At 37.3% G+C, this 124805-nt stretch overlaps 4 protein-coding genes and 1 long non-coding RNA gene across 6 annotated transcripts; 3 read left to right on the top strand and 2 right to left on the bottom strand.

The window, feature by feature from the left end:
- The first annotated feature begins 4730 nt into the window (after positions 1–4730).
- LOC134797367 (trypsin-1-like) lies at positions 4731–14648 on the top strand. The gene is made up of 6 exons (XM_063769589.1): positions 4731–5042; positions 5454–5631; positions 5846–5962; positions 10180–10346; positions 13709–13860; positions 14442–14648. Exons 1-6 carry the CDS (start codon positions 4982–4984, stop codon positions 14646–14648), a joined length of 882 nt encoding a protein of 293 aa, XP_063625659.1. The 5' UTR covers positions 4731–4981.
- Positions 14649–14831: 183 nt separating this feature from the next.
- LOC134797742 (SET domain-containing protein SmydA-8) lies at positions 14832–60044 on the bottom strand. 2 transcript variants are annotated; one of them, XM_063770100.1, is made up of 6 exons: positions 59963–60044; positions 56166–56205; positions 51819–52003; positions 17020–17145; positions 16561–16683; positions 14832–16028 (listed from the first exon to the last, which is right to left on the bottom strand). In XM_063770100.1, exons 2-6 carry the CDS (start codon positions 56199–56201, stop codon positions 14936–14938), a joined length of 1563 nt encoding a protein of 520 aa, XP_063626170.1. In that variant the 5' UTR covers positions 56202–56205; positions 59963–60044; the 3' UTR covers positions 14832–14935. The 2 variants fall into 2 exon arrangements, with proteins under 2 accessions (XP_063626170.1, XP_063626168.1); XM_063770098.1 differs by lacking the exons at positions 56166–56205; positions 59963–60044 and adding an exon at positions 55830–56023.
- Positions 36242–38439, top strand: LOC134797801 (uncharacterized). Its single transcript, XR_010145108.1, has 3 exons — positions 36242–36416; positions 36765–36862; positions 38151–38439. It is a non-coding gene; the product is annotated as an uncharacterized LOC134797801 (long non-coding RNA).
- A 1884-nt stretch (positions 60045–61928) lies between the features above and the next one.
- On the top strand, positions 61929–65117 carry LOC134797717 (SET domain-containing protein SmydA-8-like). Its single transcript, XM_063770067.1, has 3 exons — positions 61929–63336; positions 63652–63836; positions 64929–65117. Exons 1-3 carry the CDS (start codon positions 62037–62039, stop codon positions 65088–65090), a joined length of 1647 nt encoding a protein of 548 aa, XP_063626137.1. The 5' UTR covers positions 61929–62036; the 3' UTR covers positions 65091–65117.
- Positions 65118–65396: 279 nt separating this feature from the next.
- Positions 65397–70391, bottom strand: LOC134797281 (red-sensitive opsin). Its single transcript, XM_063769509.1, has 7 exons — positions 70267–70391; positions 69611–69914; positions 68754–68932; positions 68046–68168; positions 67546–67734; positions 65916–66089; positions 65397–65609 (listed from the first exon to the last, which is right to left on the bottom strand). The coding sequence occupies exons 1-7, from the start codon at positions 70366–70368 to the stop codon at positions 65397–65399; spliced, it is 1284 nt and encodes a 427-aa protein (XP_063625579.1). The 5' UTR covers positions 70369–70391.
- Positions 70392–124805: the final 54414 nt, after the last annotated feature.

Below are 124805 nucleotides of genomic sequence, written 5' to 3'. Positions count from 1 at the left end.
GCTGTTGGACTGCAAAGCGCACTAATGCATCAATCCTAACCCAGCTTCTAGTGAAAATTCGTCTGTCCGCCATATGCAAACAAAGCATCCTCTTTATAAATTTGGGACACACAGTGCGCAGAGGCGACAAAAGTCTGGGAAAACTGATTGTGGTTGGAAACATGGAAACACCGATGGCAGGAGATCACGCGGTCGTTCACCAATAAGATGGACCGATCGAGTTAAAGACTCGTCATCCTCTGCTTTCTACACGATTTTCAAAGACGCGTTGGACAGAAACCGGTGGAGACAGATCATCCGCTCCAGATGCAACCCTGATACTGACCACGACCACGACCCTCAGACATGAGGGACCAGAGAGAGAGAACTACAACTGTAGTAAATGACGTGGAAGTTAGGTGCAAAAGCATCATTATAATCATTTAATGCTTGTAACATAAGATATTCTTTAGGGGCATACCAGAAAATGTTCTGATAGAGCTTACAAGCCTATGTTTCGCATGATAGCGTTTGATAATTCAACTTTCAATTCAACGGTATAATATAGATTTCATTAGGATAGTTACTTTTAATGTGTTTTTGTAGAACAAAGAGTTTACTACCATTACTGCTACTACTTAATACCGAGAGTAACAGACGGCCTCAACGAAAGCCACGTGTTAGACACAAGAACATCAAAGGCCACACGTGGACCACGTGGTTAATGGAATGCTACTGTCTATACAAGGCTTAACATTACACAAACAAGCAAAAAACACCTTAAGTGCAACTCAAACTTTATTCAAAACTGTACTTTATTGTATCAGTACAAGGTGTGTAATCGAATGGGTTTTGAGATGAACATAAGTTAGTTTCTCGTCTAATTTTCTCCTTATCAAAATGATAATAATGTAGGGCAAGTTTAATTGTGTATTAGATTAGTCCATATTAGAGGGAAAGGTGTCTTTGATGTTCTAGATGTAATGGGTCCGATAATTACTGTCCGAGCCTCAGTAACCTAGTCACCCAGTCGTATCTAGACTACATTGTAATTTAAGAGTTTACGGCCCAATTTCAACAACGCTTATAAGATGTCACACAATTACGATACCGATATGTCATTGTCAAAAGTGACGTTTTTGGTTGAAGAAATGTCCCTTTTGATACTGACAGTACAGTATCGTGTCGGTGTGAAATCTTATTAGCATTGGTCGAATTGGGCCGTTGCTTATTAATTTACGAGCAGTGTGATTATAATAAAATATATAAAGATTTTTTTTTATGTGGCTCCATCAAAGCAGCTACGCGAAAATGATCCTCGGGATCAGGAAAGTTTCCACGACTTTTCAATGTATGACCACTGGTATTTTCAGATTTAACTGATTTGCAAGACCGAAGTGATCCCATAAGTATTCCGCGAACAGTTTCCGCGGAACGCTTTGAATTATTATGGTGTTCCTAGTATTCAAACCAAAATTGATCGTAAGAGGCTGTTGATCCCTTATTTAATTTCTCTCTCTGGATACTACCTTGAAAAACCTTTGTGTGCCATTTTACGTAAAGAAACTACTTACTACTTATTTATTCCTTGTTATACGAGTACTACCTAAACAAAAAAGCTGGCATCTATAAATAAATGTACAAAGGCCATGTCTGTTTGTCGGCCAAGTGCATCGTAAGTAGGGCAAGTGCATACACGATGCACTGACTTAGTATTCTGCATTTCAAAAAAGCCGCAAGTGCAATACATACGCCCACGGAGTCAAAAATGTGATTTATTCGGTTAAGTATTAGACTCATTTTTAGATGTATTGCAACATGCAGATAAGTCGTTTTTAATAAGTATGCTGTATTATCGGATAATTGTACTTGATAACGATGGGATGACCTTTGATCTACCTTCCGACAATTAGATTTTTTTAATTCATGCCTTCGTATTAAACTAAGGTTAGGTATATACAGTCAGCGTCATTAGTAAAGGACGAAACAATCAGACAGAATCTGTCACCTTGAAACTAATTTTCAAAAAATATATATACAGTGGTACTACTAAACTAAATCAATAGCTAGCTTAAATCTAAAATAGGCCCTTGAGGCATTGTACCAAGGATGCTGGCGGCATTTCCTCGCTGTATCGCAATGCTGATACGTTGTGCGAGGTAGCCGCCAGCTCTTCGGTCACCAGTTACGTCAACCAGACGCTTCGCGATTTCTGCGAACAACTTATGCCCCCATGGACCTAGAGTTTCAACTCCAAATGGTACAAAATGGTACTCTCTACCGAGGCTCTTATATTTGTTACGTTTTAGAATTTCGGCGCTTTCCGCCGCTCCGCCCGCTTTTACAGTAGTCCGTTGGAGGTGGGACGGTGCCAGTGTGTCTACGCAGGTAGCATGAGAATGACTGAAGTTCGCATTCAAAAGATATATTTTTTTATAAGACTGTTAGAAAATGATTGATACTTTTGTAGTATTTTCTGGTTGCCCTGAAAACCAGCGCCATGGCTAAGTATCTTAGCCATCGGCAAATGCTGAGTGGCATCCATTTTGGTGTTAGAATATACATATTAGACTAAGATGTATTTGTAGGTTAAGTTTTATTTTGACACCAAATAAACTTTTTGTATTTTATTCTATTCTATTCTAGTCTAATCCACTACTTACTGGAAAAAAATCATTTATTTACATACAAGATATATACAGTGGTACTACTAAACGAAATTAATAACTAGCTTAAATCTAAAATAGGCCCTTGAGGCATTGTACCAAGCTCTTATATTTATTACGTTTTAAAATTTCGGCGCTTTCCACTACTTTTGATTCTGGCTTCATAAGAACTTACACGAATTTTCAGCTGATTATGTAATTGTAATTGTAATCATCGCTCTCGGGATTTTAAGCTAAGTTGAACTGCGGCAGGTTTGATGAATTACTTTTCAAAAGTCATTTGAACTTTTAGTAAGTGATCTCGTTATACCATCATTCGCAGAGCGTTTTGAGTCATATCATAACCAAATCGTAGATATTTGCTGAGAGCGACGAATGGATTTACCTGAGTTTGAAGTTAAGCAACACACTTTTGGATGAGACTAGCCCAGGACCGGGGTAACACCTCTTGTTTTTACCACCTCTGTTTTTACCATGGTGCAATAAATGATTGATTGATTGATTGATTGAATGAAGTGGTGTACACGAAGAGAGGTCTATGCTCAGCACTGGGCGATTAAAGGCTAAAATAATGATGATGACAATCTTTGATAGAAAACGCCGATCGAAACTTAAGAAGAAGAAGAAGAATATGAAGATTGTGAGTCGTTCGTGTGGACATCATTGCTTTTGTACTTTCTACCGGAAAGACGCCTGTTTTCCCGAACATTTTTCACCCTGCTGAAGAATTTAATATTAGTTCATTTTCGTACTTTGTCTCAGTGACATTAGTATAAGGTGACGACTTTGTACGGAATGTCATCATCATCATAACTTAAGAGCTTTGCTCTTGTCGGTGGAGTAATCCCCAATTTTCTTTCTTGTGCCAGTCTTTTAATTTCCTCATACGACGCATTATTTTTTATTTGGCTGAGATAAGTAATTCTAGGTCTCCCTTCTTCTCTTGTCTTTTCAATCCTGCCTTCCAGGATGTTTAGGAAAAAGTTATCATGCCGTATAAGGTTTCCTAACATCATGCCTCTCCTATTTCTTATTGTATTTAACAAGCATCGCTTTTCTCCTATCATACTCAGGACCTCTTCATTCGTCTTCCTTTCAGTCCAGCTAATCCTCTCCATCCTCCGCCAACACCACATTTCGAAAGTCTCCAACCTCTTTCTACCTTGTTGTCTCAACAAAATGGTACGGAAATTGAATTCTTTTACTGTACATTCAACAGACGCGTAGGAATAGTCTTCTCCACTTATTGCAGTTTTCAACTTGACTAGGCCCCCTGGTCTGTTTAGACAAGAGATATTCCTTTACCTCATACCTAACACCATTTCTTTAATCATAAACTCCAACTTTATGAATTCAGTGCCTAGATATCGATATCACACATTAGTCAGATGCATGCATGGCATTGCATGGGTCTATTTATATATGTATGACACTTAGTTCCGCGAGGCGTTATCACGAGGTTACAGCGAACCTGACAATGAATTTGTTTTAGTGATGCGGGTCGATATCGATACTTGTTTATCGATATACTATGCAATTTAATGGCTGTTCGATTAGTTTAGGTTCTTCTTCTTCTTTTCTTGTCGAGGTTCCTTTTTTATTAGTTTAGGTTTAGTTGCGTTTATATTTAAGTTTATTGCTAGTTTTTTTTTAGTTTTTAAGTATTTCTAATGATTGTGTTTTTTATTGTGTATAAAAAATTATGAGTATTATTTAATGGCTCTGATTCTTCTTTTATGAATACTGAATATAGGTATTATCAGTTAAGCTTGGAAAATGATGACAGAAATATTGAGTTCACTTCACCAATCGGGTCTAAAAAGTTTGATTGTGGTCCAATGTAACTGCATAGATCGAATTTATGTTTAATTATTTGTATTCTCATGAAAATGCAAATTTTATTGGAATATTAATTTTCCGGCTGTATTTTGTCCGTCGTGTTGTTATGTATGAATTATCTACAATTCTTACCTTCATGTTATAAATACAAACATGCTTCATTTATAGGGTATAAAATAGTAAATTTTATCAAATGGTAATAGCACCTCGAGCGCCGGCCCGCAGGCCGTTTTCCCACCGTTATCTCGATAGAACTATCGATGTATATTTTTCCGCATCACTAGGATGAGATATAGGGGTCAGGCCTTCGAACAAGCAAAGGAGGGGCCTTTCAGTACAAATCACAGGACTTTAAATAATCATATGAATATAATTTAAATTTAGTAAGCGCACACGCTTTGACACGCGCGTGCGCTGATTGTTTTATTTATTTTTGTTTTTATTTAGTTTTAGTTTATTTATCTATTTATTTTAAGTGTTAGTTTTTGTTGGTGACAATGATTCGGTTAATAGTGTTTGTTATATTTGTGTTGGATTTTGGCCATTGCTTTTTGAATTGTGAGTTATATATTATTTTAAATTAAAAAACTTCAAATATTGTGATAAATCAATATATTTTTTTCATCATTAAAATTTTGAGTGAATGCGTAGGTACTTGAAAGCTTTTAACAGATTAGTTTGTGTAGGTACACTATTTCCTAAAAAAAATACCCCTCTTTGACTTGACGTTCTTATACACACAATTTACTGAAATTCAATATACAATGACATATACATAGAACAATTCCTTATAAACAAAATATCATAAATATAAACTGTTTAAAGACCCATAATGTGTGATAAAGACGCCATTAGTTTACACAACCATTGCCAAGATATCGAAGTAATTAACAAAAACCTTTACCAATAACCTCTTTTCCTAATTGGTACAAATCCAAAACAATTTTTTTAAGTGGCTAATTTCCGCAGTGGCCGACGTAGAGTGCGGGGTCGATACGGCCCGCCGTGGCCGCATCGTTGGGGGCACGGATAGTTTGCCGGCCGAATTCCCGTGGGCGGCCAGCCTTTGGAGGCAGGGGGCGCATCAGTGCGGCGCTACTGTGCTTAGCGACCGATGGTTGCTGACTGCTGGGCATTGTGTTTGCAGGTAAATAATAAGAATAACGCGAATCAAAGTAAGACCCAAAGGTTCAAGACCTAGGAGTGCGGGTTCGTAAAAACTAGTGCCTACGTCAATTGTTGGGATAAGTTATCAAGCGGACCCCAGGCTCCCATGAGCCGTGGCAAAATGCCAGGATAACGCGAGGAAGAAGAAGGAGTCTTTAGAGACAAAAATAAATCTTGTACTTTCTTGATTTCAGTGTATTCCACGAGTTCTATAAATCCAAACAACTGTCGGTGGTCGTCGGCTACACGGACATAACCAGCAACGAAGACAACATGGCGCTCTCCCGGATACTGCCGCATCCTGAATACAGGTAAGTATTACATTGATAGAGACACTTAGGGTAACATTCCATTTCTGACCGCAGCTGCACTTCTACTATGAACGCGTCGGTGTTAATGTCAATTTCCATAGTAAAATAAATGGTAGTGCTGCTGTCGTTGGAAATGGACTGTCAACTTTAGACGGGCCGAGCCGTCCGACATGTCATTTTCTATGACGGCTGATCACGTGGTGCTTTCCATAGAAAACCAAGCGCCGGTAGCTCCGGCCCGGCCCCAGCTCGGTCTAGCGTGAGTCATCCTTAACGCAATATTATTCAATTGAAGATTAACCCGTGGCCTTAGTATCACACGTGTGATACTAACTTGGTTTGGGTCGTAGCGACTCAGTATCACACATGTGTTACTACAGATCAATATTGGGTCAAATTGCTTTGCATCAATTTGTTGTATGTTTGACGTTCGACGGGTTAATATAAAAGCGATCGGAACCTGGGTTAAATTTGCCGAAACTAAGTGATTACTCACGCTAGAACGGTGCGGGTTCTGACCGAAACGTCCGACACTTCGTTTTCTATAGAAAGCATCACTTGATCATCAACGATCACGTCACGCGTCATAGAAAACGAAGTCTACGCCTCGACCCGGATCCGGACCGTTCTATTGAGAGACATTCTTAAAACGGGAGGAAAAGAAGGGCCTAACACATTGCCTTGAGGTAAGCAGTACCTAAACCAGCCGAAACGATTACTGATATGCTGCTAAAAATTTAATTAGTAGTGTGATTATTTATATCAAACTATAGTAAATTTATACAAAAGCAATGGTTAGGTGCAAAAAAATACGACAAAACACTAAAATTGCCTCATTTAGAGATTGCAATATAACTAAGATCCATACAGAAGTTACTTATGCATGACTATGAGATATGCATAAGTAGGTAATAATACAATACAATACAAATACTCTTTATTGCACACCTCATTACAGAAAACAATACAAATAATACAGTAAGTAATATACTTGGTCAAGCAGATCTTGTCAGTAGAAAAAGGTGGCAAATTTGAAAAATGTAGGCGCGACGGGATATCGTCCCATAGAAAATTTGAATTTCGCGCCTTTTTTTACTGACAAGATTTGCTTGACCAGCTATAATATACCTGACTTTAACTTTCCAACCCAATGCCTATTCTATAACCTCGTCTACCTGCTCGATTCGAACTTTAAGATACGTCAATTAATAGATCTAGAAACGATAATATCCATATTATGGTTTTTTTTTAATTATGAATGGGCTTACTCATGGCCACAGACTAGCCGAGGCGTAGACGTGGCCTACGATGGAGCGAGCTCGCCCAGAAGGTGCCTGTTCACTCTTGATTTGAAGGTTGCCGGGTTATAAGAACACGGAAATATAAACGTCAAAGAAACGTCACATTTGACACTGACATATCCAATCCATATCGTTTCTAGATCTAGTAACCGACGTATCTTAAAGTTCAAATCGGGTCGTACTTAATTGAACTCAAAGAAACACCAAAATAATCACGCCTTTGTACAATCAGCATGATATAAATTTGGAGGAACTTTTGATTCAGGTTTCAGGTTCAAACTTGCCTAAGGAAATAATTGAAACGGTGAGGGAATCGCAAGATTAATTGTACATTTTCTATAACAATTGGAAATTTGATCAATCGATTGCTTTGTGATAGATTCAGCCATTACGTAAGTATACCTATTGTTTGGAAATATAATCATTTATTAAATACCTTAGTAAGTATATAAACTGTAGTTAATCGTAATGAAACTTAAACTTCGCGTAAGAAGGAATAATGCGAATCAAATAAATTCACACACTAGGCTAGATGAAAAGTTTTTAATGGTACCTATCAGTCGTGGCCCGATTCGAACTTTAAGACACGTCAAATAATAGATATGGATTAAATATGTCAGTGTCAAATGTGACGTTTTTTTTCAAACAAAAACGTCACTTTTGACACTGACACATCTAATCCAGGATATCGTTTCTAGAACTATTAATTGACGTATCTTAAAGTTCGAATCGAGCAGTCGATCCGGTTTGTTTTGAGGTTCAAAAGCTTATATGTGACCAATTGCATTACAAACCAAAACAATACAAAACAAAGCAATACAAAAGTCAAAATTGACAGTTAAAGTCTGATATGTTCGTACTCTACGCAAGAAACGCCGCTTACTAAAGAGAACGGTGATTGTGACGTCAAAAACGAAATAGGGAGTATTACTGCAATCAACTGCAATGTACTGCCGCCAAAGTGCAGCACTATTAGCTCCTGTAGTAAACCATAGAGTAATACTATGAAGTATTTGAACAAATTATTTAATTTGTTCAAATACTTCATAGTATTACTCTAATATACTAAGATAATTTTATCTTAGTATATGACATTTATTTCAGTTTATAACCATAGAGTAACTTATACATACTGTGCCTTAAACTATTTTTTGACAAGTTTTCACAGACAATAAAATATGACATTGATGCATCAAGGCGGTTTGTTAACAAGAGCCTATCGGGAAACGCGAAAATCGACATTTAGTTATCTGCCTCTTTATCGCTCGAATATGCAAGAGTGATAGAGAGGTTAGATAACGAAATTTCGATTTTCTTGTTTCGCGGTAGACCCCCAGATTGTGACGGATACCAGATCATAAAAATACCAGTAGCAGGACAATTCGAACATGCACCTGACATCTAACCGATATAAAACTGATATTGGATTCATATCAGTTAGCTGTCATTCGCGCCTTGCTCGCATTACTTTCTCGGACAAGTCTGAGTGAAATGAACAGAATTGAATGACAGCCTAACGCAGCGTACTAGGTAGGCGAACAACACGCGAACGCGATGCGAAGCGATGCGGCGCGGGGTGAATCAATCCTTTGATACCTATAGAAGTGTCCTACGTGTGCGATCTCTTTGCGAACGCGAACGCCTTGGGCCCGCCGCGCCGCGCCGCGTCGCGCCGCGTCGCATTCGCGAGTTGTTCGATTACGTAAGACGCAGCGTAATATATGATTCTAATACATCATCATCTCCCTCGCGTTTGCCAGGGCCACGGCTCACGGGAGCCGGGGATCAACAAATAGACAAAACAAATACAATGTTTTATACATTGTATTAAAAATTTAAAATGTCCCACAAACTCAATCGAACCCTTCTACTGCGCTGTTGTCAGATTTTAATGGATTGATCTTTTGTCGCAGACAAAGAAAAGCCACGAAGACATAAAACAACCGTTTGGCAAATGTTTTATTTTTAAAGAATGCGATTTCTGCTTTGTCCTTTGACTTTGTGAAGGTTTAGTGTTTTTATTTCCTAATATTTTAGAGTATTTAATCAGGAGCCCGATTCAGATAACAGTTTGATAAAGTTTTTGATCTTGTTTTGATACTAACTTGAAAATATTCACGCTGATTGAAATGAAGTAAAGTCCGGCCCGATTCGAACTTTAAGATACGTCAAATAATACGACTAGATACGATTTGGATTAGATGTCAGTGTCAAAAATGACGTTTTTGTTTGAAGAAACGTCACTTTTGACACTGACATATGTAATCAAGATCCAGATCGTATCTAGTCGAAATATTTGACGTATCTTAAAGTTGGAATCGGGCCGGTCGTCCGTTAAGGGGCCCACTGATTAACAGCCCGCAGCCCGCCGGACGGTATCGGCCTGTCAGTTGTTCGGAATTGTCAAAATTTAGTTCTAACTGACAGGCCGATACCGTCCGGTGGACTGATAATCAGTGGGCCCCTTAAGCCGCCAGCCGCACAAATCACCAAGACGATTGGCCAAGTCGTATCAAAACTTTAACAATTTGGAATCTATCTCCTGGATTAGGTGACGCGACGGAATTAAACCATCTATTAGTTAATGAATAATAAATTATTGAGATTAAGTAAGTATATAAAAAACTGAAACTTACTTAAAATTAAGCCCTAAGATTATTTCGAAAACATTCATTGCTACAGTTGAAACATAGGTACGAAAACTAAGTCTTTGGTAGAGATGTTTATTATACCTACTTAATGAAATGATTTATGAGCATAGTCTGTGCGTTAGCCTCTTCTTCTTTTTCTATTTAAGAGGTATCATCTTGTCGGTGGAGTATTTTCTATTTCTCCCTCTCGTATGTCATATCCTTGACCTTTTGTGCCTGTGCCTTAGCCCATCATTTTAAATTTATGGCCCACCTTTAATTTCAGATGCAACGGAAAATCTAACGATGTTGCGCTCCTCAAAACAATCCAGCAGCTTCAATGGTCCAGTGATTTAAGGCCCGCCTGTCTTCCACAGCCCGAGGCCCAGGACTTCAGCGGCGCTGTAGCTACCGTTGCTGGTTGGGGGTTCACTAATGAGGATAGAGGGAAAGGTAAATATAACGGTAGTTACAGTAAGTTTAGAAAAATAAGGCCCGCCTACCTTCCACAGCCGGAGGCCCCAGACTTCAGCGGTGCTGTAGCTACCGTAGCTGGTTGGGGATTCACTGACGAAGATAGACGCAAAGGTCAATATAATAGCAGTGACAGTAATTCAGAAAAATAAGGCCCGCCTACCTTCCAAAGCCAGAAGGTTAGGATTTTAGCAGTGCTGTTGCTACGGTTGTTGATTGGTGATTCACTATAACGAAGATGACGCAAAGGTCAATATAACAGCAGTTACAGAAGTTCAGAAGATTATGACCACTGTGCGCCTGGGAGGCTTGACGTCACGACTTTTCTTTTGCAAAAGATGATACTAATTTTAAGTGGCAGTCTATAAAACACATTTCTGGAACAAATTTGCGAACGATATAAAATAAAGAGTCTTTTAGATATTTGCTATTTAGTAAAGGCCCAAGATCAAAGAAAAATCTTTTATTTCATAAATTGTACTTTATGACTAAATATCTTCTCTTCAAATATTATTAGCGGGGGAATTCGAACATTAAGTATCTGTTTATTGATATTAGTCGTAGCGAGCGCTGGTGAAATCGCTGGTAGCCTATTATTATTGGGGTGTTATGGGCCTTTGAGTGCCGCATCGACCAAGCATTGATCTATTGTGACGGCCCTTTACTAATTACATATGTATAAATAACAAACCCAAACACAATTAGGTTGCGTTGTTTCATCACAGAGTTCCTGCTGCCACCACCTGCCTCCATCATCAGATTAGCTCAATGGTACCATAATATTGCATTGTCACCCAACTTACCTAGATGTAAGTATGTGAAGTTTCAGCTTAATCGATTAATTGGAAGTGGGTTTAATCTAGCTTGCAAAATTTGACGCGAACAAACATTCCAAGTAATAACGAAGTATGTCTCTTGTATCTCCATAAAACCTGTTGCTTTTACCGATATTTATTTGATTGTAAAGAGTAAAGTTGTGTGCGGCATAAAACTTCTACTTCACTTCATTTCACGCTGTCGGTTCCACAGAAAGATATTGGGTGTTCGCGCTCCGATGAGCATTTGTTTATTTACTCATACGTCACTATCTCGGGATAGTGATATGAGCACTTGTAGATGTCGTTCGCAGCGTTCAGGCCACTTTAGACCCATGTTTAGATTTCCGGTTGGACTTCAAAGTGGCGAAATTCAGTCCACTTCAAACGTATACTGATGTCATAATGATATCTAATACCTTTAAGCGAACAAATATTATTTATTTATACAGGGTGATTCAGGAAACGTGAGCAGGACTAACACTGCGCATATCGTTAATTATAAGCAACTGTTTCGTATCAGTATTAGTGAGGTTAACGTTAATTTTCTAGTCGTGTTGAAAAAAAAAATATTATTTTTTTTACGACATGCATGGTCACCCTAAAATTAGAATACTAAACTACCGATATTCTGTGTCAAATTGAATGTTATTACTGTCATCACGGTCTGGTTACTTTTGAAAACTCGTATCTCACTCAAGTTTGACATTTTATTTTCTTCGTAATCAAAATGCCATTACGGTTAAAGAGGTTTTATGTTGATTAATTAGGTCCTGTAGGGTGACCATGATTGTTGAGAATTAAATTTGCCCTCACCAAAAAGTAAAAAAATAGAAAAAAGTGTTGTTGTTTCTCTTAAATACGACGGTGATCGATCAATTATCAGTTACCGAGTGTGCAGGATTAGTCGTGCTCACGTCTCATGAATCATCCTGTATATGTATTTCGGGGATTTCGGTAACGGCTCTAACGATTTCGATGAAATTTGCTATATGGGGGTTTTCGGGGGAGAAAAATGGATTTAGCTAGGTCTTATCTCTGGGAAGACGCTCATTTTTGAGTTTTTATATGTTTTCCTAGGAAAGCTCGGTCTTCCAGATATATATTATCTAAGTGATGTTATTTAGTTAGGTATCGTTCATTTCGCTCGTATTTGTACGTACATGTATTGGCGCGAGACACACGATAACTAAATGACATCATTTAAATATAATTTTGATGTCAGCGTACGTTCTAATTCGCCTGATCGTCTCGAGAAGATTTTTAGCCATTCTTTAGTCAACCTCCGGGTAACCACGATCGATTTTTTTGTAAAGTCCAGCTATTACTTTACCGAAAGCATTTAGCCAATAATGTCATGCTCTACGAGCACACTTTTGAGCTACCTAATCTTAGGTAGCAAAAAGAGGTATTGGCACAGGCACTAGAATTAACAAAATTGATTGCAAAAACTAGACCTCATTGGGATTAGTCTGGTGTCAATGTTTTCTTATCCAAAAAATGACTTTCATGATACTCAGCATGAATTTTCCGTAAAACAACTTATTGACCAAGCATAATATGTATAATTTTGCTGTCTACTTTTTTGGGAACTTGTCAAAATGGTGAAGCCATGGGGGTTCACCAGATCTACAGCTAACTTACATTACTAGTAGAAATAATAACAACATAGGTATTATTATGTGATAATATGTGTAACATGAATAATTACTGTAGGAGGCAAATATGCATTTCATCACCAAGCCACACTAATTGGTTCATTCAATTATTATTTCAATATCCATTAAAGTACTAATTGAGAAACAATTTCGACTAGTTAGACTCCCAAAGTGAAAATTAAATACATTAACCTACAATATACCTTCAAGCTTGGGAATAGAGTTTAATTTTAGACTGTAGCAAAGTACATATAAGATGATTTGAAAGTAACCGTTACTTGCCTTTGGATTAATTTGATAGACTTGGTAATTGTGTAATCTATTGTCTTATAGTACGCCGTAACATGTGTGTCTATTAAACAGGAAGAACCCTGGCTCGTATATCAATAAGTTTATCAGAAGTAAGTTTATTATCTCTCTCTTTACGCTCTCATAGCAAGCTAAAACAGAAATTGGGACTAAGCTTAAAGACCATTTAATTACCTACAGGAACAATTATTAAAGAACTTTGCATATGCGATACGGACCTATGCACCAAATTACTACATCAATACTAGGAAAGACAGTGATAACCTGGAAAAGTTGGTTAGACGCAAGAGCCAAATGCGATGGTCAGACAAAATTCGCTCATCTCGTAATCTAACGTTCTCGGACGCCGTATATTCGGCGACAGACAGAAAGAGGTGGCCACGACCTTCGGTGATGAGGAAACCGATGCAAGTTTGGAGGACCAAAACTCCTCCCGAGTTTTGGTCCTCCAAATCACTAGCTATAGGAATAGACACAAGAAAGCCATCCATATAAGTATATCCCATAACAAAATATTGTTATTTACCTATATAATATAAGGAAACATTGTTATTTTCAGGTTCTCGTCCAAACATCCTCCAAAAGACCGACGTAATAGTGGTCACAAATGAAGAATGCAACCAGTGGTACCAGAGCCAAGGAAAGAAAGTCAACGTCATCGCAAGCCAGATGTGCGCGGGCTATGAGGACGGAGGCCGGGATTCTTGCTGGGTAAATACATTTCTAAGAGTAATTATATGATAGAATTAACGACTCCAATTCACTTCGATTCAATCTTCCCCTAATCCGCATTGGGCTAGCTTGGGAACATTGTTAAATTTAAAACTTTTTTGCAATCAGAGAACACATTTCACTAGTTTCATCATTCATTTTCTGTATCTCGACCACTTTTTATGCCAACACTAACATGCTGGATGAATGCCATATAGGCAAAAGAATGTTAGGGATGAATGTTGATGGACGGAGAGCGTATGGTAGACCCAAAAAACGATGGATGGATTGTGTGAAAGAGGATATGAGAAAGAAAGGAGTGAGTGCTGAGGAGACGAAAGACAGAGGAGAATGGAAGAGAAAAACATGTTGTGCCGACCCCACATAACGTGGGATAAGGGCAGGGGAAAGAAGAAGAAGACTAACATGCTGTTAACATGCTGTTTATAGCATGCTCAGCCAAAACTTAACTAGCAGTAGAACTTATTTAATAGTGGCGTGGACGAATGACATGACTTTTTCTGTTTAAAATATCTGTTGCTCCGGTTTATTAAAAATATATTAACGTCATACTTCTACAGGCGGACAGTGGCGGCCCACTAATGATCAAAGACCAAACCCATGCCATGGTAGTAGGCGTGGTCTCAACTGGCAGTGGCTGCGCGCGCGCCAAGATGCCCGGGATCTACACCAGGGTGTCGAGATACACTGACTGGATCGTAAATAGCATCGATAGTGATAAGGGAAGGAGTGGGTTTAGCTGGTTCAGGAATTTAAGGAAGAAGTGACTAAAATTTAAAGTTAAATACAGTAAGTCTTTTAATATGCTGATATAAAAGGAAGTGAGAATGCTACTTGCATTTTTAAAGTTGAAAAATTTTGACCATAAATGGTCGTAATCGATGAAAGAAAAATAGTTTAGCAAAAATTAGAAACATTTTTTTTATTATAGCTTATGATAACAAAATGTAGATATAAGAAAATGTGAACAAAGAAACAACTGTGATATTTAATGATAAGGTAACAAACTATTATAAAAATATTACTAATAAAAACAAAAAACCAATAAACAAAATCAAACGGTAATCTTCTTTTTCTTACAATACTTATCAAAATCCGTTTTGCTTTCAGTAATAACAGCAAATAACTTTTTTCCGGCTATTTCTTCCATGTCATCTTTCAATGAGTCTAATGCTGCGTTAATAGCAGCTTTAGCTTGTGAAATAAGTGGTTTCAAATCGTCCAGAGGTTTTCCTTCGCCGTTGGCTTTCTTGACAATCATAACTAAGGCAGAATGTAATTCATGTTGCAAGACAGCCATGTACAAACTCAGTCTAGCGTTACCTGGATCTAGTTTCTTCGTAATATCAATAAGATCCTTGCACATTTTGATTTTCCTATTCAAAATTTCATCTGAAGTGTAACCCGCTTGTCGACCATACAGCTGTAATAAGGAGTGCTTTATAGAATACAAGTGATAGTGATTTGGATGCAGAAACATGGACAATCTGCAAAGCAAATCTTCCAACATCTGTATTGTTCCTCCCATCATTTCTACAGCCTCTATTTCTTCAGCCATTTGTGATATTAACATAAGAACTTGTGATCCATTTACTTTTACTGAACATTTATTACAAGCCCAATCAGTTTCATCATCTAACGGGTCTTCAGGCAAATGTATTCCGTCGCAGATACTATCTCCATCTCCTAGACATTTCATAGCACTGATGTATGTTCCAAGTTCAGTTGGATCAGCACATCTTTCACATCGACAGGCAAAATATTTGGTATCCTTCAAATGCTGTCTCCTTGCTTGTGTTCCCCATAAAGCATGGCTGTACATTGTTGTTATATGATTCCCTTTCAACACTGGAACTACGACTTTGACAGTGATTTTAAAGAAATCATTCCTATCTTTAGTCCCGTGGCTAAAGGTATGTTTTGTGTTTGGTATACAACTATGTTCCATGATACAAGTGTTAGTGTATAGTGCAAGTAGCTCAGTACCCTCCAGCAGACGGATTTCAAGTGCATTAGTGTCAATAATGCCACAGAATACGTGAAGGTGTTCTGCTGACATCTCTGGAAAATATTTCTTCTTCGTCTCCTCGTCAAGCTTATTGATGAAGTTGTTCATGAGGTATTCTACGATGAACTCGTTGGCTTCACTGAAATAAATAAAGATATTTGTAATTATTTAACGACTTACAACAACGTGTGTTGGAAGTAAACAATATTTATATAAATATTCCAATGTTTTAATCACATTAACTCCAATAACACCATTATTTCGTCCACTACAGTTTTAAGGATGACTCACGTTAGACCGGACCGTGTCCGGGCCGGAGCTTCCGGTGCATTGTTTTATATGAAAAGCATCACGTGATCGCCTGTCATGTCATAGAAAAGTAAGCGCCGGAAGCTCCGGGCCGGGCACGGCCCGTTCTAACGTAAGTCATCCTTTAAACATATGGTATTCTGTATTTGTAATACCTAGTTGAATAATAAAATCCCACACAGTAAAATTTTCACCGTTAAGGAAGTGGTATTTAATATTGCTTTTAATTTTCTTAAGGGGCCCACTGATTAACAGTCCGCCGGACGGTATCGGCCTGTCAGTTGTTCGGAACTGTCAAAATTTTGTTCTAACTAACAGGCCGATACCGTCCGACGGACTGTTAATCAGTGTTAGAGACTCACTCGTAAGCTTCTGTTCCCGGAGAGCGGCACTCCATATGTGACTGCATTTCTGCCAGCTTCTTCCACAGTTCGGGTGCAGTCGACTGCAGCAACGCGCATCGTAGAGGCAGAAGAGCGTCATGCCTGGAAAATATGTAACAATGACTCAGACTGGTATTTTAGATAAGTCTTAAACAATTCTCTTTGTCTTAAACATAATGGACCAATGATCTCGGGAAGGTTGAAGACTACCCTGGATAAGGACGGCTGCAAGTATTCCTAAGTGCAGTTGTCCTAATCTCATTTAGATCACCTTTAAATCATTGGGGAGAACTATTATGTCTAGCAAAGATGCTTTGATACAGCGAGCTGCAAAAGTTCATATGCACTTCATGAATTAACTCCATTAAAAAGGTGAGTATGCACTTTTGCAGCTCTGTATACAGTGTCCAGCACAGTTTAGCAATTAAGCTGTCTTACCTATAATAGTCAGGCATATTGTCAAGTACACATTCGGGCCGCGAGCTAAGTATGACGCACTCAGCTCCGTGGTGTCTTGGGTCTGTCAGTCCTGGACAGTTTCCACTGCACACTGGCCAGCCACATCTGGAAAGGGACAACAAGTTTAAACCTCTGTACACCAGGAACGTCTAAACTCGTAACTAGTTTTCGCATCACCCTATCATCATCATCTTCCACCAGTCGAGTAACAGTCGCATTCGTAAAAACTAGTGCCTACATCAAATCATGGGACTAGTTGTCAAGCGGACCCCAGGCTCCCATGAGCCGTGGCAAAATGCCGGGATAACGTGAGGAAGAAGAATAAAGAAATATATTTAGGGTTCTTAGTTTTATTGTATTCATAGATTTATTTAGTTCATAAGTTATTTATTTGTCTTTTTATTGTCTTATTAGAAATGAAGAAATAGTAGGTATGTAATGAGCAAAAGAAACGGAAGATACCTGGAGCAAATTGCAAGTTGACAAGTAGTCAAGCTACACGCATGGGGCCAACTAAATGGATTGACACATTTCCTTCAAAGAAAAAAACTCCTTCGCAGTGATCAGGCGAAGCATACTGAAATGTACCAATGTGACGCACCGGACTCGGTCCAAAAGGCGACACTAAAAGGGTCAGGCGCAGCCCGATGTACGTGGCGCGCTGTACGCGGTCCAAAGCCGGGCGCCTTCGGCGCCCTCATATTAAAAGAGTCGGGCGTAGCCCGACGTACGAGGCGCGCTGTACTCGGTCCAAAGCCGGCCCGTAAATATTTAGGACGCTACGAAGAACAGACTACATATAGGCCCGGATTTAGAGACCTAGGGCCCCTAGGCACTTGGTATGGCACTTAAAATTTAGGGAGAGCCCCCTTCCCATCTCAAAACCATTGCTAGGTTGCCTGGGCCCCTAGGCCCGGGCCTTGTGGGCCTAGGGGGAAATCCAGCCCTGACTACATAAAACGTCAATATACCTACACAGACTGCTAAAATTATTAAAATCCTAAGCTTTGTCTTAGCCATAATAGAATAAAAGTTGTTTTCTTCTTTTAGGGCCAGAAAGTAATTGACGTTCAATTTTTCGATCTGTATTATTACTTTGAAATCATTTCAAAAACAAAACAAAGCTTCCTAGAAACAAAAACCGGCCAAGTGCGAGTCGAACTCGCGCACGAAGGGTTCCGTACCATTTCGCAAAAAACGGCAAAAAAATCACGTTTGTTGTATGGGAGCCCCACTTAAATATTTATTATATTGTGTTTTTAGTATTGGTTGTTATAGCGGCAACAGAAATACATCATCTGTGAAAATTTCAATTGCCTAGCTATCACGGTTCATGAGATACAGCCTGGTGACAGACAGACAGACGGACGGACAGACAGACAGACAGACGGACAGACGGACGAACAGACGGACAGACGGACAGCGGAGTCTTAGTAATAGGGTCCCGTTTTTACCCTTTGGGTACGGCACCCTAAAAATGATTAATAATTCAAAACAGCGAATCCTACGCAAAATGGAATTTGTTATGTAAAATTGCTAAATCCAATTATTTAAACTTCTCTTGCAATAATCCGACTTGAAAGATTTGAAAAATAAATTGTTTTAAGCATTCCAATGTTTAGAAACAAAAGATGAACAAGGATTACTTGGAGTTTACATAGTACCTAAGCACGGCTAATACGTGCTTTTCAAGTTAGTAAATAAAGCTTAAGTTATATGTAAGTGGTAGGTTAGCTCAGAAATTAGCTGTAGAATTTTGTATAGCCTTAAGGGGCCCACTGATTAACAGTCCGCCAGACGGTATCGGCCTGTCAGTTAGAACAAAATTTTGACAGTACCGAACAACTGACAGGCCGATACCGTGCGGCGGACTGTTAATCAGTGGGCCCCTTTAGAGCGTTTTCACATTGTCCGATCCGACAATGTCGGGCCGAGAAGGCACGGGGTGTACTGGGGCTCGCCGTCCCTTCTTCAGCGGTATACTACCACAAATATTATGCCTATACATATACGCATACTAACAAAAATTATCGCTCCGACAATACATTAATTATTTTTATTTTTAATTACACCTGTACATTATTTAATGTTTTGTGCAATAAAGTTTAAATAAATAAATATATAATATACAAGTAGTCGCATATTGACAAACTAGTAGGCACAGGTGAACTGTATTAGACAATTTGGTCCTCAAAAGCACTAGGTACCTACTAAAAGTTCAAGAGTTTTCACTTAGAAAACCTTATAAAAATTCGTCGCTCAAAAAATGTGTACATTAAATAAAATTGCAGTCGACCAGCACTTGACCTGGACGTTATTGCACCGACTTAGTAAGAGCCAGCGAGTCGAATGCTCAAGCCATCCAATATAAATAGGTAAATTATAAATGCCAAAAATTGTGATTTTGCTGAATATCGAAGTAAACAATAAGACAATAACTGAGAAACACAGAGGGCCTACCGCCAAGCACGTTCGACATGTTGCCTCCCTGTCACACTTACGTATGAATTTACAAGTGGAACAGAGAAGCAACACGACGAGCGGGTTTCGCGGTAGGCCCTCTGAACACAGACAATAAGCACGTCCACGATAAGCATTCAGCGATATACGCCCAGACGGCCCGATTCGAACTTTAAGATTACGAACGAACGAACATTTCTTAAAAAAAAACTGGCCAAGTGCTAGTCGGACTCGCACACGAAGGGTTCCGTACCATTATCTATAAAAACGCTCACCCATCCAAATACTGACCCCGCCCGACGTTGCTTAACTTCGGTCAAAAATCACGTTTGTTGTATGGGAGCCCCACTTTAATCTTTATTTTATTCTATTTGTAGTATTTATTGTTATAGCGGCAACAGAAATACATCATCTGTGAAAATTTCAGCTGTCTAGCTATCACAGATCACGAGATATAGCCTGGTGACAGACGGACGGACGGACGGACGGACGGACGGACAGCGGAGTCTTAGTAATAGGGTCCCGTTTTACCCTTTGGGTACGGAACCCTAAACACGACACTTTTTGACACTGACACATCTAATCCATATCATTTCTAGATCTATTGATTGACGTATCTTCAAGTTCGATTCGGGCAGTCAGTGTTTCCTCTTGGAAAATATTTCACCGATTTAAACAGCCGATCGGACTAGTACGCCCGAACCTATAACATTAAGTAGGTAATACTACTGTGTCTCGCCAAGCAATGGTAACTTTACCGCCTAGCTGTTGAGTGTTGGGCTGGGTGCCCATTAACCTCCACTAGACTGCTTTATGATAAAGTTTGTAGCGACTGTAGCGACGTTTTTTTAGCTTGTGGCTTTTAGATACCTACGAATGAGTCTAGGAGTTTTAATCACAGAATTAGGGCACGTCACGTTCTTATTTTATGTTAGGTTAGTCACAAAAGATAAGCACGTAGGACTATATTTAATTACACCAACGGGTCTACCGCGATATAATTTCATTGTTTTTACCTTAAGAGCCAACGGGAGTGGTCATTTCTCCATACAAACGTACTCCTCGTTTTCCTCCGTGGTTTTTGAAGCTAGAGCAATGATTTTTTCAACACAGGTTAATGTTGTCAATAAATATCTGTGTCGGACCGTTTTGCTTTTTTTGATATTTTTGTTTTTTAAGGCGCTAGAGCCCTTCAAAAATGGCCAAAATGGCCTAATTGACTGTGCCGCAATGAGAGGCGTGGCATTCAAAACTGATATCAATTAGCCAAAAAAGCAAAACGGTCCGACACAGATAATTTCATAATCATTTAGATTTCCAAATTTGGTTACGATTGGTTAAGTTTTGGAGGAGGAAACAGAGGAGTACGAAACCTCGATTTTTGAGATTATTACGCAGGATTTTTCGCCTTGTCCTTATCGCACTAATTTAAGTTGCCGCTTCCGTTAGCGAGACGGGTATATTTACCTAAAATATTTAAAACTCAGCTCCTGTTTCGTCTTAAATTTCGACGTTTCAGCTGAGTTACGGAAAGACTACACACACTGCGTCCGAGTCTGGTTACAAATTATTGTTATAATAAAGTGTAGGTACATAGTTAATACATAATAATAACTAATATACAACGTACACAAAACATATAATGAACGAATCTGAAAACCCTTGTCAACCTCGATTTAATCTGTACGTTCATTGTTTTCTAACACAATATAATGAAGTAACGAAATCTTATTAATTTCGCTCGTCTGACCTTCATGAATGATTATTATTCGAAGTATTATTTACTTATTTCATGTTTATCATAAACAAGAGTTGATTGACACCAGCATTGACAATGTCTGCATAGTTTTATATTCAATTTATTATTCAGATAACTTCGTTTGCATTGAAATGCGATATTAATATTTCCTTGGAATCCTCTCCAGACGGAGGATTAGAATTAAAATTATGTACCTATAACTGGCAACCCATCTCGGCTTCGCAGTCTTCGCACAAACCTTAATACAAATAAAAACGGGACCCTATTATTAAGACTCCACTGTCTGTCTGTCTGTCTGTCTGTCTGTCACCACAGTCACCAGGCTGTATCTAATTTCTGTTGCCGCTATAAAACAAATACACTGAGAAAAATTTGCTACTTATGAAGCTAAAAATTGTAAGTAGCTTGCAATTTGCTACTTACTACGGGTGCAGCATACTTAATACAGCTGCCGCATACTGCTTAATGGTGCAAGCTACTTACGCGTTTAGGAGATACACAATGTTGCGTACGGGCATTGCAATATTGTACGTATAATGTCAGCGCCTACGTAATAAGTATGTTATACCCGTACAATACGTAGTTGTTTAAGGAACTTGAATGTAAGTAGCTGCCACCATTACCCATACATATTCGGGTACATCATCCAGTTCAACCTCCTACTTATAAGTAGCTTATACCTTTATAATAAGTAGTTTTCAACTGAACATGAACATAAGTAGAAAACATCTTTATTCATACATGTGTTGGTTATCATATAGAGTTGTTTAAACGTACACCTCCTACTTATTTAAAGGCTTTACTTACACGATATCCGTATCTTTACGAATACGTAGGCGAGTTACGAGAGTTGTAATACAAATACGACCTACTATACAGTCCCATGATGAGTAAATATGCCGATTCATTATACGTGTGCGGTCTACTGTTATACATGTAGCAGCTACGTATCTTACGTAGCCCATGCCAGTACGTAAGGACCCAGTCACCTGACGCTAGCACGCAAGCTACGTAAAATACGTAGACAGTGCCATGATGAGTAAATATACCGATTCATTATACGTGTGCGGTCTACTGTTATACATGTAGCAGCTACGTATGTTACGTAGCCCATGCCATTACATAAGGACCCAGTCACCTGATGCTAGCACGCAAGCTACGTAATATACGTAGACAGAGCCATGATGAGTACATATGCCGATTCATTATACGTGTGCGGTCTACTGTTATACATGTAGCAGCTACGTATGTTACGTAGCCCGTGCCAGTACGTAAGGACCCAGTCACCTGATGCTAGCACGCAAGCTAAGTAAAATACGTAGACAGTGCCATGATGAGTAAATATGCATATTCATTATACGTGTGCAGTCTACTGTTATACATGTAGCAGCTACGTATCTTACGTAGCCCATGCCAGTACGTAAGGACCCAGTCACCTGATTCTAGCACGCAAGCTACGTAAAATACGTAGACAGTGCCATGATGACTAAATATGCATATTCATTACACGTGTGCGGTCTACTGTTATACATGTAGCAGCTACGTATGTTACGTAGCCCATGCCATTACATAAGGACCCAGTCACCTGATGCTAGCACGCAAGCTACGTAATATACGTAGACAGAGCCATGATGAGTACATATGCCGATTCATTATACGTGTGCGGTCTACTGTTATACATGTAGCAGCTACGTATGTTACGTAGCCCATGCCAGTACGTAAGGACCCAGTCACCTGATGCTAGCACGCAAGCTAAGTAAAATACGTAGACAGTGCCATGATGAGTGAATATGCCGATTCATTATACGTGTGCAGTCTACTGTTATACATGTAGCAGCTACGTATCTTACGTAGTTCATGCCAGTACGTAAGGACCCAGTCACCTGATGCTAGCACGCAAGCTACGTAAAATACGTAGACAGTGCCATGATTAGTAAATATGCATATTCATTATACGTGTGCAGTCTACTGTTATACATGTAGCAGCTACTTATCTTACGTAGCTCATGCCAGTACGTAAGGACCCAGTCACCTGATGCAAGCACGCAAGCTACGTAAAATACGTAGACAGTGCCATGATGAGTAAATATGCCGATTCATTATACGTGTGCGGTCTACTGTTAAACATGTAGCAGCTACGTATGTTACGTAGCCCATGCCATTACATAAGGACCCAGTCACCGGATGCTAGCACGCAAGCTACGTAATATACGTAGACAGAGCCATGATGAGTAAATATGCCAATTCATTATACGTGTGCGGTCTACTGTTATACATGTAGCAGCTACGTATGTTACGTAGCCCATGCCAGTACGTAAGGACCCAGTCACCTGATGCTAGCACGAAAGCTACGTAAAATACGTAGACAGTGCCATGATGAGTAAATATGCCGATTCATTATACGTGTGCGGTCTACTGTTAAACATGTAGCAGCTACGTATGTTACGTAGCCCATGCCATTACATAAGGACCCAGTCACCGGATGCTAGCACGCAAGCTACGTAATATACGTAGACAGAGCCATGATGAGTAAATATGCCAATTCATTATACGTGTGCGGTCTACTGTTATACATGTAGCAGCTACGTATGTTACGTAGCCCATGCCAGTACGTAAGGACCCAGTCACCTGATGCTAGCACGCAAGCTAAGTAAAATACGTAGACAGTGCAATGATGAGTAAATATGCATATTCATTATACGTGTGCAGTCTACTGTTATACATGTAGCAGCTACGTATCTTACGTAGCTCATGCCAGTACGTAAGGACCCAGTCACCTGATGCTAGCACGCAAGCTACATAAAATACGTAGACAGTGTCATAATGAGTGAATATGCCGATTCATTATACGTGTGCGGTCTACTGTTATACATGTAGCAGCTACGTATCTTACGTAGCCCATGCCAGTATGTAAGGACCCAGTCACCTAATGCTAGCACGCAAGCTACGTAAAATACGTAGACAGTGCCATGATGAGTAAATATGCATATTCATTATACGTGTGCAGTCTACTGTTATACATGTAGCAGCTACGTATCTTACGTAGCTCATGCCAGTACGTAAGGACCCAGTCACCTGATGCTAGCACGCAAGCTACGTAAAATACGTAGACAGTGCCATGATGAGTGAATATCCCGATTCATTATACGTGTGCGGTCTACTGTTATACATGTAGCAGTTACGTACCTTACGTAGCCCATGCCAGTACGTAAGGACCCAGTCACCTGATGCTAGCACGCAAGCTACGTATAATACGTAGACAGTGCCATGATTAGTAAATATGCATATTCATTATACGTCTGCGGTCTACTGTTATACATGTAGCAGCTGCGTATCTTATGTAGCCCATGCCAGTACGTAAGGACCCAGTCACCTGATGCTAGCACGCAACCTACGTAAAATACGTAGACAGTGCCATGATGAGTAAATATGCATATTCATTATACGTGTGCAGTCTACTGTTATACATGTAGCAGCTACGTATCTTACGTAGCTCATGCCAGTACGTAAGGACCCAGTCACCTGATGCTAGCACGCAAGCTACGTAAAATACGTAGACAGTGCCATGATGAGTGAATATGTCGATTCATTATACGTGTGCGGTCTACTGTTATACATGTAGCAGCTACGTATCTTACGTACCCCATGCCAGTACGTAAAGACCCAGTCACCTGATGCTAGCACGCAAGCTACGTAATATACGTAGACAGAGCCATGATGAGTACATATGCCGATTCATTATACGTGTGCGGTCTACTGTTATACATGTAGCAGCTACGTATGTTACGTAGCTCATGCCAGTACGTAAGGACCCAGTCACCTGATGCAAGCACGCAAGCTACGTAAAATACGTAGACAGTGCCATGATGAGTAAATATGCCGATTCATTATACGTGTGCGGTCTACTGTTAAACATGTAGCAGCTACGTGTCTTACGTAGCCCATGCCAGTACGTAAGGACCCAGTCACCTGATGCTAGCACGCAAGCTACGTAAAATACGTAAACAGTGCCATGATGAGTAAATATGCATATTCATTATACGTGTGCGGTCTACTGTTATACATGTAGCAGCTACGTATGTTACGTAGCCCATGCCAGTACGTAAGGACCCAGTCACCTGATGCTAGCACGAAAGCTACGTAAAATACGTAGACAGTGCCATGATGAGTGAATATGCCGAGTCATTATACGTGTGCGGTCTACTGTTATACATGTAGCAGCTACGTATGTTACGTAGCCCATGCCAGTATGTAAGGACCCAGTCACCTGATGCTAGCACGCAAGCTACGTAAAATACGTAGACAGTGCCATGATGAGTGAATATGCCGATTCACTATACGTGTGCGGTCTACTGTTATACATGTAGCAGCTACCTATCTTACGTAGCCCATGCCAGTACGTAAGGACCTAGATACCTGACCCCAGCACGCAAATTACGTAAAATACGTAGACAGTGCCATGATGAGTAAATATACCGATTCATTATACGTGTGAGGTCTACTGTCATACATGTAGCAGCTACGTATCTTACGTAGCTCATGCCAGTATGTAAGGACCCAGTCACCTGACGCCAGCACGCAAGTTACGTAAAATACGTAGACAGTGCCATGATGAGTAAATATACCGATTCATTATACGTGTGAGGTCTACTGTCATACATGTAGCAGCTACGTATCTTACGTAGCTCATGCCAGTATGTAAGGACCCAGTCACCTGATGCTAGCACGCAAGCTACGTAAAATACGTAGACAGTGCCATGATGAGTGAATATGCCGATTCATTATACGTGTGCGGTCTACTGTTATACATGTAGCAGCTACCTATCTTACGTAGCCCATGCCAGTACGTAAGAACCTAGACACCTGACGCCAGCACGCAAGTTACGTAAAATACGTAGACAGTGCCATGATGAGTAAATATACCGATTCATTATAAGTGTGCGGTCTACTGTTATACATGTAGCAGCTTCGTATGTTACGTAGCCCATGCCAGTACGTAAGGACCCAGTCACCTGATGCTAGCACGCAAGCTACGTAAAATACGTAGACAGTGCCATGATGAGTAAATATGCATATTCATTATACGTGTGCAGTCTACTGTTATACATGTAGCAGCTACTTATCTTACGTAGCTCATGCCAGTACGTAAGGACCCAGTCACCTGATGCTAGCACGCAAGCTACGTATAAGACGTAGACAGTGCCATGATTAGTAAATATGCATATTCATTATACGTCTGCGGTCTACTGTTATACATGTAGCAGCTGCGTATCTTTTGTAGCCCATGCCAGTACGTAAGGACCCAGTCACCTGACGCTAGCACGCAAGCTAAGTATAATACGTAGACAGTGCCATGATTAGTAAATATGCATATTCATTATACGTGTGCAGTCTACTGTTATACATGTAGCAGCTACGTCTCTTACGTAGCCCATACTAGCACGTAAGGAGCCAGTCACCTGATGCTAGTACGCAAGCTACGTAAAATACTTAGACAGTGCCATGATGAGTAAATGGGTATCGTCTTGGGTCGTCCCATTAGGTTTTTGCCAAGTTCTTAAATTAGTCCTATTCTGCTTTCGTCACCCATTCTACATTCGTCACTTTTGTCGGTGGGCTTTCTCATCTTTGGTCATATTTGTTGTTTGCCTTTTTCTTATTCCGACCCATTCCGGTATTCTTCATTATCTTGTTTGGGCATGTTCGATGTTAGTCTATCTCGTATTTAGTCTCATTAATTATTCGTCATTTTTCTTCGACACGTTCGATATTGGTCCCATTCGGTTATTGACAAGTTCTTAATTTGTCTTATTCTGTATTCTGTCATATTCTTCATTCGTCACTTTCGCTGGTAGTTTTTGTCATCTTTGGCCATATTTGTTGATTGTCTTTTTCCCAGTGTGGTTATCAATTTCATCATCCCTTCCCTCCCGTGAGCGTCATAGAAGTCGCCCTGAAGAAGGTTGACAGCAGTTACCAAAGCTTTAATCAGTCTGAAACTATCTAAGTAGCCATACTACTGTGCCCTGGTCTAAGACCAGGCACGGCACGACGTAGTAAGCCCCGTGTCCCCGTTTTGGATTAATCTGCCCTACATTTGTATTGTTTAGGATACATTTAATTAATATTTAAGTATAAGGATTATTGTTTATGGAATCAAAACAAAAAACAAGACAAATAGTAAATGGGACGAATATCGAATGGGACGAATATCGAACGGGACGAATATTTAACGTGACAAATAGAGAATATGTCCAAATTTCAAAAGATCCTAAATAATAAAAATACGAAATTAGAATAAGACCAAAGACGATATTACGAATAACGAATGAGACTAAAAAAAGAAATTGACTAACATCGAACATGCCCAAAGAAGATGATGACGAATACCGGAATAAGCCGAAATAAGAAAAAGGCAAACAACCAAGTATAACCAAATATGAAAAAGACCACCGATGAACTTGACGAATGTAGAATGGGTGACGAAAGCAGAATGGGACTAATTTAAGAACTTGACAAAAAACTAATGGGACGACCCAAGAGTATACCAGTAAATGGGTCATTCCACCGTTTCGGGTGTTACACTTGAACTCATAAAATAAGGTTTTATTCGATATTGTAACAGGAACTAGGAGGTTAAACTATTGATTTATCTACTACTTTGATAATATTTTCTTTTCCTGAACACACATAATTTAAAGTATAAGAGCAATAACGAGAGACTCACTAAAAAGTAGCTGTTTCGGGTGTTACGCGAATTGGCCTATAACTTCTGACCATCAGTACCAAAATGCATAAATTAGCGAATTTTCTCAAGTAACCTCCAGTTTTATTTATGTCAAGTAATAATAGTCCTTATAGTCTACTGAAACACTAAAGTAACACTTAGTATCACTTTTTATTTAATTTTAATATAATAAATTACCTGTTTCGGGTGTTACTCATGGTTCGTTTCGGGTGTTACGAGTACGAAATTAAGACAGATTTATACGAAATCACGGCTCATTTTATTGAAAATATTGTCTTTTTAATAAATTCGATTAAAAACATATGTATTAAATGCTGAATTATTATAAAATACATTAGTCTTAACAACAAAAAGTGTTTCTCGTAGATATCATAATTATTTTTCTTTCAATGCGAATATTTCCGAAAATATTCCCTTAATCAAAAAATGGTTGACGGTGACACCTATTCATTTTGAGAAATCTATCCAACGACACCTCACATCACAGGATTAAAGGCGAAAATAAATAAAAAATATGTTGTACAGGAGCTACCCTAAAAAAATTTTTTTTTGTCATTTTTGTTTTACTACTTTGTCGCCATGATTGATTTATGTATCCATGCCCAATTTCAGCTTTCTAGCACTAACCACCACGGAGAAAAGCCGGGGACAGACAGGCGGACGTTTCGGGTGCTACACAACTTCAAACTTTAAAACATACGATTAAAGCAGACGCTAAAACAATAATTACTACACATTTTAATAGATTCACATCATAGCCTTTCTTTGGCAAAACATGTTTGGCTATAGTTAATTACGGGGAAAGTTACACATATTTTTGTCTCTTTTTCGTTTCGGGTGTTACTTTGAGACCACAGTCTAGAATACTCTTCTAAAAACCGATTAATCCATGCTTTTGATGCTAGCACGCAAGCTACGTAAAATACGTAGATAGTGCCATGATGAGTAAATATGCATATTCATTATACGTGTGCGGACTACTGTTATACATGTAACAGCTACGTATCTTACGTAGCCCATGCCAGTACGTAAGGACCAGTCACCTGACGCTAACACGCAAGCTACGTATAATACGTAGACAGTGCCATGATGAGTAAATATGCCGATTCATTATACGTGTGCGGTCTACTGTTATACATGTAGCAGCTACGTATCTTACGTAGCCCATGCCAGTACGTAAGGACCCAGTCACCTGATGCTAGCACGCAAGCTACGTAAAATACGTAGGCAGTGCCATGATGAGTAAATATGCATATTCATTATACGTGTGCGGTCTGCTGTTATACATGTAGCAGCTACGTATCTTACGTAGCCCATGCCAGTACGTAAGGACCAGTCACCTGACGCTAACACGCAAGCTACGTAAAATACGTAGACAGTGCCATGATGAGTGAATATGCCGATTCATTATACGTGTGCAGTCTACTGTTATACATGTAGCAGCTACGTATCTTACGTAGTTCATGCCAGTACGTAAGGACCCAGTCACCTGATGCTAGCACGCAAGCTACGTAAAATACGTAGACAGTGCCATGATGAGTGAATATGCCGATTCATTATACGTGTGCAGTCTACTGTTATACATGTAGCAGCTACGTATCTTACGTAGTTCATGCCAGTACGTAAGGACCCAGTCACCTGATGCTAGCACGCAAGCTACGTAAAATACGTAGACAGTGCCATGATGAGTGAATATGCCGATTCATTATACGTGTGCGGTCTACTGTTATACATGTAGCAGCTACGTATCTTACGTAGCCCATGCCAGTACGTAAGGACCCAGTCACCTGATGCTAGCACGCAAGCTACGTAAAATACGTAGACAGTGCCATGATTAGTAAATATGCATATTCATTATACGTGTGCAGTCTACTGTTATACATGTAGCAGCTACTTATCTTACGTAGCTCATGCCAGTACGTAAGGACCCAGTCACCTGATGCAAGCACGCAAGCTACGTAAAATACGTAGACAGTGCCATGATGAGTAAATATGCCGATTCATTATACGTGTGCGGTCTACTGTTATACATGTAGCAGCTACGTATCTTACGTAGCCCATGCCAGTACGTAAGGACCCAGTCACCTGATGCTAGCACGCAAGCTACATAAAATACGTAGGCAGTGCCATGATGAGTAAATATGCATATTAATTATACGTGTGCGGTCTGCTGTTATACATGTAGCAGCTACGTATCTTACGTAGCCCATGCCAGTACGTAAGGACCAGTCACCTGACGCTAACACGCAAGCTACGTATAATACGTAGACAGTGCCATAATGAGTAAATATGCCGATTCATTATACGTGTGCGGTCTACTGTTATACATGTAGCAGCTACGTATGTTACGTAGCCCATGCCAGTACGTAAGGACCCAATCACCTGATGCTAGCACGCAAGCTATACCCCCAAATATATACCCCAGGGGAGAATCTGCAGAGATTCTCCCCTGGGGTATATATTTGGGGGTATATAGACGAATCTTTAATTTTGTCTAGAGGCCGGAGTGGCATTCGCCAATATATTAAAGGTAAACGCCACAAATATGGCATCAAAATGTATGTGTTAGCCACTCCTGGTGGCCTTGTCCTCCAATCTCATATGTACAGAGGGAAAAATGATATTGAAATTGGAGGGCAAGGCCATACAGACAAGGTAGTGGCTAAACTTCTCCAGCCATATTTAGAAAAGGGCCGCCATATTTTCATGGACAATTTTTATAAGTGTCGGGCTCGCAAAATTTCTAATGGCAAAAAAAACTAATGTTACCGGAACGTTGCGATCTCGATGAAAAAATTGGGCAAAGGAGGCAGCATATATATTAGGTTCGATAAGAATGGGATTGGTGTTTGCAAGTGGAAAGACTATTTATGACTTAAATTCTATGTTTTTATCATCTAATGACTACAAAATCCTGCCTTTTTTGGTTGTGACGCCTGTGACTATATTTTTTGTCATTCGTGTACTTTAATAATGAAAATATACCAAATTTACTTCCTTTAAGGTAAAGGGCCCCTGTTTCGGCAGGTTAAGGCTCTTGAGAGTTTGTATATTTTTTTAAATATTACTAAGCATATCAATACCTTGAAAGCTTTTGAGTAAGTTATATTAGTTCTTTGTTTCGAATTTTTTCGTGGACCTCTTATTTGGCTCCCATTTCGTGATACAAATTTACGTCAGCTCCTAAGTTCGTGAATTCGTGTCCCCTGTTTCGGAATAAAGTATTCTTAGAGTAATTGGTGATAATTTGCTGATAATCATTTTAAATATTTAACGGTCTTACCTACTTACGAGTAATTGTAAGGTCAAATTAAAAGTAATATTTAAAAATAATGTTAAATTGAGAGCTAGCTTAAAGTTTTTTGTACTCGTCGACTTTAACCCTTGGGACGCCTAGTGCCATATCCGTACCAGTCCTGTCAACTGCCAGAGGGTCTTCAATTTTTGTACCCGTCAACTGCCTAGTCCCAGATCTGTACAAAGTGTCTCAACTGCCTTGTGCCTTATCAGTCACCAAATTTATTGTATTATATTTTTACAATTTTGAGATCTAAACACTTACAAATAGAGTTTTATATCATTTGCACAATAGCACTTTTTTTTTATCGCGGCAGTTGACGGGTGCACGTACGCGAGCCTATCCGGCATTTGAGGGGGATGGGACGGATCCGGCACTAGGCATCTGACGGGTACAAGTACGTTTGTCGGTTCGGCGTTCCAGGGGTTAACCCTTGGGACGCCTAGTGCCATATCCGTACCAGTCCTGTCAACTGCCGGAGGGTCTTCAATTTTTGTACCCGTCAACTGCCTAGTCCCAGATCTGTACAAAGTGTCTCAACTGCCTTGTGCCTTATCAGTCACCAAATTTATTGTATTATATTTTTAAAATTTTGAGATCTAAACACTTACAAATAGAGTTTTATATCATTTGCACAATAGCACTTTTTTTTTATCGCGGCAGTTGACGGGTGCACGTACGCGAGCCTATCCGGCATTTGAGGGGGATGGGACGGATCCGGCACTAGGCATCTGACGGGTACAAGTACGTTTGTCGGTTCGGCGTTCCAGGGGTTAATGGTTGAATTAAGACTTTGTAAACCATATGGGTACTTTAATACTTGATTAAAAGCCGAACTATATAAATTAAAAAAATTAAAAATATATAATAATAATAATTAAACTGAAACCGGTTCACGGGTATCTATTGATGTACCCGTGAATGGGTTCCAGCAGGCGTTCTACATGACATCAAATTTCTCCAAACGGCCTCTACGTGTTGGATCCATATCCCCACGCACGCCTTTGTAAATGACCGGGCTCGAAAGACCCGAGAGTTTTAAAACGGAGATACAAATAATAATTATTTACAAAAAAAATTTACTATCTTATACGTTAAATATAAACATAGACAAAAATAAATCAAATAAATTGAATTATAAATAAATTTGTGCTAGTAGTTAATATGAGAATATACGTGGAATATACCTTAAATTTTTTAACTCGGGTCACATTCAAACTCGTTTTATGAGAATGCTAGTGAAAAAAACGTATACCGAATTTCGCTCAAACGAAACTTGATGAAATACATTAATTGTTTTCTAATTTATTTTTTTAATTTTCTTTGATGTTATATTTAAAAACAAGCACTCATAATGTATCTAGAAAATCCTTGATTCGTTAGTGGCACGAAATAGGAGACACACGAAAAATAAAATGACCGCTATTTCGTGAGTCGATTTATTGCAATTTTAAGGTATTTCTAGGCATATATTCAGTCTTTTTTCTTATCAAATCAATTACTAAGGAACCCACAGAAACACTCCCAAAAACTTTTATTCGAATGGGTTTAGCTTTTCCTTCCTATAAGCTTAACAAGTGAGAGCACGCACCTTACGCCTAAAAAAAGTGCACGCATACAACACAGCTGTTCGCGGCCTTCTGACAGTTTCGACCGTCGTATTACTCTCAGTTTAATCACTAAAATATTGGTTATTATTTTATTGAAGAGATTAAATAATACAGATTTTTTCATATGTATAATTTGAATAAAAAATATTTGAATTCCTTATTATTTGCGCCACAAACAAAACTAACGAAACAACGTACTAACACGAACTTGGGGCCCTTTACCTTATTTATGAAATATTTGTATTGAATATTGTATCACGTCCAAGGTCATATTTTACTTTTACAGTATTTTGTGTGTTTTATTAAAAACGAAGACTTATACTCACATTCCCTAATACTGTACCTTTATTTTCGTAATTTTTTAATGACTTCATTGTAAATTTATCATTTTTTGTTGAAAATAACCGTAACCGATTCTAACCGATATTCGGTTACTTTTCGGGCATAACCGTAACCGAAACCGGTTATGAAGTTCGGCCGGTTATTGCATTCCCTACAGGGCAAGCTATGCTGGCGCCATCTGCTAAATACTTTGACCGGCCAACCCCATTTGTGGCGTTTTCCTTGGATATGACACCGTAGGATTGTGAACCCGTTAGTTTGTAATCTAACGTAGGTTAGGTTAGGTTAGATTGTAATCTCCCTACCGTCCGTTTATAATTTAACTAGCGATATTATAAACTGACGACTAACGAGTGTTTACAATTTTACGGTGACATATAATTATATTGCCTAATCCCACTGCGGCCTCTCGATAAAATCATGGATTCGTCAATCGATAAATTAATATTCTCCCAGGACTATACAATTCAGTCATTCTATGATTAAAATAACTAAACAATGAATCTAAATTGTCCTGTCCAAACCTTAACCATCTAAAGATAATTAAAAATCTGTTACGCGAAATATAAAATGTACGAACTATATCTTTCTATTTTCGCACCGTGAACCACGTTCGATGTGTTGCCTCCCTGTCACACTTACGTACGAATTTACAAGTGCGACAGACAGGCAATACGTCGAACGCGTTTTGCGGTTGGTCTTGGTGTAGGTACGTCAAGGTACGTATTTTTACGTAGCTGGCGTACTTAAATTAAGATGCGTTATTAGAAAGCGTGTCCTTGGCGAGTGTTGCCAACATAACGCATTTCACGTCAAATCTAGCGGATTAGAATAAATCGTATCCCACCCATGAGTCGTGGGATTGGGGATTGGAAAGCGCTCAGGCCCGGTGTATTTGCCTTTCTTTTGCTAGAATAATACGCAAGAGCGATAGAGAGGCAAATAGACGATCGAACGATAGAAATTGTTCGCGGTAGCCTACCCCCAGGTCGAGTCAAAGGGCCTACCGAGACCACACTAAAATCGAAATTTCGTTGTCTGCCTCTCTATCACTCTTAAAGAGGCAGATAACTAAATTTTTTAATTACCTATATAAAGTTTTAGCATTTTTTTAGCACATTTCAAAATTATCTAGCATATTTCTGGCATAATCTAGAATCTAGACATGTCTGGTGTTTTTTCAAATTCCGAGTTGGCAACACTGCCCACCCCACGGTCAAACCACTGATACCAGTCGCGAGAGAAAACAAACGAGCGTCGGCACGTTTTTGCTATGGCGGTGTATTAAAAATTGTTTAATTGTGAAAAGACTATCTGTGACGGTTCTGTGTCTGTGTATTAAGTGCCAGGAACCTCGGAACATTAAATTGAAGCATCAACAAGAGCGGGGGCTCTGCCCCTGACCACCTTTGGAGCCGGCTTCCATCCCATGACGAGGCGGTTAGCAACAGGTATCTACTCGTATTTGTTTGTGTACCTAGTTGATGATATGTAATTGCCTGAACATATATAGGTATGGGTTGGTGATAGGTAATTAAATTAAAATAATAGTTGTTAGCAGAATAATTATTTAATTTTGTTCTATACTAAAATCATTCATTTTCATTAAAGATGTTCGTCAAATCTATTATCCATTTAAAAGTTTAAATGGTAGGCTTGTCTGGGGAATAATGTGTCGCGGCCATTTTGACGTGAAATGTGGTTTGCAAATTTGCAAATGATTAAAAACCGGCCAAATGCGAGTCGGACTCGCGCACGGAGGGTTCCGCACCATCAAAAAAAAATAGAGCAAAAAAATCCCTTAAATATTTATTTTATTTTATTTTTAGTATTTGTTGTTATAGCGGCGACTGAGATACATCATTTGTGAAAATTTCAACTGTCTAGCTATCGCGGTTCATGAGATATAGCCTGGTGACAGACGGACGGACAGCGAAGTCTTAGTAACAGAGTCCCGTTTTTTACCCTTTGGGTACGGAACCCTAAAAAACTGACTGATTTAAGGCTTCGTCACACAGGCGCGTTTTCCGGGCGGGGCGTGAGCGTTTTGTATGTAAAAGCGGATGGATAGGAATCATTCTAGATTATATCTTCATAATTTTTCATACTTAAAAACACTGAATTAATAAAATTATACTAATGCAGCAGGTGCCCAAAATATAATAAGCAGACAGGTGGTTATCTACCTTGTTTGGTTGATACCTTGCTATTAACAATTAGCATAAACATTGTTAGAAATGATTAAATTGTAAAAAGTCTCAACTGAGCTGGCATCTTTCTTGTCACCATACACTTACTATAAGTATATATATTAGAAAGGGAATATACTATTAGAAAGGGAGTACTGCCATATCCTTAGCACCATCCCATAGGTGCCATTTTAGAAATGAAATTTAGCTTAGAGTCTATTCGGAAAGAGAAGAATAGTGAAACATATAAAAAATAACTACAAATGTATTTTATATGACTGAAACCATTTTTTTATTTTTTGTTACAATTTAAATTCTTTAAGTAATATTTTACAGGCGTTTAGAAATTTACAACATGAACTGGTCCATGGATGAGGGCCTAGACAACATGATCATCAGTGGAGCCCTGTACAGAGTGCCTATTGCTGTGGTGCGGGACCGGAAGCAGTTTGGCAGGATTGCAACCACTGCCAAACCTGTCATAACAATTTACAACTGTGTAGCTGTAGGGAATGTTCTATCAAAGATTTTGGTAATTTCTTTAATATCTTAATTCCCTTTTAAAAATCTTGTTAACAGTAAGTTAAAAATGTTGTTAACCGCACATTTTCAAGTGTCCTGTTAACCTCTGTATTCTTATATCCCTGATTCTTAATCCCTAAATAATATTAGAAATGCTAAAGAGGTACCTACTCTCAGTCTGTCTGTCTTCACGCTTAAACATCTGAATCAATTAGCATATTACACAAATGAAAAATGCCTTTACCAGGATTTGACCCAGGCTTTGTAGTTTGAAACATACCATCATCTGTGATATTTGCAGTGGAACAGCGGAGTCCTGGTCCACATGGGCTGGTCGGACGGGGAGCAGCTGCTGTGTGTGCAGGAGAGCGGAGATGTGCTCGTTTATGACATGTTTGGCGCCTACCAGAAGACATTCAATATGGGGCAAGAAATTAGGGACACTAAGGTACCTATCATATTCTACTTATACATAAGGATATATTTATGTGTGGGTGTGGGGTAAGTGTGGCTGGCCTTTACAACTTTAATTTGAATTAGATATTTCTATGAACAAAAAAAATAACTTAGCTAAACACACTGAATTTACCTAAATGGACTACTGTGTTTATGTAGAAATAACTATATAAAATAAAATGACTCGATTTTATTACTCTTTACTTAACTAAGAATGTACTAGAATGAATGGTACTTATATAATGCACAGTTATACTCGTATTATATGTGCCGATGCATTTTTCCTCCCCTACTCTACTACTATATTCCCTAATATATTGTTTATACTGTTTGTGAACAGGTCAGCAAAGCACAGCTGTTCTCAAATAGGACTGGCTCTAACACCAACCGCTGAGCAACATCTCCAAGCCCAAAGTCAGCCCGTACCAGATCTGCCACGTAAGTTGTTCAATTTGTTATATTTATTAAAATAAAAAGTGTAATATAACATTTCTTTTTATGTTCAACTTGTTTTTAGGGTACCCCAAAACAAAAGGAAACAACTAAACCCTTATAGGATAACTATATTGTCGGTCCGTCCGTCTGTCTGTCAACGTACAATTATCCTTATTACAATAATCCGTACTATGAATATTTTAAACATACTAGAAAGTTAAATGGTGGGGACTAGAGACAGGTTTATTCCTATACACAACTTGTTCTGTGCGTGGCTTCTCTTGTTTCTATGTATACCTGGCAGTACTGAAAGAGAATGAGCTAAGTATTTATTATTTATGACTGTGACTGTTTTTAGATTCAATTTGTTTACCCCAAAATCAAGCAAAGTTACTATCCGGTATCACAGAATAAGTAATAGTATTATCACACAGAACGGCCACGCACCGCCCCGCCCCGACTCTCATTACCTCGCCCCGCGACATGAATTTTTATCATTTTATTTGTTATGAAATGGAATTTCGATGTTTAATTATAGTAAGTCGGTTTGCTGCTGACGACACATATTGCTGATTTTTGACAGGAAGTACCACCCGGAAAATTTTGATGTTCTGGCAAATAGTAGACCAGTCGGTCATAACCTAGCCTAGAGGTAGCCATAAAAAAAAACAACAGGTTGCACTCCGGGAGTGCTGACAGAAGTGAAAACTCAATGACTAGTCCAAAATGTCTGCAGCACTATGTACTCGTATAATTGATCCATCCTCCTTTCTATTGAAAAACTTTAGTTACGAAATTGCTGGTCGCAGGTTGTTGGTGAGCTTGTTTAAAATTTGAAATTCAAATTTATAGCGTTAATTGTTTAAAATTCGAATAGAAATTGTAAAGTTACCTTGCAGACCTCGCATCTTAATATATTTGGTCATGATATTTTGAGTTTTATTCACCAGTACTAGAGTTCACTTTTATTAGCGATATCATCAAGATGTCGCTTTATTGAATTATGTCATTGAGTTTTTCTTTATTGATTTAAATGCCATCTAAATGAGTGGCCATCTAAACCTTACGGTCACATGATCGCCTTACGGTCACGTGATCGCCTTACGCTGTCTTGAGTTTATCATTTTTTCCCCACCTCAAAAAGTGCCCAGCGCCGCTACAGAAGTTTTCACTTCAAAAAAACAGTCTGTTTAACGCAAGGGCCGATTTACTATGGAAAGCCGACTATGGCCTTTATACGATTTTATGATCTTTTGTTACTTTTTAAAATAACCATTGCCAATTGTTTCAGATGACGACACAGAGACTGTAAGGAACGTTTGTCTTATGCTTCTGGCATATGTCATAAACGTATCGCCGGCTCGAAAACGGAAACGCGGGCTCTGAAGTTTTCTCGCGCGGAAATATGCGACGGATTTTTCAAGCAAGTGTCATCAGAAACACATGTCATTAGCTACATAATCGAGAAGAGAGAACAATACATGAAATAGAAGTGGACTATGCAGCCATTTGTTATTTTACTATTTTTTGTTACTATTCGTACACTCAGTATTTTTTTGTATTTGTCTATTATTCTTTTAGGAACATATGTACACCTTTAAAACATGTCTTAAATCAGAAATAATAGTAACACAATTTACAATTACAGAAGTAACAAGTGAATGTCATTATTGTTTTAGTCACTAGAGTCCCAGATCAGTCAACAGAGTGATCACTACCTGTGAGCGTCTATCAAATGGTGTTCTTATGTTGTAGAATCCCAATTGGATAAAAACCCACAGATCATTACATTCTTCGGGATAGCAAGCTCCGGTTGATTGGTATATTTTAAAGACACAGTCTATGGCAGTTACAAGTTTTTCGAAACGGTAAACAGTTTCGTTGACGACAACGTATGCAGCGTTTACATTCGAGATTAAAAAAATACCCAGTAGTTACCACTATCTTAGTTTGGTGGTAAAAGGTGGGGAAAAAAATCCCAGTAGTTACCACTGGTAACAACGTGGTGGTAACTAGTGGGAATAACCCTTGATCTTAAGCATAGTATTAATATAGTACTTTTGTTTGTAGGTATTAAAATAATGGTCAACAATAATCTGTCATAAAATGTTGTAAAATAATACAGTTTCAAACTGATTAGTTTATGTTAGTTTGTTTGTAATATTTCTATTGACATAAACATTGGAAACACTCAAATGCATATTTTTTTCTAATAGCTCACTTCAATTAGCATTCCTTTACCTAAAAAAATTGTATCGTACTTGAATAGGTTTGCTTAAATAGGTACTTAATATTTGTAAAGCTCCAAGTAATTATAAGTTAATGCGGTTTTTTACTTTATTAAATTGAAGAACCATGCAAAACTACGTTTACGTAATCTGCCATGTAATTCTCTAAGCAATGTCGTTCGTGAAATCCATACTTGCATTGATATTAAACCTAAAATTTGTTGTCAATGATGTTGATAGGAGAATGTCATGGCTGGACAGGTGCGATAATGGCTCATGATCAGTAAATAAAATGTCATCCTACGTATGTTGATAAGTCGGCCAGGTACCGTACCGTATAATATTTATTGTACTATTATCGTGTATCCTAATAGGTCTACATAGTAGCTTTGTATAATTATAATGGTATAGGGAGTATTACTGCAATGTTCTGCCGCCAGAGTGCAGCACTAGCACAAACTGTAAACCATATAAGAGTAGCTTATAATATACTATGCCGTAAACAGTTTTTAGACCAGTTTTCACAGATTATTTGTTACGAACAAATATGACATTGATGCATCGAGGAGGTTTGTTTACTGTTTGTTCTAGTGGCGCCCCCCACGCAGTTTTGCGTAATATTGCCTATTATACTTAATACTTACACTAGATAATATTTATGCTGGTCAGTTGTCGTACTGATTTGGGTTCTAGCCTCCCGAGTCCCGCTTGTAATTTTTGCAGTTTTGAATTTGGAACCTTGTAGGTACCTATTTTATTTTAATCTAAAATTCGATTTGGATTAAAGCCTTTATAAAGGCCTCAGGGACTCAGGAGGCTAGAGTCTGATGAGCGAAAAAAAATGAGTTTTGACATGACGATAGTATCAACCTTCAAGTTAGTTCCTTTACCTACCACGACTCATGTTTTTTCGCACAAACTCTTAATAATTGTGTTTTACGTATGTACATACACTGTGACAGGTACTGTACTAGCTCAGGCAAAGAATATAACGGTGCGGCCTATGTATGTATGTATCGACAGGTACTGTAATTGCTCAGGCAAAGTATATAATGGTGCGGCCTACGTATACTTAAACGTATGCCTGACAGGTAACTTACTGGCTCAGATCCAGTGTATAATAGAACATCCTACGTACGTAGCGTAGATATGCCGGTGAGGTACCGTACTGATTCTTGTCCAGTATATAATGGAATATCCCACGTATGTAGTACAGTTGTCATCAGATATATCTGAGCGGCCAGCGAGCTCACAAATATCTGAACATGCCTTTATTGTCAAGGTGTTACAGTGCGTGTTCAGACATTTTTGACCACCTCGTCCGCCCCGATATATCTGATGGCGACTGTACTACGTACGTGGGATATTTCATTATATACTGGACCAGAATCAGTACGGTACCTCACCGGCATATCAACGTACGTAGGATGTTCTATTACACACTGGATCTGAACCAGTAAGTTACCTGTCCGGCATACGTACATACGTAGGCCGCACCATTATATACTTTACCTGATCAAGTACGGTACCTGTCCGGCATACGTACATATGTAGGCCGCACCATTATATACTTTACCTGAACAAGTACGGTACCTGTCCGGCATACGTACATACGTAGACCGCACCATTATATACTTTACCTGATCAAGTACGGTACCTGTCCGGCATACGTACATATGTAGGCCGCACCATTATATACTTTACCTGATCAAGTACGGTACCTGTCCGGCATACGTACATACGTAGGCCGCACCATTATATACTTTACCTGATCAAGTACGGTACCTGTCCGGCATACGTACATATGTAGGCCGCACCATTATATACTTTACCTGAACAAGTACGGTACCTGTCCGGCATACGTACATACGTAGACCGCACCATTATATACTTTACCTGATCAAGTACGGTACCTGTCCGGCATACGTACATATGTAGGCCGCACCATTATATACTTTACCTGAACAAGTACGGTACCTGTCCGGCATACGCACATACGTAGACCGCACCATTATATACTTTACTTGATCAAGTACGATACCTGTCCGGCATACGTACATATGTAGACCGCACCATTATACACTTTACCTGATCAAGTACGATACCTGTCCGGCATACGTACATACATAGGCCGCACCGTTATATACTTTACCTGAGCAAGTACAGTACCTGTCCGGCATACGTACATACGTAGGCCGCACCATTATATACTTTACCTGATCAAGTACGGTACCTGACTGGCATACGTAAATACGTAAGCTGCACCATTATATACGTTACCTGAACAAGTACGTTACCTGTCCGGCATACGTACATACATAGGCCGCACCGTTATATACTTTACCTGAGCAATTACAGTACCTGTCCGGCATACGTACATACGTAGGCCGCACCATTATATACTTCACCTGAGCAAGTACATTACCTGTCCGGCATACGTACATACGTAGGCCGCACCATTATATACTTCACCTGAGCAAGTACATTACCTGTCCGGCATACGTACATACGTAGGCCGCACCATTATGTACCTTACCTGAGCAACTACAGTACCTGTCCGGCATACGTATATACGTAGGCCGCACCATTATATACTTTACCTGATCAAGTACGGTACCTGTCCGCCATACGTAAATACGTAGGCTGCACCATTATATATTTTACCTGAACAAGTACGTTACCTGTCCGGCATACGTACATACGTAGGCCGCACCATTATGTACTTTACCTGGTCAAGTACGGTACCTGCCCGCCATACGTAAATACGTTGGCCGCACCATTATATACTTTACCTGATCAAGTACGGTACCTGTCCGGCATACGTAAATACGTAGGCTGCACCATTATATACTTTACCTGAACAAGTACGTTACCTGTCCGGCATACGCACATACGTAGGCCGCACCATTATGTACTTTACCTGAGCAACTACAGTACCTGTCCGGCATACGTATATACGTAGGCCGCACCATTATATACTTTACCTGATCAAGTACGGTACCTGTCCGGCATACGTAAATACGTAGGCTGCACCATTATATACTTTACCTGAACAAGTACGTTACCTGTTCGGCATACGTACATACATAGGCCGCACCGTTATATACTATACCTGAGCAAGCACATTACCTGTCCGGCATACGTACATACGTAGGCCGCACCATTATGTACTTTACCTGAGCAAGTACAGTACCTGTCCGGCATACGTACATACGTAGACCACACCATTATGTACTTTACCTGAGCAAGTACAGTACCTGTCCGGCATACGTATATACGTAGGCCGCACCATTATGTACTTTACCTGAGCAACTACAGTACCTGTCCGGCATACGTACATACGCAGACCACACCATTATAAACTTTACCTGATCAAGTACGTTACCTGTCCGGCATACGTACATACGTAGGCCGCACCATTATATACTTTACCTAAGCAACTACAGTACCTGTCCGGCATACGTACATACGTAGACCACACCATTATAAACTTTACCTGATTAAGTAGATTACCTGTCGCCATACGTACATACGTAGGCCGCACCATTATATACTTTACCTAAGCAACTACAGTACCTGTCCGGCATACGTAAATACGTAGGCAATACAATTATTTACTGGACCTGACCCTAACCAAACCTACACATACGTAATATACACCGTGCTTTCATGGATAATTTTGGGCGTATCGACAGCTACTTATTGTAAGTAGCAAACACCCTACCTACTTATTGTACGTAGGAAAACGTGCCAGTGGTAAATTACGTAGCCGTACCAATTACTTTTATCAGTAGCGCGGCTACTTACGCTTAACTACGTACGTAACATTGTGCCGGCTATAAACGTCATGCTGTATCATTTTTCCATGTATTTTCCGTATGCGGGCTACTTAAAATTTTCTCCGTGTACTAAACAGTACGGAAGCCTCGGTGGACGAGTCCGACTCGCACTTGTCCGGTTTTTTACGGTTTCACTCACGTGATTTTAGTCATTCGCGCGACATGTTTCATAGAGCCTAGTGCCAGTACTATACCACCAGTTTTGAAGTTACCTAGACGTGAGTGAATACGTCAATTCATATTCACTCACGTAGAAGTAACTTACTTTGTATGCATCTCGCTCGTACTCGCAAGCGAGATACTGATACTGATACTAGGGGCAACTCCAGCCAGCAGATCCTGCAGCAAGGACTAGGAAGAGGAGACTATAGAGGGGAGGCGAAGTTGAGGCAAATAGTCCTGTAAGCTCGCATGACTCTGCTGATTCAACCTAAGCGGCATCGAGTCAGTGGAGGTGTCAGCGTCACCTCACACCGGCTAAGCCTCAAACGCGAAATCAAATCTCGCTCGTACTCGCAAGCGAGATGTATAGAAAGTAAGTTACGTAGACGCGAGCTAATATGTCAATGTCAAGACTGGTGGTAGCCGTATAGGTCTCCATCTCCATTAAATTTTCAAGCACTAACAGCGCATGAGTGAGTAGCGGTCACGACTAAAGGATGACTCACGCTAAACCGGGCCGGGGCCGGGCCGAGGCGTCCGACGCTTCGTTTTCTATGGAAAACACCACGTGATCACCGATCAGCGGTCAACGGTCACAGAAAATGACATGACAGCCTCGGCTCGGGCCCGGCCCGGTCTAGTGTGAGTCATCCTTGAATGTTACCGTATGTCTCACGATAGTTTAAAATTCAACCTAGACCTCTATCAATAATCACTCTATTGATAAGATGAAAACCGCATGAAAATCCGTTGTACTCGTACCGTAAAACGGGGTGAGTAGGTTTCCCGGGGAGAGGTGGGTTATGAATGGGGAGAGAAGTTTTGAGAGGGGGGTGAGAAGGGATTTTAAGGCTACTGCTACAAAAATAATGTATTCCAATTTAAAATGGAGCTATACTGCCGGAGATAGGTTGTAGAATCTAGTAATACGCATAATAAAAAAAAAATCGATCCAATAATCTTCCAAAATCACCTTTGTATGAAAACCCCTCTCTCCCCAAATACGAGGCACTACGGGGTGAGGTGGGTTTTCCTCTTTATCGTCAAAGTTATGAAATGGAACTACCCAAAATAAAATAAAAACTAAAATACAAACGTCCGGAACACTTATTATATACACCATTCAGTTTTCATATGTAAAAATAAAATGTTATCGAGGTTTGAATTTCAGTTTTGACCCTACTCACCCCATTTACGGTAATAGGCACAGCGCCGAGATGAAATTTAACACAAACTCACTGCCCGATTCGAACTTTAAGATACGTCAATTAATAGAGCTAGAAACGATATGGATTAGATGTGACGTTTTTGTTTGAAGAAACGTCACATTTGACACTGACATATCTAATCCATAATCGTTTCTAGTGTAATGTGGTAAATGTCCACTTTTAGTGTTTCGCAGCGACGCTATAGTTTACTGCGACATAAACGCTGCTTGTGTCAGCGTCAACCTACTAGCGTCGAAAATGTCGGAAAAAATCAAATGATTTTTTCGGCAATTTATGAAATTTTCGTTTTTTTCGGATTTTTAAAGAAAAAAACCAACTGACTGATAAGCGTAATGACACAACTGTGACAACTGAACTGAACTGACACTGACACCGATTCGATGTCTAATGTCACCAGTATTAAGAAAAATAACCGATTGAAACCTGTTTAAATTGTTTTTTTTTTTTTCGGAAAAATTGAAGCGGTAAATCTCATGGTATTTTTCCGTAAATATCCGAAAAAAACGAGCCGTTTGGAAAGAAACGGGATATTTTCTGGAAATTTTCAACGCTACAACCTACATGTATAAAAGGATAGACATTTGAAAATAAAGTTTTTTTTGGCCATAACTATACCTATCGTTATTTCACTACGCCTAACCCTACGCCGCTACGCTGCTCCTCCCTTCTCAGATAATCAAGCCTGGTTCAGTTATCACTCTCTAGATCTATTAACTGATGTATCTTAAAGTTCGAATCGGGCCTTCAGTGATACTTTACTATGTATGATTTATGATGCGCTACTTCCCCCTTGCTTACGAGTATTACGAGTATTAACTATATATGTAATATGTATATACTGTTAATCTATAGGTACGTGATTTTGAGAGGAAATCCCTTATCTGGTGGAGAGGTGATTTATCTGTTTATTAATATGTAAATCGCTGAATATCTAATACGTGTAGATATGCGCATTTGTCTATCACACCGTTCAGTAGTTTTTGAGTTTATCGCGAACATATAAACATATAGAAACGGTGGGGGACTTTGTTTTATAAGGTATATCTAGTTATTGATATGTTTGCACAACTTTTAAACTAATGAGCTCTTTGACGTGATGCTGTGTTAAGTAATTTTTTTAACACCATTTTTCTAATACTCCTGATTGCTGAGAAAACGATATTGGGTGTGTATTTCATGACTTGGCTAACAAATAACAATAACAATATTTTTATTCAAAATAAAAGTTTAACAGGCACGTTACAGTGAACCCCGCACTAGGCATGGCCTGAATCGCGGGGGTCATGATCATCACGAGTTACCAGTGATAAAAAACTATAATTATATTAAACATAAGAATAGGAATTAGGAAAGAAAGAGGAGTGTGAACTTATGTGTTTGTAAGCTTGTTGTGAGAAGGGAGTGGAAAGTGTGTGAATGAAATCTAAGGATGTAATGAATGTAAAAGTTTGTTAGATTTAAGTGTGATCGAGCGTTATGAAAAACTGAGAGTGAAGAGGAATGAAGAAGTAATCCTATGAGTACGTGGAGTTAGGAGTCACTTGGGAAGGATTCAGAATTTCTTCTGATTCCTCGTAGTTCCAAGACTTAAGCAGGTTTAGTATACGAATTTTTGCCTGATATACGTTACAGTGCCTAATGTCACAAATTCTAACTAATTGGCAGTATATTCTCGAGTTTTAGATAAGATTAGATTAGATTCATTTATTTCTCATTGAAAATGTACATTATACTTTACATGTCAAAATAAAATGCAAAAAGAACGTTGATTTTACGGATTTTATTAAGGTAGCTGCCACACAAAAGCGACGACATTCGCGTAGCTCAAGAACAGCCGATTGTGCCGCAGATAGATTACAAATAAAGTTTGTAATCCGGACCCACCGTTTTTAATGAATTCGCAAAACTCTGGGCCAGGGCTGGGGCCTGTTTCTCAAAAGCTTGTAATATAAGCGGATGTCACTTTTTGACAGCTTTTGTTAGAAAGGGAAGGAAGGGAAGAGGAAGGTTACAAGCTTTTGAGAAACGGGCCCCTGATCATGTTAAAGAAACCAGCAGTCAAAAACTCAGGGCTTTGGCTGATCATGTTAAAGAAATCAGCAGTCAATACTTATGATATATGTTTGAGCGTTGTGTATAGGTAAAGGTAAACGTACTAATGCTAGACATGCTAATGCCCAATAGATGACACCTCAGTCAGTTCTATTGACAATGACTTAAGTTTCAAGATGACAAGTACTGGGACCGCGTCGAGCACCACGTACGTTTACCTTATTTGTATTAAGATTTTAGTTAAAACTTTTCAAGAGGTCCAAATTGTAGGAAGAACTTTCGGACACCTTGTTTGTGAGCGTAGGCGGCGCGCATTTAAAAAATGTTTATTACTACCACTACCTACCTACGTATCTGACCTGACAGCCTACGTATTACTACCAATCCCTAAAGTACGAGTAATAATCAGTTTTCCTTATTTTGTACAAACATCGTAAACTAAGTTACGCTACGCCGCTATATTGGCTATCTTCAGGGAATAAATGAAACTGGGTCATTTGGTACAGGAAATACCTATTATGTACTTAAGAAACTGCCCATTTTATTATTGGGTCAAAAACTTTTTAGTACTAGTGTGAAACTTGGTGGAGGCGGATCTGCGCGAACAATTTCGAGTCAACAATTGGTGAGAAGTCGAACGGGTTTTATTTTAATTAGAATAAATATTGGTAAAAGAAATGCCCACAATAGGGCTATAAGACCCAGATTTGAAGCGCCAACAGCAAAGCAAACTATATTTTAGCTCCCAGGTACTATTTAGCTAAAGATAGTTTATTATTCAAGTAGGCATAAACATATTACGCACATGGTATAATAATATACTCCGCCTGGTACTCCATTCCGAGATTCGCGTATGACCTAACTGACACGCGCCTACGTCATCATGCTGTTTACAGGTTCTCAGACTTTGAAATGTGGGAGAATTTTAACCAACGGTGAAAATTATTTTAACGGCATTAATTTTAAGTTATTCATGTAGAAACATAGTAAAATAAAACAAATCTAATGTATTAAATTAAACTTTATTTATCTATACAAGACAAACGTTTAAAAAACTAATTCACAGTTACCTTCGAGCAACACGGAAGGGAGGCGGCATTCGCACTATTTCCCCTCTGCCGAGGTACAAGATTAGCGCGTCAATCTAATCTAGCGCGGGTAATAAAACTAGTTGCACTTGGATTTTTCACTAGACCGAGTCCAGACGCGCGCGTGAACACTGCTGCACAAAAATGCCTGTTTGCTCGGTTTTTTGTTATAAAAAGAGGTCGGGGACATCAAATTTACAAAAAGAAAGTGTTACATTTCACATTTTTTTACATATCATACGTTTAATTACATTCATACACAATTATTATGTTTTAGTCTCATGTAATTGTTGGATTTATCGATTTTGCTCGCTCAGTACAAATTGCGGATCGGTCGAGCGACAAATCCGACTTCTCATCTCTCAGAATACTTCAACGAAAATGTGTTAGTGTGCGTGTTGTGACACTTGTCACTCGTCCGTACACAAAAAGAGATCAAGGTTTGCAAGATTTGTCTTTGACGTGTGTCATTTTCTATGTATTTGTGTTGTCATTACAGATTGGATTTTGTATGTAAGTGTGTGAGAAGTGCGACTGTGTGCACCTTTCCCCCCGCGAAAAATGGCAGAAAGATTTGTACGGTGAGATATCGCTTGGGCCCCTCCCTTCCGATGTGTCGGAAGCCGGTGTTGCTCGAAGACAGTTACACATTAATTACCAAGCTTACGACGTGAAAAGTTTGGAAAACACTGCGACTGCTGACACTGAGCGAGAAGGAAATAACAATTAACACGCGTTCGACAAGGATGACGGTCAGGGCATGAAGTTATCTAGATCCGAATTGTCAAATGTGCACAGCGCTATCCTGTGTTGCCAGTAGTATAAACAGAATTACCCGAAAGTCTGAAATTTCTTTCGTGAATCGGAAGATATTGCTAACGAGTAATTAAAAATGACGTGTTATTGTAAAATTTAAGCTAAAATACATATAAATGAAAATTATAAAATTATAAAGAAATATTTTAACTTATTAACCATAGGTATAATGTACCCATGTAACATGTTATGTTGAAATAAAGTGGCAATGTTATTGTGACGTAGGCGCGTGTCACTCTGGGAATGGAAGACCATGTTTTATTAGACCATGTATTACGCATAGACAGATACTCCCCATACGGCTAATCTGTCAAAAGTGAAGCCGAAACACGATCGATGTGTGCGTGGAACACTCGTGTTTTACGCTCAGCAACACACACATATATACAAAAACTGTGTTGCTATTATTCATTTATTTCCCTCAAAGTCGGGGGATTTTAACAACATGCTTACACTTGGTTATTAATAATTTGGAAGTGTGTAGATTCGATTTTGTAGCTTTTTGTTTATTTTAGGGATTTATTGCATTTCTGTTTTGTGAAATAAGGTTTAAATATAGCTGGTCAAGCAGATCTTGTCAGTAGAAAATGGCGGCAAATTTGAAAAATGTAGGCGCGAAGGGATATCGTCCCATAGAAAATTTGAATTTCGCGCCTTTTTTTACTGACAAGATTTGCTTGACCAGCTATAAATACCTAGCTGATTTTTTTTACTATTTTTTTATTTAACAAATGTGCATAAAAAAATAAAAATAAATTTAAAATAGAGAGAGCATATTTGACTGTATTTAGTCGGTTTCCAACCCAACTAGCAAATCTATGTGCTATAAAAGTTGAGAGCACGTTTTTATTTTCGCTTTTTGGTGCTATAAACGGTGTAAAAACAGTCGAGTAAAAGTCCTGTAAGCGTTTACTCAACGCGAAAAGGCGCACTTATACAGACTAAAAGTGTTATAAAAATCGAGTAAGCGCTGTATAAGAAGCAAATCGATGCTGTAAGAGTTGAGTAAAAGTGGATAAAAGCACTTCTAGTGTTTTAATAGCAACGATAGTGCTTTTACTCGACTATTTGTTCTATAAACATTAGCAATTTACTATTACTCAGTAAAAGTGTTCTATAAAAGCAGCCGCACTGCTTTTTCCCAGCAAAAATGATTCGTAAAGGTAGCCGGATTGCTTTTACTCGGCATTTTAAATGTGTAAGAGTGCAGTAAATGCTTTTATTCAACTAATATGGGCTAAAAACGATCTCAGGTAAGCGATTATATTTCAATTATTTGATTAAGTTTGAGGCCTAATCGTCTTCGCGTGTCTAATAAAACAAAAAGGTAAGTACTTAAGTATTTTTTACTGCTGTCATCCACGACATTTATTTTTACCGTGATTGTGTACATAAGTTTTTACTGTCTGTAAGTACACGTAATACAGTAAAACCCAGCGCGAAAAATACTTTATTGATAAAACCAAAGGCACTGGTTCATATATATTCATGGGCCGCCTATTTTCTTAAATTTCAATAAAAAAATATTAATAAAAATAAGTAAAAATTTGCTTACACGATCTAGTTTCTGTTATATCTCATTAATTCGACTATAAGTCGAGTAACTGCGTTTACTGCTACACTTATAGCACATGATGTCGCCATGTATATGGATTTATAGTCCGATGGCCGACTGCATGAAACCCTACCTGATAAAAAAATTGAAAAATCCTACTCTGTAGGGGTAGCTGACTTTTAGCAGCTTCAACTGCTCTTGGTCGGCCGTGGCTTAACTACTTAACTTGGCAAATTTTGCGCAAATGGCAAAAAAGTGGTACAAATATTCATCAAAAAAACAAAAGTGGTCAGCTACATCCTGTGTTGGCAGGTTCCTGTGTCCGACCGAATTTGTGGTACCAAGTGAGCTACAATTTACCTCATCGAAAAATAGAATGTCACTTGTATGGTAGGATAGCTGCCATTGACTTTTTTTTTAATGCGGACGGACTGAAAACGCTGTCAGGCTAAGGTGAGGCCGACCAAGACATATGTCAACAAATTTAATGTAGGTATTACAATCAGTTGTTTTGATTCTATTTTTCGATGAGGTAAATTGTAGCTGTCACGTGGTACCACAAATTCGGTCGGACACAAGAACCTGCCAACACAGGATGTAGCTGACCAGTTTTGTTTTGCTGTCCTCAAAGGCAGCTATCCTACCATGCAAGTTTCATTCTATTATACGATGGGGTTTTTTTTTATGAATTTTTGTGCCACTATTTTGCCATTAGCGCAAAATTTTCCAAATTAAGCCGCGGCCGACCAAGAACAGTTGATGCTACTAAAAGTCAGCTACCCCTACAGAGTAGGATTATTCTATTTTTTTGTCAGGCAGGGTTTCATGCAGTTGGCCACCGGACTATATTGAAACGTCAACATGGCTGACTTGTGCTGTTAATGTAGTTCAAAACTCTTTAAAAGTACTCTAAGCTGAATACATTTTGAATAAAACCTGTAAATACACTTCAGCTCCTATAACAGCGGTTTGAACCCCATTACCCGAATTATGATATAAGCGCGCTGTTACAGCAGCATTGTTGCCAAATGGTTATTCGATTGCTTTTAATAGGCTTTTATAGCAACAGAGAAGAGAGTTAAGTAACAGTTGTATTAAAGCGCCTTATTCAGACAATTAGCTAATCTATAGCTGTTATATGATTTTAATAGAACAATTATGCTGAATAAAAGTGATTTAGTAGCGCTAACTCAGCATTTATTAAAAGGTGGAATAAAAGTGCTAAAAGATAGTGCTATAAACGTTTATACGACATGATTATAGCACTAATTAGCGAAAATTGCTAAATAGTCGAGTTAACCGCTATTATACGATATATTGGTGCTTCAACAACCGTAACTCGGCTGTTATACGATTACAGGCTGAGTAAATCAATTCTTATACGACTATTTTGCTAGTTGGGAATGTTTCCATATTGCGTCATTCCGATTTAGTCAATTTTTTTCCGTCCATCTCGCAGACAGAAGCGGATCAGTCGGAAAACTGAAACGAACATTATACTTACCTACAATATAAAAATAAGAAAAAAAAATACCTAAATAACTTAATTATAATTTTCTATAATTATACAATGAACTTCAAGTAAAAAAAAATCACTACACTGGCAACATTTATAAGAAATGGCGGCTGACGAAAATTTGGATTTTTGTATTTAGGATTATGTAAAAATATCACATTAAACTCGATACTTACGCGTGAAATGTAATATCAGGCGGTTTGTTTTTATTATAATATGATGTGTTGTGACACCCATTCACTGCACAAACAACCATCTTTCCTGTAGTTTTTAATTTTTAAACGGGAGGTGTACACAAACAGATTTGACTTTGAGTACTGCGAGGGCCGTTCGAATACGATGACACGAGTGCGACGACGTGACATCGCACTTGAAATGGCTTCACTATGGACGGACTTAGGTATCTATGAAATCTATGCAAGTAGGCATATTACAATGCGCTAAAAAAAACAGAAAGAGAAAAAAGAGACTTACTTAGCGCATCTCTCTCCAACATCAGTAGGTACGGGCTTGTAGCACCCCACACACGGCATGGTGGCCTCAGGGACAACGGTGGCCTTGGGGCCAAAGACCAGGGGTCGTTCGGTGAGGACTAGGTCCCCAGGGGCCAGGTCGCGGGCCGCGATGAGGTAGCGCCCAAGCTCTTCTGAGGTGCGAGCCTGGAAGATCAAATAAGTTGAATGAGTGTAAAAAAATAACATACTTTGAGTAGATCAGAAATCAAATTCTGGGTTCGAATAGAAGATTATTTTTAGATATAGGAGGCAAATGAGCATAGACATATTGCAATGTACACCTACAACACCAATAGTGCACCCTTTTCTTGAGGGCTTAAAAATCGTCACGGACCTTCGAGCAACACCGGCTTCCGACACATCGGAAGGGAGGGGCCCAAGCGATATCTCACCGTACAAATCTTTCTGCCATTTTTCGCGGGGGGAAAGGTGCACACAGTCGCACTTCTCACACACTTACATACAAAATCCAATCTGTAATGACGACACAAATACATAGAAAATGACACACGTCAAAGACAAATCTTGCAAACCTCGATCTCTTTTTGTGTACGGACGAGTGACAAGTGTCACAACACGCACACTAACACATTTTCGTTGAAGTATGTTATTGTATTCTGAGAGATGAGAAGTCGGATTTGTCGCTCGACCGATCCGCAATTTGTACTGAGCGAGCAAAATCGATAAATCCAACAATTACATGAGACTAAAATATAATAATTGTGTTTGAATGTAATTAAACGTATGATATGTAAAAAAAATATTACATGTGAAATGTAACATTTTTTTTGTAAATTTGATGTCTCCGACCTCTTTTTATAACAAAAAACCGAGCAAACAGGCATTTTTGTGCAGCAGTGTTCACGCGCGCGTCTGGACTCGGTCTAGTGAAAAATCCAAGTGCAACTAGTTTTATTACCCGCGCTAGATTAGATTGACGCGCTAATCTTGTACCTCGGCAGAGGGGAAATAGTGCGAATGCCGCCTCCCTTCCGTGTTGCTCGAAGTCACGGACCGATCGTTATCGAGTCGGTTCATTCCAGTAATTTTAAAAAGATTTCTAGGTTATGAAACCTCTATAGCATAACATATGAACGCAAAATGGATACTAGAGTCTGTCACAAAATAAATAATAGTACTCGGTACAGAAGACAAAACAACACGCGTTTTTTACGATCAGCACAGATATGGCCGCTAGGTGGCGACAGCGCCACGCGCGGCTTATGGCAAACACCAAAAATGGGGCCGAACGGATGTAATTTTAGCTACCTGTAGCAAAGCGACGAAATCGCGGAGTGAGCCACGCCTGAGTCTGTGCGGAAAGAGAAGAGTCGTAGAATGTATTGGATCCCATACATTTCACGACTCTTCTTTCCGTACAGACTCCAGACTCTACCCATTGGATCTTAGATCTTTGCTTAGCACGTAAGTATCAGCAAAAAGAATAGATAGTATAGAGGGGTCCTGTCATTGTAAATTTTGTAGTCACTGTAAATTTACTGCCATCTATCGACACACGACTAAAACTCAAAATGAAAACGCATAAAGTTATCAAAAAATGTATATATATGGATAAATGATTTTATTATTTTTATATCATTTTGATCCATGTTCATTCACTGATATCTATGTGTTAAAATTGTTAAATATGAAACGGTGTCGTCACGCCATCTAGCTGAGGATAGGCTAAAGGTGTGTGCGACATCTATTCGAGAATGACTTTTACTTGAATTCCGAGGCACGTTTTTTCCTTAGACTTTATACGTCTTATACGAAGTTACATATGTCTTTGGTATCAGTTTATATTATGTCAGGACCGAGCGCAAATAATGGCAATATTAATATTGAGGTAACAGCGGTTTGAATGTCGCTCTGAAATTCTAGATCAATCTGGGAAAAATAGTCAATAAATATTTATTCCTTATTTTATTGTGCAAAAGACAGCATCACAAAAAGTCCAGTCGTGCGTACAAAATATGGGCATCGGGTAAAAAGGTTACTGTGATCTCTTAAAACTGAACTCAACCTGACCTGACTTTTCCCGACCTTTCTAACCTGTACATTACTTATTCTGTACTGTACCAAAGAGAATTTAGCCTAGACTAATAAGTTACATATGTCTTTGCTAATATTGTCAAAGTAAATTATCTCCATTTACTGCCATCTTTCGACACAAATGATAAAAACTTTTAGAATACTTACCATTTGACTTTGATCCTCACTGATATGCGTTGAATTTGATAAATATCAAAAAGTATCGTCATCGAGGCCATAGGGTACCTATGGGGAGGGTATGGTGCCATCTTTTCGAGCAATACGAGTAATGGCACCATACCTTTGGCCACTTTGAGAATATTCCTCTATTTCAAATTCTCTTTGACTGTACTAAATAACCGTTTTGTCGTCTGTATTAACTATGATTTGAATTTCTCCGTTAGTCCGAACCCCTGTTGTTTTTCGGTCATGTCAAAGGTCAAAAAGTCAAACAAAGGCACCGTCTGATAAAAAATGCCGCTGTAAATCGTTTTAAAGTTGTTTTGTAATTAAACAAACTTATCGGGTTGCTAAGCTTACAGAAACTTTATAAAGTTATTTAATTAACAAAGCTTCTTTTAGGTTAAGTACCTAGGTACATACATTATTAGGTACAAACAAAAGCGCATATTTCTGTGTCGTATTCTCATGTCATTAGCGTTCTTAAGGGGCCCACTGATTAACAGTCCGCCGGACGGTATCGGCCTGTCAGTTGTTCGGAATTGTCAAAATTTTGTTCTAACTGAGAGGCCGATTACCGTCCGGCGGACTGTTAATCAGTGGGCCCCTTTACGGAAACTACTATATAGTGCGTCAAGCAAATCTTGTCAGTAGCAATGTAAAGCAAACTAAAGTAGGGCAACACTCAAAGAGTAGTATTGCGCTAAGAAAAGCAGCAATGTACAATGTACATCGAACCAAAACTGTTTTTTCCGCTGAGCGCGCCCGTCAATTCAAATTGTCACTCGCGGATTCTCTATTGAAAATGTTTCAAATTGTTATTAATAGGTATGGACGGACAATTTAAAAGCGGTGTGTGATGTTGATAAAAATAATTAACTAATTTGAAGATCTCAAAATAAAATTAGAAGTGGACTATGCCGTTAAACAAGAATGTATGAATAAAATCATTGCTTCAGCAGGTAGATGTCCTACTACTGGATTTTAATATTTTATTAGATTTCTCAGTTGCCACTGTAGGCATTGTAGGCATCTTAGCTTTGATTAAGCACAATCTTATTTAATATATTGGTATTTAATGGTGACACAGCAGAAATATCTCTTGAAATAGAATCGATTCAGAATGTAAACAAAGATGATGGCTGTCATTCGCGATCCACATTCCACAGATAAAGCACAGATGACACGCGATTTTCGAATTATTCGAACACAGTGTTGCTAGCCCGCGATTTTTCAAATTTGCCGCCGTTTGCTACTGACATAATTTGCTTGACCCAGTATACCTAGGGAAGTAAAATTTTCGTACGTATAATCTAGTTATTTACCTACTTACTGGCATTTGTTTTAGGTAGTAATACATCATATTACTGCTATGTACTTATAGATCGTTTTTTTAGCATTAGATAAAGGGTTAACAATCTTGACATGTTTTTTTTAAATTGAAAAACACTTTTGAATAATAACTCACAGCAAATATAATAACAATAGTATAGCATAGTTATAAGTAATAGTTACTAATATTTTAAAGCGTTTTTCAATAAAAAAACGTCAAGAATTGTTTACATGTATTTTTTCTAATGCTAAAAAAACGAAGTAAGTACCTATATAGTCATTACAAACCAAATCAGGCGAATAATTATTATTAAGATATTTTGATTCTAAGTTTACATTTAAAAATTCTACCTTTTACTCTATTAGCTACCAATGTATTCTACATATTTCAAAATAGTCATAAAATTAATTAAATATTACATACATGTTCGTAGCAAACGTTCTTCTCGTCTATCAGCCGTAACATCGCTATAATATTGCACTGTTCATCGACACTTGTTATTTAATTGCATCCCGATCGAATTAGTATTTATAGGTTTTATACTTATCATTTTATTTTTATAACGCTCAGCGCCATCTAGTGGCGATTAGGCGAAAACTTAATAAAGCCCGCCACCTATTGGTCAAACATTAATCTACTAAGCCTTGAAGCTCCTTCATGCACAGTTCGGTTTTCGCCGTTCAAGTGTCGTCGTGTCGCTAGAATTATATAGATGGCGTGCAATATAATTCTTTAATTGTATGGTTTTAATTTGCTTACCTCATAGACGTCGGTGGTGCCGTTTTCAAGCCCCATGTTGCTGAAAAATTAATTAAACGCATTAGCATCTTTTTACCCTAATACGGGTAGGGTTAGCTAAGCCTAAGGCGGTTATCACACTGGATGCTATTCGCACGTCGCTCCGATGTTTGAGCGTGACAACCCTATGCCCGTCAAAACTAAGATCAACTAAGATTGAGCCAATTATGTTTTTTTTTTCGAAGTACTGTTATTATAAGGCGGATTATAGTAGACAAACGTCTAAACCCCATTTTACTAGCCATGCCAACAATGTTATAAACCAAACGTGAAAAGGTTAAGGCAGCCGTATTCCTTTGGCACGTATCGAATACGGGCCAAGTTTACTGCTCATAAGCCATTCATTCAAATGTTGTTTCAATCAGCCAAGAAACTAAACGCTAAAGTGATAAATCGCGAGTTGGCATCGTTCCTTCGCAAATATGTCAAGGTTTACTGGTGCGCATCAAAATATCGTACCTTTATTCTATAATCATACCTTTATACGAGTTTTAGTAAGTAACTAATGCCGAGCTTTTAATCTCCTCACCGAAATTAACCAGTATAAAATGAGATCGATATCAGTAATACCTACACGTATCAAGAGATATTATACAAGGTGGTCTGGTGCTTGTACTCGGTAATCGATAGAATAAGCCAAGGTTTTACTACAGTACCTAAGTATGTAATTGCTGATACGTCGTATCTCTTTGATAACTGTACGGCATATAAGAGGTTTGGTAAATTACTTTTGAACTCGATTGTGCATTGACAAAACAGTTTATAGTCGATGCTCAAATTAATTGTCAGTTTAGAGAGCTGATTAATTTGGTACTTTAATTTTGATATCAATTTGAAAATGGCCTCAGTAACTATTAAAGTCGGTGTAGTTAGGTCGTTAAAGTTTAGGTATATTCTATTGAAAAGTCATTGAATGAAAGCTTAGGCGACTGTTGGAAAATAGACTTTATAATACCCACGTACAGTTCATTTCAGAACTAATCTTTTCACAATGTTTTTATTTTTGCGGGTTGGCGGGTGTTGAAAATGTAAATTTTATTTCTATAGGACTAGAGTTTACTTTCGAAAAATACTAAAAATTCGAAAATACTACTAAATAGCGTAACGGCATTTTGGCATGCGCTTGCACAGGATTCAATGCCGGTCATTCAGTACAGTGAACTGTGAAAACATTGGCAGTATTCTTGACAGTCTTGAGTGATACTAACATATGTTTGACGTCGCATACATTAATTAATAAAGCATTAATACGGACATTAGTTTTAATAAGTTTAAAAAAACTTGTTATTATGAGTTAGGGTTAATCCTGCGTTTTAATTTCCTGCGGACATCTTATAATATAGGACCTTTACAGGCTACTTTTATGGCCACTAAATACATACATAAGTGCCTAATAATTATTATGACCCATACATGTATTATTCCATGTTATCCTTGGGCGCCTGTGCCAAGTAATAAAACATACACACTGAATGACCTAATCTCACAAACTGCAGCTGAAACGCGGACTGAAATTCTGAACAGCTAGAATGTGGGAGAAGCCCCGTTTCACAAAATACCTGCCCCAGAAATAGATGCGCTAAATCATTTTTAAACGGCACCATCGCGTAGTACGCGCGTACGGGAAATGAGGTGAGTAAAGTTGATATTGTTACCAGGAAGTAGGAATCTGATTCAGTTTTAAAATTGTATTTTTATTTTTATTTAATTGATGATAATTATAAGACGTAATGTTTTGAAAAGATGTGTCCCGCCGAGTTTCTTGCCGTTCCCATATTGGCATACCCTCTTCCAATTTAGGGAAGGTTTCAATTTAAAAAGGAGGTGTAGGGTAAGAGCCGGTGTAGCTTTATTTGACGTTCATAAGCGCATTGTAACCTACTTTTTTTATCTACATATTTAAAAAAAGGCTTTACCAATGAGACAGAGTTTCAATAAGTGTTACTAGATATCAAAAAAATTGTACACGAAGTTCGCAGTTTTAGACAGGGGTTCCGGCAATATCGAGTGAAAAACCCCTATATCAGTTACTGCATAACCAGCATCAAATAGTTGCGCCTTAATTCTTGTCTCGAGTTCGAACACATTCCATTAGGAAGTGCTGTACATCCTCGACAGAGTCGCAGATATCGCAGTTGGGCGACTCTGCTTTCCTCATCTGATGAGCAAACATATTTAATGGAATGTCACCGGACCGAAGCCTGTGAGCACGTACAATTTTCGCCGGGTAACCTACTGGAAAAATAAATATTTATCTTATCTTTAACAACTTTTTACGGGTTTGATCTTAGATTGATACGAATACGATGGAATATCGCTCACGCTGATCGGTGCATGCGAAATGAAGTGAAAATCGAGCGAGAAATGGGCAATGAGCGCCAATTGCCAAGTCAATCGCCAAGAACGTATCAAAACATTAACAAATTGTTACATTAGAATCAACCTCAAGGGGAGTGGTAGGTATATATCATGCAATAGTTCAGGCACACGGCTCCCGACTGCTCTGAGCAGCAATTGACCGTAATTTAGGAAAAATAATCAGACCCACAAAGAAGTCAATGGAAGTTAAAACTTTCTGTCAAAAACTAAGTCACAGTGTAAAAACTAACAATGGTCCGACGGCATTTGACGTGTACCGAGCTACTAACAATGCGACGACAGCGATGTATGCAGCTCGGGTGCGCGCGAACCCCGCCCCGTCTCCCCTCGTCGAACGACTGTACCTATAGACGGTGACTAAGTCATTATTTTCAATACCAAAACCACAGGTCTAGAATGTACAATAATGCCTGCCAGGCTAAGTAAGCCCTTAAGCTAGGCTTAGTGAGAAATCAATGTCAAATCAGAATATATACATTCTGGATTAGATGTCAGAGATTGCGTATCATAACTTAAAAACATCCATAATTAGGAAACTCAAAAAATACAATATCCGTGCTCATCATCAGTGCTTAGAACCACCAACTTCTTAGGCAGGGTCAAAACCAACTAGTACCTATAGGATACCTATAAGCGGCGGATCATCTATACATGTATAGGACTCGATTCATACCGGCTGACCAAAGAGACACGTGGGCCTTGCCTCCAGATTCTTTCATTCTTTTAAAATTATGGCTTCAGTCCAGTGGGCCCATTTCGCCAGTGTCAACTGTCAAGGTATTAGGAGCTTTAAATATAACTAAAATTGTACGGTTATTACAAGACAGTGTATGGTGATTTTATTAGCTCTTGTAAAGCGAAAGCTGGACTTTAAAAGTAGCACGTGGACAACCGCCCGTTGACTCCAAAATGGTGGTTAAACACGTTTCAAGATTAATTCTCCATTCATTGCACACTATCACATTAGTTTACTGTATAATAAGCTATCGATATTACACTTTAAACAATATTAATGAGCAAAAAACAAAGGAATTAATCACGAGGCGTTACTATCAAGATGGCGCTCGAACTGGAAGTTCGCCTACAGAAATATAACTAAGAAACAATAAGCGGCTTTCCTAACAGATATGCTTGTCCCCGCCACTGATGGGTGACCTACATTGAACTTTAGTCACTTTTAAAGATTTAATTTTTACCATTAAAACTAACAAAAATAATTAATTTTAGTAACAAACCGACACTTCGCTATGCGATCACTTTTCACATTTCCACAAATACCACGACGATAAACTAAATTCCAAATTTTATAATCACATCAGTTATATTACTCAAAATAAACCTATCACGTTTCATTTCATCATATTAACGGATAAACTTACTTTTATATGACACTAAACTGAATTCGAATTTAGAACGTTCAGTTTTCTACGATCCGCTTTTTTCATGGAATCGAGCGGCGCGCGCGCCGAGCTCTTTCAGACTACAACTCATTTTCCGAGCCCTACCGAAACCATTTTTGTTATGTAATAGTGTGAACGGACTTCTGAATGCCGAATTTGATCATTGTTTATGGAGTTTTATTTTGTAATAAATTATCTACATAATATTTTGCTGCTATCACGTCCATCTACCAAGTGGATGCCGGTAGAGGGACGTGGACGAGACAGGCCCAAACGGAGATGGCGGGATAACCTGGACAGGTTCCTGGAAACACCAAACCGGGAGTCATGGAAATTAAGGGGAGAGGCCTTTGCCCAGCAGTGAGACACTCAAATAGGCTAGGAAAAAAATATATTTAAAAAAATATAATTTTAAAAATATCAGGTCGGATCACGTTTTGCGTCGCTGTAACTAAATACCTAATCATACGACAACGAAATTTAATGTGACCCTTTGCTTCAGAAACCAATTAAGTAAAATCATCTTCTGTATTGGCAACATCACATGAGATAGTGTGCGAGGTTATCGCAAAACTGTACAGGCAAGTTCACAAATATCTTTACGAGCCAACGTTCCAAAAATATATTTACACGCGTCTAAGACAGTGACGATAGGGTCGTGTAAATATATTTTTTGGACGTTGGCTTGTACAAATGTTTGTGAATTACACCATAAAGCAGAAAACAACGTTCTAAATTATATAGGTAGTAAAATAGGAGGCAATTCGATCGCGAAGACTGTAAATATGTACTGTAGATACTGGAAACATCTAATAAATAGTATATAATCAAATAAAAAGTAAGTGTAGTTTTAATCAGTTTTTAGTGAGATACTTGTCAGCTTGATGGTACTTAAATCTTGTGAAAAGAAATAATGTCACATTTGTTTTGTAAGAGCAATTGGAACTCGGCGACAACGACATTTAATATGTGCAAGAGCATACACTCATTGGAAATTTACGACAGTAGGTACCCAGTGATAAAATTTACTTTGTGTGTTTTAGATTTGAAGGGGAATATATTAAATATGTGTCTGAGTTTGGTTTCTTTAGCTCCAAAGATGAATGTTTGTATGAGAATTATTTGCTTTGCTAATACGTGAATAGTTAGATGCGACGAGTAATATAGATTTCCGCAAACCAACGCCTGATTATGTTAATAATTTGAATTCTATATCAATTTTTACGCAATAAACGATTGCATGCATTTAATTTCGAAAACACATTCTTTTTGTTTTGATTTAGGTATCATATACCGCAAGAAAAAACACAATACGAAGATTTGGGCAATAAATAAGACAAAGTAAGCGAGCCTCAGGATAAGGAAGACCCTTGTGGTATACCTTACAGCGTTTATGCTGCATCGAGTGTCAGTGTAGTTGATCCTTGCTTTTACCAATCTATACTGTGTTTATACCGTCTAATGTCCACTACCATTTATGTCCAAGCGACAAAACAGGTCTAGTTGTGAATTGAGACTGCTAAAGTGACCACCTGTTCAAGTGTTCACATTTTAGTGCCAGTTGGTTAATTACCGTTATTAATAGAAATTTATTTTAAAACAACGCGTTTGCAATTCGTATTGATGGTAATATGTGGTGACCCGTTTTATGCTGTTTGCCATTTTATTATTGTGTTCATAGGAGTATGATCAAATTACTTACGATATTCAGGTAATTAAGACCACATACAATACAAGAGATACTTTTTTGTCATTTGGAAATCAATCAATCATGATTTGGTAAATTGTTTCAGTTACTTTTAAAATCGTTTCCATTGTTTTGTCATTCTTACACTATTTAATGTCATCGATATGATGTTGTAATCGAAAATAAATTCACTTTCCGATTCATTAACCTCATCAAACAGCCTCCTATCGCTAGATAAAAGGGCGTTATGTTTCATTTTGTTGGCAGGCGGCCTAAGATTCAGCCAGTGATAATTATGTGATCTATTTAAAACGAGTATTGTAGTTGAGCTCTAACAAGCCGGCCGTGTCGCTTCAATCAGAACCCATGGAGCACAAGCGCGAAATTCCGCAGTGTGAGGTCTGCCAAAAACCTGCCAATCAGACCTGCGGAGGATGCAAGCTGGTCTACTACTGCTCAAGGGCCCATCAAAAACTAGGATGGAGAGAAGGCCACAAGTTCAAATGCTGCGCCTTCAAGATCCAATACTCCGACACCTTCGGACGACATATGGTTGCGACCAGAGACATTCAACCAGGAGAAATGATTTTAAAAGAGAAACCCGCATTGATCGGCCCAAAGATGTCCTCACCAGCACACTGCTTGGCTTGCGGAAAGAAGCTAGAGCCAATGAAAATCGGAGACAAACTTGATTTCTATAAATGTACATCTTGTTTATGGCCCATGTGCAACCAGAAGTGCGAGAAAGCTGATGTACATAAGGCAGAATGCAAAATCATGACTGAAAAGAAGTATAAGTGCACTATTAAATATGAACAACCAGACAAAAGTGAAGCAGCATACTGTGTTATTGCACCGATGAGAGTCTTACTGATGAAACAGTCGAATCCTCAGCAATTTGAAAATATTATCAATTTGGAATCTCATTTAGACGAGAGGATAGGTACGCCATTGTACTCAATTCTCAAAGCTAATCTCAGTACATTCATAATACAAGTTCTCGGACTTGATTTCGACGAAGAAACTATTCTGAAAGTGGCTTCAATCATTGATACAAACGCGTTCGATGTCAGATCTCCTGACGGATCGAAAAGGTTACGGGCTATTTATGTCACAGCCGCAATGATGAACCATAGCTGCAAACCGAATACTCGTCACATTTATTTGGGCGACGATTATAATATGGCCCTGATTGCAACTGTGCCAATTTCTAAAGGTGAACCTATAACTGCAACGTACACACAGTCGCTATGGGGTACCTTGGATAGACGGAGACATCTAAAAATAAACAAATGTTTTGATTGTGACTGCGATAGGTGTAAGGACCCAACCGAATTTGGTACTAATCTTGGTAACATATACTGTTCAGTTTGCAATTCAGGGGGCGCAGCGAATGGGGCTATGTTGATGTCAACAAATCCTTTGGACGAAACGGCAAATTGGAAATGCGAGAAGTGTGACCATTTTATTCTGAGCAAGCAGATGTTTTGGGGAAACAATGCTTTGAAACAAGACCTAAATAAGCTCGATAGGAATGGCCCCAAACAATTTGAAGAATTCATCATGAAATACAGTCAGACGCTTCATCCATCAAATCATTTAGTGGTGCAAGCAAAGTTAGCCTTGATTCAGATTTATGGAAATTACAAAGGATATACCTTATCAGGTAATATTGATATTTATCAGTTACGTTTTGGTACTTATTTATATTTACGTAATAGTTACGATACGTTCTGTGCGTAAATGATGTTTCAAAGTGTCCGTGTAATGTTATTACCTACTTATAACTTTATAATAACATGAGTGGATATTGATTACTTGTAAATCCTGTCACCGAAAAATGTTTATCAATTGAAGAATCTATAATTATTACATAAACTCTAAATAACCCCTTTTGAAAAAGCACCCTTCTTTTTATATGATCCCAACTAAGTTTTTGGTGTTTTCAACATATTTTTCTCAATATTCAACTTTTTTGCAGACTTATCAGACAACGTCCTGCAACGCAAAATAGACCTATGTCATGAACTTCTGGAAATTGCCGACAAAATTGAACCTGGATGGACGCGGTTCAGAGGCACCCTTCTCCTTGATTTACAATCGGCTATGACTATCCAGACGAAGAGGGAATTTGAAACTGAGAAGTTGACTAAAGCTGCTGCCCAGGTAATTAATACAAAAATAGTATAAAAAAAATTATACATTTAAATACAATCAATCAAATATATTGATTTCATAATTAAAATAACACATAAACTAAACTTAAATATGAATATAAACTAAATAAGTTATAAAATAAATTAACTACTGAAGCCCGTCCCGGGCTGACCCCGACGCAAAGGTGCCCATCACGCTCGCTGCGTTGCCGCGTTGGATTTCGATGTTGTGGGTAATGGTCATTGGCATGAAGAGTCAATTGCGATAAAATAATTAGACCCGCAACGTAAATTAACTCGATACTACGTTTTACTTGAAATTCTTATGATATATTTCATCACATGTAATAAAAAATCTACTCAACGTACAACACATGTCATAAAAAAAACTACTCATTCTTATTTTCATTAATCCTTACATTTGTGAATGCGAGCACGTGAGTTTCTACAAAACATAAATCCAAACATTGGAATTCAGCCAAATAGAATTAATGCTAGCCGACTTTGTGTGCCCAGGCGTTAATATGTCTAAAATTATATTGTGTTTGAGTTCTACTGCGGTACTTCACGTGATAAATCGTTCGACTGTTAGATTTAACATAACGTTAACATTATTTGAAAGGCGTTGGTGCATTTATACTCTGGCAGCTCAACTTTGTCAATAGAAAAAGAAACGAAAATCAAAATTCTTTTTCAGTACCTATGTAGAATAGGGCAAAACAAATCAAAATATATGTAGGTATGGGAGATCAATCTTTCGCGCCTACATTTTTCAACTGTCGCCTTTTTCTACTGCAAAGCTGGCTTGAAAGAGTATATTTGCACCTGTGACTTAAGTTACTTACTCAGTTCTTTCACTCCTTGTTTTCATGGTTTTATCATTTGTTCTATAAACTGGCCGGCCAAGATTTGTATTCATTATTTCTTTAGAAAGATATACTAACTTTTGGTACAACATCATTAAAAAACTAAATAAATATTTGTCAAGACAAATTTTATACAATGGAACTAGTGGGACAACTATAACATTGACAAACAAAAGAAAGAAATGATAATACAGAATAACGATAGTGGCTATAATAAATCGTGTTTTTTTTCACAGGATCGTTTAATGGAATCCATGGTTCTGCTGCAAGAAGCTGCCAATATTCTCCGAGTCGAGCCTCACATGAAAGACGCCCTAGAAGCAAAGATACAAGAGCTGGCCAGTCAATTAGAAGTTACTGATACTGAGAATGGATCCGAGTGTCTATCTGTAGACTAAGTGAAAAAAAAATGAAAGTTACATAATAAGCTTTAATTATTCACACAATTTTTATTACAGTATCTATGTTAATATTATTACTATTATTACTGCGAAATAAAGACATTTATAACACTAATGTTTTATTTCCTACTTGGTAAAATAACCTTCATAGTCTATGTGCTAATACTGATAATTAAGATTTTAATGATCTAGATTTCTTTAAATATAAACACAATCTCCACAAAAAAGAAAATCTTTTTAATGCATTACAACTTCCTATAGTCCTTTTAATTTTTTTTACCTTTTGCCCATTAACTTGATAGATCAGTTATCAGGTCTCAACGGAGTAACTTTAGTAGGTTTCCCGGTAATATCATCGGCTTTAGGTATACTAAGCTCTAATGTATCCTTATTGATACGCAGCACATTCTTGATTGCTTTCGTCAACTTCCGGTTTGGTTTCGGTGAATTCTCAATTACGAAGATCTTCTCTGAGTTCTTGTCTCCTACTGAAGGGGGAGGTTGTTTCCTTTTGAACTGCAACATCATGGACAATTTGAATTTCAATATTATTGTTTCTGATGTATTTTAAATTCTTTTTAAAGTTTAACTTTGAGTTATACTCAATGGTGGTTGAAAAGTTGTCGAGCGGAACAAAAGTATGTGCCTGCGTGGGTGTTGTGCTAAAGAAATTTTATAATAGAAAGGTTCTTTTTCAAATTAACTTTAGTATTTAGTATTAATTATTTGAGTGAACCCTAGCTTCATATTTGTATGAGACTTCCAAATCTAAATTTTATAGTTTAAATGACTCAGGAAATTTAGGTAACCTATTGTACTTACCATGGCACAAACACAGCACCAAGACCCAAATCTACAGCAGGCTATACCAGGAGTCCTATCCATAGCCCTACGGAACCTGAGGTTAGTGAACCCGTAGATGAGAGGGTTGATAGCGCTGTTGAAGTACATGAGGAAATTGCCAGCAAACCAGATGATAGAGAAGATACCGTCCACCTAGAAAAAAATTAAAGTTTTGTCAAATTCTTTTCTAGTTTGTTAATGTTGAGTATTTAAACCTTTAGTGCCACTAAAGATAAAACCGCATAATGTTAAAGCATCCTATTCAAGAAATAAAACCTTGTTGGCAAAGAACGTCTACTGACTTTTATAGGTCACAGCATAAATATAGTACATAATGTGGTGTACTTTCGTTTGGGCCAAATACCTTTCGCCAAATTTCACTTCCCAACAAACTTATCGCAATAGTTTCATTTCCCAAAGGAACCTTTAGCAATGTTACACTTCGCATATAATTTATTTGGTCAAATTATCACTTGGCATGATTTTACTTTGTCAAATGTTGTTAGGACAAAAAAATATTTAGCAAACGTTTTTTATTGGCTAATATTTATATTCCAAAAAAGCCGTTAAGTGGGTTAGGTTAGGTTTGAACTGCGATCCTCACAGAACCGAACAAAAGTGGGTTAGGTTAGGTTAGAACTGCGAGCCTTACAGAAACGAATTGCTACTAGAAAAGTGGGTTTGATTAGGTTAGAACTGCGATCCTCTCAGAACCGAACTGCTATCAGAGAAGTGGGTTAGGTTAGGCTAGAACTACGACCTTTACAGAAACGAAATGCTACTAAAAAAGTGGGTGGTTTTACCTCTTTTTCTACATACCTAGTGCACCATCTACAATAATCTTTCACCGGCCCCCATAGAAATCGGTTTTTTTCTTAAAAATTATAATGTTTATGGTTCAACTAATCACATCCGTATGCGTAAAACATAACCAAAATGATAAAAAAACCAAGGTCGGGATTAAGTATTTCAAATAAAAGCAAAAATAAATATCCATTGGTATGTAAATTGTATGCCATGCAATATGTTATGCTTAATGATAATAATGATAAATTTGACTAAATAATACTTGGTAAAATGAAACTTGTCCAAGTAATTATTTGCTAAGCAATAACTTGCCAAAAAAGACTATTGCTAACTGAAAAATTGCGATAAGTTGTTTTGCCAAACATTTTTTTGGGAAATGATAATTTGGGAAACATAGTTTGGGATGTGATACTTTGGGAAACGTTTTTGGCCCATTCGTTAGTAAACCACATAATGTATAACGGTGTTGTAAAGTTTGCGTGTTAGCCATAAAATTTCTCCGCCCATAAATTATCGCTAGTTTATGAAACTTGCCTAATCGACTTACCTAAACGTAATCCTCATAGCTCGGCGTCTAGTTCTTACGGGAGTGTGTCCAAATATTTGATAAAAACAGAAAGTCTTAAGTTAACTTACCTACTGAGTTAATAGTCATGTTGTTATTGTTTCTCCAGTTGATGAAAGTTTAGGATATTTTTAGAGAGCAGAACGTTTTGCAGTTATCTTTAGCACTTGGTATCTATAAAATCGGCAGGCTGGCCATATCACATTTAGAAACACAGAAAGCAATAATTATACTTACAGAATTTATGGTCATGCTGTTATTATTCCTCCAATAGATCAGCAGTGTGTATGGGACCCTGCAGAAAACAGCCGCGAGTAGAACGCAAGCGGTGATCCTCATAGCTCGACGTCGGGCTCTGGCGGCTGTCTGACCGTTCCCTCGTAGTTTCCTTGCACTCCATTCTAACTTCCACATTATTGTGCCGTACTGAAGATTAAATATAAAAGAAAAGATAAGTATGTAAGTAGGATCCTTTGAATCGTCAATGTATTCATTGTATATAAAAATTGACGATATCTAAATGAAAAATACAAGAGAACAAATTGAAAAATAAGCGCACGGCTTATGGTGTCAGGTCAATAACAAAATTGAAGGCAAAGTAACCTAAGCATAAACTTACTGATAAGAAACTTGTAAGCGTAAGAAAAAAGTCAAAGTATTTAATATTTGTGTTATTAGTGTTCTCATTTTCGAAGTTGATAGGACCAAACTAAATATACTTAATAAAAAACACCTACAGTTAAAACCATGACTCCCAGAGGGATCCAAACCAGCATACTGAGTGTGAAATGCCAGTAGATACCAAGAAACTTGACATCTTCAACGCAATAGGTCTCCAGATGATCCAGCCATTGACGTTCCTTAAATATGAAATTGAATATTTTTCATGAAATAGGTAGGTACTTAAGTTAGTATCCTACGTGCTAACAGGACAACATGATTTTTGTTTATTAAAAAAAATAGTTTATAAATCACAAATACACAGTATAATTAATAAATTTTTGTAACTGCAAAGAAGCACTAGTGATTTATATTTAGTAAGACTCTTTAGTAACACCAAAAAGAATAGAATAGTATAGAGGGGTCCTGTCATTGTAAATTTTGTAGTCACTGTAAATTTACTGCCATCTATCGACACACGACTAAAACTCAAAATGAAAACGTATAAAGTTATCAAAAAATGTATATATATGGATAAATGATTTTATTATTTTTATATCATTTTGATCCATGTTCATTCACTGATATCTATGTGTTAAAATTGTTAAATATGAAACGGTGTCGTCACGCCATCTAGCCGAGGATAGGCTAAAGGTGTGTGCGCCACCTATTCGAGAATGACTTTTACTGGAATTCCGAGGCACGTTTTTTCCTTAGACTTTATTCGTCTTATACGAAGTTACATATGTCTTTGGTAACACTATTGGAACACAAAGCTAACTTACCACATATTCCCGCTTAATGATCCAGGGTAGTGACAACAAGATGGCGGCGATCCAGCTGATGATGATCAGTTTCGGAGCTGCTGACTTCGTGACCCTCGCGTCTGCTGTTAAGGCTGCTGCAGCCATCCTGTCGTAGCAGACTAGCATCACTGCACCTACTGCTGCCAGCAGCATTGTTGCTTAAACAGAAGTTGAGTCAGTCATCAATCATCATCATCAGTCAATCAAAAAATCAATACTTAGTGTACTGATATGCCATCGGAAAATAATCTAAAATTACTTATGGAAATTTTTCAGAAACATATTATTTAATTCAATTCATATTCAATTTCCAGAATGAAAGTTTCCTTTATTTCCTGTGAATATTTCCTAACATTTCCGAGAACTTTTCCTAATTTTTGGAAACTTTCCGCACATCTGCAACTTAGCTCTAAGTAACGTAACTGGTGAAGAGTTTTAAGCAGACTTAAGGAATGGCTAATTGGTCAAATATTCATAAATATTCTTTATTCCTTACGAAAAGTCAAATGATGAAAGTCTTATAGGAGGTAGTCCTTTTGTTAAGAAATTATTTAATGCCTTTACAAGCTTCCACCACCCTTTTTACGCCTACGGGAAGATTTCGGGGATAAATACTATTCTTCTTCCCCACAACTCAAACTATCTCCATACTTCATTTATCTCTCAATGTGTTCAGCGGTTATTGATTCCCCACACAAATTTCCACCCCCCTTTTCAAACGTATAAGGGATGATTTCTGGGATAAATACTATCCTATGTCCTTTCTCAGGATTTATCTCTATAATAACATACTTTCGTATTTATAATAAGTATTAATTTACAAATGTTATAAATACCTTGCATGAATCCCTCAAAACGGCAACCGAAATTCTTCAACACATAGTTCTGGTAAAAGTCCCTAACCAACATGAACCAGGGACAGAACAACAGCGTCAGCAGATCAGTCACCGCCAAATTTCCAATGAGGTAATTACTTGCTGTCCATAACCACCTGTTCTTGGCTAAGGTGATCAGAATGACGGAGTTGAGGAAGATCCCGAATATGCCGATGATGAGCATTGGGGTTGTTTTCAGTGCTATTTCTTGCGGGGATTTTACGTGCCATAGTGTGTTTGGAAACGGGAATTGTGATGTGTCTAACTGTAAGTGAAATAAAAGTGCTAAGTAAAGTAAAGTGAAATACTTAAGTGAATAAAATCTAAACATTTTAAACGAGATACGGCCCAATTCGAACATTACTTAAAATGTCACAGCGATAATCGTATCGCTATACCGACCGATCTGGAAAATTTGGACATACCTACTTAAAACCTAACCCCCTTATTCATAAAACATTACGGGCCTGATTTCGTTAAATTATGTTTTATCCCTTTCTTACATTTGATTCATAGCTAATTCAGGCCAGTAACGCGTTTTTCGCTGTCTCAAACATGTAGTAGTCCCACTACGCCCTTACATAACTAATGTTCTAATTTGAAACAAATGTACTTACGTCTAAAAGATAATCAATGCTCCAATTCGTTTTAACCGCTAATTCATCATAATCCAGCATCTTTTGGTACAAGCTTATGTTACTGTCAATTCCACAGAACATTATGTACTTTCATTATTCAGTTTTAATTAAAATAATACACTGTATAGTTACTACTTATTATTTTATTTTACTACTTAAATTCTTAATTTTGCAGTCCCTTAAAAACTTTTTTTTAAACCCACAAAAATGCTGAAAAAGGAAATAAACGGATAACAGAATATTTAGACGTATGAAAACTCAAAAACGTTCTGATATTGATGATATTTAATCATATAAAATCATTACTATTTACTACCTACCCGTAAAAATCAAACAATAGGTAATATACCTATGTAAAAAACAAAACACGGTTAACGTAAAAGACTCTTGATTAAATTGATTAATAAATAGGTAAATTAAATAATAAAACAAATGAAAGCACTAAACCAATGCACTAAGACCAAGCTTTCTATACTGACTAGATAAACCAAGCTATCATTTTGAGGCACTTCAGATTACAGTCCAACCATTACTAATTTGCACCTCTTAAAGACCTTAAACCTATGAAATAAAGCCTAATTTTGGTTAATTAAGTAATTTTATTTAAGCGTCGGTACTATTATCACGTGAGCGGTAGCTGCTCCATTAGATTATATAAAAGCTTTGTTATCTATGAATCGCAAATGCCTTTTATTGATAATAGTGAAGTGTCAAAACACACGGAAAACCTCAAGGGCATAGCTAAAGGTTAGAACTTTAGTATTAAGTAGGTACTTATTGCCAAATCTATACCGGATGTGGCCCGTAATACGAGCAATAAATTAAACTGTAGGATGTACTCGTCATACTGACCAACATTTATACAGCGACTTTTAAAAATAACTTGTGCTTTGATTTATAATAAATCAACTTTAGCGTTTATTCGAAGACGCGATGTACTGCAAATTTTATTATGTATGTTTAAGGCGTGACAAGCCACGTCAATCACAATGATAATGACGTACATTGAAGATAATATTTATTTTGTATGAAAAATAGGAAGTCCAAATACTTCATAATTTTTCAAAGTTATTGAACAAAAGTGAAGTTTGAGAAGTGTAATCTATGTTTAAATAAAATTATTTGCTCGTGTAACAGGCCACACCCGTATATAAATGAAAAAAAAAAACTAAAGTCATTATACAGAATACCTACAGAAGAGCCATCCACCTCAAATAAATAATTCTTATGTAACTAGAGTCCGTCTAATCTAACTTTCCAGCTATTTGAATAGAATAAACAAAGGGTGTGTCAATTTAAACGTCATATTTTCATAGGAATTTGACATTAATGATGACATTGCCATACTTTGTCATTGCAAATGCCATGCAGAGTTATCTTGGTCCGACTCTAGTGGCTGCGAATTGGCCCTCATAAAAATTTCCGTCGATCGTGCTATGAACAAAAATAGGTACCGAGTTTCAAAATAGTTAGGATAGGTACTTACCTATTACTTTGTACTTTTTATAACAGACATAAGTGATATGCAATAGTACATTTCGATGCTAGTGCGGAAGGTATGTCATTACTTCACGAGTACCGAGATATCTTGCCACGAGCCGCAGGCGAGTGGGAAGACTCGGGACGAGTGAAGAATGACATTTCCGCACGTGTATCGAACGACGTTTTTTAATACAGTTGCGAAAAAATAAGTAAAACATTGTTAATCGTACACTAAACAAAAGTGGTAACAGTGACAGCTCGCTTAGACGTCGTCTTTAAGTATATTATATCTATGGGCGTTTGGCAGCTATTCCGTTCCATTCAGACACCTTATTAAGAACGGAATTTTCAATATTCAATATTAAAAAATAAACGTGTTATAATGATGAAGAGGTAAGTATTAAAATATGAAATATGTATATTTTTCATATTCTTACATTAACAGTAGGTTTTTATGCTGATTACGACGTTTAAAGGAAACTAATATTAACACTCATCAATAAGTAGTCGTGAATTGGAACAAGTATAAATTTAAAAAAATTGGAAAAGTAAAAAGCACTAGTTCGACATAACCAACTTTCCGCACGTTAAACAGCTACGTAAAGTAGCACTTTGTGAGCAACTGTATTAAAAAAAATATTTTCAATGTAATTGACCAAAATAGGTATGTTTATTTGATTACCTGCCAGTAAAAAAATATTTTATCAGAGCTTTAATTTTGGGCTACAAAAAATTACGCCCCAAGGCCCCAAATAAAAAAAATCAACACCCCTAACAATTTTAGGAAACAATAACTTTTATTAAGACGCCATCTATGAGAGAATAGCAGAACTTCCAAATATACTACTTGGAAGCTTGTTGGAGGAAAATTCACGCTCTCTAAGCTTCCACCACGCTTTTATTGTTAGTTCCCGTGTAGCCCGCTAGATGGGTCGGTTAGCAAAATTAGTACTTTTCTATCAGAAATAAAATTGCTAACACACATCAAAGACATATGTAACTTCGTATAAGACGAATAAAGTCTAAGGAAAAAACGTGCCTCGGAATTCAAGTAAAAGTCATTCTCGAATAGATGCCGCACACACCTTTAGCCTATCCTCGGCTAGATGGCGTGACGACACCGTTTCATATTTAACAATTTTAACACATAGATATTAGTGAATGAACATGGATCAAAATGATATAAAAATAATAAAATCATTTATCCATATATATACATTTTTTTATAACTTTATACGTTTTCATTTTGAGTTTTAGTCGTGTGTCGATAGATGGCAGTAAATTTACAGTGACTACAAAATTTACAATGACAGGACCCCTCTAATCCCTCTATACTATCTATTCTTTTTGCACGCATACAGCGACAGGTGTCTTGCTAATTCAGTCCGTCTCGGCAGGCCTCCGTCACACGCTCAAGGCCACGCGCTATATGCCTACCGCTCGGCGTATCGTCGACGATACAACCGACAGAGGGCCGCCGAACGCCCGCCTCAGCGGCCGCACCGCATTGCACCGCGCGTTTCCCGCGCTTATGCTTCGAAATGCCGAAACCACGTAATTATTGTGCAGTAGATGGGTGAAAAAGTCAAAAAACAAAGGAAAAAGCCTATAATAAAAATTCATCTTTTTATGGCGGGCTAAAGGTCCCACCTGAAAGTTTAATAATTATATTGAAGGGTTAGAAAAAGTATTTTTAAATAATTTTGACGACATAATAATTAATCGGCCGTGTAGCACCGTATTACAACTTTTAAAAACCGTTGATTGTCCGTTGCTTTGCTCCTGAATATTTATTAAAATTATTTACGTGATTTAGGATATTTTCAACTACTTATAAAATTTTAATAACAGAGAATTCCGAGAAGTGAAAAAATTATAAATCATTATATTAAAACTAAAACATATTTGATTCGCAACATTCGTTTTATTAGAATAATCATCATAGGTAAGGTAGCTACAACCCTAGCGCATTCTTACGATGACGCGTTGGCACGTGACTCGAACGGCGGGCAACACAGTCTCGACTCTTTGTGCGCGTAATTATGGTACATTTCTTCTTGTCCTGAGCAGCAGGTATTATTATTAAGGTTCTGTAGGCTATTATAGCGTAGGTATTTTTGCTTTTGTTTGGGAATGAGGTATCTGTTACGTAGTAACTATTTATTAATCTGTGGTCTCGGTAAAAAAGTACCGAGGTTGTCTGAAGTGGCATGACAAATACGAACGTTTCCGATAAAATAAGAAGGAAAACAATTATACACTACCTACATCTGAAGACATTTTTTGGAAGTGTAGCACATAAATTTATTTAGGGACGTATCATAAATATATTTTAATGAACCTCCAGGTCTTTTTAATAGTAAGATTTATGTGCGTATTATGCACTTCTGACTTATGTATCATGTATGGACTGTATGTGTTCTAAATAAATAAAATAAATAAATGAAAATATAACATTTAAGTAATAAAAATAGAGTAAAAACATATTTCTTCAACCATTTTTTAAATTAAGCCTATCCAAAAGCGAGTTGGAGGAACTGTCATTGAATGCGTGAAGTATTCATTAGGTACTTACCTAGGTACATTACATGATTTTGTTTCTCCATATATTTCGGTCTTTGTCAATCAAAACGTGTATTAAAATACTCGACAGGAAAGTATCCTACACGCAATTCGTCCCCCATCACATCGCATTTACCCAAATGCATCCGTAAGTATATTTTAATGAAGTTTTATATCTTATTGTCTTATGTTTCACATGGGCCCAAATGGCGTTTTGATGTGTGACATTGAGATCAGGTCGTGGATAACGTTTTGGTGAACAATTGAGGAAATTGTGGAAGATCACTTTAATTTGAGTGCATATTGATGTGTATTACTTATGAGCAGACATCGTAAATTTTATAGCATTTTCGGTGCAGCGGAGTGGTCTTAACGGAATTGGTATAAACAATTTCAACCCTAATGATTAATTCGTGTTAATTACGTTAATATTAACCTTAATTTACCATTTCAGCTGGAATTATCTATACCAAGTCCGTTAACTAACAACTAACAACACTCCGCTGCACCAAAAATGCTATAAAATTTACGATGTCTTGCCGGAACCACACTTCGCTATGCGTTATTTGTTATGCGACTACGCTGTATTCGCTCAAATATTTGTTATGTGAGCGAACAACAAAAAAACGGCATCCACACTTCGTGCCGGTGCGTGTGCCAAACTTGGTGCCTTGTGTCCTTTGAAGTGTGTCAAAAAACCGACAGGTGGACGGATAGGCGTATTTGCTATTCGCGCTTATGCGTTATGCGGGCAAATATAGCAAATATAGACGAATGAACCCTCCACACTTCGTCGTATGCGGCCGAATAACGCGCATAACAAATAACGCATAGCGAAGTGTGGTTCCAGCATAAGCTTATGAGTTGGTACTTTAGAGGCATATGTATAGGTACTCAGTTGAAGCCTAAATTATCTTAAAAAATTCTGTTAAACCCGTACAACCCAATATGCAATACAATGTTGGTACACTGCGTTCCAATTTTTCTGTAACCTTGTATAATCTCTCATATACCAAATAAAGTAGCATTTACTTTGTTGTACCTATGGTTGTTGAAACAAACGAAATTCATCGCATTAGGAAATTGGTTCAAATTAAAATTAGAAATTTATTGTATGGTGGGCAAATTGTATGCGGAAAAATTAGAGCGAATAGAATTTTTACATAGGTACTTATAACACTTATTCTTCCTCTATTTGCATGATGGCACTCCCATACATTGTCAGCTGGTACAACTGCAAACTGAGCGTAAATACCCTTACATACTTGATCTGTGCCCTTACAGTATTACGTACCTAATAGTTTATACAAGTACTCTCGCAGACCCACCACACAGCAAGACAAAGGGATTTGTGTAAAATTCATTAAAGCGGAGATGAGTGTGACCATAATTGTTCACTATTTCAGCAAATTGCAGGAAATGTGAGGAAAGAATACGAACGTCAACCGTGTTCGCAATTACAGACGGCTGCCATTCATCGCAGAAGTGTGGAATAGTGTGTGGATACGCTTTAAGGTGTAGGGGGTTCAGCCAGTGTGGAGACACTCCTGATTTTGGGCAAATTCGGCTCCGTTCGGCTTAGCATTGCTCCGAGCAATTATTAGGGTTGACACAACTTGACGTCCCTTTGTGTGCTCGACCACAGATAAGATAATGACTTGAATTTTGACAACCCTAAATAGCCGAAAGGGATATTGCCATAAGTTAGAAAGGGATCATCATTAAAGTTTAAGAGTGGCTCTTGTCGGTGGAGTAAGCGCCAGTTTTAGCGGTCCTCGGCCAGGTTTTATAGGTCCCTGTAAGACACGACATTTGCTTTTGCCTTTAGTTGTTGTGTATAGCTTGCTCGTGGTTTTCCTCTTCCTCTCCTAGCTTCAATCTTGCCTTCTAATATAGGAACGTGGCCGAGGACCGCGAAAACTGGCGCATACTCCACCGACAAGAGCCATGCTCTTAAATTTTGATGACGATGAGAAAGGGATATCATGATTCGACCCTGAATCGCTGTCAGACTTCGGTTTTGTAGGAAGTCTCCTTTCTGTACGGTAGTACTATTACTTATTCTGTGGTTCAACCTTCTGCTTTTTTAGAATCATAATACGGTTTCAAATACTAATTATGATTGTCTATTTTGAGGATGTTTTAATGAAATTTATTATTTTCATTAACCGAATACTCACCGAAACAATTCTAGCAAATATTAACTCACATTTATAGACGGCTCATCAAGAAATAATTTTATTACCTTTATTTATCGGCGTTTCGACACAGGTTTCACTGGTCGTGGTCGCCGCTAACTGATGTCCCAGCAAAATGTCAAAACAGATTTGTGCAACTACCCAACGAAAAGTGTATGAAAAAGTTTGGGGTAGACATCACATTTTCAAACCACCCACTACACGTCTGTTAATATGTGTTCAAAACGCGAAAGTTTTAAATATTATAATTCTAACAAACCCAAATACAATTAGATTGCGTTGTTTTATCACAGAGTTCCTGTGGCCACCTCCTGTGTGATCAGATTAGCTCTGTGGCTATAGTACCATAATATTACATAATAAATAATGACACATATGTGGAGTTTCAGCTCAATCGAATAATGCGAAGTGGGTCTAATTTAGCTTACAATATTTGACCCGAACAAACAAAATAACAAACAAACATGCACTGTTAAGTAAAAATGAAATGAAAAAATGAAAATGAAATTGTTTTTATTCCACAAATAATTTCCATATACTGTGCAATAAAATTAAACTATTAAACTAAAATCTACAAGTATGACCTACTTAAAAAAACGTAAAAAAGCTTGTAAAAGTTTGTAATATTAAAAAGATGCCCGCTCCGTAAATTCGTAGCTTCCCGGCCTCGTGCGGTAATTCGCGACAGACAGACGTGCAATCTCACACGACCGCCGTCTCATTTGTTCAACGGTGTTAATATTCTGTGTGCTTATTAATTTTTTCCCTGTGTTACGCTGAAAGGCGAAAGGAGTATTCTGAATCTTATATTTTACAAAACATTACCCTTAGAAGAAAAAAATGCAAAATTGGGGTTGTTATAATGTTTTTTAAACTCGAAGGGTAGGACGCCTGTCATTTCAATACAATTTTTCGAGATTTGGCGTTTTTAGGTTATACATTATATGGGGATGACAGGTGTCATTCTACCCTTCGAGTTTGAAAAATATTATAACGTGAATTATTTTGGTAAACGGGCAGAAGTTTTATTCTGTTTTCGATTTTTTTTATATACACCCTGACCTTAGCCATTGTACAAACCCTGAAATACCACGTAGGGTTACTTCTCAGAAATGCTCTAACGGTAATATTTTTTTTAATTAGAACAAAAATTAAAAAAATAAATTATCAAACAAAAGTTATTTCCAATAATCGATAACAAAAAGAAACATACTGTATTAATAATTGGCAGTGCTTTTGACAATTTGTTTGAAAATGTGCGGCAATGATGACATTTGTCAAAAGTCAGAATCATATTATGTCATAAATAAAAAATTGTTTCTACAGCCTAAATGAATATTTTAATTATAATGCCATTTAATTATTGGATGAATATTTCTATTAATTATATTTATATGTGTTTTAAAATTTGACATTCTAATAAATGACTTATGTACCTAATTTTACTTTATTTTGCAATACTTACTTTATTTTTTCTTGTTTTTTGGAATTCTGATAATTGACATATTTGTATCTCCTGACTTAAAATATTTGTAATTTAGTTAAGTTTAGTTTAAGCAAAATGTATTGGACATTTTTATATTGTTAAGAACTTGTTTTGTGTACTACATTCTTGCAAATGAATAAATGATTTAATGATTAAAAAGATAATCAAACCGGTCGAAGAAGGTTTCATACTATTTATTACCTCAGGAGCTACTAACACATACAGGTTGCTCCAAAGTAAAAAAATCGTAATTTGTTAATTTCTTCGTAACCGCTACACCGATTGTTATGATACTTTGTATACTGGTTCTAAATACCCTAATGCATATGTACATTTCGGCTTTGTCCAATAGCTAGGGACATCCTGTATAAGGCTGGTTTGAAGTGGGGCGGAATAAATACGAAATCAAAACATGTCCCGAAAAAAGTGTATGTAATTTACCATTGAAATAAAATAATACCATTACATTTTCGTAATTCTGAGGAAAATTTTTAGAACATACGGTGAAATTGGGCTCACTACGCTCGTGGTTCAAATTTGAGTTAAACAACTACTTTGCTCACTTGTAAAACAAATACTCAACTTTACTTGAGTCAGACTTCCAACTTCTAAAAGGTTCCAGAATACGTCCCCGCAACCGCAGATGTCTACTGTAATTTTGTACGAATGAGGTTAGCCTACACATCTTAATAATTTAATTGCACCCGATCCACTGCATTCTGCACTTTATGGCATTACAAATAAGGATCATTAGGCAGGGACAGCTAAGGTTGTTGGTGTTTAATAGAAAACGTGAGGGCGACATGTCGACGCCGTGTTTTAAAGTTTTGCAAGATTTTCGAGATTGTGACATGTTGGGTTAAAACTTTTAGATCCTTTTAGTTGCTTAGATATTCAAGACGGAATAAGCCTAACTACGCGGCACTTGCACCATCCCACTAACCCGGGGTTAAGCGGTTAAACCGTTCACCCAGTGTTGAATTGTACAGGTAACTTTAAAATCACCCAACTATAGTTCAGAATGGTGGCATTTTTATCACCTGTCATGGCTGTCATGCCATGCGTCACTTTCGCACTCGCATATTTGTTAGAACGTGACAGGCATGGTGACAAATGATAAAGAGCCGACCATCTTAGCCCTATAGTACTAACAATTATAGTTATACTACAGTTTACTTTTTATTAAGTACACTAAATATAGAAATAAAAAAATTATGTACCAGTTTGTACCTAATTGATTTGCGTTCTTAAAATTTGTCGGTAATTTACAGCGAGTAAATGTTACATCTTTTAATTATAAATCTGTTAAAGACATCGATAACAGATTTATCGATGTTTCATTTTCTTAAACACTCGTTTATGCCACAAAAACCAAATGTCTGATTATAATATTCCTACTTGTTAAAATCTCATTTCTATATTGTCATGCTCCTAGGTTCTCCGAACAATGTCACGCGAGTGACTAGAACTACGGTTTACCGTTGCGTTAATATAAAATAATAGATACGAGTATGACGTCCTATAACCACTTTGATTAGAAGACTAGACTAGACTCCTTCTTAAATAAAAATCAATCCTTCAAAACGATTTCCTCCATATCAACGGGCTTCAATAAAAATCTCAGACGTTTCTTTTTCGTACTTTTAGGAACCTCACAATTGATTTTTACTTCGTTCTAATTCAAACCTTGTTTAAAGAAAATAAAGTGTGTTTTACATTGCTAATCAGTTACATATGAGGGTTTGAAAGTTAATGCTTGTTTCCAGACTGGGTAAATCAAATAATGATGAGACATACCGTATGAAGAATTAGGTATTTGATGAGATGAAATACTTGAACGTTAAATAATCGTAGAACTTTGCACCTGTTTAAGGATAATACGAGGGTCACGGGTTCAAACCCCGGCTCGTACCAATGAGTTTTCGAAACGTATGTACGAAATATCATTTGATATTTACCAGTTGCTTTTCGGTGAAGGAAAACATCGTGAGGAAACCGGACTAATCCCAATAAGGCCTAGTTTCCCCTCTGGATTGGAAGGTCAGACGGCAGTCGCTTTCGTAAAAACTAGTGCCTACGTCAATTCTTGGGCTTAGTTGTCAAGCGGATCCCAGGCTCCCATGAGCCGTGGCAAAATGCCGGGATAACGCGAGGAAGAAGAAGGAGACGAGGGTTATGAAAAAGTACAGCCTGTCCAGACTCCATCGGCAGATTGCCGATTCCAGAGTTTAACAAAATAATCATATTAATAATTTACATGATTTTCATGATATTTTATCACATTTGCTGTATACGCACTCCTCCAAACTTTTCCGCCTAGTCCGAAATCAACCTCCTGAGACCCCTCGTACAATTTTTTGTACATATTCCACAATCAATTTTGAACGTTTATTGTTTAACTAAAGATTCCAAATTCAACAACAAAACAAGGCTTCCGGGTCTAAGGAAGGTAAAACGAAAGTTGCACCTTGCGGAACTAAACGAAAAACCTTTGGTTAGATATGCCTCAATAGGATATATTATGTAAGTAATCAGATCCCTTTGTTTGACATAATGATTGAAAGTCATAATGTAATCATTATCATTAGCATAATTCTGAAGCCGTTAACTTTTCTGGATTTTCGTAAGGTTATTCTATAGATATAAGGTTAATTAATTTATTTATATTAGGATATAAGATTATATTAGGTTTGTTTTATGGCAATCCTGAAAAGTTACACGTTTCTGAGAAAACCCAAATTATGACTAACAAAAATGCGGACAAACAATACATTATGACTTAAAACTTTATGGGAAACAATAGAGACCCGTAGGTAATATATGCAAGGTGATCTGACTAGCGATCCATTCTCACTAATCAATTCACAACATTCACGAAACTTAAACACCACCCCACGTCGCCTTAGAATTTCCTGTTCATATATTATGAAAATGAAAAAATTACTCAATATATTTTTTCCTAGCCTATATGAGTGTCCCATTGCGGGGCAAAGGCCTCTCCCCTTGTTAAACTCACATTATACAGGGTGAAATTTGGGTCGTGTAGCAAGAAAGAAAAATAAGACTTGCCACTTAATTAGGAATACAACACTGTAGATTAGAGTGCATGAATTTGTATCTTTTTTGCACATACAAAAAAAATACAAACTAATTTCTTATTTAGAGTCATGGTCACCTTACAGACTTGACAAGACATCTAGAAAGGAAGTAGTTGTAACTTACGATAAATAATTGATAACACTTAGCTTCGGTTCTTACATTCAGTGTAAAAGCAATTAAAAAGTTTAAAAATAATTTAAAGACTTTATTAAAATTTACAATAACTGGGACGGAGACTCAAGCTTTTAACAAATACTATCACAAGTCACAACTTAAACATACTTGCATAGGAGCTGCTCAAAGTGTGATCCGTTTTGCTGTCGACACAATTCGGCTCGTCGCCTTAGGTTATCTTTTAATCGAGAGCAAAGTGATTCATTTTCACACTTTCAAATGCTCCAATAATTCGCTGACGAAGCTCTTCGATAGTGTTGGACTCTTGTTGTGGGAAGCCCCCCCCCCCCCTCCAACTTCCCCCCCGCGGAAATGCTTGGTTTCTGAACTATTCATAATTTCATAGTTATAATTTGAGGTTATAATAGTGCCAAAGAGGTTATTGTGTGTATTGTTTATTGGGTTATTCGCAGACGGTCTAGAACGCAAAATGACTAGTGTAATATTTTGCCTATATCACTTTTAGTCTACATCGCGAACGGTCCAGAACGCAAAATGCCTACATCATTTTCGTCGTTTTATCTTTACGTTAGCGATGTCGACGGAGCCCCGCTGTCGCGGGGCTCCTATTCTGTGCTGTTTGGCCTTTTGAAGAACGAACCTAACCTACCCTAGTGATATAAAAAAGTGATAATTTTGCGTTCTAAACCGTTCGCGATGTAGACTATAAGGGATATGGGCAAAATATTCACTAGTCATTTTGCGTTCCATACCGTCTTAATATTCAATGATCACCCAAAAAAAAAAACTTTTTATGCGGCAGCAAAAATTGCTTTAAATCAATTTAAAACCACCCAAAACAACCCCTCACAGCGTCAGTTATCCTCAAATAAGGCGACTTATTTACTTGGACAAAATGGATATACCGTGGGCATTTTTCTGCTTAATTATCTTTAGAATTGCCAGAATTCATGAACTCGATGTACAATCTTTGAATGATTTTATTTATTTTAAACTTTTGACTTTGTCATAATCATAACAGTGACGGTTGACATTTCTTACTCATCTAGTCAGTTGTTTATTAAATAGGTTTTAACATTAATTGTAAGGTAACCATAATTTGAGTTTATAACTGGGATACTTAAATTGTTGATTAATTAATAAAAAATGAATAAATAAAATGCATTTATTTCAGACAAACAGTCCATACTTTGTTTTGTTTTTGTGAATTAACGAATAGCTGCAATTATTTAAAAATTAAGTTAATACCTAACATCGCATTAATGTACTGAGTTAAGTACAATAGGTTTGAATCACGACCCCGATTTCGCCCTGTATTTTGGCCTAAATTAATAACAGAGGAGATCATAATAAAAAACACAATTTTTCCTCATTTAAGTATTTATTATTTTACACATAGATGGTCTTGGTGTAAGAGTTATTAAAGTAACCTGAATAGTGAGGCAACGCTGCACGCTTTAAGAGGCTATCCATTTCTTAATAAGCGAAACTACTGCTTTTCTAGTTTCAATGACTTCCTTAGTATGGTTATCCTTGATGTCGAGTATATTAAAAGCACCCGCACCTTTCACAGAGAACGATACGACGGTGTCTGATAAATTATTTTGAACCCCCAACAGCCGATAAGGATCCAACTCTCCATAAGTGAATACTACGTTAGTAACGTTAGGTGTTATTCCGCCAAATTTCTCATTAGTCTTCGCTATTCCTTCATCGATTCTCTTTTCATCGATACCAAACCAAATTTTACATAACTGAAGACTGAAATCTAAAGGATTCCAGTGAACGAAAGGTTGTCTCTCCGAGGATGTTGTCCAGAACTGCCCAAATTCAGTACATTGTTGATACAGAAAATTATGGATAAAGAATTCTTCTTTCCTTTTATTTACATTACAAGTCCAACACCATCTTTCCTTTTCAATTATGTCGTTCGGAATCATTTTACAATATAATTGTATGTCGCTTTTTCCATGAAATGAAACACACATCCGATATAAAACTGAATACCAGAAAAATTGTTTATCAACGTAGTTTTCAAATTTATTATTGTCGTCGCAAAGGTTGAATCGTTTTATCAAGGTGTTAATGCCTTCGGTAGTTTTGAACAACTCTTCAATTGAATGATGATAATGCTCAAGATTAGTAAGACATCCCTTGGTGCCATATTTTTCATATGCGTGGCGCATTTCGTCAAAGTATTCTTTGAAGTCTTTTTTAGCCAAAAGCGCAGCGCCGCTGGCCACAACCGCGTCTACGAGTTCAGGGTATTTTACACGCATCCACACAGCCAGACGACCGCCATCAGTGGTCCCAATAAGCACAACCTTTGATGACTTAAAACCGGACCGAGACTTGATTTTCTTTATCAGATTTGCAAAATCAGCCAATAATTGTTCAGTGGTCAAGAACTTAAAATAATCTTTGCCGTGTGGCTTTAAAAAATCCAACATATTGTTATACAGCTGATATCTTTGAGTGGTTAGGAACATGGAACCATTCGTCTCTTTTGCCAATTGTGTTAAGAGGATCGTACCATCAGTAAAGTGTTTTTCTTCAACGTTCGAGATTAAACTGTCTAACCATATATAAATTGGGGCATTTGGTTGCGCATATTCGTTATCAGGTGAAGCGAAATATGTAAATTTAAATGACCTGCCTTCATTGTGATCAAAATGGTCAAGAGGTTGGATTATATGTTTCCTAATACTATTCGTCTCCTGACAACAAGCATGATACAATATTAGAATGATTATGGTGATAGCACTTACAAGGCGCATGGTGTCAACTTAGAAGCAGGTTTCTTTGGTGCTCTTCAAATTGTATTTAGTTCATTTGTCATTGACAGGTCTTTATATAGTAATTTGTGTTTGACTAACTACAGAACGATACAAATGTTTATGTAGGTACCTATGTACACTTATCGCATTGCTACATATTTGGTATTTTGTTTTATGACCGTGCATTCTAGTCCTTCAGTCGTTATCACAATACATTCTTTAATAACTAAGTGTTATCAGCACATTAAGTTACAGCAAATATATTCCTGACATATTTTCAAAAAAACAAACAAATGAAAAAAAATCTTATTTTTAATGTAGGTAGATAATAATTATATCATATTCTTTTAAAATAATAGCCGCAACATATCGGTCGGTATTCTGTGTATTTCTCTAAGACCCCCACGTTACAGGCTGAGCCTAGTGTGGGGATCACTGTACTGCATCTCTTGGAATGCTAATTTCTTGAAATAAATATATTTTGAATTTTTTGAAATGGGCGTCAAATCAGTAGATCTTAAGGACCTCTAAGCCTACGTCTGTTCCGTACTGAAAGCGGTACTGTGTATCATTAATATGCATACCTACAGTTAATCCAGGCAAGCAAATTCTTGCGAAATATATTCAGGAGTGATATCACCCTCCCTTCCATTCTTTTCACGATTCTATACAAAAGTTTGAGTAAGAGTAATACACGGCGGCTTGCGAGTAGAGTGGCAAGGTTGCTTTGAAAATACGGGATAAGTATGCTGTGCAAAATGTAATCTTGTACAGAGCTTCATTTTGGGTCACCGCGCCAACCAAGTAAGTAAGTAAGTGTACAGAGCTTAGGTTGCCTTTGCTAACACCTTGCATTATATCAGTTTCATATGTCAATTTCACGTATCCATAATACTCTGTATTCCTAATAAAGTTAATTTAAGAACTTGAGCAAATAATTGAAATGAAATGAAAAATAAATAATACTTATATGACTTAATTTTATTAAAGCAGGCGGCACAGATAAGCTAATATATTTCATATACTGTACGATGTACGATAGTGATTATACTTTTGCAAACATTGTATCAGTATTTATTATTCATGCCAGTAAACATGTGTAAATTTATTATGTAATATATAGTTAATCAAGCAGATCTTGTCAGTAGAAAAAGGCGGCAAATTTGAAAAATGTAGGCGCAAAGGGATATCGTCTCATAGAACATTTGAATTTCGCGCCTTTTTCTACTGACAAGATTTGCTTGACCATCTATATATTATCATACACATTTTTATTTTTTAACGAATATACATACCTACATAGTTCATTACACTGCCATACCTACATGTTTCCATGCTAATTACAAGGACATTTTCTATGTATTACTTAACTATTTTTACACATTTGAAGTTTGCGATTTAGGCCTAAACATGATAGTGAGAAGGCAAACAACTTCTTTGTTATTAATTATGTATTTCAATATTTTGTCGTAAGTCGTTGTTAAATATTTTTTGTAAACATAATTTTATAAATGTTATTCATTATATAACTCTGATCATCACAGGACTCATTTTGTAGCATGTTTCCAATGTTTCCCACGTAAATAATGTAGCATGGTCACCCTATTCGCATAAGAAGGCAATTGTTCCCAAGATTGGTTTAAGCCTCCGCATGTGATCTTAATTAATGAAACGAATGACTAAGCTCATTCCGTTAATTTATTCCGTGAATCTACGTTATTGTGGACACCCTAATTCAAATTAGACTCTATCGTCATAATAATAAGGCTTGTTTTGTTTCAGATGTTGGATAAAAGCTTCCATACAATGTGTGAATAATTGTGTAATTAAGTGTTTATGTGGGTTTCAGATTGAGTTTGAATTAAGAAATGTTTGTTTTCCATTTCGATGTATTTTTGCAGTTTAAAGTTAAAATACATTAAACGAGATTTTGTTAAATAAGCAGTAAAGACTGACAACTACTATAAATGCGAAAGTAACTTTGTCTGTCTGTTCGTTACCTCTTCACGCTTAAACCGCGGAACCGAATTAAGATAAAATTGGGCATGGACATAGTTTATATCTGTACGGATATCATGGTTACATTTTTATCACTTGTCATGTCATGCGTCACTTTCGTACCTTCATACTTGTTAGAACGTGACAGGCATGGTGACAGATGATAAAAATGCGACCATTAGCCCTAATATTTCATTTTGTCAATCACTTTATTTTGCCACATTAAATTCTATGACTGATTATAATAATTACGTGTTGACCATGTTGACTATAATTGACCGTAGTTCTGTAGAAAGCGACCAACTTTTTATTTTTGTCAAAGTGACTTACACCCTAACTCAGTAGCTTTGGTCGCTTTCTGCATTGATAAAAAAATTGAGTTGGTCGTTTTCTGCATAACTACGGTCAATTGTTAGTACTGTAGGGCTAAGATGGTCGGCTTTTTATCATTTGTCACTATGCCTGTCACGTTCTAACAAATATTTAAGTGCGAAAGTGAAGCATTGGCATGAGAGGTGATAAAAATGCGACCATGATACCGCTTCTGCACGGATATCATGCTGGTAGCATTTTTATCACTTGTCATGTCATGCGTCACTTTCGCACCTTCATAGGTGTTAGAACGTGACAGATGATAAAAAGGCGACCATATTAGCCTTGCTGGGATAGTTTTTATCAATCAATATCATCGGGTTTACTAATGTGTTGCAGAAAGCCGTTTATTAGAATTTTGTATTGCATCGTTATCGTATGCATAGGTACGAAGATCCTAGCCGAAGCTAGTTCTGATATCGAATTTTAACTACAATTTTATAATTATTTTTAAATAAACTTATTTAAAATTTATCTATACATGTTAATATATAAAATACATTGGCTACCTAGTGAGTGTCCCAAAAAAAGGGTATCCTTGAATGAATCAATACATATAAAACGAGTCGTTTCACTGGAATAGACAATAGATAAATAGATGGTCGACAAATTAAATAGGTCTCATCAAAAAGGATGACTCACACTAGACCGGGCCGGGCCCGAGCCGTCCAACACGTAATTTTTTATGACGGCCGGACGATGATCACGTGGTGCTTTCCATAGAAAACTAAGCGCCGGATTCTCCGCCCCGGCCCCGGCCCGGTCTAGCGTGATTCTTAAGTCTACACTGTTTTAAAAACCACATTTTCCGTCACAATACTCAATTCCAAACTAAAACTCTAGTTAAATAAAACTAAACGTACCGTGACAGACGAACAGACAGATAGGGCTTCATTGAACATTAATGTTCGCTAGTTGCCGTATGAATATTTCAAATATGCCCGATGTTCCGATAATGTGGAGAAATATTCACGGAGCGTTAGCAAAAAACGGAATGAAAAATGTCACTTGATGTGTGAGACATTACTCCTCCTCCCCCGGATTCATCCTGAGGGTCGTGAAGCTGGAATCTAGACACAGTGTGAATTTTAATTATTTTGTGCTGAGCGTTCCGACTGAACATCTAGCGACCTTCACCAAGGAGGAGTTTTGGCCGAAGAGTGTCAAGTTCCGGCGGTTCCGCGGCCGGCTCCCTGACACTGCGGGGTTGCGAACTGCATCGCAGGCATAATTGTGTGTTTTTAATTTTAAGATATATTTTATATGCTAGTTTTAAGGTACCTATTTGTCTATGGGCCAATAGTTATTTTATTCATTTATTTATTTTAAACTTTATTGCACAAGAACAAGTAAAAAGTACAAAAGGCGGACTTAATGCCTTGAGGCATTCTCTACCAGTCAACCACTGGGCCAAACAGAAATTAGCTAAGGTGGGTGCAATGTGAAAAAAAAAAATAGTTGCCTGAAAATAAATATTTTCATTTCATTTCATTACATTACTTGAGTCGCCTAAATTCAAAGTCGGATAAATCCGCTCTACTCTCATACTATATATATAGTCAATGATGTCAAATTCAAAATAATATGCTTTTCACGCCACTGTTCGGAAATGTGGCAATAGATGATCTAAAACCAAGCTCGAAAGTAGGCAATAGCTGTAGCACCTGAACCACCACTAATACAATGGTTCATAGTTATCATCATCTGTCATTGGTGAAGGTTCACTACAGCAATGAAAATAAAAATCAATAATAGGTCTTTTTTGGCGCAACTTTTTCCTTCAAAAATAAAATTAGGTTATTTATAGGCAATTTCTTGTTTAAAAAAAAAGAAATGTCAAAACTATTCAGTTCATTTTTTTTAACAATTATCCATTCAGTACACGCTTAAGGCGTTTTTTACTTTTGTAGCTGTTTGTGGTTTTTTTTAGCAAAAACGCTTCTAAGTTTAGAGTTGGTTTGAAGCAAATAACAGAAAAACGCCTCTTAAAAGTGATAAAAAAAGTAAAAAAGGCGGGATCTGAAAATACTTACTGAACTGGAGAGTGTAAATTGTGTTTGAATAAAAAATACAAAAAACACGTATCTACGCTCGCTATAAAAATGAGTTCTTCTAGTGAAAAAAATGATATTCTTACGCTGACGCCTACCGAAATTCAAGAGACAGCACAGGCAGTGGCTAGTAATTTGCTACCAGAGAAATCGCGGGCTATTACTTATAGTTATGCAAATGTTTTCTTATTTCCTCGCAGTAGTCGTGAAAAGCACTATGTAATGCCTCGGCCGGAAACGCTTAAGATGGACTCGTATTATTTGAGGGCCTCAACTGACGTGTCGGCCCTCAAACTCACTCGTCCATCTTTTAGCGGTTTTCTGTCCTCTCCTATAATGTACTATTATTCAAGTAAGTACCTAGTCCTAACAACAAGCTCGTTCGAATAGTCGTTTACATATAAGTTACTCTATGATTAAATTGTAGAGTAATTTAATATATACCTAATTTGAAAGTAGAGTGGATTTATCCTAGTTTTAAGAAAGCGACTCATTTATAAAGTGCATTGGGTTAACTTAAGAAATCAAAAATAAACCGACTATCTTTTTATAAAGTAAAATTTTGCCATCCATAATCTGGTAGGTATATATTTTTATACCTGTTAAATGTTAAGTCTATAAAACAAATAACAATGCTAATTCAAAATTTGAGCGACTTGTGGTCCAGGGAAAGGTTGAGGGTACCAGGCCACGAGGAAGATCGCCTACGAGGTGGACTGACCAGATAAAAGCGGCAGTAAATGGCTCATCATCTCTACATGAATGCACGAGGAAGGCGGCCATCAGAGAAGAGTGGCGACGTGTTGTGAAGCTTGCCACCAACACCTGAAGTGATGACCACGACCACTCTGTCAAGAGTGATACCGACGAAGAAGAAGAATTCAAAATTTATACCCAGTTCATAATTACCTATATTTCACAACAAAAATTGATACATAAAATTTTATTTTTTCTGCTATCCGTACCTTACCTTAGTCCCGAAGGCAGTAGATAAGAACCGCACACATTACGGAGTAAGGTCAGCAAAGCAAGTCTAATCAAATTGATTCTCATTCATGTATTCAGAGCAACGTGTGATGAAGATTGTCCCGAACGGTTTCTGAACGTTTTTATTATCATATCTTTATTATTGAAGACATTCCTGGTCTGGTATTAAGCAGGGGACATTCTATTATTTTTGAAAAGAAACAAACCTGTATTCAAAGATTTTTTTCTAATTCGCTTGCCTTGCTCGCGAATCGCACCACTCTGCCCTATTCTGCGCCACTTCACGCCAGTTGGGTATTCCAAGAGCGGACAGGTCTTTTTGGGCTTCGTGACTCCAGCGGTATCTGGGACGCCCAAACGGACGTTTTCCGCCCGGGTGCCCCACATTCGCTCTTCTCACAGCACGATCCTCCCTCATCCTCTCCAGGTGACCAAGTCAGCGGAGTCGTATAGCTTTGATCTCGCCAATTACATTGGGCATCGCAACCAGCTCATAGAGTAAAACTGCCCGATTCGAACTTAGATACGTCAATTTATTAAAAGATGCAGGAACGGTATGGATCGGATGTGTCAGTGTCAAAAGTGACGTTTTTGTTTGAAGAAACGTCACATTTGGCACTGACTTATCTAATCCATATCGTTTCTAGATCTATTGACTGACGTATCTTAAAATTCGAATCGGGCTGAAAGACATTATAAAGATTATATTTTCATATCAGTGCAGCCCAAGTTCATTACCCTCCAATTCCGCAAGTTTTTCGTCACATAATTCCCAAAATGTGTGGTTAAATAAAAGGAGCCCTTCCAACAATGCTTAATAACGCTTTCAGGCGATACGTTCATTAAGCCGCCTTTTGTTCATCGTTCGCCAAAAATTATGACATACTGTGCTGCGGGGCGCGTAGGGCTGGCAACTGAGTAATAATATATTTACAACTAGCTGTGCCCGCGGCTCCGCCCGCGTGGAATTTGGTCTGTGTCAGTAAGCGGCTAATTTTTAATCCTAATTTCTCTCCCTCTCCCCTGGAGGCGGAACTTGAAGTAAAGTTGACAGATGGATATGCTAGAGGACTGCAGTCCAGATAAAATATTTTACAATTAGGTACCACTAAATAAAACTACACTCCAAAATCAATAGTTTTGTTCGCCCTTATTCAAATTTTACACGTGATTTAAACGACAGAGTAGTAGATGTATATCGGACGATACAGTAAGGTACACGCGCGCGAGCGAAAGCGAAGCGGCCTGCCTGGCTAGAGCGCCACCTACCGTGGTCTTCTTCACACTCCTGAGGAAGACCACGTGCCCCTTGTAACCTCAATGCGTTGCGAGTCTTTCACGAATGATTGGATTTTTTTCTGGAAGGCATGGTAATGCATATTAAATGCGAGTCCCAAATCGTTTGACTCCGCAAACGACCAGTGCCGGATTAAGATATTTTGATGCCCTAAGCATTTCTAGACCATGGTGCCCACTCTCCCTAGGGTCATCGAGATTACATTGAATTTTTTTGGTAAGTTGAGTGACGTTCATTGTCGCATTACAGCTGAGAATGGAAATTAGTTTATTACGAAAATTTACAGTGCTGCAGCAGTAACGTTGCAACAGAGTACCTAATGCTGCTGCAGTCGCCACCCGAATGTCACCTTTATCATATCTTAGAAAATTATTGAAAACGCGAGCTAAGCGAGCGCGACAATTTTTCGATATAAAAAAACGCAATTCGATAGACAGTTGTACATTTTTACTTTAGTATGGAAATCAGTCACATCATTATATCACGAAAATTGAATGTCACCTTTATCATATGTTAGAAAGTTATTGAAAACGCGAGCGAAGCGAGCGCGAAAATTTTTCGACATAAAAAACGCATTTTGATAGACAGTTGTACATTTTTACTTTTAGTATGGAAATCAGTCACATCATTTTATCACGAAAATTGACAGTGCCGCAGCAGTAACGTTGCAACAGAGTAGGTACCTAATGCTGCTGCCAGCGCCACCCGAATGTCACCTTTATCATATCTTAGAAAGTTATTGTAAACGCGAGCGAAGCTAGCGCGACAATTTTTCGATATAAAAAAACGCAATTTGATAGACAGTTGTACATTTTTACTTTTAGTGTAGAAATCAGTCACATCATTTTATCACGAAAATTGACAGTGCTGCAGCAGTAACGTTGCAACAGAGTACCTAATGCTGCTGCAGGCGCCACCCGAATGTCACCTTTATCATAAACATTTTAGAATGTTATTGAAAACGCGAGCGAAGCGAGCGCGAAAATTTTTCGATAATTTTTGGTGCCCCCTAGACATGGTGCCCTAAGCAAGTGCTTATTTTGCTTAAAAGGGTTAATCCGGCACTGCAAATGACAGAGGTCAATGTTTTTTTTTCAAAGTACCCACCTTCGTGGCCATTATTAAGTGCTTAAGGAGGCGATACGTATTTGATATGGATGCGATATAATTACGATTAGGTATAATTCACCACGGAGAAAATACTAATTTTATGCAATATTACGCGTGTTGATATGTGTGTTTATTTTACCACTTCGTAACTGTGTAAACCCATTTTTACTTTTCTTGGTTACTTAATGTTTAATCAGCTCCCCAAAAGATGGTACCGTGCATTTGTGCAATGAGGGGCAATTAATTTACTGTCGTTTAATTTTGTTGTATTATTAAATCAACACAATTATTCAATTAAATTTGTTGATATCCGTACGATTGATTGAAATTTTAGAAAAGGGGTCTTCTAAACTTAGAGTTAATTTGGCAAAATCCTTCCTCGGTGACTTACATCGTATTAAATTCAGCGCCATCTGTTAGTTTACCAGGGTACTCTATAGTGTTAGCACATATTTGAAAAAAGTTTGCCTCTCCTTCCTAAGTAGCGCCATACGATTCAGGGGCAAACTTAAGTCAATCGAGTGTTGTGGCTACCCCCCCTTTTAGGGGTTGAATTTTTATAGCCTATAACCTGGCCGGGGATTTTCTCGACAGATTAGTAAAGTTTTCATCAAAATCCGTTCAGCCGTTTTCACGTGATGCGCGTTCAAATAAACAGACAAACAGATAAACAGATAAACAGACAAACAGACAAAAATTCTAAAAACTTTTGGAACGTGTTCTGTTATCGATTCTAAGTATCCCCAGCCAACTTTTTTTCAAATATCTTCCATGTACAGACTTTCGACCGTCTTCAGCTTTATTATATGTATAGATAGATGTATAGATGTAAAAAAAATAAAGGGCCATATGTACTGTAAAACGTTGTACAATACACGTGCAAAAACGCATGATTCGCAACTCGATTTAAAACACTCCCTTCGGTCGTGTTTCAATTTACCGCCACTCGTTGCGAATTCACTACTTTTCGCACTTTTATCGTAATGTCAGGTGTAAGAATCTTTATTTCTCAAGAAGATATGTGACGTTCCACGGGAAAAGGTACCTTATGAGGGTTTCTAGTTTCGGAGATATGAAATGTTTTGTAAAGAGGTGAAAAAATGCTCAATTTTTTTTTATTGTGTGATCTGAAACCTTAATGCGTAACGTTTGTTTACCTGTTTTTATTTTTGTTATAAGTTAGTTATAAGCCTAGTAATGTCGTCTCAGAGTTTAGTAGAAAAGGTACCTTATGGAAAAAAGATTGAAAATTCCCAAAAAAACTAGTCAATACGGGAAAAGAAGTTTGGTAGAGAACTGTATTAGCATTCTGCAATACTAATTTGATAATTTCAGTTCTGGTTGGGGCGCCTCGCAAATATTATAACCGTACATCGACCGACATCACAAATCCAAGTAGCCTGCTATTATACCAAAGTTACTCTCGTCAAGTCTTTCTTAACTAGAATAATCTTCATTTGGTTTGGTCGCATGCAGTAAACCAGCCATTGGTTTGCTGAAAATTGCCAATACCCGACGCATTACCTTATGGAATATCTGAGGTCATTGAACCTCAATGCCGCTTATCTTCAATAGCAACCGAAATATATTATTGATAAGAAATAGACGATTTATACCATTACCAAAATATTATTAGTTTATCCTGTTCTGTTCCATCATCATCATCATCATGCCTCATCATGTAACTTAATCACAAGGTACCTTTTCATTACATACAAATTATTGGTCTTTTTTAAGATTATTATGACGAAGAACTAATTAAATTTGGGGCAGTTTAATGTAAATTAATATTTTCTATTCATAAAAGATAAACTGTAATATGATTGATATTTTGTAGTGATGTATTATTAGATTTATTTCCATAAGGTACCTTTTCGTAAATGTATGGAGCCAATACTGTTATTGTTATGTACCTAAGTTTAAAGTGGCATAAGGGGTTAAATATAGTATTTAGTTGGGGTTTTAGGATTTATTTCATTTGAATGACAGAATTTCTTTCATATGTGCTCAGAAAAATTGATTGTGTGTCACATTAAAAGTAAAAATATTCAATTTAGTGATTTTATATGAAAAAGTCAGAAAATACATTTTCACCTCTAAATCGATATTGTTTTTTGCTTAAACTGTCTGTCAGTGTCGTTTTCTAATAGATAAAATTTAAATCTTGAGAGCTCATTGCAATCAATCGTGAAAATGAAATAAAACTTTATTTTCAAGAGATTGGTTAGTATACACATAAATCAGTCGATATCAAAAGTTTCTATTTGCATTACAGAACAAGTCGCAATATTTTTTTAATCTCAGATATATAAGGTATTATTATTTGTAGTCAACTATGTAACTTACTTCAGGAACATAGTTTTTTAGGCGGCTAAACTTAAAACTTCTCTATCGTAAAGTTGCTCATTTCACAACATTATTTTCAAAAAATCATATCTCTGTAACTACGCAACCTAGAAGGTTGATCTTTTGTGTTATCGATAGCTTATTTATTGTAGATTACTGGAGTATGCATAACTCCATACCCGCCATGAGGTACCTTTGACCGTGGGACGTCACATATAACAAAACTTCACTTAAATGAGAAATTAATAAATCATATAATGTAATGTGCTAATAACCCCCTTATTCATTTATAAACGCGCTACAAACCTCAATTAGCTAATAATCGTTTGTCTGTCATTTTGACTTATGTATTTGTAAGAAAGGGATACAACATTTAACTAAATCAGGTCCAGTTTTATGAATAAGGGGGGTAAGTACACACCTAGGGTAGCAAAGTAAGAAATGTTCGGCTCGCCTCGGCCAACATTACAATGTGATCTGAGGCTTTTATATTTACTGTTCAAGGTAGTAATAGTAGATTGTTAACCAAGGGATGAGAGGCACTCATTTCTGCCTGCCCTTTCATAGTTAAACACTCTTTTCATTTCGAATAAGAAGAAAAAAAAATACATGTGTTTTTTTTAAAACATGACTAAGTAGGTATAGATTTTTATGTTCTTTCTTGAGGGTACTTTTAATTAACAATTTAGATGAAAGTATCGTTATTTTATGGAATGGGGAGTTAGAAATCAGAATGAAAATGATATAAACAAATCCATTTAAAACCAAATTACAATTTCTTATCGTAAAAAATATTGAAAAAATCGGACTTGGAAAGTAAAATGCTCTAGTGCAGAAACGTATCACTTTCTGCATACTTGACGAGCCTTTTTTTCAGGTGCGTTTTTACTTACAATAGACAAAGAGTTAGCCGTATGGGCCAGCTATAAAACTAGCGACTATAATAAAACAAAAAAAAAATTGTTTTTTATTTTTATGCAGTGCGCCAACCCTAGCACACATCGCAGAATCCAAACCGCTACACGTTAATGCTAAGAAAACACCGAATCTACGGGGTGTTCTAAATTCATTCCTCGCTGCGGCGACGGCGGCGGCGCCTCGCGCATACGTCTTGCTTATTTTATTCATTGGAGATTCGATGTGTTTCGAGTTTTATCGGAAATTATGAGCTAATCGCGAGGTTTTATTACTGTCGTATGTTTATGTAATTTATGTTGAATTTAGTTTTTATTCACTTTTCGGTTAATAAGTTATTACGCATGACGTGACATGTGACGCTATTATGTGATAATTTATTTACCAAAATGCCTTCCTTTCGGAAGTGTTTTTTTATTAATGTTATTTTTATGCGACTAAGCTTGAATACTACTTACTTGGTTGGTGCGATGACCCAAAATGAGTCTTGGCCTCCAACACAAGAGCACGCCACTTTGCTCGGTCCAGAGCAGTTTCCCGCCAGATTTCGCCGACGCCGAGCTCACGGAGATCTGCCTCCACTCTACTAAGCTTCAATACTTTTTAAATTTAAATTCTGATAATGAAATACTAATAAGCGCTGGTGGCCTAGCGGTAAGAGCGTGCGACTTTCAATCCGGAGGTCGCGGGTTCGAACCCCGGCTCGTACCAATGAGTTTTTCGGAACTTATGTACGAAATGTCATTTGATATTTGCCAGTCGCTTTTCGGTGAAGGAAAACATCGTGAGGAAACCGGACTAATCCCAATAAGGCCTAGTTTCCCCTCTGGGTTGGATGGTCAGATGGCAGTCGCTTTCGTAAAAACTAGTGCCTACGTCAAATCATGGGATTAGTTGTCAAGCGGACCCCAGGCTCCCACGAGCCGTGGCAAAATGCCGGGATAACGCGAGGATGATGATGAATGAAATACTAATAAATTATTAAAAATAGGTTCCATAAATATAGACACTGCTAGTCAAACTACACAATTCAGTTGCATTAAAGTTATCCGAAAATATATATTTCCCAAGTCTGTATAATATTTTAATTTCAATAAGATTATAATCAGCCTGTACAGTTGAGTATCTTTCATATTGAGCTTTCTCAAAGCTATAATATTAAAAGCAAATTAACAATGTACGCGTGACTCCGTCTATATAAGTAATGTCGTACATTTACGCGTATTTACGCGTATTACGCGTACTTAATATGTCAATGAAGGTATTTTGTACGTGGCTTGTTATAACGTTTACCGTATTTAGGTCCTTATTAAGAGTTGTAGCTATTTACTTTGTGGTATTTCATAAACGTATTTGGATTTCGATTATTTCGATTTATATTTTGTCTAGATCTTTATTATTCATATTTAAGGAACGAAAATTAATATTATTAAAGAGGAGGATATTTCCAATAAAACATTACATACTTGCAGAACTGTATCTTCATTATTTATACTTTTTATTCAACGCTGAACACACCCTCTGCGCCTCATTTTCGGGAAACGCGCGCGGCGTGAAAAGATTACGTAACATGAAATATATTTTTAAAGGTATTAAATATTCATTGAAAAATTAAAAAAAAATATGGAGTATTTAAAACATGTCAATAATATTTTAATGAATTTTAATGTTATATAAAAACTGCCTGACATGTAATATTTAAAATATTATGAATAAATGTCTATGTCTATGTCTATGGCTATCTACTTTTTTCCCCCTTTTTTTGCTTATAACTTTTGATATTTTTTGTGTGCTAATACACGCTTCGAATACATTTTTCTAGGCATCATGACGAATCTAATGAGGTATCACACGTATTTTTAGGAGTAGTATCTCTATTTTTCACCGTTTTCAGTTTCTCGAACAGACTATAACAACAAATAATAAAAAGTACGGAACCCTCGGTGGGTGAGTCCGTCTCGCACTTGTTCGGTGGTTTTTGTTAGATACTATCGATACGAATTGATTGGTATAAATACGAAATCACGACTCCGTTGGATTCCGATTGGAGACCCTTTTAGTTACCTACATTTCTAATGATAATTTCATGATCGTTTTATCTTACCTATAGTAGGTAGGGTGCTAACTTTTATGCATGCATTATGGAAGATATTCAGAATAAAAAGTATTCTTTATTCATTTCTAGGTTTTAAACTATCCATTTGTCAAATGTCATCGAAAACCGTATATGTACTTACCCGGGATGTAAGAACAAACATCTGTAGGTAAGTACTTACAGTAATAATGAATTTTAGTCCAATTTATAATAAAATTTGGAGGCAATATTTATATTATAATTGAGTACCTACAAACTAATTGAATAATATGAATATTCCCAACGTTAAGACGTGGGCTGAAAGCAAGAGTTAGTGATTTAGTTCTGCTACTCGCCAAAAGATGGCGCCACGATGCACGAAATAAGCTACCGTGAAACTTCACGGTTCTTCACTTAATTTCAGTGTATATAGTTATATATGCCAGCTGTTTGTTAGTATGTTTGTTAGTATTTAAAATATACTTACAACACACATCACAATAAAATATAAAAGACACTGAAATTAAAGTGATACAGCTAATAGAGAGCCCAATAAAATAAAGAATGACCTACAATATCCAATGATGTCCAACTAAATGTTTATTGTCGCGCAACAATCTGATATTTTTGAAACTTAGAATTTTTTAATTTCGACCGCTCGATTTCGTGTTTTTCGTTCATTAATATCTCCACTACTAGGCATTTAAATTCTACTAATAGAATTGATAACGAGTGGTCAAAACCATTCGATTCCAAATTGATATCGCTCGTATTTTCAAATCTCAAATTAGCATTTCGCCGTTTTCCACCGATTTTCGAGTGACGAAATCGAGCGATCGAAATTCAAAAATCGCCCCCCATCATAATTATTATCTGTTAATCATTATAATGTATTTTTACTTTATAACTAGTAACTGCCGTAAAACCACACAACTCTTATGTAATACTGCAACAATATTCCTGGTTTGTAATAATTACCTACCTACACCTCATCATCATCTCAGCCATAAGACGTCCACTGCTGAACATAGGCCTCCCCCTTGGACCTCCATACGTGCTACCTACACCTAATCGATGATATTCGAGTTACATTTGGACCATAGTTGAGTTTGGACTATAGTTACCGAACTATAGTATGCATCAGTACTATAAGTAATATGTTTTTCTCGTCGATATACCTACCTACAGTAAGTATACGCCTCAGAAAAAAAAGTGATATTGTGTACATACATCTCACCGAATTAGCAATATAATATCACTTATCAAAGAATTACGTCTCTTATTATTATGTACAGTTTGTTACAATTATAATACGATTCAAACCTGATAGTTTGTAATTATCTATTTAGTACCATCAAAGGATCGCTATCACAACCGTTTGGAGCATTTATAGAGCCGTCAACAAATCAAAATATCATTATCAAAGCATTGTTCTATTTGATTATCTAAACAAGCTTCACTAAAACATTATTTAAAAAAACTAGCGACGCGCCCCGGCTTCGCACGAGTTACTCTTAACAAATTATATACTTAAATCTTCCTTAAGAATCACTCTATTGATAGGTGAAAACCGCATGAAAATCCGTTCAGTAGTTTTGGAGGTAATCACGAACATACAGACAGACGTGGCGGGAGACTTTGTTTTATAAGATGTGATTTGGCTGTTTTATACATTCCGGCTGATATGATGCCGCTTATTTCTATGGGACAGCAATTTTTTTTTGACGTGATGACGTCTTATAAATCGATCAACACCGGTAGCATCACGAAAAAGTGTCACGTTGTGGACAGATCTCCATGGTCAGAGATGTGAAAAATACTTTATAAAAAGTATTTAAATACAAAATACAAATACTTCCTTAATATACTATTTCAAATGCAAAATACAAAATAGTTTTTGAATTTGTATTTCAAATATAAAATACAAAATAGGTATTTTCAAAATACAAATACTTTGCGATAAAAGGTACTCTGAACAGTGAATACCTAGTCTGAATTAAAAAGTTTACTCGGAATTTCCGAGTTGAAAAGACTCTCTTCATTCTTTGAAAACAGTGTGTCAATCAGTCTTCTATCTAAAGTGCAAATTTCTAATTGTTTGCTCATATTAACCGGTAGGATGGATGGATGATGTTTTTTAACGGCCAATTTTTAAAGCATTAATTTAGATTTGTAATGTTTTACAGCTAGTATAATGCCTCTCGTTGGTGTGATGAAAACGTCTCGTTTGTGTTTCACCAGGCCAGAAAAGTTTGTTCTCCTCTCCTCTCGTACCTTGAAACCCTCGCAACACTCAAGATTCCACTTTTTTAACCACTCGCTACGCTTGTGGTCATGTGCGACGTTACTAAACAGATTCAACAGTTCCATGTTAAAAGAATGAGAGAGTTGCCAGTACTGTATCAGAATAATGTAGGTAGGAGTTACATCAGAAGAGATGTAACTCCTACCTACATTAGCTACTATAAAGTATTTTGTATTTTGAAAATAGAAAATAGGTCCCAAAAACTATTTCAAATAAAATACAAAATAGTTTTCTTCAAAAGGTATTTAAATACAAAATACAAAATAGGTATTTTGCATTTTGTATTTGCATTTTAAATACAAGTATTTCAAATAAGTCACATCTCTGTCCATGGTAACGTTACGTAATGTAAATGGTAATGTTACCACGCAAAATTATCGTCCGTAAACCGACTTTACAGACAACATTTTTTTTTTCGATTTCGGCATTGGTCCCATAATAAAAGTTGTTCAGTAAGTATGACCTGTAAAGTCACTACGCAGAGTATAAACGGTGGTTAAAATTTCATTGTATCTATATTTAGAAAAGTAATCGATGGTTGCATATACTTTTGTTACGTACATGATACTGACTGTAAATTTAACTATATAATAAATCCTTAATCTTATTATCTACGTAATAAAGTCGATAATAGCTTACAATGTTATTGTTATTGAACTATCGTTTAATATTAGATGTGTTTTAAAGATAGCGACGATAATTGGGTATGGTTATGTTGTATATCTAAGTTTAATTAAGGTTTAGATGAGTATGACGGTGATATGGATGATTGGAATTTTTGACATGATTCCATGTCAATGATCTTTAGGTATTGTTTTGATCGGAAAAACCCTATGAGATCGAGGCTATGGTTTTTTGTCGGATATTTAGTTGTCGGTATGCGGTAGACAACATTACATGGGTAGCGAAAAAAAAATGTTTTTGGCGGGCACCGGACCCCGTTTCGATAACAGACCGTCAACATTCCTAGCTCCTAAACTAAGGCCCGATTTGAACTTTAAGATTACGTCAAATATTACGTCTAGATATGATATGATTTGATAATTGACCGAAGCGAAGCGAAGGTCTACGTTTTGACTCGGGCATTTTGCTTTCGTATGTCCGGATGTTCTCCTCTACAGGTCGCAATTCTTAACCGATTCTCGTGAAATTTTGTGACCGAATTTTATGGCTAAATAAAATTTTTTTGTCAATCCAGTTTTTGGAAATTTTTAAAAATGGCGGAGTCGTGATACCTGGCGCCTAAACAAATAGTCGTATCGATATCATACGATTTTTTTCTTTTTGAGATATGTTTACAGAGTTAATAGCAAAAAATGCAGCAAAAAAATTATCGCTGGTTTAGGCGGTATTTAGATATTTAGTTTTGTATTTCCGGATGTTCTCCTCTACAGGTCGCAATTCTTAACCGATTCTCATGAAATTTTTTGACCAGATTCTATGACTAAATAAAAAATTTTTGTCAATCCGGTTTTTGGAAATTTTTAAAAACGGCGTAGTCGTGATACCTGTCGCCTAAACAAATAGTCGTATCGATATGATAAGAGTTTTTTCTTTTTGATATATGTCTATAGATTAAATGGCCAAAAATTCAAAAAAATTGTATCGCTGGTTTCGGCGGTATTTTGATATTTAGTTTTTACTTGAGAATGAGTAGCTAAATTTCGTCAGCTTTAGTAAGAATTATCATGGCGCATTTTGCAAACATTCGCTTTTTTGTTTGCATAGGGAGGTCCCTGGTTCCATCCCCAGTAATTGTTTGCTGCTACATAACTTTTTGTATTTTTTTATACTTAAATTTCGTATCAATTGTTGTTTTTTATTTTGAAAAAATGAAAAAAATCGTATTTAAATCAAGCGCGGGCTAAGCGTATTCGTTTATTTTTTGCAAGAGATGATGGCTTTTTGCGCTTTAAAGAAAATTTGATTCTTAAATATACGGCGCCATACCTTTGGCCTATGCTCGTCTAGATGGCGACACCATTTTATATTTAACAATTTTTACTCATATCAGTAAAAGAACATGGGTCAAAATCATATGGCGTTCTAAAAATAAAAAAAATCATTTATCCATACATATATACATTTTTTTGGTATTTTTTTTTTCATTTTCATTTTAATCCTGTATCGAAAGATGGCAGTAAATTTACTGTGACTACAAAATTTAGTATGACAATAACCCTCTACTACATATAGGGACCGTGCGCGTTGGAGGGTCTGCCATCTTGTGGCCTGAATCGGAAACATGTACATTGCCAAAACAAGTTCTACCATCTACCGTTCTTGTATTAGGTACGTTTCCTTATGCATAGTAGGTTCTGTCATCTTGTGGGCTACATCGGAAGCATAAACGTCACATTTACGCCTCACGCCAAAAATCTGACGGCTCCTATGCTACCCTCTATAGTTCACGCACGCCCACTATAGGGACCGTGCGCGTTGGAGGGCCTGCCATCTTGTGGCCTGAATCGGAAACATATGTGCACATGTACATTGCCAAAGCAAGTGCTACCATCTACCGTTCTCGTAAGTACGTTTCCTTGTGCATAGTAGGTTCTGCCATCTCGTGGGCTACATCGGAATCATAAACTACACATCTACGCTTCGCGCCAAAGATCTGACGGCTCCTGTGCTGCCCCCTATAGTTCATGCACGTCCCCTATACACTTTATTCTCTTTAGATTAGATATTTAAATTCTTACTCGAGAATAAGTAATCAAATTTCGTCAGGTCATCTAAATGCTATCATAGCGCAGTTGGAAAGACGCTTACAAGCAAGGATATGGGATAGGTACTCGGTTCGATCCCCAGTAAATGCAACTTTTTTTATTTATTTTTTGCACTTAAACATCGTATTGCTGATTGATCAAGCGAGCGCGAAGCGCGAGGTAAGCGTATTCGTTTGAGTTTTTGTCTGAACATTTTTTTAGCGGTTTAAGTTCAAGGGCATGGCTGTTCCAGGAGTCAATTTCCACTTACGTTAGGGGCTATTCATAAATTACGTCATTTCAAATTAGGGGGCGGGGGTCTGGACATCGGATGATGGTAGCATGACGTAGGAGGAAACAGGGTCACATGAAGCATGATTTTTGGATGATTTTAGGGGGGGGGGGCAAAAATCGTCAAAAATAGATGACGTAATTTATGGACAGCCCCTTAGCATGGGCGGTCACCATCCATAAATCGCAGGGGTTAACATTGCCTAGGGTAGTGGTCGACCTTGGGATCAGGGAACTAGCTGTAGGTTGCTCGTACGTTGCGCTTTCCCGGGCTCAAAGTCTAACTAACATTATCCTAGAGCCTTTTAATTTGGATCGCCTCGCTAAAATGGCCCATAATTTCCGCAAATAATTTTTTCTTCGAGGCAATTACTCCGTTCTCATTTTTTCCCAGTGGAATTTCTTCGCTTTATTTAATTTTTCGTGGACATTTTTTCATAAACTAAATTTTCCCTTTCTCAATTTATTCCCTTTTCTTTTTGATCCCAGTAGTTAAAATAACCAGTAGGCTTTTTTTTTTCACTAACTAAATATTCTCTATCTCCATATTTTCTCTTTTTTTTAATATTTTTATTTTATTTTATAAAAAAACAAATAACCAGGTTTTTTTCAAATAGGTAGGTTAGGGTTATTTTTTTTGATGACCCTAAAAACGAAACTGCTCCCAGAGATAGGTAGGTTAGGGTTATTTTTTTTGATGACCCTAAAAACGAAAAAGCTCCCAGAGATAGAGGTTAGGTTTATTTTTTTTTGATGACCCTAAAAACGAATCTGCTCCCAGATATAGGTAGGTTAGAGTTATTGGCTGACAGCGTTTGGTTTTTTACTTGTAGTTTTTTAGATTATGTTTTAATTTTAGTGTTTTTGATATTTGTTGTATGTGAAATACCTACAAGAAACAAATATAATTACTACACTATTAACATACAGTAACAAGAAAATATTATCCTTGATATTAAAAAGAACGAAAACTATACGGAAAAGATTAATTTAAAAATATTAAAAATAGGCGATTGCGGAAGAAAACCATTGGGAATATATGGGAACGGAGTAATAAAATTGCTACCGAGAATTAATGATTTCGGGAAATTATGGGCAACGCAAAATATGAGAACGGAGTAATTGCTCGAAGAAAAAATGATTTTCGGAAATTATGGGCCACACTCGACCGAGAAAAGTCTGCAGAGATTTTGACACTGGCACAAATAACACTGGCACTGCGTGTGCTGTCAAAATCTCTGCAGACTTTTCTTGGTCTAACTCTATCCACTTTTCTATACAATTAGTATGGCGACGTGGATACTTAAGGGGCATCGACCGTACACTGACATCGGGATGATATTTTTATCATGTTATTTAGTAGTCATCGTGCGTCTCGCTTGCGCCAATACATATACGGACAAGAACGAGTGAAAAGCACTACAACTAAATGACAGATGTCTTTCTGATATCAGTGTAAGTTTGAATTGGCCTGTTAGCCAAAAATTGTTTCGTATGTCCATATGTTCTACTCTACAGGTCGCATATCTAAACAAATTCCCGAATTTTGTAAGCAATTGATAGTTAAGTTTTTATGGTCAAATTAGATTCTCTAAATTCTTCTAAACAACGGAACCATACATTTATTCAGTTTTAAGACGAAACGGGAGCTGAGCTAAAAGTCAATTTTGAGATTTCAAGCTGAATATACCCGTCGCTCTGACGGGGCGTGAGAGACTGTATTTGTGTGTGTAATGCACGCACACAGATGCGTACGCTTGCACCCGCGCGCGCCTCATTGCCGACAATTTGCAATGTTATTTTTCGTGCGTTACTGACACGAGGCGTTCACTTATTACTTACTGTGTTGCGATTTAATTTTTTGACCCGGCTTACGTTTACGGAACTCGATAATCTTTCTACTACTGTGACTTGGCTTTGTTTACTTGACTTTGCTGATCAGCTTATTGTTTTGGACTCCGTGAGTTGTGGTTACCTATTGGACCGCACGCAATTCATCTACCTTTATTCAAGTAATTAAGCGTAATCAGCCGAAACCTTTATAAGAGTGTAATTCATAAGAAGTACATAAGATATAATTTATGTACTGGTTTGCTGTTAGCTTTTAATTGTATCACTTTACATATATGTTACTCAAATAACTAACACGGTTACACTGTTGTAAGAACATTATTTTTCAGGTAGGCCTTATTATACCTACTATAGGCCTTATTACCTCCTAGTACCTTAGTAGTAGTAGTACTACTACGGAAATTGATTCAAAGACTCAAGACTGACTTAAGTGGCAGTAGGGTGTAGGGTTTTTTCTAGGCTTAATGAGTTCGCTGAAGCTTATTTTTTATACTTAGCGCACAGAACCACTAGTTTAACAGTATCAGCTCTAACCACATGTCACCATTTTGTCCTTTACGTAACAAACTCAGGGGCCCAGAATATCCGATGTACCTATCAAATCAAGGTTCTGTACCAAATAAGGCCCGGTTATTATAGTTCGTTATTTTTTAGCATTAGAAAGAAGGTAAACAATCATGACGTGTCTTTTTATTAATAATTATTGAAAAACGCTTTCAAAAATTAGTTTATATTACTTATGAAAGCAAAAGAATATAAAAAAGTATATGATTAATACATACATACATACATACATACAATCACGCCTATTTCCCGGAGGGGTAGGCAGAGACCACGGATTTCCACTTGCTACGATCCTGACATACCACTTTCGCTTCCTTCACATTCATAACATTCCTCATACACGCTCGCCGGTTTAGGGTGCTCTTGCTCATTAATATGATTAATATGATTTATAATTCTAACATATTTGCTATGACTTATTTTTCAATGGTAATTTTTAATAAGACATGTCAAAATCTGTTACCTTAATGCAAAAAAAACGAACTTTAAGCGTGCTAACTTTCAAAATTTCATTTTTTATAAGATAGTATAAGTAGATGGGCAAAAATTTTGCGTCCATGTCCACCAGTGAGTAAGTGATTGAGATACCTAAACATTTAACTTTATAATGTAAAATGATATAATTTACTAACCTACTCGTTTAATTTCAGGTAGGTTGAATAAGGAACGCTGCTGGAGCGCTGGTGGCCTAGCGGTAAGAGCGTGCGACTTTCAATCCGGAGGTCGCGGGTTCAAACCCCGGTTCGTACCAATGAGTTTTTCGGAACTTATGTACGAAATATTATTTCATATTTGCCAGTCGCTTTTCGGTGAAGGAAAACATCGTGAGGAAACCGGACTAATCCCAATAAAGCCTAGTTTCCCCTCTGGGTTGGAAGGTCAGATGGCAGTCGCTTTCGTAAAAACTAGTGCCTACGTCAAATCATGGGGTTAGTTGTCAAGCGGACCCCAGGCTCTCATGAGCCGTGGCAAAATGCCGGGATAACGCAAGGAAGAAGAAGAAGAGGTTGAATAAGGAACCAAGTAACCATGGGGAGGAGCAGTATTTACTAACATTTTCTTTTTGGGTCTTCAGAGTGTATCGTTTCCTTTTTTTTGCACATATTACACTTAAATATATATTCTCTGTGTAAACCCTTACGTCTTTCAATGACAAAGGCAAGATCAGCAAATGTACAATTTGTATGATCGTGCCTGATATTTGAGATCACAGAAAATAAATATTTTAAATCCACTATTCTGCGACCTTCTAAAATTTTGTTTTATCATGATTCATGATCAGAAAGCTCGGATTCAATAGTCATATCAAACGTCGATTATGCAGTTGATGATGAGCTTGCATTTTCTACCATTGGTGCTGCAAATGCATCAACCGGTGGCGATAAACTTTGCCCTCTTGTAAAACAAATTACTATTGTGATTGTGTCCAGCAAAAGGCCAAAATTCGGTTTACTTTCCTGTTTAAAATATTACTAATTTATTCATATTTCAGATTAGGTACATAGGTAACTGTCTGAATGTTACAATGCCAGCTGGCAAATTCTATCACATTTGTTTGTTTGGTAGTCATGGTAACATTCACTTACATTGATATCCTTATTAAGATCTGTATCTTATTATCCAGACCTTAAAATATTGCCATCGTTGCCCTTTAAAAAAATACTGTTTAAATAATTGGCTACTCAAACAATGCTTCTATAGTATAAATAATGACTACACAAAAATGGGTAGTATTGTATATAATGCACGAAATAAGGCCCGATTCTTAAGCGGGTTTAAATTTTGAGGCCATGTCCGCTAATACTATAGACAAAATATCAAGTTTAATAAACACAAAAAAAAACATTGATGGGCCTTATTTTATAATTTAGGCCTTACTTTGTAATTTAAAGTAGAGTTAGGCCAAGAAAAATCTATAGCGATTTTGATAGAACACGCAGTGCAAGTATTATTTCAAACGTCGCTTCTATGAAATTATGACATATAAATAACACTTGCACTGCGTGTGCTATCAAAATTGCTGTAGACTTTTCTTGGTCTGACTCTAAAATATTCTTTATTACACCACAAACATAAAAACAAATTTCAAAAAAACCGGCGAAGTGCAAGTCGGACTCGCACACGAAGGGTTCCGTATCATTATTTATAAAAACGGTCACCTATCCAAGTACTGACCCCGCCCGACGTTGCTTAACTTCGGTCAAAAATCACGTTTGTTGTATGGGAGGCCCCACTAAAATTTTTATTTTATCCTGTTTTTAGTATTTGTTGTTATAGCGGCAACAGAAATAAATCATCTATGAAAATTTCAACTGTCTAGCTATCACGGTTCGTGAGATACAGCCTGGTGACAGACGGACGGACGGACAGCGGAATCTTAGTAATAGGGTCCCGTGTTTTACCCTTTGGGTACGGAACCCTAAAACCGATTTACAATGTAGATAAAGGTAGCAACAGGCGGTCTTATCGCTGTTAGTTCTTATTCTTCGTTTGTTTAGCATTAGAGTGAAGGTGACGTGTCTTTTTTAAGCATGCAATCGTATAATTATTTAGCTTTTTTTGTAATAGTTATGTACTTAGTGGTTAATATTAGTATTTACTATTTTTTTTTCAATAATGCTTAAAAACGAAGTATAGACATGACAACCAAATATTAACGCCATTGTAGGGCAGGATATACAGAACATGAATCATTTGTACTGTCACGCTCCGTGATTGTTGAGCCATTTAGGGTTCTAGCTAAATTGGACATTCCATAGAGCACGAGTAAGTATGGAACAACCAATTCAGCTAGGACCCTAAATTGCTCGACAATTACGAAGCGTGCCTGTAGGTACCTAAAAATTTTGTTAACCCATTTTAACCATGCAATAAAATATTTTTGATTTTGATTTCTAATTTGAAATATTAGAATCAAAAAGTTCATAATAGATTGTATATCATAACTACAAAAATGTGTTCCCTACTCTCAACCCAAAACCCCTTGTATCTTAGGATCTAGATATTTTCACACAAGACGGTTTATCGATAACTTCTTACATCACTAGATTATCGACATTAAATGTCGACTATTGCCCATCACTTTTCTGGCTGTGTACGTATTTAGAAACTTGACTCCGCCCCTAAAATTAGTGCGATAGGGACAACTGCAGCTGAGGCGAAAAATCCTGCGTAAAAATGACAAAAATCGAGGTTCCGTAGTCCTCTTTTTCCTCCCCCAAAACTTAACCAATCGTAACCAAATTTGGAAATCTAAATGATTATGAAATTATCTGTGTCGGACCGTTTTGCTTTTTTGGCTAATTGATATCAGTTTTGAATACCACGCCTCTCATTGCGGCATAGTCTATTAGGCCATTTTGGCCGTTTTTGAAGGGCTCTAGCGCCTTAAAAAACAAAAATATCAAAAAAAGCAAAACGGTCCGACACAGATATTGACAATATTAATCTGTGTTGAAAAAATCATTGCTCTAGCTTCAAAAACCACGGAGGAAAACGAGGACTACGTTTGTATGGAAAAATGACCACTCCTGTTGGCTCTTAAGCTCTGCTCGCGAGGTCTACAGCTCACAGAGCCACTAGTTATGTAAGTGTCAAATGTGCCTTTTTTTTGTTTGAAGAATCGTCACTTTTGACACTGACATATCTAATCCATATCGTATCTAGACGTAATATTTGACGTATTTTAAAGTTCGAATCGGGCAGTTAGTCGGCAGTGATCCTGCCTACGAAGCAGGAGGTCCCGGATTCGAATCCTAGTTAGGGCATTTATTTGTATTTATCAGGGATAGGTGTTCATAAGTTATGGATGTTTCCTATGTATAAGGATTTGTATACATCTATCTATTATAGGTAGGTATACATATATCGTTATCTAGTACCCACAACGCAAACCTTAAATCATAGGAACTGTATAATAGTACCTAACTGGAGATAATATGTGTTAAAAATATCACTATTGTGGCATATTAAAATCATATTGAATGTTGCCGAAAAACTACTGTAAACTGAACAGTTTTTTTATTTATTTACATCCGATTGCGCATCAGAAACGAGTTGCCATGAGAGTCACGTAAAAAAAGGTTTAAAAAATAAAATTAAAAATAAATCTTTCAAAAACTAGATCGAAAAAAGAACACGCATCGAAAGACACGTCGTGGTACAAAAAGTATCGATTCTCGATCGAACACTCGATTCGATTCAATCGGACAAAAGGCAGGATGTGGTCGTCGCGTCCCAACGCGCATGCGTTCTTGGAAAACCAAGTTACTGCCCAAAAAAACCTGCTACTTTATTCAGTGAGTAAGAAAGACGAGATTTCCGTGTTTTTTGGTAAGATAACGGAATAAGTCATGTGGTGGGGTCGCGTGCGTGCAAATCGATTATCGAAAGGATTAACGATCTTCGTGATTGAGATCACGGGATTATTCTTAAGATATTACTTCATAAAAGTTTACATGAACCACCCATTTATTGTTTTTATATGCAAACTATTAAAATTTATAACTTTATTCAAGATTCTAACATGTTGTTATGTTAACATTCACTAAGGCCCACTTGCACCATCCCACTAACCCGGGGTTAAGCGGTTAAATCGTTAACCCAGTGTCAAATTGTACTGGTAACCATGGTAACTCCAGGTTTAACCGGTTAACCTCTGGTTAGTGAATGGTGCAAGTGGCCCTTATTATACTAACTTGAAAAACAAATCGATCAATTTATACATGCAACATTTTTATTTACCTGCGTTTTTACATATTTAGCCAGAAACACTACGTTATGTAGGGTCCCTAGGAACCGCCTACGTATTTATGCCTCTACCTATTTAATCGATGTCAATGTCACTCAAATGTTACGTTAGCGTGGTTAAAATACGTAGGTAGGGTAATTGCGTCAGTTTACCGTCCAGTGTCAGTTTCCGTCCACTTGTAGGATTAGCAAATAATACATTTCATTTATAATTTGCTACTTGCAAAATATAATTTTTAAGTATAATAAGTCCAAATTTGTACAGCAATGAAGGTTTATATACAAATTTCGTCAAGTTGCCGAAAACTAGAGCCGGACGAAAACTAGCGCAATGACCCTATATTGGTTACCCGTTGTGTAAATTCCAACATGAACAGCAAAAATATGCAAATAACAAAAGGCACTTGTTAAAAATCACCAACTATCATTTCACGTCAATCGTTCGGCGCCCTTTTCAACAAAACCTTACCCTATTATATTTCTTCATAGCCTGAACTATATTTTATAAGCAGAGCAAACTCATACCGATATCTTCGGACCGATCGCGTCCGTTCGTCTCGTTTGTATTTAGAATTTCCCAAACCTGGTCGTTCCCACGGCATCTGCACATCACAACTTAGCCATCATCTTCCACCATTACTTGACCATTTATACACATTTAAAAATCAACCTTATGTCCTCCCATCAAGGTATTTTATCTATTTAACAGTACAGCACGTTATGCATTATGCTAGTTCCAATTTTAAAATTCGTTGTGCTCGTAACTTGTCAATCAAATTTAAGACGTATTGGCTGGTTTTAAGGTTTGATTTCGATTGTATATATTTGTTAGCTAGGTTGGTTTTAGCATGGAAAATCTGGTCGTTGTTACAGTATTAAAAAATTACGTGAATCATGCGCATTCGTGTGTATAATTACGTTTTTACAAGCGCTTAGTCGATCGGTCAGGGGTTTCCAATGTTTACTGAAGAAATAAAAATTTAATCAGATAAGAATATTATGGGATACGTTTTTTTAAATTATCTTTGTCAATATCCTACATTGTGCTGCACCACAAGCAGTTCTTGTATAAATTGAACAGAATGTATTTATTTCCAAAACTAATTTAATATTTAAATAAGATAATTACTTGTCAAAAATGCGTTTCCTGGAAAATAGGAGATTTAATTTGTTTGTGCCAATCTGCCAATGATATATATAATGCATTATTTTATTAGGTAGTCGGTAAGTAGTACAAATTTAATATATTGCAGACGATAGTAATTTACTTAATTGGCGGTGCATTGTACAGTCACCTGCAATAATATGTTACACAACGAAGGCCGCAAAAATATGTGACACGCTCTTATGGCTCTACAAATAAGATGGTGTCAGATATTTCTGCGGCCTTCGTTGTGTAACATATTATTGCAAGTGACTGTACAGCGCAGTAGTACAATCACCTGCAATAATATGTTACTCTTCGAAGGTCGAAACAATATGTGACACGCTCTATGGCTCTACAAATAATATTAAGTCAGATATTTTTGCGGCCTTCGTTGTTCAACATATTATTGCAGTTGACTGTACTATTGCGCTGCTGTTGACTGCCGTAAGTGTCAAATTTAATATATTTTTTTCGATAATAGGTACCTTTTTGACGTTTCCTGCAGCTATGCAGTCAAATTAATGGCACGAATACACCAGCAGTAAACTTAACATTGTAGTTTAAAACCGCACGGCACCTTTAAGTGCAACCGATCCTTAAACATTTCACTGCAAACATTAATATGCATCGTATCCTTGTTACGTTTTATTCACAATATTTTTTATTGCGGCAAAGGTTGAACGGCCCTGGCTAACGGGTTGCGTAGCTCGGTAGCGGATTTGCATGCCAGTATCATGCCCCGGTTGATCTGTGACCCCCTTAATTGGAGCCTCCATTTTTTTGAAATTCGAACGCTGGAGTTCGGAATTTGAATTTTCGAATGTTATGACTTGTTTTTTTTATGAAGGACGCGCATATTAATATGGTAAGCGATCAGGCAATAGGCCTATTCCTATGTGTATTGTGGGTAACTGGGTATTATTATTTAGATACTTTAGATAGGCAATAGGCAACATAAGTAATTAAAATTTTGCTCGATAGTAGAATTGCATACCAATATCATGCCCTGGTTCATCTGTGACCCCCCATTTTTTTAAAAGCGCGGGAATTCGAAATTCGTTTCTTTAATAGGTATAGACGGTCAAGCAAATCTTGTCAGTAAAAAAAGGCGCGAAATTCAAATTTTCTATGGGACGATATCCCTTCGCGCCTACATTTTTCAAATTTGCCGCCTTTTTCTACTGACAAGATCTTCTTGACCAAGTATATTGTACAGTCGAGGTCAAAGATATATTTACATTTTTTGCCTTATTACAAAGGAGTAGGGTGCAAAAGTGTAAACATATTTTTGACGTCGACTATTTAGACATTTACATGACGATAATTATGTGGCATAACAATATTGTTATTGTTAGCATTAAGTATCTATTATTTATTGTTATGCCGCATATTAAATTATCGAGCAAGTTCAATAACACATAGGTACTAGGGTAATTATTATATTTATTAACAACATAATTTCAACTCAGAAAATAAATATAAATAGAGTCAGACCAAGAATAGTCTGCAGCGGACTTGATAGACCACGCAGTGCAAGTGTTATTTTAAACATCAAACTTCTATGAAATTATGACGTATACTTAAATGACACTTGCACTGCGTGGGCTATCAAATCCGCTGCAGACTTTTTTTGGTCCGACTCTATTATATAAAAACTTATAAACTCAGAAATAAATGCATGTAAATAATGAAATAAATACCTAGTACTTTCATACAACTCCTCTAGCATACCGCATACCTATTCTTTCCAATACAAACTCACATATGTTACAAGAAATATATGATAACATAAACCTACACTTATCTATATAGTCAGGGTAGTATGTTAACTACGGTACAGTCAAGTTCACAAATATGTATACATTTCTACTCCTTAATTCATTGCAATAAGGTAAGAATATGTACACATATTTATGAACTAAACTGTAGTACATAGATAAATTTAATGATAACGGTAATATTGGGCCAAGGAGGTGGAGAGTGAACGTAACTCTATACATAGACAATTTGGTTCATGTTTGTGTGTGTGTATGTGTAATTAATGTCATTTGATGGGCGTGGTCTGAGCTCGGATAAAGATTGGTTATTTAGTAAGTCAAGTTGATTCTAGTTTATATGTTGCGGGCACTTGGTTAAATCGATTTTGACTTTAACGTTTCATTTTCATTTATTTTCATTACTTACAAAAACATGTGAGCAAAGGGCCTAATCCTAAAAAGGCCTACTTATTCTTCTGGGTTGAAAAGAAAGGACAATTTGGTAGAAGGGCATTTTCACTTAAAAGTGTACCATTTACTTTTTTGTTTTTAAATCTATCAACTTTTCGGTTAATTCTACTCAGAATCACGAGGACTATCGATTAAAAAGAAAAAATGTGTCCCAATAAACCGGCCAAGTGCGAGTCGGACTCGCAAACGAAGGGATCCGTACCATTATCTATAAAAACGGTCACCCATCCAAGTACTGACCCCGCCCGACGTTGCTTAACTTCGGTCAAAAATCACGTTTGTTGTATGTTCAATCTTTATTTTATTCTGTTTTTAGGGTTCCGTACCCAAAGGGTAAAACGGGACCCTATTACTAAGACTTCGCTGTCCGTCCGTCCGTCCGTCTGTCACCAGGCTGTATCTCACGAACCGTGATAGCTAGACAGTTGAAATTTTCACAGATGATGTATTTCTGTTGCCGCTATAACAACAAATACTAAAAACAGAATGAAATAAAGATTTAAATGGGGCTCCCATACAACAAACGTGATTTTTGACCAAAGTTAAGCAACGTCGGGAGTGGTCAGTATTTGGATGGGTGACCGTTTTTTTTTTTGCTTTTTTTTTTGTTTTTTTTTTGCATTATGGTACGGAACCCTTCGTGCGCGAGTCCGACTCGCACTTGCCCGGTTTTTAGTATTTGTTGTTATAGCGGCAACAGAAATACATCATCTGTGAAAATTTCAGCTGTCTAGCTATCACAGATCACGAGATACAGCCTGGTGACAGACGGACGGACGGACGGACAGCAGAGTCTTAGTAATAGGGTCCTGTTTTACCTTTTGGGTACGGAACCCTAAAAAAATTCAGTTTAGTAACGCGTTTTCACATACCTACATTTTGTATCGACCGTTACAAAACTGACACCCAAAATTTGTATAAAAAACTGGACGCTTTTTTTCTTATTGTCTCATTCAATAGTACTCGTGATTCTGAGTTTAAATAAACCAAAAGTTTATGGTTTTTCGAAAAAAGTAAATGGTACCATTTTTTCTGAAAAACCCCCCGAATCAGGTGACCAGTTTTCTAAATACACCACTAATTCTTGAGATTAGAGAGATAATAGTTAACTTGATTTACTAGTACTGAAGGATACAACTTCCCATTATTATCAGATTTTATATGAAACAAGTATGATTACCACGCAAAACTATTTAAGTTTGAAATAAGCCAATTCCGCACTGAAAACTTCACGCTTTATTACGCTATAAGAAAACTTCCCAAACTGACTAACTTTCGTCACTTCAAGAAAACTCATAAAGTTGAAACTGTTTGCAACTTATACATGTCTGATTTACAACGTATACTGCCCCCACACGGTGACCGATTTAGAAACCAACTTTATTTTGCCGCTGCTAAAACTGATACCAATCTAAATTCAACTTTATTATGAACAACATAAGGTTTAAAAACTGAAAGGGTTGCATTTTGAATTACGTTGTATATGTAGCAATTTTAAAATTAGAAGCATATTTAATATTGCTGCTATCAAAATCAATGTTATTAAATTTTAACCCTTACTGCTAAGATAAAAAGGATATAAATTTGCAAAAACAGAAACTGTAAACTGTATAATAATTTTGCAAGTTTATGCAAAGTGTAGTTAAAGAAAGTATTACTTTGTATTGATTTAGTTCGCGGATGGTGTTATGCAAAACTAGACAAGCTAGAGCTGTTTCTTTATTGGGTACTTACTTTCATTTGTGTCCATGTATTTTATGATATTAGAAAGGTATAAATAAATTTGAATATTAGCAGCTACGACAACGAGTAATAGGGTCGTTTCCTGTCATATGAATAAGTTAGTAACTAACTTTTTTACTCGAATAAGGGCAAATAAACCGCGGAAACCGTTGGTTGAGGGCAGCGAATGACCGTTCGCTGTGGAGATCTTTGGGGGAGGCCTTTGTCCAGCAGCGGACGTCTTTCGGCTGAGATAATTCCACTTAATTTTTTAAATATTAAGTTTTTTGAATGACAAAAATTCATATAACTTTATGTTATCGCTCTCCCAAGCTCACAGTAACCAGGCTGAATATATTAAAGCTTTCTTCGGGCGCCATTGTAGTGTATAAAAATGAAATTTAAAGTAAAGTCGGGAACAATTACCATAAACATTTCTTAAATTTGGGATTTAATTTTATAAGTTACACTACAACCGCGACTTGCAAGCTCCACGGCCTATTTTTTTTTATTTTAGTAGGATATTATCTCTTATATTATTAAATAATTGGCCATAATAATTATTCGAACAATTAGGATCTTTTTATTGCTTGCGTAAAAACTACTACTAGTATTTGTATTAGTATGTACATATGTGTAGGCATCTTTAACGTTAACTCGAAAGCATATAAACTAGATTAATCTAATTATTGCCTTATTAAGAACCGTATTTTAGTTTAATTAGTCTTAATGGGTAATTAACCCTATCGTTAACCCGTCCGCGCTCGCCTTTCGTGCTATTTATATATTAATTAAACTTACACTGCCTAGTAGCAAAAGGGTTAAATCCTATGGAATTTGGAAGAGTCTTAAGACATACTTGAAGTCATTTCCGAAGGGACTTAAGCCCTTTTTGAATTCAGTGTACAGTTAACCCTGGTTGGTTAGAATAACGAAATGTACCTAAAGGTTTTTAAAAGGTTATGTGCATTTCATTTGATTTGATTAGTCTGATGTCCAATTATATCGGAGCTACGGGGTGCTCAAAAATATCGGAACACGCACTTTAACGCATTGACAACCGAAGCGTGTTCAGATATTTGTGAGCACCTTGGCTTCTCTGATATATCTGATGGCGGCTATACATTCACCTGCAATAATATGTTAATGTTACACAACGAAGGCCGCAAAAATATCTGTCACGATCTTATTTGTACAGCCATAATAGCGCGTCACATTTTGCGGCCTTCGAAGAGTACCGTAAAATGGGGTGAGTAGGGTCAAAACTGAAATTCAAACCTCGATAACATTTTATTTTTACATATGAAAACTGAATGGTGTATATAATAAATAATAAGTGTTCCGGACGTTTGTATTTTAGTTTTTATTTTATTTTGGATAGTTCCATTTCATAACTTTGACCATAAAGAGGAAAACCCACCTCACCCCGTACGTAGTGCCTCGTATTTGGGGTAAGAGGGGTTTTCATACAAAGGTGATTTTGGAAGATTGTTGGATCGATGTTTTTTTATTATGCGTATTACTATAGCTCTATTTTAAATTGGAATACATTATTTTTGTAGCAGTAGCCTTAAACTCCCTTCTCACCCCCCTCTCAAACCTTCTCTCCCCATTCATAACCCACCTCTCCCCGCGAAACCTACTCACCCCGTTTTACGGTAACATATTATTGCAATGTAACTTAGCTAAATATGTAAACAACTAAACATCGAAATACTGTATTCCATTCGATACCAATAAATCCCATCCCTTCAAACTTTCATCGATACGTATTAAAACTTCGGCTCGATAATCTACAATCGATACGTCTGATATTAATACGTGATCGAGTTAGTTTGGAGATGTCTGCCGCTCTAAATCTGCAACAATGCGGTCCTGGCTCGTTCTGATTTGCTCGTAGGTGGACGAGATGCTAGTGTGGATAAGGCTGTATATAGAAAATAGGTTTCATATTTTTTTATTACTGTTTTTTACTAACAAATAACTACAAGTATACATTTTAAAATCAATGTAAAACACCCCTCCAAAGTCACCCGTTTCTGGAATAGTGCCCAATATACTGACGGCATTGCCCGTTTTCTCAGAGTTAATAGGCCGCCCTGTGGTTGTCCGAGACACCTCCTATAATTATTTGTTAGACCGACACTTTTTTATGTTTTATTTCTGATCTTGCAGATTAAAGGCTACTAATGATGATGATGATGATGTCCTCCCATACGTATCCATCGAAGGCAACGTCCTTAAAAATGGTCTTAACTATTACGTGCATGGGCGCAAGTGTGGCTTTCACATACAAATTTGTCTTTGCAAATCCACAATTGCAAGGGATGTGAGTCCATTGCCCAACTTTTTGAAAATCAAATATTTGTACCAAAAACCAGCTTAATAGGCTTCAGTGCGAACTACATTGTGTATGTTAAATTAAATTTAATTTAATATAGCCCATTGTAAGTCATATCCACAATGCACTATCTTGAACGGAGACGCGCGGACAGTAGACATCACAAAGTCCGCTCGGATCGGCTTATCGCTCTGTGCATTTCCCTCTCACCGCCAACTATGCGTCACCACACAGCTATCTACATGGTGTAATCTATATTAGTTTAATGATCGCAGCCGAAAGTTCTCAATTGTCCGATTAGATTTTAACGTAAGTTTTGACTGTCATTATCCACGTACCAAAACCACCAGAATTTAGAGAGACAGGAGCGACAATCGATCTATCAAATCTGATATTGATTTGTGGAAGGGAGGGCCAATAGATAGTACTCTCTCCAGGCACTTCTACTTTTTTTAGAAAATCCATCAACTTTTGGGTTATTTCTACTCAGGACCACGAGGACTATCGATTTACAGAAAAAAAGGGTCCCAAAGTAAATGTCAGTTTTGTGACGCATTCTCACATACATTTTGTATGGACCGTCACAAATCTGACACCCAAAATTTGTATGAAAGACTGGGAACACTTTTTTTCATTGTCTCATTCAATAGTACTCGTGATTCTGAGTCTAAATAATCAAGAAGTTGGATGGTTTTTCGAAAAGAAGTAAATGGTACCGTTTTTTCTTAAAACCCCGCGCCTGCAGATCAATGAGATTATGAGTAACTGATATTTGGAATTCCGTAAGCGCGATGTAAGGAATGTATGGCACTACATAGAAGGTTGCACTCTTTCTATAGAAGTAGCTCTACTAACGTCATCCGTTAGATTTTGTGGCACAACGTTAACAGTGACAGAGGAGACGCCACACATTTTACATCGCTGGGCGATAGTTTATGAATGCACCTACCTTACCGATCATATTTTTTATTCATTAATGTGACGTTTTTTATATTTCCACACTTCTACATTATCCATTTATAATTTCACGACAATATACCTTAATGTTCCATAATTAGGGTTCCGTACCTCAAAAGGAAAAAACGGAACCCTTATAGGATCACTCGTGCGTCTGTCTGTCTGTCTGTCTGTCTGTCTGTCTGTCTGTCTGTCTGTCCGTCTGTCACAGCCGATTTTCTCCGGAACTACTGGACCAATCAAGTTGAAATTTGGTACACATATGTAAGTTTGTGACCCGAATACGGACATGTAACGTAAACAAATGAATTTTAAACATGGGGGCCACTTTTGGGGGGTAAATGAAAAAATGAAAAAAAATAATTTTCAAACTATGTCATGTTACATATCAAATGAAAGAGCTTACTGTAAGGATTTCAAATATTTTTTTTTTATAATTTTCGAATCAACAGTTTAGAAGTTATTCAAGAAAATAGGCAAAAAATGACCAAAAATCTTGAAAAATTTTGAAAAAAATACATAAAATAGGTCTATACCTATAGATGACAGGAAAACCTATTAGAAATGTACAGTCAAGCGTGAGTCGGACTTAATTACAGTTTTTAATCCGACCCCTACGAATTTTTTAAAGAGATTTCACTCACGTTTCACATAAAAAATACATTGTTAACAGTGCCGGATTACTTAGAGTAGTAGTTTTCTTAGAGTAATTGGTGATAATTTTCTGATAAGATAATCATTTTAAATATTTAACGGTCTTACCTACTTACGAGTAATTGTAAGGTCAAATTAAAATAATGTTTAAAAAAAATGTTAAATTGAGAGCTAGCTTAAAGTTTTTTGTACTCGTCGACTTTAATGGTTGAATTAATAAAGACTTTGTAACCAATAAGCAAAACAAGCACGTGCTTAGGGCACCACGTTCAGGAGGGGCACCAAAATGCCAGGTTGAAAAAGGTGAACAAATTTTAAAATTAGGGACAGACACATCGTTTTTACCACACGATTTTTTTTAGCTGTCCAAAAGCTAATTTGCAAAAATAATGGCGCGTAATTCTTTGGGAAACAATCGGTAGCAGTAGAAGAGTCGTGATTACATGCGTAGATTCGATTTCAACCCACTCTTTTGCGGTTCGGCGTTAGGTCTTATGCGAGGCCTTCTGCCTTAATTACACTTGGGCGTGGATCCAAATCCAAGCTTTCCTCTTTCGCAGCTAGGCCTACTGCCTTTCTCACACTTCGCCAATTCAATTCCAAGCTCTGCTTTCTTGCATATTTTATGCATGAAAACAACCTCGAATATCGAAGCCTAAGAAATATCGAGCCCTATGCGAAGCTAGGCTGATAGAAAACTGTCCCATCCCTTCTTTGTATGAAATCCTGGATTCGCGCCTGGTTGGGACTAAAAGTAAAATTGCGTTTGTATATCGAAAAATTTTCGCGCTCGCTTCGCTCGCGTTTTCAATAACTTTATAAGGTATGATAAAGGTGACATTCGGGTGGCGACTGCAGCAACATTACTCTGTTGCAACGTTACTGCTGCAGTACTGTCAACTTCCGTGATAAAATGATGTGACTGATTTCCATACTAAAAGTAAAAATTTACAACTGTCTATCATATTGCGTTTTTATATCGAAAAATTTCCGCACTCGCTTCGCTCGCGTTTCTATTACTTTCTAAGCTATGATAAAGGTGACATTCGGGTGGCGACTGCAACAGCATTAGGTACTCTGTTGCAACATTACTGCTGCGGCACTGTCAATTTTCGTGATAAAATGATGTGACTGATTTCCATTCTCAGCTGTAACGCGGCAATGAACTTCTCTCAATTTACCAAAAAAACAATGTAATCTTGATGACCCGAGGGAGAGGGGGCACCTAGAAATCCTTAGAGCATCAACATATCTTAATCCGGCACTGATTGTTAAAAATTGTGTAATATACGGAACCCTTGGAACGCGAGTCCGACTCGCACTTGGCCGGTTTTTTTTTTTATTATACTTAGGTACTGCTTCCATTTAACTTTATCTAGTTTTGAGTATCACAAGTAGTTTTGAGTAGTTTTGAGTGGGTTTGCGTTATCAAATATAAATGTAATATTTAAATACTTGAAGTAAATAAAAATAGATAGTATGTAAGTAGGTATTACATTTTTCCGCCAGAATAATCCAGAAGGAAACTAATTTGTAATTATTTCGAAATCATTCCAATCATTATAAAGCCACTGTACATATCATCTAGCATCATATAAAAATACTTTACAAGCACAAAATGACAGTAAAATGTAACAACCAATTTACACGGTAAAGCCAGAACTCGTTAATAATAGTAACCCGTGCGGTATCCTTAAAGATCCAATTCTAACAACAACTTTGCAAACCTCATATCTCATTCATTCCGCAACTTTCATTCTCGACCTTATTATACACGTAACAAAGTTGAAATTTAAATAACTTATGAAAGTGATATAGGTAAATGTGTTGGTTCTTTTTGGATGCGCTCATCCTCGTGCGCACGCGCGTGACTCTCACAGACATTTTATTACCATAATTTAAAACAAATATCTGATTGTGTGCTCGCATTAAAGTGTTAAGGCTGGTTAAGGATGTATCTATCAAAGGGTTTTTAAGTTTTTGCGTGTAAATTTTTTAGTGTTTTGGCGAAGACAAAAACGTTTAGTAAACCTGATATAAGTAATGGTTAAAAATTTCTAAGTTTACCCATATACATTTTTATATCTGTTAATATTTACATAATTTACTTAAAAGCTTGCTTACTTGTTCTCATCACAGTTTATGTTAATTATTGTACCTAATAAAAATATAAACAATTATCACTGTTCATTTTTTCTACAATAGTCCCAATACCTGCTGCGACCGGTTCATGGGTGTCTATTGTTGCGCTTGTGAACGGGTTCCAGCAGGCGTTCTACATGACATTGGAGCTCTTCAAAGGACCTCTACGTGTTGGATATATATCCCCACGCAAGCCTATCAAGAGACCGGGATTTATAGACCCGTGAAATCCAAAATGGAGATACAATAAAGAATATTTTTTAAATGCGCTTGATGGGTAGGTAGATATTGGACCGTGAGTGTAAGATGATGTCACTTAATGCAATGTCACTTGGCATTTTGAACAATTTACTCCATTTTTTTATCTGTGTGTAGAATTCTTCCATTCATCCATAATTCGGTTCACAGACTTTGTAAATTCGTATCGCCTGAAAGCAATGGAAAGCAATATAAATTATTAGAAATCGGCGATTAGACAATTATTAAGATGCTACTATATTATATTTATGCTGGAGTAGCCCTAGCTTGTCAGAGCCCCTCAAAACTCCAATAAACATTGTCCGCAGTCACGCGGCCATCACACCATACACACACGGACATGCGCGTGCGTTGCATGGAACGGGACCTGGCCGCAATAATTTTGCATACATTTTTAACATCTTCTCGCTAGAAATTCTTCACTACGGCTTCCTAGCCTAGTCGGTAGTGCCTACAAAGCATATATCTCATCCCATATTGACTTTAGATTATCAAATTTGTTTAGGTACCTACATTCCTAATCTATTTAGAAAGAAAGAAGAGGTAAGATACACATATCGGTACCACATCCCTTGATGCTCAGCCCTTGATGCAACGCTCCACGGTGCCCTACATTCGGCGACAGACAGAAAGAGGTGGCGACAAATTGTCAAAGAGAAGCTGTTCCCTAGAAGTGGCCACGACCCTCAATGATAAGGAAACCGATGCAAGGAGGAGGGAGGTGCCATATATGCCAGACCACCAACCACCAGCTTATTATGGTTGCCGCAAGTTCTAGAGAGAGAGCTATGCTAGAAGTTTCTCTTAGGGATTTTATGTGCAGGTCGTTCAATACTGAAAAACCGAAGGTAGTTGGGGTAAACTCGCTCTTGAATAAAAACTGCCGGTACATTGCATGGCGCTATATTACTAGGTGGAGCGATAATCAGTGACCGGAATTATTGTGGCATTTTTGAACAGTCATACTACTTGTAAAGGCATCGGGTAAGAGAAAGCTGGAGGTCGAGCTTAGTGGCGTCTCATGGGCGAGACTTAAATATATATCCATATCCAGCAGTGGACTCGGAATGTCATGAGGAAACCGGACTAATCCCAATAAGGTCTAGTTTACCCTCTGGGTTGGAATGTCAGATGGCAGTAGCTTTCGTAAAAACTAGTGTCTATGCCAATCCTTGGGATTAGTTGCCAAGTGGACCCCAGGCTCGGGAATGAGCCGTGGCAAAAGGCCAGGATAACGCGAGGAAGATGATGATCCAGCAGTGGACTGATGGGCTGATCATGGGACGATTATCAACCCAGCCAGGAAGTTAGCAACGGTGTTACTGTGAGCCTTTATTTTCCTTTATATATATTTCATACATACTTACATTGACTAGCGCTGCACTGGTCGTTCATTAGGTAGGTTATTTAAGGTTCTGACGGAAGATCAGCGCTGCGGTCTCCACAGTATTTATGCTGAGTCAGCACCTATTTTTTACCACAACACATGACCCTCTACTAATTTAAAATATGTACATCGTTAAATCGCTATTACTGCTATTAGTGTCAAATTATATGTTGCCTTTTTTTGTCTCTTGTCATCTTTTTTTTTCTGTCTTGTTATTGTTTGTGTCACAAAGCATGTAAGTTGTGGTTGAATAAAGATTTTATCTATCTATCTACCTATACTTCGGTTCATAATATATCGAAGATTCTATGAATAATTATGAGCTATTTGTATTGGTCCATCTCCCGGTCTAGCCAGCACTGTCGTCCGATATAAGTGTTCGTGCCGCTAGCCGCGGGCGCATCTCGGACGCCATCTTTATAAGGTGGTAAAACATATATTTAATGTAAAAGCTGCGCACGACGTCGTAAGGGTTAGGTTACGCGCATAGACAAAGAAGTGGGGAGATTTACGGCCCGATTCGAACTTTAAGATACGTCAAATATTACGACTATAGTCCTTTAGGTTTTTAAAAAAGAGTAAACAAAATCTACCCTCAAAATGGTTTCTTAAGTCAGTTGAGGGTAGATGAAAACATTACACGATCAAATTAGGTCGTTCAGTGACAGATCCAGGTGGTTTTGTATTTGGTTGGTCAATCAATAAATGTTATAACTACCCGAAAATTTACAAATTACTTGTTTACTTTTTTTTAAGTACCTAAAGATACAGACTATAGATACGATAAGGATTAGATATGTCAGTGTCAAAAGTGACGTTTCCTCAAACAAATACGTCACTTTTGACTCTGATAAAATATTTGACGTATCTTATAGTTCGAATCGGCTTGCAGAATACACATATGTACTTGGTGTAGAATTTTAACAAATTTGATGAATTAAGAGGAAGACATATGTAACTTCGTATAAGACGAATAAAGTCTAAGGAAAAAACGTGCCTCGGAATTCAAGTAAAAGTCATTCTCGAATAGATGCCGCACACACCTTTAGCCTATCCTCAGCTAGATGGCGTGACGACACCGTTTCATATTTAACAATTTTAACACATAGATATCAGTGAATGAACATGGATCAAAATGATATAAAAATAATAAAATCATTTATCCATATATATACATTTTTTGATAACTTTATATGTTTTAATTTTGACTTTTAGTCGTGTGTCGATAGATGGCAGTAAATTTACAGTGACTACAAAATTTACAATGACAGGACCCCTCTATACTATCTATTCTTTTTGATTAAGAGGAAGAGGGGACGACCACTTCTCTATACAAAAGTAGTAGTAGACATTATCCTCTCTGGATATTAACATTATATATACTATACTTAAACACTTTGATGTGTATAAAGTTTGCGTATAAAGTACATAATTTAGCCAAGAAGAGACCATTTGGCTCGCACTGTCAAAAAGTTATCAGATCTCATGAAAAAATTATATTTTTACATTTGACTTTTTTCGGTAGAAGCTTGACTCTACATGATGATGATGTCAAATGTAAAAACATTATTTTTACATTTAACTTTTTTCGGTAAAAGCTTGACTCTACATGAGATCTGATAACTTTTTGACAGTGCGAGCCAAATGGTCACGTCTTGGCAAAATTCAACATGAAAATGTTTTTGGGATATGTATTCGTATATATTCTGTCGCTGTTTAATAATAATATATTTACGTTGCATGCTGACAAATCGAAACTGCCCAACTTTTAAGTCGGGCAGACAATTAAACGGGCAAATCCCGCCATATTTCAGGGGGAGGGTGGAGGTAGGGGGGTGGTCAGTGTTTGTGATTTGTAAATGGGCAGACCTTAGCCCTTCCTGAGACGGGGGTATATCACGTAACGGAATGATAACTTGGTTTTAGGGATCATTATATAGTGCTGATGTGACGGGAGTAGGATAAACAAATATATTATTGGACAATTTTACACAGATTGACCTAGTTTCACAGTAAGCAAAATAAGGCTTGAGTCTTAGGTAGGTACTAGAAAACGATATATATTATAATATATAGTTATTAGAATAAATACTTGTATACTTACAATGTAAACTAATCATAACTTAGGAACAAATATTGGTAATACACACACATATTTATATGCCCTTACCCTATTCGAACCCCGGGCCTCCTGCTTAGACAAGGTCACTTGGTACCTACTAGGATATAGGAATATAACAATTATCTATAAAAAAAGGAGATAACTTATTTTTGTGCTGTCAAATATTTATCTTATCAATCACACTGCGAAAACGTGTACATTAA

Source organism: Cydia splendana, chromosome 15 (assembly GCF_910591565.1).
Source record: "Cydia splendana chromosome 15, ilCydSple1.2, whole genome shotgun sequence".
NCBI classification, from domain to species: domain Eukaryota; kingdom Metazoa; phylum Arthropoda; class Insecta; order Lepidoptera; family Tortricidae; genus Cydia; species Cydia splendana.
This window is presented reverse-complemented; position numbering and strand designations above follow the sequence as displayed.

Excerpts from the sequence above, each read along its gene's own strand:
- LOC134797717 (XM_063770067.1), top strand. The coding sequence starts at position 62,037 with ATGGAGCACAAGCGCGAAATTCCGCAGTGTGAGGTCTGCCAAAAACCT. Across the intron at positions 63,337-63,651 it reads CAAAGGATATACCTTATCAG|ACTTATCAGACAACGTCCTG; the intron begins GTAATATTGATA and ends ACTTTTTTGCAG. Across the intron at positions 63,837-64,928 it reads TGACTAAAGCTGCTGCCCAG|GATCGTTTAATGGAATCCAT; the intron begins GTAATTAATACA and ends TTTTTTTCACAG.
- LOC134797367 (XM_063769589.1), top strand. The coding sequence starts at position 4,982 with ATGATTCGGTTAATAGTGTTTGTTATATTTGTGTTGGATTTTGGCCAT. Across the intron at positions 5,963-10,179 it reads CTGCCGCATCCTGAATACAG|ATGCAACGGAAAATCTAACG; the intron begins GTAAGTATTACA and ends CTTTAATTTCAG. Across the intron at positions 13,861-14,441 it reads GAGGCCGGGATTCTTGCTGG|GCGGACAGTGGCGGCCCACT; the intron begins GTAAATACATTT and ends ATACTTCTACAG.
- LOC134797281 (XM_063769509.1), bottom strand. The coding sequence starts at position 70,368 with ATGTTCTGTGGAATTGACAGTAACATAAGCTTGTACCAAAAGATGCTG. Across the intron at positions 69,915-70,266 it reads GCATTGATTATCTTTTAGAC|TTAGACACATCACAATTCCC; the intron begins GTAAGTACATTT and ends TTTCACTTACAG. Across the intron at positions 68,933-69,610 it reads TTTTGAGGGATTCATGCAAG|CAACAATGCTGCTGGCAGCA; the intron begins GTATTTATAACA and ends CTTCTGTTTAAG.
- LOC134797742 (XM_063770098.1), bottom strand. The coding sequence starts at position 55,871 with ATGTTACGGCTGATAGACGAGAAGAACGTTTGCTACGAACAT. Across the intron at positions 52,004-55,829 it reads AGAACGTTTGCTACGAACAT|GCTCGCACCTCAGAAGAGCT; the intron begins GTATGTAATATT and ends TTGATCTTCCAG. Across the intron at positions 16,029-16,560 it reads CCGGGAACAGAAGCTTACGA|TGAAGCCAACGAGTTCATCG; the intron begins GTGAGTCTCTAA and ends TATTTATTTCAG.